At 44.2% G+C, this 144,179-nt stretch overlaps 1 protein-coding gene and 1 long non-coding RNA gene across 5 annotated transcripts in view; one reads left to right on the top strand and one right to left on the bottom strand.

The window, feature by feature from the left end:
• Window positions 1–23,443, bottom strand: part of LOC144785135 (uncharacterized) — a 24,720-nt gene extending 1,277 nt beyond the window's left edge. The window contains exons 1-2 of the long non-coding RNA XR_013601775.1: window positions 23,317–23,443; window positions 16,670–16,911 (exon numbers count right to left, since the gene is read on the bottom strand). This is a non-coding gene — a long non-coding RNA (uncharacterized LOC144785135). The remainder of the gene's footprint in view (window positions 1–16,669; window positions 16,912–23,316) is intronic.
• Window positions 23,444–33,549: 10,106 nt separating this feature from the next.
• On the top strand, window positions 33,550–113,112 carry LOC144785133 (vomeronasal type-2 receptor 26-like). Of its 4 annotated transcripts, XM_078664216.1 has the most exons (5): window positions 33,550–33,732; window positions 40,413–40,504; window positions 63,313–63,537; window positions 97,374–97,497; window positions 112,079–113,112. In XM_078664216.1, the coding sequence occupies exons 3-5, from the start codon at window positions 63,325–63,327 to the stop codon at window positions 112,972–112,974; spliced, it is 1,233 nt and encodes a 410-aa protein (XP_078520342.1). In that variant the 5' UTR covers window positions 33,550–33,732; window positions 40,413–40,504; window positions 63,313–63,324; the 3' UTR covers window positions 112,975–113,112. The 4 variants fall into 4 exon arrangements, with proteins under 4 accessions (XP_078520342.1, XP_078520341.1, XP_078520340.1 ...); XM_078664215.1 differs by lacking the exon at window positions 40,413–40,504 and having other exon boundaries at window positions 33,550–33,728; XM_078664214.1 differs by lacking the exon at window positions 40,413–40,504.
• Window positions 113,113–144,179: the final 31,067 nt, after the last annotated feature.

Raw genomic sequence — 144,179 nt, 5'->3', positions numbered from 1 at the left:
AGTCCTGCACACATGCTCTCTTCAAAACATACAAGCAGTGGGTCACTCATTCATGCATCTATGCGCTAAGTAACACCCCCACCCAACCATACAGACACTCAGACACTCATACTGATACTCAAAAAAACAACTAATAACCCATATAGACACTCATGTATTTACTCACCAACCCATGCAGCCTCTTATACACAAAGTGAGAGACTGATACAAATATGTACATATTTGAACATTACTTACTAACCCATGTATTCACTAAGATACACTTAATAAGTCAGTTATACAATAAATTTTACAAAAGAAAATCATCCATTTAGACACTTATATACCCATTTATTTTTCCATCGACCTTGAGATATACGTATATAAAACATATTTAATTTTCAGAAAAACCCACATTCACTGGATGATGTCATCAGTAATGTCATGAGTGATGTCATTTGAGATGTCATCAGTGATGTCATGAGTGATGTCACTGACAATGTCATAAGTGATGCAATATGTGATGTCATCAGCACTGCATTGCGGGCGCGCGAGTTATAGTTAGCTGAACTAACTATAATGGGGGAATTTCTATGGTTTTGTACGAGTGAAATGTCTAACTAACTATAACGCCCCTGAAACCTATGGTTTTTTCAGTGAATATATATATAAATAAATCGCCACACGAAGGTAAGTTCAAGCTCATCTTTATTGGCCGACAGCCTGCCAGCAGGAACCAAGCGAGGAGCAGCCAAGTTCAATCTATAACATGCCAGACGCGTTTCAGGTGTTAATCTTTCTTCAGTGGCATTCCAGTAAAAAACAGCTGCATGCGCTGCTAGGAGTACACAAAATAGTTCCAACACCTGCACAGGTGGGCGGGGCCATCCGCATGGCATTGTAGGTGATGTAGCGTACTACTAATGAATTCAAGTGGATGCATCGCCGTAGTCTTATTAATGTCCATGAATAAAATAATGCAGTCTCCAAGGCGGGACCTGCCATGCTTCATGACTGCAATTCGGAGCTTTTTAAACTGGTTCCCCCCTGTGTAGAGGCGCCAGTTCAACTTCGTTCAAACGCTGCAGCACCCTCGTGGTGCCGTCTCTTACCCGCTTCAGAGGTGGGCATTTCTTCGTGACCAAGTCAGGGCCGCTTTTCAATCCAAACAAACAGGAAACCCCATTGAAGAAATCGCTACACGAAGGTAAGTTCAAGCTCAGCTTTATTGGCCGACAGCCTGCCAGCAGGAACCATCGAGGAGCCGCCAAGTTCAATCTATAACATGCCAGACGCGTTTCAGGTGTTAACCTTTCTTCAGTGGCATTTCGGTAAAAAACGGCTGCATGCGCTGCTGGGAGTACAGAAAATAGTTCCAAAACCTGCCCAGGTGGGCGGGGCCATCTGCATGGCATTGTAAGTGATGTAGTGTACTACTAATAAATCCAAGTGGATGCACCGCCGCAGTCTTATTAATGTCCATGAATAAATGATGCAGTATCCAAGGCGGGACCTGCCCTGCTTCATGACTGCGATCCGGAGCTTTTCAAACTGGTTCTCCCCTGTGTAGAGGCGCCAGTTCAACTTCATTCAAACGCTGCAGCACCCTCGCTTTACTACTTGCCTGGAGGCTCTTCCTGAAGGGTGTCCTTGTTTTGATATTGTTTAAGCGGCTGACCCAGTCGCGGAAGAAGCCCCTCTGTTGGAGCGGACCCGCGGTGACTTCGGGTGAGAAGTCATCAGTTAATCGGGAGCCATGAGCCTATGGGAAACATTGAGGAAACAGCGCTTTAGCAAGACTTTTGCTTTCACCCACTTGGATTTTAATATTTGCTTAAATACGAACTTTGGGCAACATTTCACTTGAATAACATTAACAGTGCAAGTAGCAGCACATGTTGCCTGGAGCATCGAGCACCATCAGCCACTGACGAAGGGGAGACCTGAAACGCGTTTGGCAGAGGTTGCTATTTGATTTATTCAAAGCAAGGTTTTCGTTCCTGTGCTGCTATTTTTCCATTAAAGAAAAGCGCTTTACTACTTGCCTAGAGGCTCTTCCTTAAGGGTATCCTCCTTATTTTGACATAATATATATATAAGAAGCAGAGCGGCATCTGTCCTGTGTTGGAGGGGATACGGAAGCTGAGCCTGCCGTGCCACCAATCAGGGTACCAGTACTCTCCCTGACTAAAGAAAAGTGCCAGCACTGAGGGCTAGAAAATTTGCCAGTGCTGGTACACAGTACCGGTCCATTTAAAGCACTGCTCTAAGTAAATCTGGGTTTGCATCAAAATCCATGTGTGAATGCTCGGGAATGCTCTCTGTTTAACCCATTGACCCCCTCGTTGATGCGAAGTAGCGCAAGGCAGCGCTACACGCTGCGCTGTTTTAATTTTTTTTCTACAAAGCGATGTAAATAGAGCTTTGCATGGCTGAGTAAATCCTGATTTATATTTTGCATTGGGGCTGTGTCAAAAAGGTGACACAACGCAGATTTAAAAGTAAATCTTGGCCAGGATGTCTTCCATGCCGTAGGCTACACTTTAGACAAATGTATGGAGTTGTGATCACAGAGAAAAAAAACTCCTCCTGTAAATCTTCCAATATTTACCTACGGGCCCTACAGACTTTTTCAGCTCCCTTTTCTTCTCACTATGTAAATGACAATGTGGGCAGGGTGAGGGGAGGAGTTCCTCTCTCTCTCTCTCACAAGAAATCTTGTAGAGAGCAAGGCAAAGATGATCCACATTACAAAGTAGATGTCACTGTCACACTGGGCACCGCAATTTGCTCTCAGTCTTGTGGAGGACACTCTCTCTAGTCAGAAGTACTTAACAACAACTCAGTCAAGCAGTTCTTTGAAGGAGTGCAGGTAGGTTTTGAGCTCCACAGCCTGTGTACCTTCCTTCCCTCAGATTTAAACAACAGGACACTTTCCTACCTCATGTCTATTGGGGTTACTGTACGCCTTCATGCCCCTAGTCTTATTCTTACCCCTTTAGGGGTGCACCAACCTCAGCCAAGTCAAAATATGAACTTTTACCTGGCTGACAAAGTCAGTAAACAATAATAACATTAATATTAATGATTTATAGAGCACATGGCTTCTCAAAGAGTGTCCGGTGCTAAGCAGACTAAATGACCCATCACAGAAAAGACCAGTCTACTGATATGCTAAGTGAAACAACTAAGTTTTCAGATTGCGTTTAAAACAGTGATCATCTTTCATAGACCATAGGTTCGAGGGAAGGGCATTGCAAGCTAATGGCAGCAAGGTAGGAGAAAGAAGTACAACCATCTTTTCCTCTTGAGTCGTGAAACCACAGGAAGTTCAGTGCCAGGCGAGCAAAGGGGTCTAGCAGGATGATACAGAGTGAGCCTTTTGATCAAAAACAAAAGGCCACTTTGATGAAAGGCTCAATGGGTCAAAATGAGGCCTTTAAACTGTATCCTCTGTTTGATCAGCAGCCAGTGAAGCTCCTTAAGGTGATAGCGAATATGTTCACCAATGAGGGCTTTCAATAAAAGCCATACAGCAGCACTGTGGCAGCTGAAGTCTCTTCAGCTGGGTATGCCTGAAGACCCCAGGAAAGAGAGTTGACATAGTCTAGCCAGGACGTGATGAGGGCATGTATTACCAACTTCTTGGTCTCAAGTGGAAGTAGATACTGGAATTTCTTTCTAGATTTTAAAAGTCCAAAGCAGGAGTCCACCACACCCGCCACCTGGAGGCCAAAGGCAGCATGATTATCAAACGTTACCCCCAAATTGTGCACTGTAGTAGCCTGGGTTAACTAGGGCGGGACATGACTGGGCCAGTATTCACCATCCCTGGGGGGAGCTAAATAAAAGGATCTCTGTTTTATTGCTATTGCACTGTAGGTTACTGAGCTGCATCTAATGAAAAACGGCAGTCAGACTGGTCTTAAAACTGCTGAAGGCATTGGGTGTGTTCCTGTCAAGAGTAAGAAGGAACAGGGTGTCACCCACATAAGATACAATCTCAACGACAAACGACTCCTCCAATGAGGCCAAGGGAGTCATATATATGTCCAACAGCATTGGACTTAGGGTAGAGCCCTGGGGGACACCAAACTTTAGTGGCTTGGGATAAGAAGCAAATTGAGCCATCCAAACCGACTGGCTTCCATCAGACAAAAAAGAACTAATCTAAGCCAGCGTGGATCCACCCACACCTATGTTTTCCAGACGGTGCAAGAGGATGGAGTGGGACACTGTATCAAAGGCTGTGGATAAATCCAGGAGTGTCAGTGCAGCTTGTTTCGCTTGGTCCACCACCAACTTGATGGTGTCAGTAACCTCCAATAAGGTGGTCTCTGTACTGAAGTACACGTTCACAAACAGAAGGAGTTGGGGTCAGACCATCCAGCCTCTTAAGAGCAGTTGCAGTCTTTGACTCTTGTGGGTTTCAATTGAGTTTAGTTCATCTTGCTTCATGTGCACTTCAGTCCCATGACCAGTAGCATCCCAGATTATTCTGTGTCTTTCATTGGAAGAGTATAGAAGGCATCTCATAATACCTTTGGGAATGTTTATATCTGTCTGAAAATTCTCCAGACAATCATAAACTTTTGTTGTCTTCTCCTCTGAAAGAGCTGACTCCAGGAGGTAGGGATGCACATTCAGCCCTTTGCTTTTGTTCAAGTGCCATTGGATGCCCAGAATGTTGTATACAGAAATATCATTTAACAAATACTGTGTCCTAATTTTAGCTTAAAAATATTGTCACACTGGGTGTAGATTTTCTATTAATTTCAAAGTAGTAATATTTCTGAAGACAATATTAAGGACTCAGTATTTATGTCAGACAATAGTCTGCCATTCTTTGAAATGGTATTGCTTCGTCAATTACACATGCTGACCAGTCCAAACTGTCTGTTCAACTGAGATAAGCACTGAGTTGTTTGGTTCAACACTGACATTCAGCAAAACTCCATTATGAGAGGGAATCCTGCTAGACTGAGGAGCTTTCGTAAACAGGACCTACTTGGAATATTCAACGGATGAGACATAATAGACATGGTGGAACTAAAACATTAACACAACTACAAGATGAATACAAACTGATGCAGTGTAAATTCTTAAATACATAAATAAAACTCTGTTGTGCCCTAATAACATGATCTGTACCATTGGAAAACAGAAGTATACAAAAAAAGTGGTGGTTGGAATCGTTGAATAAATCTCCGCCACTGGTATTTGCTTGCGCCGTATCCTAGACCATTGTTATTTTGCACAACATGCTGCGTCAGTTGGACCCAGCCATAGGCAAACCAGTCTTGACAATGCTTCAATAGGAGCAGTTCAGTACAAACTGCTATGCCAGGACCTTTCTGAAGAGAAACACAAGCAACCCAAGACCGGTTTTGCCCTTCTTAGGGCTTATCAGTCGGGTATAGATTGTTTCGGGTGGCACAGCATTTATGGGACCTGTGATCGTCCTTAAGAGAATTTAATAGAGGGGCAGTCTCATTCACATACAAAACCCTAGCAAATAATATGCTGGAATGGGTAGGTAAATTAAAATTGGCTTGGGAAAACGAACAACACCACCTAAAAGACATAGGCAACACTCTGTCAGAACTGATAAACCCAAGGAAGATAGCTATAAAAGCAAGGTTGTGCCCTGTCCAACTGAAGATATTACACAGAGATTACTTCAGTAGGAGTAGGAAACATAGAATAGGTTTGACCAAATAGTGGCATGCATATATTGTAAATCTGAATCTGATACTTTCCTGCACTTAATATGAGAATATAAAGTCATCCCAAAAAATTATGACTGCAGAACTTCTTTACGATAGTTATTGTAAGCTTGTTTGTTTATTCACAGTGGCTTATGATTGCGAAAAGTTATACTGCTAGCTAATCGGGCAATCACCCATGAAACTGGAGTTCTTGGCAAGTATTGATATGTGAATGGAGGCAGGGAAAGTTGTTGCCAAAAGTAGAGGATGTCCTAAAAAATTTGGGAAAATCTTGAGCAATTTAGAGCTCATTATGACCTAGATGTTGAAGATGCCACCAATATGGGGGCTAAAGGAAATGTTGACCCGAGGCTGTCGAACAACACAATGAACAACCATTGGAAATGCAATAGGACTCGTATTTGAGTGCATTAGAGCTATTGGCCTTGTAAATGGCAATGTCTTTTACCCATGAGTTATGGCGTGTATGTATGTGATGTGTAGTGGACTTATGTGGGTTGGATTGGAATTGCTAGTTGTGGTATTGTGTGGTGTGGAGTGGATTTGTGTAGTGGAATTATGTGGCATGGTGCACAGTTGAATTATGTGGATAATAAATATGTGGTATTGATTGTACTTCAATTATGTGGTGTTGGATGGAGTGTAATGGAGTGTAATTATGTGAAATGGTAATTTGAGGAGTGGCATGTAGTGGGTTTTAATTATGTGGTGTGCTGTTGAAGGTTGTGGCATGTTGTGCGGACAGGATGTATGTGGTGTGCTGTGTAATTGTGTTGCTGAATTATGTGGTTTGGTGTCAAATTATGTGGTGTAGCTTGGAATGTGTGAAGTTGAATTGTGTGCCGTGGAACTGTGTGGATAGATTTGCCCTTTTTGTGTCGAAAAATTGCCAATTAGGTAGGAGCTAAGCTCCAGAAGTGAGTATGTGGGTGTTAAATAAAAAAAGAAAAAAATGTTGACATTTTACCATGCATTAACCGCTTGCGTGCGGCAGGAATTCCAGCCCTGTGCTGGACATTCCAATCGCGGGCGTGGTCGTGGGAGAACCATTCGGTCATCAGCACAGCCCAACCATGACTCATGACGGAATGGTTCCGTCACAAGCACGGAAGGGGTTAAGTAATATGGCCGAAATACCCTTGTTCAAAATGACATAGCTAGTGAATTAACACGTCAGCAAAGTTTTTCCTCACCCTTTGCTGAAGTCACAATGTTAATGAGGAAACAACAGTCCATTTGTTTATAAATGAGTAGAATAATTATGCTAGATGGAAATGTTTAAAAGATACGTTTTACAATGCATTTCTACATAACATGTGCACCTAGTTTCTGCACCATAATCGGAAAAAGTTATACAACTGATTGTCAGTATGACCCTTTCATTTATATTTTTTGTTTTTTAAAGGGACAAATGTGAGACTTATTAGCCATGCATAACCACAAGCACTGAATACTGTTTTTTTAACCCATACTTATTTTTGAAATCGGGGACCGAAGAATATACCAACAATGTACAAGTGTACAAAAAACAAAAATATCCCGCACTTTATTTATGTAGATGAGGGGTTAAGGAGATAGCAACAACACACAAATGTACAGTGAAAAAAATGAGAAAACACCCTGGATAGGGAGATAACACCCAACCCATAGTTACTGTTTGTATCTCTGGGACGTGTTTAAAAAACAAACCCATAAGCACTACTTGTGTTTGGCATGGTTATAGGAATACCAGTACACATGCGCATGGTTAAGATACTACGTTAGACAAGTCACGCAATGCAGGCTCATGCATTGAGACAATAAATACATTAAATCCAAATATGCAGCATGCCCAAGCAATCTCCCTAGCATTAACCAACTTGTCCCTAGTAATCGTCCTTCACTGCAAAACAGATTCCGCGATGTAGGCTCACAGAAAGAGAATAAGAATAACATGTTCTCATTGCCCATCTATTGCCCTGTATATTACAGCAATGTCCAAAAGAAAACACATATTCACACAGCGGATCCAAACATGCACATTTCTATGGTGTAGCAAATTATTACATTGCTAAGTGGAAAACGACTTGGACATGATATGGATATGGCAGAGGGAGAACAAACGTAAAAAAAGAGTTCCTCCAAACAATAGATAAACACTGCAAGGGTAAGACAACTGTGCTTGACTGGTGCTCCTCAGCCTTGAACGGAAATTTTATTTCGGCTGCAAAAACCAGTAGGAGGCAGGAAAGAAGAGCGACAGTGGAGTAAACCTATGGTAAGAAGCAGGCGGGAGAAAAATCATGTTATTGAAAACAGAAGGTCTTGCAGACAGCGCATGCGTGCTGCCTAGGCTCAACCTAAAAAGGAGCAAATGGTGTTGATGAATGCTCTCCAGGGTCTCTCACACAGCCCATGTGGTTTGTTTTATGTGCACCTTAGCTTGCAGTGCTGTATTCGTTCAAAATTTAACTCGGAATCATTGTTTGGTTGTTTTGTTCCATTGATTTAAACAATGTTAAAAATATATTCCAAAAACAACCTTGACACTCAACAACTTGACTATAAGGGCCTAAGCAATGATGGGTGAAAGGAATGAGATGCTTTGGGAAATTCATGATGAACAGAGTAGACAGTTGTCTCCATGTCTGTGTTGTCTAATATGGCAACGCAGCTTTGAGGGCCTACATGTACACATGGAGATCTTTATGTTCTCCACAACCTCCTACACAAACAAGCACATGCACCTCACACTCTTGGAGCCAGGGTCTCAGTCATGTCAGACTACACATGTTTGCCAGTGGGAGCCAGTAGGTAGCATCGCCAACCTGGGGTGCAGGTAAGAAAGCTTGTAACTATAAATAATCTGCATTAAGCTGTTAATCATGTCATGATTTCGACGGCTATCATTACTCTTGAAATGAAGTTCACTTTGGCTGAACTTTTTCTCCAGCACTAGTGAGTACTCTCCTGGGGTACTATGTGGTTGAAATACATGTAGAGCAGCTATTAGTGGACTTTGGATATCAGTTTAACGTGCAGGAAAAAAATTGAGCTAAGCAGAAATTTTGAAATGAGGAGGCAGGTTGCATATGCTTACTTCACAGCAGAGGTTTTACTCTCCATAAGCCCTGGGGCGAGCCCCCCAGGGCTTATGTAGAGGAAAACCTCCATAATGGCAGAGGAGCCCTGCCCCAATGCCCATAGCCAGAAGATGATACATAAAATGATAGAAGCACAATGTTATTATCATTTTATTTATTGCTGTCTGAGCCGTGCAGTAGGTATGGAGCGGGGTGGTCCGGGCATGGCAGGGAGGCAGAATAGTGTACACTTATAAGTAGGCTTGTCTGTTTGGCCGGCCGTCTTGGGCCTGTCAAACAGACATGGACACATGTTTCTCCAACACAGTTCTGTTGCACCACTGGGTTGGAGAAAAGCCACAGGCTCCACGGCACTGTCTGAGTGGCAAATGAGGCTGCTCAGACCAATCCTGGTGCTGCTCTCATTCTATGACAGCAGCATTTGGATTGGGAGGGGAGCCTGTGCCCTGGGGTCCATCCACATCCGGGACGGATGAGAGGAGCAAGGAGGCGGCTGGAAGCATCAGCAGGAGCGGAGCGGCAAATAATTCTTCTTTTAATTTTATATTATTACCCAACCCCAAGCCTCCTCCCCCATCCCCCAGTCCGCCTTTCCACCCAAGATAGGTGGCGGCCACCACTGCATAAGCCATCAATTAATGAGAAGAACCTACATTTTGTTCTGAGACATTTGGACTGTGTCAAGATTTTGTGGTAGTTGGGCATCAAGCACTTGGTCCAGGCCTTCTTCCAGCACCTCTAGGCCAATCATTCCTCACTTACTACTGTGATGCAGCCCTAAAGCTCACTAGAGATACAGGTCCAGTGAAGTGTAAAAGAGCCCACATCTCACTCAGTTCTGACTTTACTTTAGCTGTCCAGTAAGGCCAGCTGGCCTTCACTGAGGTGGAAAACACATTGAGATCTTCATTGTCAGGTACTCCATGCTTTACCTGACTGAACCTAGGCTGTAGTACAATAGATGCACAGTGTTTTAATCTGCCCCAAGGAGACCAAACTAGAAAAGACAGAATAACAATCCTCAAAATGCCCTCTGCTCTTTGGGTGATATAGAGACAGAAGCCACTGGACAGCTGAGTGACAATGATTAGCAACAATATTCCTTAGACTTTGGATAAATGTGGCTCAGCAATTAGCCCTAATGTCATTGACCCTACTTGGTAACGTTTTGTTGCCTCTTCTTCTCAACATTTGCCTCTTATCCATATGCCAATATATGCTCATAGCTTTTCTCCTATAGTTATTAAACTCCGTAATCTCACTCGAGCCCTAAAGGGTTGTAAATCCCCTGATGTAATCATTTTACTCATAATAAGATAAATAAGTAATTTAAGTTTCAATATCAGAGGTTGATGGTGGGTAGTACTGGAACCCATCATAGTGTAAAAAGTTTTGAATTCTACTGTTATTGCTGAACTCTAGGATGTATGTGAGATCTATTCACTAAATGTTAGGGATTTCAGAGTGGGTCAGGGTTTTCAAGTGGGTTTCCGTCAGCCCTAGATAATTAGCAATACCTGTCAACTGAATAATACTAACTCAATCCTGAAGGCTTACACATCTTGGTTCACAGCAATGCCTTCTCAATTAATTACTTTGTCGCTCTAAAATAGGTATATCAAAAATGATTACCTAGTATTTTAGTCTTTTATATTGTCTAAACAGCCCTAACCTGAAGGGTTTGGTCACAGCTTGCCTTAGAAGATTTTGGATAAGAGTTGCCTTCATTAAGGAAACACACGTAGACACTAACAGGGCACACACATTTGAAGATAAGTTGGGGCAGTACAAATACTTTGGGGCTTATTTACAAGCCCATTGCGCCACCGGTGTGTCACTTTTAATATGGGAAAAGGTGATCTACCGGTGGAGCAAGGGGCTTGTAAATGAGCCCCTTTGTTTCTTAAAGCTCATTCTCTTGTGGGGTGGCTATATTAGCTCACAGCAAATACAATAAGATGATAGACAGAGTACTGAAACTTCTCAACCACTCACCCCCAGTCAAGAGATCTGGGTTTAATCCATCATTCTTTTGCTCGCTATGCCACAACAGTTTGTTCACAGCCATATCCAAATCAGTCTTGACCCTGCACCTCATGGGAACAGTCCTGTCCGAATTGCCAGGTCAAGCCCTCCCTTGACAGGTAACAAGTATCCTGGACCGGTTTCAGGGTATCACCCCTCATCAGCCAGGCTAGGTTTGATCCAGTGGCACAGCGAGCAAGGGTCCCACATCTTGGCATACCCCTGGCCACTTAGGGTGAATTTAGCAAACGAAACAAGATGGTGGGCGGAGTGCTGAAACTTTTTAACCACTCACCCCCAGTCAAGAGGTCTGAGTGTAATTCTTCATTCTTTTGCTTACTATGTCATTCCTGTTTAGACCCAGCCATATGCAAATAAGTCTTGGCCCTGCTCTTCATCAGAACAGTCCAGCCTGAATTGCCAGGCCAGGCCCTCCCTGGGACAGAAAAAAGCATTCTGAGGCCCATTTCGGGGTATCACCCCTTTATGACCAGGCCAGCTTGAATCTAGTGGCGCTGCGAGCAAGCAACCCACTTCTGGGCATACACATGGCCGCTTAGGGTGAACATAGCAAACACAAGCTGATGGACAGAGTACTGAATCTTTTCAACCACACACCCCAATCAAGAGATCTTAGCTTGATCCATTGTTCTTTTGTTAACTATGCTACCCCAGTTTGGACCCAGCCATATGCAAACCAGTCTTGCGCCTGCTCCTAATGGGGACATTCCAGTCCAAACTGATGGGCATGGTCCTCTCTGGACCAGAAACAAGCATTGCCTTCTCGCTGTATCACTGGATTCAAGCTAGCCTGGCTGATGAGGGGTGATACCCCGAAACCAGTCCCAGAATTCTTGTATCTGGTCCAGGGAGGATCCGGCTTGGCCGTTCAAGCTGGACTGTTCCTATTAGGGGCAGGGTCAAGACTCATATGCATATGGATGGGTCCAACTAGGGGGGGCGTAGTGAGCAAAAGAATGATGGATTCAACCCAGATCTATTGACTGGGGATGGATTATTTGTTGCTGCAGCATTTTTTGCCCTGAGCGGGATGGGTATGCCCAGACATGGGTCCCTTGCTCGCTATGCCACTTGATTTAGGCCAGCCTGGCTGATGAGTGGTGATACTCTGAAAAAGGTCCCAGTATGCTTGTTTCTGGTCCAGGAAGGACCCAGCTTGGCAGTTCAGGCTGGACTGTTCCCATGAGGAGCAGGGTCAAGACTGATTTACATATGGCTAGGTGCAAACTGGGGTGGCCTAGTGAGCAAAAGGAAGATGGGTTTAACCCAGATCTCTTGACTGGGAGAATTTAACTTTTTCATCAGGCCATCTATTAGGAGCTCCAATTCTAACAGGCTGTCCAAATTGTCACTTCATGTACATTTTGTGTTTCTGTTGCTTAGAAAAGCTGGTTTTGTGCCCTTTTTATAGTGGTAATTTAATTATAAAAGTATTTGGATTTTTTTACTTACATATTATTGGCTGGTTTGTGTGGTGTTAGAAGTTTTTTGTCAGCATAGTCCTTATTTGGTGGACACTAATTATAGTTTATGGTTTAATGTTATGTATATGTATAGTTATGTAGTATTGTTTTTACATTTTCATATAACTATATGTAATATTTTTTGCAAAATAGTGTATTCATTTTGTATGTGTTGTTTAATGATGGCCCATGGAAGCAAGCTAAAGTCATTCCCCTTATTAAAAAACGACTCTAAATGCCTCTAAGCTCAAAAATGTCCGGCCCAACTTCCTCCTACCCTTGCTTTGAAAAGTTAGAGTGATATGTCAATGGCATTCTAACTAGATTCCTAAAAGACAACCGCATCCTGGACATATCATGAAATTGCTTCCAGCCTACACACAACACAAAATCTGCTCTCCTTGCTGTTTCTGAACATCTTCACAGTGCCTTGGATGAAGGCAGATTCTCAGCTGTGATCTTGCTCGACTTGAGCGCAGCCTTTGACACGGTGTCACATCAAAGTCTGCTCAAGTGCTTTCAGGACATTGGCTTAGGAGGTGTCACTCTCTCCTGGCTTGCTTCCTGCCTATCGGAGTGCTATTTTCAGGTCATTTTTCCCCCTTATAGCTTTCAACCCCCCGAGTTACAGTACGGCGTCCCTCAGGGCTCGTTTTTAATCCCAACATTATTAAACATATACATCCAGCCTAGCTCAGGTTGTGAAATCCTCGGGCTTATGCTGGTGTCGTATGCAGAAGATACTCAGCTTTTACTATCACTCTCGGGCAATCCAACGCAAGACATGGGCTACTCCCAAAATGGTATGCTTGCCGTGGCAGAGTGGATGACAAACAACTGCCTATGCTTCAATGCTAACAAGACCGAGATACTCCTTCTTGGCAAACAAGCTCTTTCTTTTGATGACCACTGGTGCCTTCTTCGCTTGTGCCTCCCCCAAACCCAAGTCCTCCATCAAAAACATAGGAGTGTGGATGGATAACAAGTTGGCCTTCCTGGTCCAACCGACTTCGGTTTTTGGCACCTGTTTTGGAATCTTGAGAAGCCTTTACCCGATCCTGGGCCTCTTTGACCCTCCTAGGGCATGGGGGGGGGGAAGTAAGTCTACAGTAGATGAGTTAGATAAAGTTAAATTAAAAAAAAAACACTTACCTTGCACTAGCCGCATCGCTGACTCGACGATGCGGCGAACACAAGATAAGTGGGTTTATTCATTGTTTTCTGTAATTTTACCTATGCCATCGCCTGTCCACTTCCCCCCACCCTGCCCCGCCCCACCACTCTTACCTGTGTCAGCCGTGCCTTGACCCTCCTACTCGTCAAACCATCATTCAGGCGACCATCTTGTCACGCCTGGACCAGGGCTGGAGTGGAAACCGGCCCTGGCAAATTGCTCAGCAGGCCCCCTAGGGGGTTGTGGGTGCAGCCGAGCCAGGGCCGGTTTCGGCCGATTTTGTTACAGAGGCTGATATTGCAGCTTTGCTGCAGAAGCCGCCCTGTTAGAAAACGGCCCCCTAGGGGCCCAAAACCAGCCCCCACCCTGGCAGCCCACCGGGGAAATGTCCGGTGCCTGCTATGGCCAGTCTGGCCCGGGTCTGGGCGACTGTTACATTTTATACTTAGGAGCCAATAAATCTGTTATGAAAAGATTCCAGCTAGCCCAAAATGCAGCTACTAGGCTGCTCTTCTCCCCTCCTAAGTTCTGTCCTTCCTCTGGTCTCCTGCACAGGTTACACTAACTCCTTGTGAACAAGTGTATTCAATTTAAGACTCTGCATCGCCCATAAGATTCTTTACTCTCAGGGGGCCCCAATCATGAGCCAGCTTATTTCATTTTACCGGCCTGAACATTCTCTGCATTCCGCCAACCTCAACCTGGCCGTTGTTCCGCAAGTCAGGAGAGTCTGAGTGGAAATTGCTATTTCGTGCCCTGGCCCCTTCTCTCTGGAATGCACTTCCACTCTCCATCAGAAACACCCCAAATCATCTACTTTTCAGAGAATCTCGCAAGATATAGCTCCTTCACCCAATCCTTGGGGTGTTGGGATTTGCAGCTGTGTGTTTTATAGGCCTAGCAATGGGAATCCCCATTGTTGGGTCAGCCAGGTGCTCTATAAATCCTATAGCATAACATATAACATAACATATATTTTTTATATTAAATGTGTTTACAATGTATATTTATTTAAGTTTTATTGTGAGTAGATATTAATGATAAGATAATTGTTATTTTATTTTGAGTATATATAGTTAATAAAGTCATTTATATATTTTAAATTGTGTTTTGTTAATTTCTGGATTTTTAAAGTAGTTATTTATTGTTTTTAATTTATAATATGTTATTTTTTTTAAATGACATGATATTGTTGTGGTCAATAATATTGTTATTGATATTTTGGTTATGTTGAATACATTTAATGACATCACAACCTTTTGTGTTACTATATTTTTGTTGTCGATATTATGGTATTTTAGATATTTGGAGCAGCGATATTTTTGTAGACATTAATTGTGTTTTTCTTCTTTAAGTCTAGGCTGGCAATATTTTTTAAATCATATTTTGAACCCATATTAGTGTAGTTCAATATTGTTGCAGTTGATATTGCCATATAACTACAGACGTTGTTCTCGTCGCTATAAAGGTTGGCAACCCCTGCTCTACAACAGCTACAATCTCCTTTTCCACTGTACAAATAACACACTAAAGTGAAAACATGACCTGTTTAAGGTGCCTGAAGACCAGTTTATGGTCCCAGAAGTAGGAAATGCACATGAAGATCCCTGGGCACAGGGTGTAAAGAAGATGCACAAAGCTGCCTCACTCCTCAAGACTTCACATACCCATAGGCATAATCAAACGGCTTCCTATCACCAATAGAAGTCTTGGTGCTATAATTTTTTTTATGGTTCTTATTGACAGCATAAGAAATAAACAAAAATCCAGTTACATACATGTAATCATATTTAAAGAAAAGAGAAAGAAAAAGGTGAGAATTTTTCCATAAAGATATATAGGCAAGATTAAGAGTTTCAAGAAAGAAAAATATAAGGAAATGAAGAGTTCATATTATCGATCTCCAGATTTCCTCCAGTTTCCACATTGATCGTACCCCCCTTGTTTTAGCCAGGGCATGTTCCACATCATATGTATCCTTAACCAAACTCCACCATTCCAAGACTGTCGGTGGATTCTGCGATATCCAAACCCGGGCTATTATCAGTCTAGCACAAGCAATTAAAATTGTTATTAGATCAGTCTGCCGTATATTCCGACTAAACCCACCCACTAATACTTCTGAAACTCTAAATGTAACAGGTCGACCAATTTTCTGAGATAAAACTTTAGTAACTCCTTCCCAGAAATTTGTGAGTAGTGGACACAGGAAAAACATGTTTCAGATCTGCAGCCTTATGGTTACATTTTGGGCATTTTGTGCGATCGTTGTTATTATGATTTGACGACCATTTAGTTATTCTTTCAGGGGTATAACATGGCTGGCATTAAATCTATACTGTTGCAGCCTAAGACTAGAAGACTGCACTGACCTATTTATACTACTAAGAGCTGAAGAGATAGTATTTGCTGTAACATCAGTATCCAACTTTTTGTTCCACTTCTCTGCTAATTTCACACAGTCATAATTTTTAAGGCCATTAAGACTTTTGTATCCAACACTGATTAATGATTTATCCTTTTCAGCGTATACGCAGTTCTAGATATCAGAGTCCGCCACGACTGTAAGATTTAGCCTACGTCGGAAATAATCACGCATCTGATAATATTTGAGACGCGCACCTTCTGTAAGAGTGTAAACAGCCTTCAGTGTTTGAAATATTATAAAACCATTATGGTCGTATAGATCCACCAGAGTTTTTATACCCAGGTTATGTAGATCTTTACAGGCTTTGTCATGAAAAATTCCCGGAAGACCTGGGTTGCCCCACAGGGGCAGTCTACAGTGATACATTGATGTTTTGCAGTAATTAAGACATGCATGCCAAATATTTACTGTATAACGTGCCGTCTTGAATTTAACCCGCTTAAAGTAGTTTGGGTTGTTGAGTCGAAAGAAAAACATATTGGAATCTTTGCCCAGCATAAATGTATGAAAAAAAAGACTATTAATTGGATTTAGTAAACTACGGAAACAACTAAGAAAAGTTGACCAAAAATATAGTTTAAAATCTGGAAAATCGAGACCTCCTTGGTTAAATGGAAGTTTTAATAAGGCAATTGCTTGGCGAGCTTTTTTATACCCCCAAATAAAGCCGCTAAGAATCCCATCTAGCTGCTTAAAGTAAACGTTGTCCACCTGTAAAGGAATCAATCAATCAATCAATCATATCATTTGTAAAGCGCACTACTCACCCATGAGGGTCACAAGGCGCTGTGGTGGGGAATGCTGCTACTGCTCGAAAAGCCAGGTCTTGAGGAGTTTTCTGAAGGTCAGCAGGTCTTGGGTCTGCCGTAGGTGGATGGGGAGGGTGTTCCAGGTCTTGGCGGCGAGGTGGGAGAACGATCTGCCGCCTGAGGTCGCTCTTCGGAAGCGGGGAACTGTAGTGCGGCCAAGCTATGGGAATCAGGCCTACGCCTAAGAAACACATGTTCCTCTGCCAAAAAGAGAAAATAAGAGAAAAAAACCCTTTTTACGATTCAATTTCATAATTAGGCAAACCAGCGTCTAAACCACATCCGTTACTCTGCCTAATCGAGAAAGAAGAAAAACAAAAAAAAAAATATTATTAATACATTTTTTTTTCCTTCCCCTCTTCCCCTTTTCCCCCTCTTTTTTGTTTTCCTCCCTTCCCCCTCTCCTCCCCCCTTCCTCCTCCTCCCTTCCTCTTTACAATTCAATTTCATAATCAGTCAAACCTACGTCTAAGCTAAACAAGTTATTCTCCCTTGAGAGAAAAAAATTAAATATATATATATATATACACATTTCACTTTCGTAATTGCCACGTCTTAGATAGCGAAAGAGGGAGAAAAAAAAATAGAAAAAAGAAAAGTAGGAAAGAGGAAAAAAAGGTGTATTTTCACAAATCAATTATCAGGATCAACAAATATCTTTAACCAGTTCCAGTAGTTCACAAAGACATGATTGTCTCTTAGCTCGCATTTTTACTGACTATTTTCGATTTGCCATTTAGTTACCAATTGTTCAGCTTTTTTTTCGTCAGAAAAAAAAAATGTATGGTATTCTTGAAGACTTTTAATCGTGCAGGTTCCTGCAAAAAGACTTGCCCGCCGAGAGCTTTTATTGGATCGATGAATTGGCGCAATTTCCGGCGCCTCTCCATTGTAGCTTTGCTCAAGTCTGATCTCACAAAAAAAGTGACAGAGTCTATTGTGACTGGAGTATTAGGTCTTGCTTTTAATGAGATAGCCTGTCGCAATAGGAAATTTCCTAGAGTAATCAAAAATGGCCGAGGGTATTGCCCCCCTTGTTTCTTTGTGTCAGCGGTAATCTGTGGGCCCGTTGAATCTGTGAAACCCAGTCGGAAAGATCAGGGAATGCCTTCTGAAATAATTGTACCACATATGCCCTTGGATCGGCTCCTTCGGCCCCTTCTACAATCCCGAAGTGTCTGAGATTCTGTCGACGTTGCCAATTTTCCATGTCCTCGATTTTGGCCTGTATAGTCGCTATCTGAGCCTCGTGCCTATCCACAATAGCTTCTGTATGTATTGATTTCTCTTCGGTAGCCACTACTCTTTGCTCCAACTCTTCAACCTCACGAGATATACAGCCCAGTTTGCTTGCCATCTCCTGTATCGAAAACTGTGTTTTACTATTATCTTCTCGCATCTGTTGGTAATGTTCTTGGGCCTCTTGCCTTTGCTCATTTAGCAGTCTTAGTATCTGAGTAAATGATGATAGTAGTTCCTCTTGACTGCCCACCACCGAAGTCGTACTGGACTGTAAAGTGACTAGAGGTGGGTTAATGATTTCGGTATCAAGAGCCTTGGCAGTAAGCACCGGAGATGTACTTAGAACTTTTGTCGCTATAGATGTTGGTATTAGTATTGGAGTTGATATTGCATTTGGAGCGGGGGCTGAGGCTGAGGTAGAGGAGGACGTAGGAGCCAGTGTCACAGATTGAACCCCCTCCAGTAACCTCGAGTTGGATTTGGAAATGTTATCAGATTTATCAGATGTATCTGTCTTGTCAGGCATTAAAGTTCCTTCAGTAGGGCTATTTCCGGAAAGTCGTAAAGCCATAGACTTAACACCGCCTTTCGCCTGTACCCATCTCCGCAAGGGGTTGCCCTCTGCAATGACCTTTTCCATTGAAGCTTTTGACTTACTAATTGTTTTTTTTGCCTTGTTCTTAGATTTGCCTCTTCCTTTCTTAATGCCGACAAGTTTATCTGTACCCAGAGGTGTGCGATTCATTGAATCCACATAATCCACATAATCTTCGTCAGTATCTACCTCCTCTATTGCATCTGTCTCAGCTGTTTCCTCTGTTGTCTCATCTACCGCTAGAGGCAGCTTGACGCCCGGGTCTAACCCGTATCATGATTTGGGGCCACTGGCATAGTAGAGGCCAAGCCCTTGTTTGATATCGATGACAGGTTCTTCATTAAAAAAACATTTGGACTTCCCCCAGCCTTCTCCTCTCGTACCTTTTCCGGTATTTTCAGGGTATGTAAGGTGACTGATGCTTCAGTGGTTATCTGGATCCCAGAGTAGGGTGACCAACCGTCCGTAAATTTCACGGAGAGTCCGTAATTTTGGCCGTCTGTCCGTTGTCCGTGAAGGATTCTTTAACGGACGCCATTTGTCCGTCATTTTAGCCGGTCACCGGTCGCCCCACCCTAAAGCCAGCACAGCTTGCCCCCACCTCCCTTCTTGACTCCGATGCTGTATCAAAGCTCAGATACCCCGCAGCATTGGAAAGGCACAGCGGAATGGCACCCCTCACACTTCCAGCCCTTGATGAGCTGTTAAGAGGTGCTCGAAGGTGACTGAGAGGAGGGGCTGCAGGTTCAGGAGCGGAGCAGGGACATCCATTCAGATGCAAACAGCCCTGAATGCGTCACCTCTCTGCAATTTAGAGAGGCCCCAAACATCCTAGACTCCGCCAGATTAGAAGGAGGCAGCACGTGGTTCTCTTCACAGAGATTAATTACTGTCACTAAATTGTACATAAACCTTGGTTCTTCAAACATGCAGTCTATAATGTAATAAAATAAAGAAAAGGCACAAATCGCACCCACACTGATTAACAAAGTATGGAGGACAATCAGTTCAATCAGTTCTCTTAGAGTATCTCCTGTAAGTACTGTACCTCACAGTGGGGGATGGCATTTTGGACAGAGAGCCTGTCTTCGTTGTCTTGTGCAGGAGGGGGCGAGGAGCCCAAGATGATACTAGAATGCTGCATGCCCACCCCTGTGCCCACCCAGGTGGATCCTGTTCCCCCTCCTGTGATGGCTCCTGTCCCCCCTCCCCCCGCCTGTGATGGCTCCTGTCCCCCCCTCTGGTGGCTCCTATCCTCCTCCCCCTCGTCTGTGATGGCTCCTGCCCCCCCTGTGGTGGATCGTGTCTCTGCCCTGGGTGGCTTCTGCCTAGTCCTGGAACAGCTCCTGCAGCGAGGGTGAAGTTCCTGATGGGCCTCTTCTCAAAAGGGCTCAGCTCAAAATTAATATGGAAAGGTGGGCGAGTGAGTAAGTGAAGGGATGGGTGGATGTCTGGATGAATTAGTGAAAGGGTAAATGGATGAATGAAAGAGTGAATACATGGATAATGAGAGAGGATGGATGGATGAGGGGAAGGATGGATGGATGGAGGGGAAGGATAGATGGATGGAGGGGAAGGATGGGTGGATGGGTGGGTGAAAGGATGGATAGATGATGAGGGGAAGGATGGATGGATGATGAGGGGGAGGATGGATGGATGGAAGATGAGGGGAAGGATGGATGGATGGATGGATGGATGGAGGGGTGGGTGAAAGGATGGATGGATGATGAGGGGAAGGATGGATGGATGATGTGGGGGTGGATGGATGGATGGATGATGAGGGGAAGGATGGATGGGTGGATGTCTGGATGAATTAGTGAAAGGATAAATGGATGAATGAAAGAGTGAATACATGGATAATGAGAGAGGATGGATGGATTGATGAGTGAGGGAAAGGATGGATGAGAGAAAATGTAAATAGCTGGATGTATGGCTGGAAGGGTAGCTGGATGATGGATGAGGGGATGGATGAGGGGAAGGATGGATGGATGATGAGGGGAAGGATGGATGGATGATGAGGGGAAGGGTGGATGGGTGGATGGATGATGAGGGGGAGGATGGATGGATGGAGGGGTGGGTGAAAGGATTGATGGATGATGAGGGGAAGGATGGTTGAGAGAAAATGTAAATAGCTGGATGTATGGGTGGAAGGGTAGCTGGATGATGGATGAGGGGAAAGATGGATGAGGGGAAAGAAGGATGGATGGATGGATGGAGGGGAAGGGTGGGTGGGTGAAAGGATGGATGGATGATGAGGGGATGGATGGATGGATGAAGAGGGGGAGGATGCATGGATGGATGGAAGATGAGGGGAAGGATGATGGATGGAGGGGTGGGTGAAAGGATGGATGGATGATGAGGGGAAGGATGGATGGATGGATAGGATGGATGGGTGGATGTCTGGATGAATTAGTGAAAGGGTAAATGGATGAATGAAAGAGTGAATACATGGATAATGAGAGAGGGTGGATGGATTGATGAGTGAGGGGAAGGATGGATGAGAGAAAATGTAAATAGCTGGATGTAAGGGTGGAGCGGTAGCTGGATGATGGATGAGGGGAAAGATAGATGAGGGGAAGGATGGATGGATGAGGGAAAGGATGGATGGATGATGAGGGGAAGGATGGATGGATGATGAGGGGAAGGATGGATGGGTGGATGTCTGGATGAATTAGTGAAAGGGTAAATGGATGAATGAAAGAGTGAATACATGGATAATGAGAGAGGATGGATGGATTGATGAGTGAGGGGAAGGACGGATGAGAGAAAATGTAAATAGCTGGATGTATGGGTGGAACGGTAGCTGGATGATGGATGAGGGGAAAGATGGATGAGGGGAAGGATAGATGGATGGAGGGGAAGGATGAGTTGATGGGTGGGTGAAAGGATGGATGGATGATGAGGGGAAGGATGGATGGATGGATGGAAGATGAGGGGAAGGATGATGGATGGAGGGGTGGGTGAAAGGATGGATGGATGATGAGGGGAAGGATGGATGGATGGATGGATGGATGGGTGGGTGAAAGGATGGATGGATGATGAGGGGAAGGATGGATGGATGGATGGATGATGAGGGGGTGGATGGATGGATGGATGATGAGGGGGAGGATGGATGGATGATGAGGGGGAGGATGGATGGATGGATGATGAGGGGAAGGTTGGATGGATGGATGGAGGGGTGGGTGAAATGATGGATGGATGGTGAGGGGAAGGATGGGTAGATGGATGGATGGATGATGAGGGGGTGGATGGATGGATGGATGATGAGGGGAAGGATGGATGGATGGATGGATGATGAGGGGGTGGGTGAAAGGATGGATAACGAGGGGAAGGATGGATGGATGGATGATGAGGGGTGGGTGAAAGGATGGATGGATGATGAGGGGAAGGATGGATGGATGGTGAGGGGATGGATGGATGATGAGGGAAAGGATGGATGGATGATGAGGGGAAGGATGGATGGATGGATGATGAGTGGGTGGGTGGAAGGATGGATGGATGGATGATGAGGGGAAGGATGGATGGATGATGAGGGGAAGGATGGATGGATGAATGGATGGATGATGAGTGGGTGGGTGAATGGATGGATTGGGGGTGGGTGGGTGAAAGGATGGCTGGATGGATGAGGAGTGGGTGGGTGAAAGGATGGATTGATTGATGGGTGATGAGTGGGTGGGTGAAAGGATGGATGGATGAGTGGGTTGGTGAATGGTGGGTGGGTGAAAGGATGGATGGATGAGTGGGTGGGTGGATGGTGGGTGGGTGAAAGGATGGATGAGTGGATAGGTGGGTGGATGGTTGGGTGGATGATGGGTGGGCAGGTGGGTGGATGAGTGAAATGATGGATGGACTGATAAGTGCAACGGTGATTGAATAGACGTATGAGTGAAAGGGTGGATGTAAGGATGGATGAATGAGTGAAAGGGAGGGTAGATGGACAAAAGGATGGATAGATGTGTGAAGGAGTGAAATGATAGATGGATGAGTGATAGGGTCAATGGATCGATTCATGAGTGGATGAGTAGATGGATGGATGGGTGGGTGGATGGATGGATGGAAGGAAGGTTGGCTGAGTGAAAAGGTTGATGGAGAGAGAAAGGGAGGATGGATGGATGACTAAAAGAGTGGATGGGTGGAAGGATTAGTAAGTGAAAGGATGGCTGGATTGGTGAAACGGTAAATGGCTGGATGGATGAGTGAATGGATGAATGGGATGAAGAGTGGGTGGATAAGTGTACAGATGGATAGGGTGAAAGGGTGGATGGATGGATAATGGATGGATGAGTGAAAGGATGGATGAAGGGATGGATGAGTGAAATGATAGATGGAAGGATACATGATGGATAGGTTTGCAAATGATTGAATATGTTTGGAAATGGCTGGGCTTACTTATATACTATTGCGCGACCTCTGATGTGTCTGTAAAACTTACCTATTGTCATGAAGTTTTGTCCTGAATTTTGACCTCCTGTCCTGAATTTGTGTCCTGAATTTTGACCCTTTGTCCTGAATTTTTACACTCACCGTCCTGAATTTGCACCAATGCCAGTTGGTCACCCTATCCCAGAGTCTAAAGCTAAAACCAAGCTATCAGCTAATCCCTCTGCCTCTGTCTCTGCAGCACCCCCTTTAGAAACAGTAGCAGCCTCATTGTCATTTCCTTCGGTGATGGCTACAATGTTGCAGGATAGATCTGCTACCGGCCCTAGACTCACTTTGTCTCCACAACGTTTCCCTGTAACACACCCCACACTCCGCGTGCTATTACCAAGGGATTCTGTCACTTTGCCAAACAGTGCCAGGTGCAACAACCAGCTGCCAGTCCCGTTTTCTCTGCTGCTCTCTGAGGTTTTCTCACACGCAGGTTCAGCCAGCTCCATGCCATCGTGGATTTTACTTCAGCTGGGCCGTTTGTACCGGATGCTCGCCCTGCACGAGTGCTCCTCGGTACGGTTTTTGGCGCCATTTCCCATGTTACTGCTGCTGCAGGGACAAACCCAGAAACGACCTTCAGACTCGACCAGCCGAACGCTGACCAGCCGCTCGAGCCCAGTGTAGGCAGCCGCACAGAGTAGAGCAGCCTCCTTAGTCGGCTCCTAAACGGGCGCCACATCCGTTTTTCCAGCTCCCAGGTTATGCCTCCAAATTATGCCACGGAGAAAACCTCTCACAAGTCTCCAAGACGCTCGAAAATGATCCTGCTGAACTACGTGATCAAATAAGGCAGGTAGTTTCCATTCAAAACTCTTTGGCTTTTAGTGCGATATCTGCGCGGCCAGATCCACCATCAGCTGTGCTCCGGACTGGCGGCTTCAATCCGCCATCTTGCTCCTCCTTGGTGCTAAATATTAGTCCTTGCACATTCATTTGCACAGTTGGACCAGATGTGCTCTGAACCCCTAAATAATTCTTAGAAAATGTGAAATGTGCAGAGGCTAATTACATCAAATTCAGAAAAGCCTTAAAAACCTGGCTTTACAACATCTAAGTCAGTCATTCGATTACTCATCACTGAATCACAGCGCCGGGAAACCCTTTGTTGGGTAGCTGTTTGCGCTATACAAGATAAATAAATAAAATAAATAAATAAATGAGGGTAGGACTAGGGACTTAAAATAAGAGATGGAGGAGTGATACAGTGACTAAAGAAACCAGGCACCTTCAGCCTGGACATCCACTCCTGATAGTGTCACAAGAGAACACGCTCCTCTATGTCTGATATGCTACAAGAAGGCGGCATGTACCCCTGGTACTGGGACAAGATACTGCTCACCTATGGGCGTCCGCAGACATTTTTCCAGGGGGGGGGGCAAAATGTTAACGTCATTACCATTCTCTGACATGATGTGTGGCAGGTGGGGCACAAGAAACACAGGGGCGCAGAACTGGGATAGACTCAATTAAATGCCTGGAATCCAGGACATGTGACTGACCCTGCCACAGGCCAACAAACACCACCTGTAGGGAAAGTGTGCAGACTTCCGGGTCCTCGATCCAACACCAATCAAGGCTGTCTTCAGCAGGATTCGATTTTTATCAGAATACTTTAAAACAGCCTATGATTAAAGCACCAGATTAAGTAAACTGTACGCATAGTGTATGTTAGGGATTATTTGTAGCACACATTTACCAATATTGGCTTCTTGGTGCTAGAATTCATGATAACTTTTATCCAAAGTTAAAGCACAATGTCAAAGTTAGTAATAAATAATGCGGCAATCACACACGCTAGTGATTCGCCAATGGGTTCTCCCTTTACTAGAATTCCCCGGGCATTGCTAAATTTTACACACATTCAATTAATTTATACAAAATAAAATGTATAGGTCCAAATGTTAGCTATATTTTTTAAAAGAAACTTAGAGTCCCTCTATGTGTAGTCAATGTCAAACTAACAACATGCCCACGTTTAGGGATACAACCAACTCCCTCATGTGGAAGCCCGGCACCGTAAATGTGTGGCACATGCGGCGCCCGCAGCGGCGGCACATCACAGGTCCAGGGATGCTGAGTCTTACACAGTGGTCGAAGTGGGGGAAAAAAAGTAGGGGAACAGTGGGCGGAGAATTAAAGGGCGGGAATAACCCAAGGATTGGATCTGTGGGTGGAGCCAGAGGTGTGGCCATAATTCGCAGACATCCTAATTTTTAGTATTTGTTTGGCATTTTACTGCCCAGTTTAATCAACCAATAGATACACATGATTATTTAAGGTTATAATGAGTTATTGACATTAAAATATATTCACAAATTGGGATATGCTTCTAATCACAGAATGTACCAAATACGATAAAATGTGGAAACACAAGCCATTTGTCTCCAAGCCATGGAGTTTCTGTCATCAGCACTACTCCCTTTTTCCACAACAGCAGTTCAAACATGAATTGCAAAATATCCTAGTTTGCAAATGTTTTCTCTAAAATTATGGCTCTGCCATATTTGCCTCATAATGCAAGATCTGCTGCATGATCTGACCATTTAAACTAATAAATTGTTTGTAGCTCATACATATCAAAAGTTAATAAAAAATGTGACTTGTGTTGCTGCAGAGTGGATGACCTATTGTAAAGGTTGACTGGTCACCTTTCTCACTGCTGCATTTGTATGTTACACTGGTACTAATAAGGCAAAATCTTTCCAGAGACTGTTAGCAGGAGTACACACCTCAAAATAATAAAATATCTGAAAATATACTGCATTAGGCTGCAACCGTTTTTGATTGCATAATTTAGTCAACACTATGGCATAATGTTGTCATCCTTTGCTGCATAATTAATTCCAGTGGCCCCACAACAGGCAGCAGATGTTAAAAGTGCTTGTGAATGAAGCCGGGTGACTGTAAGTTTGCGATCTTAGTTTGGTGTGCGTGCAAATCCTGCATTGCCAATCCCTGGTGAGTTGCAGCTACTACTTCTGAAACAAGGCCAATGGAGGTACCTATGGGTGAGGCAGACTGGCCTCAAGGGCAGGGCCAGCCTTAGCACTGGTGGAGTCCTGTGCATTAATGTTTGTTAGTGCCCCCCAATGACCACCTCTGCCATGGATTCTCTCACTACCATCCTTTAACTGTGCCCCCCAAGTTTCCATAACCACCCTCTCTCAGATGCATTTAATTTGATTTACAGCACCACTCATACCATTGTAGGGTGTCAGAGCACTTTACATCACACACATTACACAGAGACAATCAATATGTGTGTAAATCACTGTATAGAAAATGTTACATAAGACTAAGGACTACAATGTGTAGGAGTCACATGACAACCATACTAGTAGCCCGTATAGTTTTATAGTGATTGGTCTGGAGAAACACAATACCCGGAATTAAAAACGTAATACCATGGTTGGGGGTTCTCCTTAATAATCAGAATTGATTTCTGTCCAAAAGAACACTTTTTGGGACATTAGGATAATCAAAGACTGGGGGGGGGCACATAACGCTCTAATTTATGCCTTGCAGTGGTATGCAGCTCTTAGATGACAGTTAATAGCTCACTGTTCTAAGTTAGGATTTTAACTTATAAACTGCAAGTAACCAAAGGATCTCTCTGACAAAAGCAGTAGCCCACTGACCTATTTACATTATGTGCACTCTGTGATCTGCATGGGGCATGTTCTTTGCAGCTGGTACATTATCCATCTGAGCTACCTTTCCATGAGTCAAAACTTCCACTAGACAAAATTCTGATCTCTCTCCAGGAAGAACATTAATCACCAGAGTCATCATGACATTTTTATTGTTGCCGAAAATTGCTGGAGGCCAGGAAGGAGGCTGCAAGCGTTTTTAAAACCATAATATACTTACATACATGATGCCTCCACCTAAAGTCAGCACCGGTGCAGTCATACTGGTTGCACTGCCCTAGATCTGGCCCTTCTCAAGGGTCCTGTGACCTCAGTGACTGTTGTTCTAGGGTGTGCTGCTTCATAGGCCTGCCCGCAAGACTGGAGGTGAACTTCAGTATGGATAGTGGTGGACAAGCCTTGAAGGTTAACCTAAACTTGTCATGCTAGGGTCCACCTACTGGTGTGAAGACACCAGGACTTCTAAGGTGTTGCGAAGCCTTCTAAGGTCCAGCATGTGATTGTGCTCTCGCAGGAGAGTGGTCTGGTGGACTGGTTATTAAGGCTGAACCTGGTTCCCAGTTCCAAATTCAGCAGCTCTGACCATAGTGCCACATCCTCTCCCCCACTGAACACCGTACTGCCCCACTGAGAAAAACTCCCACTGTCTTCAACTACAACCCAATTGTTGCCCGCTATAAACACCTGGATGCGGCTCAATTTAAATTACGCACTAGACAAGAGCAATATCCGGCCTAAAAAAAAAAATTTAACAACATCCCGGAAAAAGCAAACACTTATAGGGAATGCAAAATTTAGCAAACCATGGGAAATGTAAGCAGGAACAACATGGTTACCTTAATGCTTTTGCACTCACTATTCAGAAATCAGTGAGTGCTTTTGCCTGAAAAGTTAGGGACACGACTACAGGGCCCTGAATGGACCCATTTCAATGACCATTGCTTATATCCTTACAAAACGTAAGCAGTATGGTAAAAAGACCACATCCCTGGACACAGAGCCGCAGCACCCATTTTGTTTTCCAATCCACACATTGCAGTACCTCCAGGATTGGTGCAATAGTTCCAAGTCCAGGGAAAAGAAAGACAAGAAAACTAAAATAGTGCTTCACTGGCAAACTCTGTAAAAGTGGCACTAATGTGTTTCAGTGTGAATAAAATCAGTTTGGCCAGTTTGCTACCACTCTGTCTTACTTTATTTAGTTCTTTATCTATTTTTCATATTTTTAGCCTTTTATTCCCAATGCTGCACTTTGGAATTAAAATGCCAGAAAAATATGACATTTCCAGCAAAAGCGTCTTTCTTTTTTGGATCCATTTTACAGGGAAGCAGAAAAAAGAAAGGAGATGAAAGAGAGTGAGAACCCCATCTTGAAGTCACGATTTTCATGGGCGTCCGCAGGGGGGCAAGGAGGGTCGCTCCAGGGGGGGGCAAGCACCCCTCCTTGCCCCCCCTGCGGACGCCCATGTGCTCACCCCATGGGTGGCAGGTGGTGCACCAGGGCTGCTCAGCATGAGAACAAGAATCACTGCCAAATGCAAACCCTAGCAAAAAATCCATGCTGCTCCTGAAAACATTGCATTTCATACATTGCACTAAAGTGACTTTATAGTTTTTTTTGTTGGCTTATACAGCACAAACTTGATCTAAGGGCATTGGAGAACTTTACATGAGGACCAGTTACATTACACAAGGTAAAATTCCTTTTTTTTATTTTTTAGGAATGGGGGAGGGTATGTGATTTGCCCAGAAACAGGGAAGGTTGAGCCGATGCCTGGGCTAAAACCTGGTTCCCCTGTTCCAAAGTCGGCATCTATGGTAGTAACACCACATCCTCTCTCCTAAAGAGACAGAATAATACTCCCAATAAAACGCTGATACAACCAAGATAATGGCTGAAAGGCATAATCCAAAGCCCACTGTGTGTATTATTTGCCAGTCATCTAGTAAACAGCTAAAGAAATCAAGGCAAACCTAAAAATAGCAATATACAGACAAACAACATAACAATAACCAACTTTAGGCTGCAGTCTACCAGGCAAAAAACAACCTATTCATATATTTATTTATTTGGATCGTTTTTTCCATCACGATATGCAACCTTTTCATTATGGTCAGTGTATAACTCAGTAGTAGAGCCACTTGGCACCTGTAAACACCCAAGGTTAAAGGGTACATCTGCAAGGATGTCCATCAGAACATCATCCTGAATATTATACCTGCATCGCTCTGTGCAAAAGGTGGAGCTGTTTGCCTCTGTCAAGTGACTGTTGATATGGCCTGCTGCCAAGAGAAGGATTATTAGAACATAAATGTTGTAGGTATTTCTAGAACTGATTATTCTGTTGGGTTATCAGAGACAAGTTTGGTTTGTACCACAAGTTGTGTATACACTTGAGGTCCATCCTCTATGGAATCTAAATTATGATTGAGTTATAGGAAATGTCTCAAAGAATTTCAGAAAGTGGGAAGGAGTCAGCACAGTGAAGATTTCAGTAGACATCTTCTAAAGGGAATAAGTGTTCAGCATATAGCCACACATTTGAAAGAAGGAAAGCAGTGAAGTTTGCACCTCTCAAAATCCAAAGAGATCTGACCTAAACTCTAACAGCATGAACACCAATTAAAACAAAGTTTCAAGAACGATCAGCTCTTTCCCACATCACCAGAAACCCAATTATTCTTCCCTTCCCACTGTAGGTATCGGCAACATCGCTCAAATTTCCCATCCCTCACATGGACAGTCACTGCAAAATTGAGTGTCTAATTTTTCCTGATACGCAATGAATGTGAGGCTTCTTTTGCTCAATAAGCTCTTCATGTCCCTGCCAAGATTTTCTCTCTCAGGCCTCACTATCAATAATACAACAAAACTCCTTTCTCTAGCAATGAGATCATGAGAACACACCTTTAGAAGAAAGAACAAGCAAAGCAAGTAAAATGCATTTAGTCAAGCTAACTTTAGTCAAGCATTTCAATGTGCACTTCAAATACATGATTATAGATGCACGTATAACTTTAAAAACAAGCACCAAACGTGAATAGATGAATTCATGGTTATATATGCAATGTGCTTTCAAATAAATGAAATATAACTTAAAACATAAGCGTAAATTTAAATTGAATCTACATGTATCCATGCTTAAGATAAACATTTACATACACAAACGTATGAATATCTAGTTTTTACAGTGAATGCACTTCAGTAGTACGTTTAAATGTTTCACGTCAGTTAGGCGCAAAAAGTAATTGGTGTCAAGTGCACGTAAATATTGAGCTTATGTGATGTGTAAGGGTCGAGCCAAATTTGCACTGCTTTAAGTGCAGCAAAAACATAACAACTTAAATTTGCTGGCAATGAATGATCAGTAGCACCCCACCCATTGGTAAAGGTAAGGAATTTGAGTATTTTGTTTGAAAAAAATCCTTACTTCACACCTCAGGTAAAGTCAATCATCAGAAGTGTAAACTATAAACTAAGCTTGCCAGGATTTGTACCCCAGTCAGTGAACTTCAGTCTCTTCAATGAGTACATTCAGGTCAGATTTGGTCACCCATTGTCACCACGGGCCGTTTTAAGTTCATCGCAGTCACCTTTAACATCTTAGTACGTACATTACTGCTGTGGATTGAGACTGGCACTTCCAGGTGATCACCACGGCGGAAAACAGAAACACAAGGGTCTTCCCACCGGCTGGTGTTGAAGACTAATTACAAATTAAAGCAGGTGTGCATAGCCCTTACCACATTACCCATACGATATGATTTACAACTGCGGGGAAAAGCCCTAATAGTTTCCCATGCTTAATTATTTTCATAGGAATTTGTACCCTAAATGAGCTGGAGTTTGTCGGCCGACATCCTCTGCCCTGCAGTTGAAGCTTTTCTGTTGATACAACCTCCTTTCATAAGGTAAGCCGATTCCGGCATTCCAACTGAACGTATTTTAAACCCTGACACACATTAGGCCCTGACCTTGTATAATTTACATTCATAGGCTGTCCAACCTTTTGCAGTCCTGAGGAAGACCCGCCTTTAGATGCAGACAACTCAGCGCATCCTTTCTAGGGTCGAAAAGTCGATGTTCTGTCTATGTATAGGTCCACACAAACTTTGAACGAACCAAAGAAATAATGTATCTGTTTTGAAACAAGTCTAACTAATAGTGGACACACGTGATTTAAATGTTATATATATATGTATGTTTATGATTATGTTTACTGTCTATTTTTCCGTTAAGCATCCAGTCACCAGTCACGACTCACTTTCCAAGTGTACATTTTGTTGATTTATTGTTTGTTCTGGACAGCTTCTAAAGATTCAAACCGTGAAGAAGGCTAAAATGCAAAATTTGCCTTTATCTTCTTTTGTAGTCAGGTGTCTATTTTCACTATTTTTCCTTAGAATTAGTTTTTTCTTAGAATTCGTTTTTCTACAAGTTTATATATACATTATATCTTCAATGTAAATGTGTTTTCCGACAGAACCATTGTTCTTCTTTAGTTAAATTAACAAGGTTCTGAGGGTTACTGGGTTACCCCATTACGTTTAATGACGCAATGAATGTGAGGCTTCTTTTGCTCACTAGCTCTTCATGTCCCTGCCAAGATTTTCTCTCTCAGGCCTCAATATCAATAATACAACAAAATTCCTTTCTCTAGCAATGAGATCATGAGGACACACCTTCAGAAGAAAGAACAAGCAAAGCAAGTAAAATGCATTTCAAGATTAAGGCCTTTAGTCAAGCTAACTTTAGTCAAGCATTTCAATGTGCACTTCAAATACATGATTATAGATACACGTATAACTTTAAAAACAAGCACCAAACGTGAATAGATGAATTCATGGTTATATATAAGCAAGGGCGGATTTTGCGAATTGGCAATCCGTGAAATTGCGTATATACGGATTCGCAATCCGCAAAATCCGCGAACTCTCGCGAATCTTGCGGATTCCTTTTTTTTTTGTGTTCGCAAGTGTTTCTGCCATTTCGGTTTTTTACCAGTTCGCAAACGCGAACTTACTTGTCGGGTAGCAACGGTCGCGACCATGTTGTTTCTACGTCTGGTTCATCAAGGCACCCTCTGTTTCACCACTGCCACCCTCTGTTTCACCACTGCCACCCTCTAGCTCACACATGCCACCCTCTGGCTCACCCATGCCACCCTCTAGTTCATCACTGTAGATTATGGGGGGAAAAGCATGGATGGATGGATGATGAGGGGTGGGTGAAAGGATGGATGGATGATGAGGGGAAGGATGGATGGATGGTGAGGGGATGGATGGATGATGAGGGAAAGGATGGATGGATGATGAGGGGAAGGATGGATGGATGGATGATGAGTGGGTGGGTGGAAGGATGGATGGATGGATGATGAGGGGAAGGATGGATGGATGATGAGGGGAAGGATGGATGGATGGATGAATGGATGGATGATGAGTGGGTGGGTGAATGGATGGATTGGGGGTGGGTGGGTGAAAGGATGGCTGGATGGATGAGGAGTGGGTGGGTGAAAGGATGGATTGATTGATGGGTGATGAGTGGGTGGGTGAAAGGATGGATGGATGAGTGGGTTGGTGAATGGTGGGTGGGTGAAAGGATGGATGGATGAGTGGGTGGGTGGATGGTGGGTGGGTGAAAGGATGGATGAGTGGATAGGTGGGTGGATGGTTGGGTGGATGATGGGTGGGCAGGTGGGTGGATGAGTGAAATGATGGATGGACTGATAAGTGCAACGGTGATTGAATAGACGTATGAGTGAAAGGGTGGATGTAAGGATGGATGAATGAGTGAAAGGGAGGGTAGATGGACAAAAGGATGGATAGATGTGTGAAGGAGTGAAATGATAGATGGATGAGTGATAGGGTCAATGGATCGATTCATGAGTGGATGAGTAGATGGATGGATGGGTGGGTGGATGGATGGATGGAAGGAAGGTTGGCTGAGTGAAAAGGTTGATGGAGAGAGAAAGGGAGGATGGATGGATGACTAAAAGAGTGGATGGGTGGAAGGATTAGTAAGTGAAAGGATGGCTGGATTGGTGAAACGGTAAATGGCTGGATGGATGAGTGAATGGATGAATGGGATGAAGAGTGGGTGGATAAGTGTACAGATGGATAGGGTGAAAGGGTGGATGGATGGATAATGGATGGATGAGTGAAAGGATGGATGAAGGGATGGATGAGTGAAATGATAGATGGAAGGATACATGATGGATAGGTTTGCAAATGATTGAATATGTTTGGAAATGGCTGGGCTTACTTATATACTATTGCGCGACCTCTGATGTGTCTGTAGAACTTACCTATTGTCATGAAGTTTTGTCCTGAATTTTGACCTCCTGTCCTGAATTTGTGTCCTGAATTTTGACCCTTTGTCCTGAATTTTTACACTCACCGTCCTGAATTTGCACCAATGCCAGTTGGTCACCCTATCCCAGAGTCTAAAGCTAAAACCAAGCTATCAGCTAATCCCTCTGCCTCTGTCTCTGCAGCACCCCCTTTAGAAACAGTAGCAGCCTCATTGTCATTTCCTTCGGTGATGGCTACAATGTTGCAGGATAGATCTGCTACCGGCCCTAGACTCACTTTGTCTCCACAACGTTTCCCTGTAACACACCCCACACTCCGCGTGCTATTACCAAGGGATTCTGTCACTTTGCCAAACAGTGCCAGGTGCAACAACCAGCTGCCAGTCCCGTTTTCTCTGCTGCTCTCTGAGGTTTTCTCACACGCAGGTTCAGCCAGCTCCATGCCATCGTGGATTTTACTTCAGCTGTGCCGTTTGTACCGGATGCTCGCCCTGCACGAGTGCTCCTCGGTACGGTTTTTGGCGCCATTTCCCATGTTACTGCTGCTGCAGGGACAAACCCAGAAACGACCTTCAGACTCGACCAGCCGAACGCTGACCAGCCGCTCGAGCCCAGTGTAGGCAGCCGCACAGAGTAGAGCAGCCTCCTTAGTCGGCTCCTAAACGGGCGCCACATCCGTTTTTCCAGCTCCCAGGTTATGCCTCCAAATTATGCCACGGAGAAAACCTCTCACAAGTCTCCAAGACGCTCGAAAATGATCCTGCTGAACTACGTGATCAAATAAGGCAGGTAGTTTCCATTCAAAACTCTTTGGCTTTTAGTGCGATATCTGCGCGGCCAGATCCACCATCAGCTGTGCTCCGGACTGGCGGCTTCAATCCGCCATCTTGCTCCTCCTTGGTGCTAAATATTAGTCCTTGCACATTCATTTGCACAGTTGGACCAGATGTGCTCTGAACCCCTAAATAATTCTTAGAAAATGTGAAATGTGCAGAGGCTAATTACATCAAATTCAGAAAAGCCTTAAAAACCTGGCTTTACAACATCTAAGTCAGTCATTCGATTACTCATCACTGAATCACAGCGCCGGGAAACCCTTTGTTGGGTAGCTGTTTGCGCTATACAAGATAAATAAATAAAATAAATAAATAAATGAGGGTAGGACTAGGGACTTAAAATAAGAGATGGAGGAGTGATACAGTGACTAAAGAAACCAGGCACCTTCAGCCTGGACATCCACTCCTGATAGTGTCACAAGAGAACACGCTCCTCTATGTCTGATATGCTACAAGAAGGCGGCATGTACCCCTGGTACTGGGACAAGATACTGCTCACCTATGGGCGTCCGCAGACATTTTTCCAGGGGGGGGGGGGCAAAATGTTAACGTCATTACCATTCTCTGACATGATGTGTGGCAGGTGGGGCACAAGAAACACAGGGGCGCAGAACTGGGATAGACTCAATTAAATGCCTGGAATCCAGGACATGTGACTGACCCTGCCACAGGCCAACAAACACCACCTGTAGGGAAAGTGTGCAGACTTCCGGGTCCTCGATCCAACACCAATCAAGGCTGTCTTCAGCAGGATTCGATTTTTATCAGAATACTTTAAAACAGCCTATGATTAAAGCACCAGATTAAGTAAACTGTACGCATAGTGTATGTTAGGGATTATTTGTAGCACACATTTACCAATATTGGCTTCTTGGTGCTAGAATTCATGATAACTTTTATCCAAAGTTAAAGCACAATGTCAAAGTTAGTAATAAATAATGCGGCAATCACACACGCTAGTGATTCGCCAATGGGTTCTCCCTTTACTAGAATTCCCCGGGCATTGCTAAATTTTACACACATTCAATTAATTTATACAAAATAAAATGTATAGGTCCAAATGTTAGCTATATTTTTTAAAAGAAACTTAGAGTCCCTCTATGTGTAGTCAATGTCAAACTGACAACATGCCCACGTTTAGGGATACAACCAACTCCCTCATGTGGAAGCCCGGCACCGTAAATGTGTGGCACATGCGGCGCCCGCAGCGGCGGCACATCACAGGTCCAGGGATGCTGAGTCTTACACAGTGGTCGAAGTGGGGGAAAAAAAGTAGGGGAACAGTGGGCGGAGAATTAAAGGGCGGGAATAACCCAAGGATTGGATCTGTGGGTGGAGCCAGAGGTGTGGCCATAATTCGCAGACATCCTAATTTTTAGTATTTGTTTGGCATTTTACTGCCCAGTTTAATCAACCAATAGATACACATGATTATTTAAGGTTATAATGAGTTATTGACATTAAAATATATTCACAAATTGGGATATGCTTCTAATCACAGAATGTACCAAATACGATAAAATGTGGAAACACAAGCCATTTGTCTCCAAGCCATGGAGTTTCTGTCATCAGCACTACTCCCTTTTTCCACAACAGCAGTTCAAACATGAATTGCAAAATATCATAGTTTGCAAATGTTTTCTCTAAAATTATGGCTCTGCCATATTTGCCTCATAATGCAAGATCTGCTGCATGATCTGACCATTTAAACTAATAAATTGTTTGTAGCTCATACATATCAAAAGTTAATAAAAAATGTGACTTGTGTTGCTGCAGAGTGGATGACCTATTGTAAAGGTTGACTGGTCACCTTTCTCACTGCTGCATTTGTATGTTACACTGGTACTAATAAGGCAAAATCTTTCCAGAGACTGTTAGCAGGAGTACACACCTCAAAATAATAAAATATCTGAAAATATACTGCATTAGGCTGCAACCGTTTTTGATTGCATAATTTAGTCAACACTATGGCATAATGTTGTCATCCTTTGCTGCATAATTAATTCCAGTGGCCCCACAACAGGCAGCAGATGTTAAAAGTGCTTGTGAATGAAGCCGGGTGACTGTAAGTTTGCGATCTTAGTTTGGTGTGCGTGCAAATCCTGCATTGCCAATCCCTGGTGAGTTGCAGCTACTACTTCTGAAACAAGGCCAATGGAGGTACCTATGGGTGAGGCAGACTGGCCTCAAGGGCAGGGCCAGCCTTAGCACTGGTGGAGTCCTGTGCATTAATGTTTGTTAGTGCCCCCCAATGACCACCTCTGCCATGGATTCTCTCACTACCATCCTTTAACTGTGCCCCCCAAGTTTCCATAACCACCCTCTCTCAGATGCATTTAATTTGATTTACAGCGCCACTCATACCATTGTAGGGTGTCAGAGCACTTTACATCACACACATTACACAGAGACAATCAATATGTGTGTAAATCACTGTATAGAAAATGTTACATAAGACTAAGGACTACAATGTGTAGGAGTCACATGACAACCATACTAGTAGCCCGTATAGTTTTATAGTGATTGGTCTGGAGAAACACAATACCCGGAATTAAAAACGTAATACCATGGTTGGGGGTTCTCCTTAATAATCAGAATTGATTTCTGTCCAAAAGAACACTTTTTGGGACATTAGGATAATCAAAGACTGGGGGGGGGGGCACATAACGCTCTAATTTATGCCTTGCAGTGGTATGCAGCTCTTAGATGACAGTTAATAGCTCACTGTTCTAAGTTAGGATTTTAACTTATAAACTGCAAGTAACCAAAGGATCTCTCTGACAAAAGCAGTAGCCCACTGACCTATTTACATTATGTGCACTCTGTGATCTGCATGGGGCATGTTCTTTGCAGCTGGTACATTATCCATCTGAGCTACCTTTCCATGAGTCAAAACTTCCACTAGACAAAATTCTGATCTCTCTCCAGGAAGAACATTAATCACCAGAGTCATCATGACATTTTTATTGTTGCCGAAAATTGCTGGAGGCCAGGAAGGAGGCTGCAAGCGTTTTTAAAACCATAATATACTTACAAACATGATGCCTCCACCTAAAGTCAGCACCGGTGCAGTCATACTGGTTGCACTGCCCTAGATCTGGCCCTTCTCAAGGGTCCTGTGACCTCAGTGACTGTTGTTCTAGGGTGTGCTGCTTCATAGGCCTGCCCGCAAGACTGGAGGTGAACTTCAGTATGGATAGTGGTGGACAAGCCTTGAAGGTTAACCTAAACTTGTCATGCTAGGGTCCACCTACTGGTGTGAAGACACCAGGACTTCTAAGGTGTTGCGAAGCCTTCTAAGGTCCAGCATGTGATTGTGCTCTCGCAGGAGAGTGGTCTGGTGGACTGGTTATTAAGGCTGAACCTGGTTCCCAGTTCCAAATTCAGCAGCTCTGACCATAGTGCCACATCCTCTCCCCCACTGAACACCGTACTGCCCCACTGAGAAAAACTCCCACTGTCTTCAACTACAACCCAATTGTTGCCCGCTATAAACACCTGGATGCGGCTCAATTTAAATTACGCACTAGACAAGAGCAATATCCGGCCTAAAAAAAAAAATTTAACAACATCCCGGAAAAAGCAAACACTTATAGGGAATGCAAAATTTAGCAAACCATGGGAAATGTAAGCAGGAACAACATGGTTACCTTAATGCTTTTGCACTCACTATTCAGAAATCAGTGAGTGCTTTTGCCTGAAAAGTTAGGGACACGACTACAGGGCCCTGAATGGACCCATTTCAATGACCATTGCTTATATCCTTACAAAACGTAAGCAGTATGGTAAAAAGACCACATCCCTGGACACAGAGCCGCAGCACCCATTTTGTTTTCCAATCCACACATTGCAGTACCTCCAGGATTGGTGCAATAGTTCCAAGTCCAGGGAAAAGAAAGACAAGAAAACTAAAATAGTGCTTCACTGGCAAACTCTGTAAAAGTGGCACTAATGTGTTTCAGTGTGAATAAAATCAGTTTGGCCAGTTTGCTACCACTCTGTCTTACTTTATTTAGTTCTTTATCTATTTTTCATATTTTTAGCCTTTTATTCCCAATGCTGCACTTTGGAATTAAAATGCCAGAAAAATATGACATTTCCAGCAAAAGTGTCTTTCTTTTTTGGATCCATTTTACAGGGAAGCAGAAAAAAGAAAGGAGATGAAAGAGAGTGAGAACCCCATCTTGAAGTTACGATTTTCATGGGCGTCCGCAGGGGGGCAAGGAGGGTCGCTCCAGGGGGGGGCAAGCACCCCTCCTTGCCCCCCCTGCGGACGCCCATGTGCTCACCCCATGGGTGGCAGGTGGTGCACCAGGGCTGCTCAGCATGAGAACAAGAATCACTGCCAAATGCAAACCCTAGCAAAAAATCCATGCTGCTCCTGAAAACATTGCATTTCATACATTGCACTAAAGTGACTTTATAGTTTTTTTTGTTGGCTTATACAGCACAAACTTGATCTAAGGGCATTGGAGAACTTTACATGAGGACCAGTTACATTACACAAGGTAAAATTCCTTTTTTTTATTTTTTAGGAATGGGGGAGGGTATGTGATTTGCCCAGAAACAGGGAAGGTTGAGCCGATGCCTGGGCTAAAACCTGGTTCCCCTGTTCCAAAGTCGGCATCTATGGTAGTAACACCACATCCTCTCTCCTAAAGAGACAGAATAATACTCCCAATAAAACGCTGATCCAACCAAGATAATGGCTGAAAGGCATAATCCAAAGCCCACTGTGTGTATTATTTGCCAGTCATCTAGTAAACAGCTAAAGAAATCAAGGCAAACCTAAAAATAGCAATATACAGACAAACAACATAACAATAACCAACTTTAGGCTGCAGTCTACCAGGCAAAAAACAACCTATTCATATATTTATTTATTTGGATCGTTTTTCCATCACGATATGCAACCTTTTCATTATGGTCAGTGTATAACTCAGTAGTAGAGCCACTTGGCACCTGTAAACACCCAAGGTTAAAGGGTACATCTGCAAGGATGTCCATCAGAACATCATCCTGAATATTATACCTGCATCGCTCTGTGCAAAAGGTGGAGCTGTTTGCCTCTGTCAAGTGACTGTTGATATGGCCTGCTGCCAAGAGAAGGATTATTAGAACATAAATGTTGTAGGTATTTCTAGAACTGATTATTCTGTTGGGTTATCAGAGACAAGTTTGGTTTGTACCACAAGTTGTGTATACACTTGAGGTCCATCCTCTATGGAATCTAAATTATGATTGAGTTATAGGAAATGTCTCAAAGAATTTCAGAAAGTGGGAAGGAGTCAGCACAGTGAAGATTTCAGTAGACATCTTCTAAAGGGAATAAGTGTTCAGCATATAGCCACACATTTGAAAGAAGGAAAGCAGTGAAGTTTGCACCTCTCAAAATCCAAAGAGATCTGACCTAAACTCTAACAGCATGAACACCAATTAAAACAAAGTTTCAAGAACGATCAGCTCTTTCCCACATCACCAGAAACCCAATTATTCTTCCCTTCCCACTGTAGGTATCGGCAACATCGCTCAAATTTCCCATCCCTCACATGGACAGTCACTGCAAAATTGAGTGTCTAATTTTTCCTGATACGCAATGAATGTGAGGCTTCTTTTGCTCAATAAGCTCTTCATGTCCCTGCCAAGATTTTCTCTCTCAGGCCTCACTATCAATAATACAACAAAACTCCTTTCTCTAGCAATGAGATCATGAGAACACACCTTTAGAAGAAAGAACAAGCAAAGCAAGTAAAATGCATTTAGTCAAGCTAACTTTAGTCAAGCATTTCAATGTGCACTTCAAATACATGATTATAGATGCACGTATAACTTTAAAAACAAGCACCAAACGTGAATAGATGAATTCATGGTTATATATGCAATGTGCTTTCAAATAAATGAAATATAACTTAAAACATAAGCGTAAATTTAAATTGAATCTACATGTATCCATGCTTAAGATAAACATTTACATACACAAACGTATGAATATCTAGTTTTTACAGTGAATGCACTTCAGTAGTACGTTTAAATGTTTCACGTCAGTTAGGCGCAAAAAGTAATTGGTGTCAAGTGCACGTAAATATTGAGCTTATGTGATGTGTAAGGGTCTAGCCAAATTTGCACTGCTTTAAGTGCAGCAAAAACATAACAACTTAAATTTGCTGGCAATGAATGATCAGTAGCACCCCACCCATTGGTAAAGGTAAGGAATTTGAGTATTTTGTTTGAAAAAAATCCTTACTTCACACCTCAGGTAAAGTCAATCATCAGAAGTGTAAACTATAAACTAAGCTTGCCAGGATTTGTACCCCAGTCAGTGAACTTCAGTCTCTTCAATGAGTACATTCAGGTCAGATTTGGTCACCCATAGTCACCACGGGCCGTTTTAAGTTCATCGCAGTCACCTTTAACATCTTAGTACGTACATTACTGCTGTGGATTGAGACTGGCACTTCCAGGTGATCACCACGGCGGAAAACAGAAACACAAGGGTCTTCCCACCAGCTGGTGTTGAAGACTAATTACAAATTAAAGCAGGTGTGCATAGCCCTTACCACATTACCCATACGATATGATTTACAACTGCGGGGAAAAGCCCTAATAGTTTCCCATGCTTAATTATTTTCATAGGAATTTGTACCCTAAATGAGCTGGAGTTTGTCGGCCGACATCCTCTGCCCTGCAGTTGAAGCTTTTCTGTTGATACAACCTCCTTTCATAAGGTAAGCCGATTCCGGCATTCCAACTGAACGTATTTTAAACCCTGACACACATTAGGCCCTGACCTTGTATAATTTACATTCATAGGCTGTCCAACCTTTTGCAGTCCTGAGGAAGACCCGCCTTTAGATGCAGACAACTCAGCGCATCCTTTCTAGGGTCGAAAAGTCGATGTTCTGTCTATGTATAGGTCCACACAAACTTTGAACGAACCAAAGAAATAATGTATCTGTTTTGAAACAAGTCTAACTAATAGTGGACACACGTGATTTAAATGTTATATATATATATGTATGTTTATGATTATGTTTACTGTCTATTTTTCCGTTAAGCATCCAGTCACCAGTCACGACTCACTTTCCAAGTGTACATTTTGTTGATTTATTGTTTGTTCTGGACAGCTTCTAAAGATTCAAACCGTGAAGAAGGCTAAAATGCAAAATTTGCCTTTATCTTCTTTTGTAGTCAGGTGTCTATTTTCACTATTTTTCCTTAGAATTAGTTTTTTCTTAGAATTCGTTTTTCTACAAGTTTATATATACATTATATCTTCAATGTAAATGTGTTTTCCGACAGAACCATTGTTCTTCTTTAGTTAAATTAACAAGGTTCTGAGGGTTACTGGGTTACCCCATTACGTTTAATGACGCAATGAATGTGAGGCTTCTTTTGCTCACTAGCTCTTCATGTCCCTGCCAAGATTTTCTCTCTCAGGCCTCAATATCAATAATACAACAAAATTCCTTTCTCTAGCAATGAGATCATGAGGACACACCTTCAGAAGAAAGAACAAGCAAAGCAAGTAAAATGCATTTCAAGATTAAGGCCTTTAGTCAAGCTAACTTTAGTCAAGCATTTCAATGTGCACTTCAAATACATGATTATAGATACACGTATAACTTTAAAAACAAGCACCAAACGTGAATAGATGAATTCATGGTTATATATAAGCAAGGGCGGATTTTGCGAATTGGCAATCCGTGAAATTGCGTATTTACGGATTCGCAATCCGCAAAATCCGCGAACTCTCGCGAATCTTGCGGATTCCTTTTTTTTTTGTGTTCGCAAGTGTTTCTGCCATTTCGGTTTTTTACCAGTTCGCAAACGCGAACTTACTTGTCGGGTAGCAACGGTCGCGACCATGTTGTTTCTACGTCTGGTTCATCAAGGCACCCTCTGTTTCACCACTGCCACCCTCTGTTTCACCACTGCCACCCTCTAGCTCACACATGCCACCCTCTGGCTCACCCATGCCACCCTCTAGTTCATCACTGTAGATTATGGGGGGAAAAGCACACCTGCCCTGCCTCAACTGACATGAATGAATTAGGGGCTGATTAATGTGTCACTGAATTTGAACTTCCAGGCTGGCAGGTGCTTCCTTGTCTGTAATTGCTTTCTGTTGCAGTGTACTTTTTTTAACAGGATCTTTGTTGTATACTTGTAGCTATTCTCTGAGCCTGCTGTGAGGGTCAGAGCAGGGTCATAGAATAGTTGCAAGTAGGCAACTGAACACTGAAGGGGCCTCTCAGGAAGCACTACAGGGAATGGTTACTAATGATAAGATTGAACTTTTGCACCTGCTGAGTGCTTTCAGTTTTGCAAAAATCCAAATATCCAGCAGCATCCACAAAAAGTAATTCTTCCAGGCACTACAGGGAATGGTTACTAATGATAAGATTGAACTTTTGCACCTGCTGAGTGCTTTCAGTTTTGCAAAAATCTAAATATCCAGCAGCATCCACAAAAAGTAATCCTTCCAGGTCAAGATCCAAATCAAAGTGACCAGCAAAGAAAGCACTGGGAGGAGCCTGCTGGACAGGAACAGGAAGTTGGAGACTGTGGGGCACTTCCTTTCTCCCACCCCCCCACCCCCAAAATGGACTCCTTGCAAAAAAAAAGTGCAGGCAAATGTCAACCTGAGGAGTTATTCTGATAAAAATCATAATTTTCAAGGTTTATGCTGCCTGCTGGTGGATTTCTTGTGCGAAATTGCAAATTTTGCAATCTCGCAATTGCGAGATTGTCCCTGCCCGCCGCATCTACGTGTTCGCAAGTGTTTACTCCCGCGAAATTGTATAGTATTCTAGTTGGCAAGTGCGACCAAGCAAAAAATCCACTTCGCACGGATTTACGAATTTTCGGCAAGTTCGCGAGAGTTCGCGGATTGCGAATTTGCCGAAAATCCGCAAAATCCGCGAGCGGAACAGATTTTACGGCCATGCTTAGTTATATATGCAACATGCTTATAAACATTTACATACACAAACATATGAATATCTAGTTTCTACAGTGAATGCACTTCAGTAGTACGTTTAAATGTTTCACGTTAGTTAGGCGCAAAAAGTAATTATTGTCAAGTGCACGTAAATATTGAGCTTATGTGATGTGTAAGGGTCGAGACAAAATTGCACTGCTTTAAGTTCAGCAAAAACAAAAAAAACTAACATTTGCTGGCAATGAATGCTCAGTAGCACCTCACCCATTGGTAAAGGTAAGGAATTTGAGTATTTTGTTTGAAAACAATCCTTACTTCACACCTCAGGTAAAGTCAATCATCAGAAGTGTAAACTATAAACTAAGCTTGCCAGGATTGGTACCCCAGTCAGTGAACTTCAGTCACTGAGCAAAACAGGGAAGACCACTGATTATCTTGAAATCAGAACATTGCAAATTTGTGTACAAGGGCCTTTCCGAAATCAAAATTGAAAAATTGCAGGTTATGCACAACAAGGTTGCAATGGTGTGCTTACATCTGAAAGAACACAAGAATATTATCGCCGGTTTAAAAACATTCCATGGATTTTGGGTGAACAAAGACTATTGATGTGTTGTTTAGATGGACATAAAGGACCAGCATAAGCCTGCACATCAGTACATTGACAGCTTATTTTTGTGCATGTCATCCCTTTGTGATTTTTCTGTTTAAGTTCAAAATCAAGCAACAGAAAGAGGAGCAGAGTTACTCAAAGAAACACCAATTCCTGCTTTTTTAGTATCTGTATTGTTCTGACTGCATTTATTATATGCATTATGTTATTGTGTCAGAATCTGCTTTGACGCCTTAATTTGCTTGTTATAGTTCTTTACTTTCATAGTATGTTCTTGATTTACGTACTTACAGGAATGATTATTAACTTTTAATAAACCCACTTAACTTTAGTTACCGATTCCTGGTCCTTCTTGTGTGACCAAATGGGCTGCATACATTTTAAATTGTTTTATTAAATGTCGACTCACTTTTGCCTCTCAGTCAACCAAAAGGATTAGTCAGATGAAAAATGGTAGCTGCTTTCCTGCGCGCTCTCAGCTGGTAGCATGTCGGATGAATGGTTACTGAAGCAAAGGGAGTTAGTGCATCATATTCTAGACCTGTCCAAACCCAGCCAGAGACCCTAAAGCCTAGTTCTTGCATCAGAGAAGGAGAGGAGTGAGTATAAATAGGGTCACCCGATACAGTTGCTTATGTTTAGCTTGTGGTGTTTTGCGGAGATTGCATGGTGTGATGCAGTAATGTTTTAAGTTGTTGTGTGAGTATGGTGTAGCCTAAGATCTCAGGATAGTAATGAACTCATGGTGTAGAAAACACTGGTTTATAATTGTCTGTTTTGTTTTGTGCTGCTAGTTGTGAGATGTTGTCGACTGCACAATTGAGATAAGGACATATACTTTGTGTGAGAGTAAGGTGTGGTAAGTGTTGTGGATCCTTTTACACTAGGGAGATGCTGCACTGATCTGGGTGATTCCCACTGGTCGAGGTTCACTTGAGTGTGTGTCTGAGTAGGTCGGAAAGCCTAACTCCGAACCATTTCTTGTGTGATTGAATACTTTGATTTCTTTAGTGGAGCAGACAAGAGTGCCCTTGTTTTACATGCTTAATGTTGAGCAGTCGTGGCCGGCATGACTCGCGGGTGTGGGGGGGGGGGGAGGGTTGCGCAGGGAGGGGTTGGCATGGGTGGGCTCATTTTAATTAAAAAATATACGTATAACTTACCTTAGCCGGTCCGATCTGGTCCTGTGTCGTCTCTGCTTCTCTGCTCCTCGCAGGAAGCAGGCAGCCTCCCTCCCCTCCCCTAAGCCAATCACAACGCTGCAATGGCTGCATTGTGATTGGTGGGAAAAGCGCCCAGCCAAGCACCTATGGGGAGGCCATTTTCTCCATGTAGGCTGCATGCAGCCTACATGGAGAAAATGGCAGAGTACGCATGACTGGCTTGGTTGGCACCAGAGGGCGGACCAAACAGTCAGGGCCTGCAGCATTGGGCTAGCCACTCCTCCCCTGCCTGTTGCAGGACCGCCCACCCACTCACCCTAACCAAACCCCTCTGCTTTCTCGCAGTGCGAGAAGCAGTAACATAAAATGGTATTTATGCTATTTTATGTTACTGCTTCTCGCAGTGCAAGAAAGCAGTGGGTCGACACCCCTCTGCCCACATGGAGGAGCCGCCCCTGGTGGTGAGAGAAGGGCGTGTTTGTGAAAATTGCAAAGGAAGGTGAATTGCTGCGAGGAGTGAGAACTACGTCAGTGTGTCACACTGATATTGGTCGGTTAGGGTTGAACTTCACTAATATTGGTTGACTACTTCATAGAATGCCATGCTGTTATTGACGAGGAACCACAATTGAAGGTAGAAAATTATTTCCCAATTTAAAAAAAAAGTCTGTTTATGATTGTCAAAATTATTTTTATTGAAAAATGAAAGTCTTTATGGCTACACAAGATTTGATATGGGGACATGTCAAAATTCCTTTTGAGAGTGAGAAGAGGCACCACCTGAAGATGTGCCAGTTCATTTTCTAACCATAAACATGGGCCTTCATACATGTATTTGGCTGAATCAATGGCATATGATCACAGAGAAAGAAGGTGCATTGATGTTTCCACACTATGGCATATTTAATTTGACAATAATTGAGAATGTGAGAAGAGTACGGTACGAAATGAAACCACCTCCTACACCAGCAAAGTACAAAGCTCTTTATGCTTGGGAGTGCATAGCTCATGTTAAGCAAAAAGGAAAGGTATCAGAGAAGAGCCCGAAAGGCAGTGCATACTTATGCTGATGCTAGGTGGAATGCATAACAAAAGAAGCGGAGAACTGACATGATAGAGGGAGCTAGACTGCTCCCTGCTTTGACAGGTGGAGAAACAGAGAAAGGTAAGGAAGAGAAGAAGAAGAAGAAGGGGGAAAAGAAAGAAAACTTAGAGAGTGATGGTGAAGCCAGTAATAGTAATTCTAGTGATGGTATTTTGGATGAATGGTACAAAAGCCAGAGTACACTCTGGAGTAGCTACTGCACTAGTGAATGCAAATTCTAAACTGTTGCGAGAGAGTAGGATTAATACCCTTATTAATACTACTGTTTTTAATGCTCCAGATCCACTCAGTGTCCCGGTCATTATTGGCCAGTGGTTCCTTTGTATAGACCTGAATTGACAGAAAACCCAAAACATACTTTGGCAGTCCCTACTGGATTAGGTATGACAGCTAGCGTACCTATGGGTCCAGGAATAGGAGGAGTTTCTCTGGTCCCGCCTCAAGTGAATGCCCCCTGTGCTGCAAGTGCTAAACCAATAATTAATTGGATGGCATTTACCCCCACAAGAGGGTTTGCCCAAAGTTCGCCCAAATTTGAGTTGTCTATTTGAAACACACATCAAGTGTTAATCACAGAACTTCCCGGGAAGATATAGTGTCTAATACCCCTACAGTACAGAATGGCCTTAGTGCCAAGGACCTAGATAATTGGCTTATGTTTATAAACGGGACCCCAAAAGAAGATGTAAGTTCATGATAGGGTTAAAAAACAATTCAGTCTCCAGTGAGAGACAATGCAGTGGATGTGATTAAATTAAAGTTAGACCTGGATGAGATGATACAAGGAAACCTTGATATTTCCCAATTAGATGGCTACCAAGAGAGTGAACTTGTCATGTCTAAAGATGTTACCAAATGGGCAGGACAAGTCATGAAAAACTGTCTGAATCAGCTCAGAAGTATGCGATAGATCTGTATAGGACCAAGTCTTTGCAGAAAGGCTACCATGTATGCTTTAATGAAAATGACATAAACAGCATGAGTACATTAGGGATGAAATGCAGAATAAGGAATTAATTAGTAACATATGGAAATTAAGTGAGCTAGATAAAAGGGAATGTAGATTGGTGAACAAAAAAGTACAAAAGAAACACAGGGGAGAACTGCCTCCGTCCATTGTGAAGGGAGCGGGTGCTTCAACTTTTCCATTAAAGGAAGTGCCCTGTGGAGGTTATGTCCATGTGCCTTGAAGTAGAAGTGATCTTGCGTCATTCACAAATAAGTTCCCCCAAATTGAGAGAAAAACCAGTGGAATGGTATACACAGGTTGGTCGATTTGTAGAGATTGCACAGATTTTGTTGGTGGATTTGAATACATTGTTCCATATTGTGGGCAGAATGCAAGGTGGCTATAGAATGGCAATAAAAAGAGTCTCAAACAAGTCCAGTATCAAATGTTCCGTCAACATTGGTAATGAAAAAGTATCAACCGGTGTTTACCGTTCTGAAATTGAGGATTCCAGCTAAAGATATTGATTGGGTCAAGCTTGACAGGAAGACCCAAGAGCACAAAGAGTCATTTCAAACCTATTACGAGAGGTTCTGGCAGGTGTTTAAACAGCAAGTGGAATGGAGACTCTTGAATCTAAAGACAATGGGAATTTTGTGTCCTTTTTTGTGATGCGATTGAGACCTGAGATAAGTTGTATTATTCAACAGCATTTGTTTTGTTGGCAGAATGACTCGGTTGATGACATTTTGAGATATGCAAAATATTGTAGTGATTAGTTGGAGATGAAGAGATTTAAGGAGAAATTGATGATGGCAAAGATGAGAGTCGGGCAGAGGGGAAATCAGAGTCAACCTTTTTTAGGGAATGTTGGGACTACACAAGGAGCGTATCAGTAGGGAACTCCTGTGATGGCGGGTGGGAATGGGTTCCCACAAGAAGGTAGAGATTATGGTGTTTCAATTGACCCAAGTAATGGGATTGATGTGGCAACATCGAAGAGAATGAATCCTTATCATTATTGCAATAAGGTAGAGCATTGTAAGCGGGAATGTCGTTGTAATGCCAGTTGAATTATAAATGAGAATCAGGTTCAGAATTCAGGGTTTACACAGCCCCAAGTTAATACTCTGTACAGTCACACAATGTACAGCATTCAATAACGTATAATTTTAATGTGCCCCAAGCTCCAGTGGTGCAGGTTCCACAAGCACTGATGCCGAAGCAAAATGCAAATGGTCCCTGATTTAATTTAAATCAAGTCCCGATTTTGAATCAGAATGCTTTCCAAAATCAGCTTGCGTTTTGACAATTTCCTATGTTTCAAGCATTTGAGGATTATGGGTGTGATCAGTCATTATGACAGTGCCTGTGGAGGAAGGACGATTGCGTACTTGGTGCAGTCCTAGAGAGAGAAAAGAGTTGTCCATTAGTAAAAGGTGAGGTGAATGGCAACCCCATATTATTCCTGATTGATACTGGTGCTACCCACTCTACTGTTAGAACAGTGGAAGTTCCAAACCTACCCCTCACTGGAAAAATAATCCAAGTTCTAGGAGTCACAAATTAGCAAATGACAAGCCCAGTGATAGAAGAAGTAGCTTTTAAAATAGAGTCCTTGGACGAGAATCACCGGTTTGTGATGTGATTTGAACCCTGTAAATGTAGTAGGGCGTGACCTGTTGTGCAAATTGAACTGCACCATTTACTGTGCCCCAAAGGGCATAGAGTTCCAGACTCATGGCTAAGATGTTGCCTTCAAAGTAGCAGGACATGGTCTAAATATTGGATTGCACTCCTTGATGACAAATGATGATTTACCACCTGATCTTAAAGATATCGTGAAGCCATAAGTCTGGGAGTTTTCAGGAAAGGACATACTCTTAATCAAAGGAGTTGAGTCTGCCCTCATTAATGTAAAACCCAAGAACCCCAAAATATAATTTGACTCCTGAAACACCTATTGGAATCACTCCAGTGATTGACTCAATGAGGCATTTTGAAGGAGATAATGGATAGTCGATGTAATTCACCCATTATGCGCTTAGAGAAGCCTAGCGGTAAGTACAGCATAATCCAAGATTTGAGAAAGATAAATATAATAGTTGTTCCTTGTTGTCCCATGGTGCAAAATTCAGCCATGATTTCATTCCAAATTCCATGAGAAGCTGTACTCTGGGGCACCCTCAGACCCCTGCCCACCCCACACCTTTCACAAGGATGCCTCAGTCATCGCGCATAACCTATGCTGGACGATCAACTGCTCCCTCAAGACTGCCATCTTCCCTGATTACTGGAAACATGCAGAGGTCAACCCCCTCCTGAAGAAACCCTCTGCTGACCCTACAGATCTCAAAAACCTCAGACCCATCTCCCTGCTTCCCTTCACAGCCAAAGCCATCGAAAAGGCCGTCAACACCCAGCTTGCAAATTTCATCGAAATGAACAATGTTGTGGACATCTCCCAATCAGGATTCCGCAGCATTCACAGTACCGAGACCGTCCTACTAGCTGCCACCGATGACATCTTCTCCCTCCTCAACCGGGTCGCAATGGCAGTCCTCATCCTCCTGGACCTCTTGGCAGCTTTCAATACCGTCTCATACCGCACACTAGCCACCAGACTCCAAGATGCCGGCATCCGCAACAATGCCCTCAACTGGATATGCTCATTCCTCACAGGCAGAACCCAGCGAGTCAGACTCCCACTTACCTCTCGGAAACCGACAGACACCAACTGTGGAGTATCCCAGGGCTCCTCCCTCAGCCCCACTCTCTTCAACATCTACATGGCACCCCTTGCAACCATCGTTAGAAAACATGGGTTCACCATCCTCACCTATGCCGATGACACCCAGCTCATCCATTCCCTCACCAACGAACTCAACATCACCAAACACAACTTCCAAGAAGGGATGAAAGCCATCACTACCTGGAGGAAGAACAGCTGCCTGAAACTCAACTATGAGAAAACAGAGGTACTCATCCTGGGCTCCACCACCTCTGCATGGGAGGACTCCTAGTGGTCCCCCACTGTAGGAAATCCCTCCATCTCGACGGGCCACGCACAAAACTTCAGCATAAAACTGGACTCATCGCTCACAATAAGCTTCAACACTCTCTGCATGCTTCGAAAGACTTTCAGATGGATCCCTTCTGAATCTAGAAAAACATCACACACGCACTCATCAGTAGCAGACTAGACTACGGCCACAAGCTCTATGCCAATATCAATAATAATAAACCTTCCGACTGTCCAGAATGCCGTAGCCAGACTGATCCTCAACATCCCTCACCACAGTCACAACAACCAACACCTCCACAATCTCCACTGGCTCCCAGTCGAAAGAAGAATACCCTTCAAACTCCTCACACATGCATACAAGGCCCTGCACATCACCAGACCATCATTCCTGAATAGCCACCTCTCCTTCCACGCACCGAGAAGAAAACTCCGATCAGCCAACCTCTCTCTGGCCGCCATCCCTCGCAACCACAGGACCAGAACAGGAAGAAAGTCCTTCTCCTACCTCGTTGCCAAGGCCTGGAACGACCTTCCCTTCCACCTCCGACAAGCACCCACACTGTCCCAGTACAGGAAGGACCTCAAGACCTGGCTCTTCGGCTGACCCCCAGTCCACCTAGGACCTCATGACCTGGCTCTTCGGACAACCCCTACACTCATCGGAGCCACCCCCCACCAGTGCCTTAAGACCCTCACAGTTGAGTAGTTATGCTTCAACAACCCTGAATGATTGATTGATTGATTGATTAATTGGTCCACTGTCATCAATTTGTGTCAGACCTTTTTCGCCAGTTCCTCTTCAGCTCTCAGTTCCAGAACTATATTTTGGCATTATGCCAAGTCCCTCAATGATATACAGCGATCTAAAATCAGATTCTTGATAAGAATCTTGAGTCCTTGATTATGCCCTGTAACACAGTTTTAGTGCAGTACATAGACAACCTACTGGTTGTGTCGGGTACACAGGAAGCTTGCATGCAAGACACTATTGCCCTGTTGTACCACTTGCCTGAGAATGGACATAAAGTGTCCCCATGTAAGTTACAATATTGATAAAAAGAAGTCATATATCTCAGACATCACATTGAGAAGGGAACGAGGAAGGTGTCACAAGAAATAATCTAGGCAATTCTGTAAATGAATCCGCCAACCACTCAGAGAGAAGTCAGGATGTTTTGGGGAATGGTGGGCTATTGTCGCCAGTGGATAACCAACTTTTCACTAGTGGCCACGTCTTTACAGAGGCTGATACACAAGGATGGGTTTAATCTGGTACCCGGGGATAATGATTGCTTGATTGCCTTCCTATGGGCTGAGAGAAAGTCCCTGTTGCGCCCCGGCACTAGGAATACCTGACTAAAACAAAGATGTAGCTATTTTCTGCAGTTTTGTCAGTGCTTATACAATTGCATGGAAATACCCAAAGGCCAGTGGCCTATTTTTCTGCTACCCTTGATCCCGTAGCTGCAGTGCTGCCTGGAGGCCTTAAAGCTGTGGCAGCCATAGGTGTCAGCATAGATCAGTGTGAAAGAACTGTGATGGCTCATCACCTTACTGCATTTGTGCCCATTCAGTTGAAATATTGTTGACCCGCACCCAGCACCTGAGCAATAGCCACCTGAACAGATATGAGCAAATCATACTGACCACAGAGAATGTGAATGTGCAGAGTGTGCTAACTTGAACCCTGCTACGCTTTTGCCCCTACCTGAAGTCGTGAGTGAGGAAAGGGAGGTGGAGTATGACTGCCTTAATGTCACTGAACTGTGCACCAAGCCAAGACCAGATATTCAAGATGAGCCACTGCCTGAGTCCATTTTTTATTGTTTGTCAGTGGGTGCCATCTATGAGACAATGAAAGAAATCTGAGAGCTGCATATGCAGTTTGCATAGTCTCCGGTGTAGTTGACGTTTCCTGGTATCAAGGAGTACCACCAGCTCAAGTGCCTGAATTGATCACTCTTACTAGGTCGTGCTGTGTTTCCTGACAGCTGAAAATGACGATTTTCACTGATAGTCAGTATGGCTTTGGGTTTGGTCATGATTCTGGACAGTTATGGTCACAAAGAGGATTTATGATTTCTTCAGGTTCACCCATCCACAATGGTGAGAATGTGATGAGACTGCTTGAAGCATTACAGGCGCCTAGCCAGATTGCAGTTGTGAAATGTTTTGCACACCGCAGTGGAAAAGATTATGTGACAGTTGGTGATGAAGTCACACAATCTTGTGCGCATGGGACTTGCACATTTAATGGTGAATCATCTAATGAAACTGAAGATGAGACCAATAACAACCTTTTGTTGACAACAGCTGACTTGTGGAAGGAAGTTAAGTTGTTAAAGGAAGAGGTGTCAGAGACAGAACAGTTGGGTCAGAGCAGGCTGTGTCAATAGAGATGAGAATTGGGTTTCAGGAGAGGGAAGACCTGAGATGCCAGATAGTCTGTTGCCCCCAATGGCTAGACATTATCATGGCCCAGCTAATGTAGGGAGGGATGCCATGGTCAGACTGTTTCGACAAACATGGTTTAATCCCAGTTCAGGTAGATGGCTGAAGGATTGTGTCACAGATGTGTTGTGTGTCAACAAATGAACGCAAGATAATGAACTGTAATGACGTTGAGTAATGTAGAGAGATCAGGGGGTCCATTCAACAGGATGTAGTTGGACTTTATTGAGATAACTGTGTGCAATGGGTTGAGATATGTCCTGGTGGCTGTGTGCATCTTCTCATGTTTGATCAACGCCTACTGGACAAGAAGGAATGACAGTCTCACAGTAGCTAAGTTGCTGTTGAGGAAACGGATCCCTAGGGTTGGTTTTTCCACTTAGCAAGAATCAGACCAATGGAATCATTTCAATAATGAGATCCTGAAATTTTTTTGTACAGCATTACAAGTGGAGCAAAGACTACATTGCAGTTACCGACCTGAGGCTTCAGAAATAGTGGAATAGGTGATGGCACGCTGAAATCTAGGCTAACTAAAGTGTGTGCTTCAACGTTCTTGAAGTGGCCCGATGCTTTGCCTCTTGTGTAGATGAATCTTCACAGTGTTCCCAATCGGAGGACTGGGCCCCCACGAAATAATAATGGACAGAGCGATGAGACTGCCAACTGTACCTGTAAAAGCGCATGTGAACCTTACGAATGACATGATTCTTGACTACTGCAGAGGACTGCCTGATGTGGTGCATTCTGTGTCTCAGCAGGTTGGAGCCACCTCTGCCCCACCACACCAGGAGCAGGGCCTTGACCACAGTCTCAGCGACTGGGTTCTGGTGAAGAAACATGCCCGGAAGAAAGACGTGCTTGGAACCTCGACGTCGTGACCCTTACCAGGTGATTCTAGTGAAGACCACTGCTGTCAAATATGGAGGTCTCCCCAACTGGATCCACGCTGTACACACTTGCATAGTTGAGTGTCCCCTTTATGATGTGACAGCACCTCTCCCAGAAGTGCCAACTGTAATCGATAGACAACAGGAGCAGGTTAGACAAGCTGTAAGGGACCAGCGAGAGTTTGAGACAGCACATATTTGGCCTGAGGGGGGTCCTGATGAGTCAACAGTTGAAGCTGAGGCAGAAGAGTCTCATCCTGTGGTGTTGACTGAGCCATAATCAGACCCTGACAAGGGGCCTAGTGCTGTGGTAATGCAAGTGGGAGCTGGAGAACGTTGGCCAAGAAGGCAAGAGAAAGAGAGACCAAGTCTGCCGGGATGACGTGTGCCCCACTCCATTTCGAGAATACTGAGGATTGTGGTCCGAATGACAGGAAAGGGCTTGCACTCAAGAGAACAAAAGGAGCTAGAGTACCTTGTCGAAGGTACTCATCCCCTGATTGGACATACCTTGCTACTGATGACAGAGAGAGAGAGAGCTTTGGGATTTTGAGGATAACAGGGCCGACTGTGCATCATTGTACTAAATACTGTGGTTGGGCCATGTTTTGAACTTACTTTGTCACTGAGTAGACCGGCTCGCAGTATAATTGACCTGATTTCACTAAACTGCGAACTGTACCTTTACTAAAGACATTTAAATAGACTTTGTTGATAGTATCAAGAAGAGTAAGTAGGCCTGAGGCTGCTGAAGGAGTGGAAGGGTGTTCATTAGAAGAGCACCGAGTAGGATTAAGGAAGACTCACGAAGACCTCGTAAATAGTTTCATTGCAGATTATTGAACTTTGTTTTGCTATTTGCATAGGTGGAAACCAACAGAGAAGACTCTACTGTGGCTACCTTCCACACAACGGTCTGAGTTTAGAGAAGGATACCTTAAATTGCTTGTTATAATTATTTACTTTCATAACATATTCTTGATTTGTGTACTTACTGGAATGATTATTAACTTGTAATAAACCCACTTAACTTTTGTTACTGATTCCTGGTAGTTATTGTGTGGCCAAATCGGCTGCATGAACTTTACATTGTTTTATTAAATATGGACTCCCTTGAGCCTCTTAGTCAGCCAAAAGGATGAGGTGGACGAAAAATGGTAACTGCAGAGCTTAATTTGTGCGGGTGCTTTCCGGTGCTAAGCACCGGCACTTAATTTTTGGGGCCAGGTCTACACGATATTGGCTGTTCACTAAGTTCACATAGATCTCCCCAGTGAACGGCCGATATCCAGGGCTTAATTTGTGCCGGTGCTTTCCTGTTCTAAGCACCAGCACTTAATTTGCGGTGCCGAGTCTACACAATATTGGCTGTTCACTAAGTTCACACAGGTCTCCCCAGTGAACGGCCGATATCACAGATGATTGAGTGGGTAAAACTTTTCAAATTGGATGCTGCACCTGCCTTATAATTCACACACGCAGTGTCAGAAACTAATTGCATCCCTGCCTCATCCTAAGTTACAGGTCACTCGCTCGAATCAATCAAGTGCAGCGCTGCCAATGATGAGCGCTTACAAAATATATCATATACCCGCTCCATCCCTACTTGGGAATCGTCACTTGTGTATCCTGAGATGAACGACCAATGGGATCAGTGCTTTCAATTCGGCCCGCGGCCCGCCCAAACATACTGCGCAGCTGCAAGGCTTTTCAGCCCACGACACAAGAAGCAAGCAGCGTGGTGCACAGCAGGCCTTAGACTAAATAAAACCGAAAGGAAGCTGTGGTGACCTGACAAGTAGGGACCGAGGAGAGGACACTAGGACCCTGTGGGTCATGAGGGAGGTGACCAGGTCACCAGACACCACATCCGGTCAGGGGACAGGAAGAAGGCAGATCGGACTAGGGCGACCACTGGGACGGACGTGTGTACAACCAGCTGCATCTACAAAGCTAATAAAGATATGTGATTGCACCAACCTGTGTCCTGTGGGTCATTGTCCTGTGTGGTGCCCACGGCGAGGACACGACAACTGGCGACGAAGGCGAACTCGACGTGTGCCCATTCGCGATTACAACTCAGGAGCCCACCCTGGATCGCGTCGTGAGGAAAGAAGAGGGAAGTGCCTTGAAGAATTACATCAACGCGGGAGCCCACCCCGACTGATGCGGAGAAGAAGACTGCTGACTCCGGTAAGCGCTGTGTAGAAAGCGCGAAGTGAAAGGGAATTGGCGCGAGCTCTCGCGAGAGTCTCGCCGGCCATCTTCAAGTCAGGCGCGAGAACCAATCACCGCGAAGAAAAAGACGGCGGCCATTTTGGAGTCAGGCATCGCGTTGATTGGACGCGAAGCCTCGCGAGAACACCGGCGGCCATCTTAAGAGCAGGCGCAGGAGCCAATCAAATCAAAGGAAACGGCGGCGGCCATTTTAAAGAGTCAGGCACAGCGCAAACAACGGAGAAATAAAGGAAATAAAGGTGGAAAGTAGACAAAAGAAAGTACACACAAGAATAAAGGGCACCGGAAGTGAAAATAAAGGCAAGAATACAAAGAAAGTAAAAAGAAGGCAGAAATAAGTGCCACAATGCCATATATATATATATATATATATATATATATATATATATATATATATATATATATATATATAAATAAAAAAAAAGGAAAAAGAAACTAAGAAAAGGAGAAGACAAAGAAATAAAACAAAGAGACAGAGAAATAACACAAGGAAAAAGGACCAAGAAAGCCCAGAAGAGGCCAAATAAAGCAAAGCAAAAAAAAAAACAAAAAACAAAAGAGATCACAGAGAGAAAAGGCAGAAAAGACAAGGAAACCAAGAAAAGACTGAAATAAAATAAAGAACAGAAGAAGAAGAAGAAAAAGGAAATAAAAGAAAGAGTACAGATAAAAGGAAGAAGGAAAGAAGGGCAGATCCAAAGCCCAGCGCGCAATACTGGACACCACTACCTTTCAACTTGTCGGAGCCACAAACAGGAATAAGGTGGGAGAAATGGATCAGACGGTTTGAAAGATATGTAGATGATACAGATGTAGCAGATGGAAAGAAACGAGGATTACTGTTGAACCTAGCAGGGGATGACGTTGAAGAACTCCTGGTGACACTGCCTACCGAGGAAACAAAAACATATGACCAACTAAAGAAATGTCTAACAGCCAAATTCGACCCACAGCGCAACATTGATTTAGAACGATATACTTTTACCATTGCATGTCAACAAGTCGGCGAAACACTAGACGACTTCGCAACAAGGCTGAGAAAGTTGGTAACACATTGTGAGTTTGACAAATTTGATAACGAGCAAGCAATCAGACTACGGATCATAGAAGGCTGTCGCGACACCGGATTCAGAGCAAGAATACTAAAGGAACCGACCTCATTGGAGAACATCCTGCCCCTAGCAAGAGCAGAGGCGAGAGCAACGGAACATGCCAAAGAAATGGAAAGAGGGAAAAGCGTTGAAATCGAAAACGCACACTTTATGACAAACAGATATCGCACAGACCGATGGAAGAATAACCGGAGGGAACAAAAAGAGAGGAGACGACCTGAAGGAACATGCTACAAGTGTGGAATGGAATTTCCACACAGAGGTCCATGCCCAGCATTTGGTCAGACATGCAGAAGATGTGGTGGAAGAAATCACTACGCCAGTATGTGCCAAGGCGCACAATTCAGAGGAGACGACAAGGGGAGAACAGGAAGACAACAGGAATCGACAACAAGACATGTCAGGTATATCGACAATGAAAGGAGAAGTTCATCACGAGGGTCAGGCGAAGAAGAGGAAGAAGTGAAAGTGGAAAGATTATACCACATGTCGGAGGTGCACATCGAGGGGAGCGAGGAAGAAGAAGCAGGAGAGACAACACAGCCAGCAGACAGAAGCAACAGAGGAAAAATGGACCAGGCAAAGATAAGAGTAGGAGCGCATGAAACAGACTTTATACTGGACAGTGGTGCAACATGCAATGTCATGTGTATATCGGAATACGAGAGAATGGAAGTAAAGCCGGCCCTGAGAGTGTCCCAGGCAAAGGTTTCTACCTGGGGGGCAAGGAAACAAATAACCAACTTGGGAAAATTCACAGAGGAACTGAGATACAAGGACACAATAAAAAGAGAGGACATTCATGTTCTACAAGGCGATGTCCCAGGGCCATGCCTGATGAGCAACAGCACAGCGAAAACGATGGGCCTTATAACGATGACATATAACAAAAACAATAGACCTGCTGAGAGCAAGCAAAGAGAAGACTCCGGGAACAAAGAAAGAGGAAGAGAACAAAAAAGAGTGATTGAAGGAACCAATACAACAAAGGGCGGCGGTAGAAAGAAAGGAACGCGAAGCAAAACAGAGGGCCGAGAGCAACGATCAAGACGACGAGAGACTGACAAAAAGGGAGCAGAAGGAGGACCACGGAAGAACAGAAACAAGGCAAAAAGGGGAGAGCAACGACGAAGAGAAAGAGCGGTTGGCACACTGAGAGCAGACGGAGGACAACAGAAAAGCAGAAACAAAGATGATGGCAGAAAAGGACAATCAAAGAAGGAGAGCAAGGGGACAAAGAAACTACGTAGAAAAAAGTAGGAAGCAGAGACTGGGGAGAAGGGTCGACGAGACGGACAAAACATCTCTCTCTCTCTCTCTCTCTCTCTCTCTCTCTCTCTCTCTCTCTCTCTCTCCCTTTTTCTCTTTTGTCACCACAACAACAAGCAAATGCAGTCAAGGGCTGAAGGGGCGGAAATGGTCAGGAAAGCAGCATCATGAATATTTTGTTTACAACAAAGGGGGAGATGTGGCGACCTGACAAGTAGGGACCGAGGACAGGACACTAGGACCCTGTGGGTCATGAGGGAGGTGACCAGGTCACCAGACACCACATCCGGTCAGGGGACAGGAAGAGGGCAGATCGGACTAGGGCGACCAGGGGGACGGACGTGTGTACAACCAGCTGCATCTACAAAGCCAATAAAGATATGTGATTGCACCAACCTGTGTCCTGTGGGTCATTGTCCTGTGTGGTGCCCACGGCGAGGACACGACAGAAGCAGTCCCAGTAAGTAGTGATTTTGAAGCATGATGCTAGCAGGACCTGAACTGTGAGGCACTATGGAATGAATGTCAAATGTTCGCTAAGTTGCTGGTTTCATCATTGTGGAGCAGGTGAGAACTCACAATATATTCACTTTGGAATTTCACAGGCGATAGACCCCAAGTTCTTTTGCACAGTATGTGTTTTATTTATTTGGCCCACCCTCGCACATCACCTCTGCCCTGGAACAATGGCATGTCATGTTTCTCTGACGGCGGTCGGGCACAAGCTGCTCGCCCCCTCTCTTGAGGTTGAATTTAAGAGCTGTGCGCTCATTTTGTTGTTAATTTGCTCAGCACTCCCTTCTCTCCCTCTGCACTTACATGGTAAAAGCACTGCCCCTACTCACGGCATGAAAACACCCGGATCCTGAATGCTAGACTGTAGACATTACACACTTTACCAGGCATCTATCTACACGTGTGCAGATGTAGAGAGTGCACCATCAGCCACAGATTAATGGTGAACTCTTAGTAATGAACACGTGTTACCATTTACACGTCTGCAGGCATAGAAGGTTCACCAGCAGCCACGGAGTAATGGTAAACTCCTTATTATGTGATTGAAAGGTCGGTTTACACCTAAAAACCAGGTCCCCGACACCTCAGCTGACCTTGGGCACACAGATATCTTAAGTCATTGAGGCCTCAAGAGTGTTGGCTGCCCAGGGAACAGTTAATCTGCATAAAGCAAACTATCACAATTTTCCTTTTTTCATTTCATAGTGCACTTCAAATTGTATTGTCTTGAATATGTGATCCACCTGAGGTGGACTGGTCTTCATGGAAATCGAAAGATTTAGTGATAGATCAAAACCGAATAAGACAGAAAAACTGTGACAAAGGAAAAAAGCAGGGCTGAGAAGGAACCTGCAAGAGTGATATAAAGTGTAAAAGAAGCAAGGACCCCCTGAGATAGTGGATACTACAAGTCCTAGGTCAGGGAAAAACAGCGTGCAAAATAACAACCATGGCACTTGAAATACGGATTCTATCCGATCAAATCAATAAATGTAAAGAGGAAGTAGGAGGTCTGTACTCAAATTTTATTATTGACCTTATCTAAAAATAAAACTCATAAAACATACATAATAACTATCAGTTTAGACAGTATCAAATTATTCATAAAATACACAAAACATCCTAAAATGCACAAAACATCATCAATATACAATAAAAGTAATAACAAATCACAAGTATTTTTAAAAAATATAATGACGCAACAAATGATTGAAAATCACAATATTAAAAAGGTGGCATAACAAATGGTTCTCTACGCGCGTTTCGGCGACCAGCGCCTTCTTCTGGAGTAGCCACGTATCACACGTTCTTGCTCAAATTCCGTTATAGCAGCCAATCACACGAATAGATTCTAATTTGATAATGTGTGAAGGGATAAAACACGATAAGCTGAATTGATCTTGCTAGGCTGCTTCCTTTATCTGTGTTGTAAAAAGTGTCTATTCTTGGCACTCACACAAATTCTGTCTGAACTTGTGAGAAAATCTGGCCTCGCTTCCCAGTGTGTGCAATTGATTGCATGTAAAATACTTAAAATAATAAAATGTTGCATGAAATGTGGCGGGGAAGTCTTCCTGATGTGGAGAAACTTCTTTCATTCCATCTAAGGGAACGTTTCTGAAGTTGATAAAGCTGGGAGCGAAGCACGAAAATCCTGGGCTGCTGAAAACACGAGCCTCGTGCAATCAATTGCACACACTGGGAAGCGAGGCCAGATTTTCTCACAAGTTCAGACAGAATTCGTGTTTTATCCCTTCACACATTATCAAATTAGAATCTATTCGTGTGATTGGCTGCTATAACGGAATTTGTTATTACTTTTATTGTATATTGATGATGTTTTGTGCATTTTAGGATGTTTTGTGTATTTTATGAATAATTTGATACTGTCTAAACTGATAGTTATTATGTATGTTTTATGAGTTTTATTTTTAGATAAGGTCAATAATAAAATTTGAGTACAGACCTCCTACTTCCTCTTTACATTTATTGATTTGATCGGATAGAATCCGTATTTCAAGTGCCATGGTTGTTATTTTGCACGCAGAGTGATATAAAGTGGCAGTGAGAGTTTTGGGAGTGGATTAAAAAGGCATGAGGTGGATTTAAGAGCATGCAGCCTTCAACTTCAGTCTTTGAGCTTGTAAAACACAAGTCATTTACAAGGTATTTAAGTTGGCATGGATTTGAGCTTGCTGCAGATAATGTTTGTTTGAATACCAAGGAATTCAATAGGAAAAACCCACCCAGTAGAGCACAAAACACTCCCAGAAACAGCCAAAAAAGGCCCACGCACTTTACCTGTCAGACCAACCCACTGGTCACTACCAAATTGCCCTGTAGGCCAGTCCAACCCTTTTAGCTTTGGCATTCTGCACGTCGACATTCAGTAGCACTGGCCATGCTATTCTGAGTAAAACTTTGAGACTTGGCACTAACTGTTTAAAAAATTGAAAGTAAACAGTATCCGAATAACAGGGTCTCTGGGGCTGCATTGTCAGAGAGTGGGGGTGTAGGTTATTAGGGCTGAAAAACGTGGGGAGTCTGGGTCTGTGGATAAGTGAGGGTTCTGAGGACCTTGTGGTTACAAAGGACGATGGCGTTGGGGGCACCTTTGGACAGTTAGTGTTATCAGAGGAGGCCTAGGAAAAAGGCATGTGCCACCTGCCCTTAACACAGAGGCCACCCACCTTCCTGAAATGCAGAGACGATGTCAGCTGTCCTTACTGCACCCAGAAAAGCGCTTCAACGCCCATCAGGGGTAACAAGTGCTATATGAAAGCAAATCTTTCTGTCCCCTTTTATCCATCCGCTATCCTTGTCACTCCAAGTAACAGACTAATATCCACCACTGAAATTACCTCATATTTCACCATATTAATTCACCACTAATCCTCTATAGGCTCCCTGAATAGCATGTGTCAACAAGCGAGCGATAAATAAATATAAACCTTTGTCCTACTCTATCCTTCTGCTATCATTCCAAATCCAAATAACTGATTAACCTATCCACCACTTAAAATGTACTTGCATGGTTCACTATACTAATTCAACACTAATCCTCTGTGGGTCCCAGAGTAGCGTGCTACCTGCCGAAAAAGCGCTTCGACGCCTCGTCAGGGGTAGTAAGCGCTATATAAATGCAATTACAATACAATACATTATGCTTCTTTTCCATAACACCAAATGGTGGCAGACTACATAGTGAACTACTTGTCCTTAATGTAAAGACTGTGCCACCTCCCTGTAGCACAGACTTGCAACTGTCCTTCATACATGATCTACATCAAGGAGAGTGAAACAGTACCGGGAGGCTGGTAGGGTGGTGGGGGACTTTTGTAGCAGTGCATCCGTTTTAAAAGCACTGCAGAGTTCTTTGTATATCCAACAGTTTTCAGACAACAATAAATGTGACAAGATAACTCTGGTAATTAATGTACCTGGCAGTGCCGGAGAGAGATCGGAGTTTTGTCTAGTGACAGTTTTGATTAATCTAAGGTAGCGCAGAGGGTTAAAATGCTTGCTGCAAAGTACGTGTACCATGCAAATTCCAGAACAGTATTTCATGTGCATTGCTCAGTGGGATGCTGTTTTTGCCACAGAGATCCTTTTGTTACTGTGCAATTCATACATTACATTCATGATCTAGTACAGTGAGCTATAAACTACTACCATCAAAGCGCTAGATGCAAACAGCATGGTAAAGGTGAGAGTTATGTTTTTTTCCCAGTCTTTGACTATCCTAATTTTACTAAAAAAGGTTTGTTTCGGTAGAAATATATTGGTATTAGTTAAATCAACCCTAGCCACTGTGTTATGTTGCAGAAGTTGCATTAGTTATGTTAGCTAATTTATTCCAAAATTGTGCTTCGAATGCCATTTTGCATTCCTATTTTTCAACATTTTCTTGGGTGGCGGGAACCGCCTATCAGAAACCTTCTTGAGGAAGTGTCCCTTGGTGGAATTCATATTGGGTATTACACCGGACGTTCAGCAGTGCCAGTTGAGGGTGTGGGTGGAGCCAATAGAGTAAGTGGGTGGAGCCTATACAGGAAGTGGGTGGAGCTGGGGGGAAATGGGTATGGCCTCCTGAAAAAAATTGAGCACCTGGACTTAATATTTTACAAATTAAGCACTGGGTAACTGCTTTCCTGCTCACTCCGAAACTTATCTAGCATCTCTAATTTTACACCAACAAGGCATGGGAAAATCTCCCTTATCAAGTGTATCAAACTTTGAAGAGCCCTTAGGACTTACAACCCCATCACGCCTTTCTGAAATGGGTTTGAGAGTCACGATTTTTAATTTCAAACTGTAATTGGTGTGATTTTATGAGATGGGCCACCCAAAAGTACAACAGGAGAGGTGACAGTACAGAAACATGTTTATCCCCACATCTGAGCCCAGCAGTGCCTCAGAGGAAAGAGAGAGACCATTTTGTCTGGTGGACTTTCACTGGACAAGGAAAAAGACTTCCTAACCCAAATGTTACATATTACACCACTTTAAGACGAATCTTTGATTGGATCAAAGGTGCCCAATGTACTGTCTGAGAGTCTTTCCACTATTTCATTTGTTGTTGTTTTACATTCCCATATTTTTTGTGTTCATAGCTTTATTTGCGTTTTTAAAAACAAGAGAATCCATGAATAACGTATTGTAATTATGTTCAATTTCCATGACATGCAATAATCGATAAAGACAAGAGAATGGTAGCACAAGCATGTACCAATTCATATGGGCCGTGTTTTTTTTTAATACATCGAGATTCATGCAAACGAAAGTTTTTCACCAGATGACATTTTTTTGGTTCACAAGCAAATTTACTAGTACAAATTAACCTCAATTTTTTCATTGCCACTTCCACTAACTGGCAACTGACTTTCTCAGATGTGTATTTTACATTGTTAAGCAATTGTATTTTTATTTGTTACTTTTTGCCTGTAAAGTGTTTACACTGATCCATTTGTAAAGCACTAGATAATCTATGATGGGTCTGGTTCTCAATAGGCATAATGGTTTTCACCAATGCCATAGCACTGAAGTAAAATGTGATAGTGTTCGATGTATTGGTAAGAGCTCGTGAAGACAATTTCAATGTGCAATGAGTTAACTAATTCTCGTTCTCATTTGATTTATTTTGTGACTTTACTGAAACAAATAAAGTGATAATTTTCATAGGTAAATGTACTATTTTGTTGGCTAAAATAATCCACATTAAAAATACCACTTTCTTGTTGAATATGTGCATTTTTCTTTAGCTGAACAAATATATGCAAACCGTTCGCTTCAACTCTACTGGCGGAGATGACATTTACTTTGATGAAACCGGTTGCCTTCCAAGCCAGTTTGATATTTTGAACTTTGTTGGAACACAACATGAAACATTCAGTTATAATAAAGTTGGATATTCTTTCTCGGCCAATGGGTTTCAAGATATCTTCCTGAACGAAAGCGAAATCTCCTGGAGCCCTCACTTCACGCAGGTACCTTTAGAGACTTCAAGAATATGATTGCAAAGTGATTTTATTTGTCCAGTGTAACTGTCAAACAAAAATTCTTCGCTCAAATTATATTTTTTACATTTCTAAAATTTCTGAATTATTTTGGCACATTTCTGCCTACTGACCGCATCAGAAGCATATGTTAACAAGCATTGGCGTAGCCAATAGGTCTCGCTTTTGGGACCTTATAAGTATTTAGTTATGCAGCACAATATCCTTGTTGCAATAACAGTAACTGTTGCTTGGCTAAAAACGTATAAGGTTCCAAAGGGGAGACCTATTGGCTAGGCCAGTGCTTTTTTTAGAGGCTTGGCATTCAGTTTTAAATGTAGGCTTGTAAGAAAGTTGCCAACCCAAGGGGCAAGATAGATCTTTTTGTTTTATACATTTCTGCCTATTGACCGCATCCAAAGCATATGTTAAAACAAGGACTGGAAAAGCTAGGAGTTCTTGGTTTACTGTGAAAAACATGCATGCAGAAATTATTAATCCATGCAATACATTGGTTTTGGTCGTGATTGCTAGTGGTACTGATGGTGTGGTATTGGTGGCCCTGAGTTTGATGCATGTATTGCATTAGTGGTTGTGCTGATGGTAGAAGCAGAACTAGTGGTGGTATTATTGGTGGTCCTGGCGTGGCGTGGCAAGCTTCACGCCAATATGGCCGCATACTAGAACCACTCCCAGCTCGACCTCTAACATATGCGCAGTGGCAAAGCCTGGAGGCTCCTGAGTCGGTGGCAGCGGGTGGGGCCTTGGTGCTGCAGCGGAGTACGGACACCTGTGGGGCCGGATGCAGACCGTATCCTGGAAATGCAGTGACACAGGGGCCTGTGAGCACTGGCGGAAATATCGGCGCCACTCACCCCGATGAAGTAGCAACAACAAGCAGCCTCCAGCCCCTATGCATCCAGGAAGCCAGGCGAAGCGGCAACCTCTGTGGGGACTAACAAGCCTAGAGTAGGGGTCTGCTGTGCACGACTGGTTCCGGTGCACATTGAAGGAGCAGCTTGGACACTGTTGAGACCCTGTCAGTGGTGCAGGTATTGTGCTGCCGCCTGAATACTTTCCCTGAGTAGGTGCTGGCAGTTGGAATGCTCTGTGGAGGGAGTGGGGACTCCTGGAGACAAGCTTGAGGGCGGTGGGGGGGGGGGGGGGGGGTGGTAAGGATGCTGGACTCCTCCAGACACCTACATGGCGTGGATAGCGTGGGACGTGAGAGGGCAGGATTTGGTGGGGAGAAATGGGGAACGCATTGCACTGCCCGGCGAGCATTGGAGTTTGGGGTCTCTCAGGATCCTGCCCACAGATGCGCTGCTCAAAGCCCCAAACCTCCTCAGATGAGTTAGACTTGATTCTTGCCACGATCAACTCCTCCAGGCAGGTGTTGGAGGGTAAAATAGACCTGGTCTCAATGGACCTGGGACTACTCCATGATGATCACCGCAAGTTAGCAGATGTGGTGAAGAACAATGAGACGTCATTGGAGGATCTACTTCCCAATCTGCAGGAGCTGCAAGCCAGAATTTCCGATCTGACACAGACATTGGGGTCCTTAGAACTATGGGCAAAGAATGAAGAAGCGCACAGGTATTGTAACAACATCAGGATTGTTGGATTCCCCGAAAATATGGAGGGTGCAGACGCGGTCATTTTCTTGGAGGACTGCTTGACCAGGGAGGTGGCCCTGCGGAGCTCTCGCTCTTCTTTGTCCTGGAATACGTGCATAGAGTAGCTAAAAGGCCTCAGCCCCGGTATGCCTCCCCGCCCTGTGGTGGCATGTCTTCTCCATTATATAGACAGAGATTGTATCCTGCGGCGAGCACGAAATGTCGGACGCTCCAGCCTGGATGATACCTCTATCATAATCTTCCCGGACTACACCATGGCAGCCCGTAGTCAAAGAGTTTATTTCACAGCAGTGAAGAGGGAACTACAAGGTGTTGGTGTCCGTTATATATTGCTCTTGCCTGCGTGGCTCAAGGTCCAGGTGGGTGACCAAGCCCTGTTTCTCAGCAATCCTTCTGATACCTGGGACGGGCTTGAGAAATACAAGGCCGAAACGGATAGCAGGATAGCAGAAGGAGACATGGCCCCCCTGGCCAAAACAAAGCCAGAAACGGTGGAAAGTGGATACCAAGTACAAACGCATGACCAGAGACCAATCTGAACATGAACAACCTGTCACGATTGATGGATGGCCTCACTGCAAACCTTGCGTTGACTAACAAGTGCATCTTTGGAGAGCATTGACTCGATGAAACCCCAGAGGGTCTCCTGTGCGGACCCAATGTCACAGGCTAGCAGATGACCTCTGATGGCCTTGCAGCCTCTGTGAGGGACTCCACTGGACCATGCATGTCAATGGGGGCATGCCTTCCATGCCTCTTGCTGGAATTGGGCACCTGGTCTGCTTATTTGGGAGCCAGCTGCCACTGTCGGAATCCTATGTTGATATGATCGGACACAGTCGGATGTGGGATGGGCGTCTTGAACATATACAGAAACAATGGGGAGAGCAAGGATAATGTTCACCAGAGTGAACAGGGAGTACTCCTGTACCCCTGAATACTAATATAGAAAAACAAATGAAGGAGTACCACCAGTGAGAATTCACCAGTTGCTGTAGGGGTGCACGGTTTCTTTCAAAAAAAGGGGAAAAATCTCCTTTTATTAGAAACCCCTCACTCATCACCTAGTGATGACATGCTTCATCATCGGGGTCCACCCTAATGACCTAGCGTCATCAGGGTGTGCTTCAACACCTGATTGCAGTGGAGCAGGTTGTGAGTGATGGTGCGTGAACAAAAGGGTAAGTGTGTTAAAAATTGTCCTGGTTTTAACTTAGAAAAATAAAGACTTTTTATTGGTAAGTAACTGGACAATGTTAAAATCGTGGCGAGATAAAGTGAGGGCAGTGATGAGCCCGTGTATCTCTTTTATGTGTTGGGTCTTCATGTTTCAACCCTGGTGGTTGTATTGAACCAGGTTTTCATCAGGACCTAAAACCAAAATGGTGGATGGTCTGCGTCCCCTAAAAGACGCACCCGATCCTACCATATGGAACCACTGGATGGCAAAAAATGTGCCCGTGGTATATGCTCGCTCCACAGTGGGTGAGCTGTAAAAATCAAAACACTCTCAGTGGAGTGTTCGTGGACTTCATGGGGCAGGGGAGGTTACCCTCGTGATAAAACGTATTAGTTTTCGCCGAGGATTGTTACTTGCAACCTACTGCCTGCACCGCCCCGTTGAACATATGTCACAATTGGACAATCCACACAGAACCCCTGTCCCGCCACGATGATATCAGGGGTTTGGTATAGGCAATTCTTGTTTGTTTTTTGTTTTTGGCTGAGATGTTGTATCTCTAACCAGGAGAGAGGGAGTTGTGGAATTTTGCTGTGTTCATACCCAGGCTCGGTTCAGACACATCATATCAGCACCCTCCGAGCCTGGACCCCGCTCAGCACCGAAGACACCTTCGACACGATGAACACCATCCACGCCGGATCACCAAGCGACCCATGCCCCCACCACGTCTTCAACAAGGCCGCATCCGTCATCGCTCCCTAACTCCGAGACGTCATCAACTGCTCCTTCAACACCACCACCTTCCCGGAGAGCTGGAAGCATGCCGAACTCAGCGCCCTCCTGAAGAAACCGTCAGCAGACCCCACCGACCTCAAGAACTACTGCCCCATCTCGCTCCTCCCGTTTCCTGCCAAAGTCATTGAGAAGACCGTCAACCGACAGCTTGCCGCTTTCCTCGAGACGAACGGATCCCTCGACCCCTCGCAGTCCGGCTTCCGAGCCAACCACAGTACCGAGACCGCCCTCATCGCAGCCACTGACGACATCCGAGCCCTGCTCGACAACGGGGAAACAGCTGCCCTCACCCTCCTGGACCTCTCCGCAGCGTTCGACACTGTCTGCCACCGCACCCTAGTACAATGCCTCAGCAACATCGGAATCCAAGAGAGGGCTCTGGAGTGGATCATCTCGTTCCTCGCCGGAAGAACCCAGAGAGTTTGCCTCCCCCCGTTCAGATCCGAGGCCACCGAAGTCATCTGTGGCGTACCACAAGGATCATCACTCAGCCCCACCCTCTTCAACATCTACATGAGCCCCCTCGCGGCCATCGCACGCCAACACAACCTCAACATCATCTCCTACGCCGACGACACTCAGCTGATCCTCTCCCTCACCAACGACCCAGCCACCGCCAGAACCGACCTACACGAAGGGATGAAAGAAGTAGCCGAGTGGATGAAGAACAGCTGCTTGAGACTCAACTCAGACAAGACGGAAGTCCTCATCCTGGGAACATCTTCCTCCGCCTGGGACGACTCCTGGTGGCCCCCTGCCCTGGGCAGCGCACCCAAACCAACGGACCACGCACGCAACCTGGGCTTCATCCTGGACTCCTCCCTCTCGATGACCAGACAAGTCAACGCCGTCTCGTCCTCATGCTTCAACATCCTTCGCATGCTCCGGAAGAACTTCCGATGGATCCCCACCGAAACTAGGAAGACGGTCACCCAGGCACTCGTCACCAGCCGACTGGACTACGGAAACACCCTCGACACCGGAACCACAGCCAAACTACAAAAGAGACTCCAACGCATCCAGAACGCCTCCGCCCGACTCCTCCTGGACATCCCCCGGCACAGCCACATCTCCGGACACCTGAGAGACCTGCACTGGCTCCCCGTCAACAAGAGAATCACGTTCCAACTCCTCACCCACGCACACAAGGCCCTCCACGGCCTGGGCCCTAAGTACCTCAACAACCGCCTGACCTTCTACACTCCCACCTTCCAGCTTCGTTCGACCAGCCACGCCGTCGCAGCCGTTCCACGCATCCGAAGGACGACCATGGGAGGAAGATCCTTCTCATACCTGGCAGCCAAGACGTGGAACTCTCTCCCCATCCACATCCGTCAGACGTAAGACCACCTCTCCTTCAGGAAGCAACTCAAGACCTGGCTGTTCGAGCAGTAGCAGACCCCCCTCCCCTATGCGCGTTGAGACCCTCCGGGTGAGTAGCGCGCTATATAAATTTCATGATTGATTGATTGATTGATTGATTGATAAAGAATCAAACGTTTGGATGCTTGTTGGGTGGGCGGGATGAGGGATCAGTGGCTGTCGGGCCGGAGGGGTGGTAAAGTTGGAAGAAAGTGTTACCTGTGTGGAATGCTGGGACTAGCGACACCATGCACATTTACTTCCTGGAATGTCAGAAGGATGGGATCCATTGCTAAAAGATGAAGAGTGCTGTCCTTCTTAAAAATGCAGAGGGGTGGATGTGGTGCTCTTCGAGGAGACACACTGAACTGGAGCTAAGATACCTAAACTGCAAAAGCGATGGAGATGGGGTAGCTATGGCATCGGATATTCTGCATTTTTCTAGGGGGTGCTACTCCGGGTGTGAGCTGGGGTCTCCCTTGAGGTCAAGAGGACACACAGCGACCAGGAAGGCCATTACGCCCTCCTGCTTGGAAGACTCATTGTTACTGTATTGTGCTATGTAATGTGTTCGCCCTGAGTGTGGACAGGCCCTATACTTTGCTGCTCTCATCCATGACCTTTCTTATGACCGGTGGTGTGCCACTGCCACTGAGAGGTGACTACAATTGTGTAGTGGACATCAACATATACAGATCCTTCCACTGCTTCAAGAGTGGCCGACGAAGTGGGCTGCACAGAATGTTAGGGATTGGATAGAACGCTGACACTTACTCAACTTGTGAAGGTCCCAGAATGAGGGACATTAGAGTATTCCTTTTAAACTCCAGGGCATGACTTGTATGTGCGTTTGGAGAAAATATTGTGCTCCTAGGATCTTCACAAGCCGCACAATATCAGATTTTAACCCCCTACTGGCCATGCTGTAATAGAGGCGGTACGCAACTCTATCACACCTGGCACCTCTACCTTGGTTACCTACATGAGCCCACTTTCTCCGACTGTTTGGGGGAGCAAATCTCAGATTACTTTAGAATGAAAACACACATTGACTCCCATGCTAATGTTGAGTGGGATGCTTTCAAAGCAGCTGTCCACGGCTACTGTCTTAGTCAATCGGTGGTGGTGGAACGTGCGCTTCGGAATGAGCTGACTACTCTACAGGGTGACATACACAGGCTTGAGAAAATGCCCCTAGACTACCCTGCTGTTAATTTGGCACTGCGGGAAGAAATATCAAGGCACCCGGCACTGATGGAGAAACTGGGGGCCCTGAAGTGGCGCAAATACTGGACCACAGTGCATTCAGAGGGTAGGCAGGTGGGTAGAGTGCTGGAGTAGCTGGTCTGTCCCGAGGATAAAGGACGCCACATTACTCAGAATATGGGCCTGGAGGAAACGCAGTGTACATGGAGGAAGAGATCCACACAGTGTTCACCGACCACTACATTCGCTCAACGAGATGTCTGAGCAGGTCCAGGAAACTGCAGTTGATGCATTCCGAGCCGTGGCACAACTACCTCAACTGTCTGCGGAAAACGGTAAGATATTGGGGGACCCCAATCACGAACTCCAGATTAAGCTGCCATTAAGGCCCTAGCCCGAGGAAAGACCCTCGTGACTGACGACTTACTGGCCAAGTTTTATCAGACCTATGCAGTGCAATTGCTCCTGTGGCAGGCAGAGATGTATGCACGGGCATTGGAACGCTACCTGAGATCACTAAGGAAGCCCTAGTGTATCCATGTCCAAGATGTCGGGAGAACCCACTGATGTGTCTGCTTACTGCCCCCTCTCAATACTCAGTCTTGACTACCATATTCTAAGTAAAGTGCTGTCCAACCACCTCCTGCCTCATCTTTCTGCCCTAGAACATGAGGACCAAAAGGGCTTCATCCATAAATGATCATCTCACATAATCTCTGCCACCTGTACTGCATACTGGCCGAGACTCCCACAGCCTTTTGGGTCGAGGCAATGGTTCTCTCCTTATGCATCCAAAAGGCCTTCGGCACACTATGCTGGTAGTACATGCACGTTGTCATGGTCATACTGTCCCTGGGAGAGCACTGGGGGAAATGGGTTATAGTGTTATATGAGGATGCACGGGGCCATATCGGGCACTGCATCTTGGACCCTTTTGTGGTGTTCTGGGACACTAGGCAGGGCTTCCCGCTCTCACCCCTGTCATTTGCTTTGCCTATTGAACCTTTTATGAGCATACTGCGCATCGAGGGGCGCAATAGAGGAGTGGCATGTCTGACAGAGAGACTGTGATTTTGCTGTACCCAGACATGCTCCTCTACTATCTGCGAGACATTCAGACCGGTGTACCGTGGTGCATGGATCAGTTAGAGGTTTTTGGGAGGGTCTCAGGGATTTACACTAACTGGTTGAAGACCTTCACTTTTCCGGAATTCCCTGACTACGGTGATCACCTGTTCCCAATATGTTTGCTGGGGATCCAATGGGCGCCCAGGGTCTTTAAATACCTTGCCATTAAAATAATCCATGTGGACTGGGACATCATTCAGGGCAACCAAGGTGTGGATTGAGAGGCAGCGAGGCATTTTGGGGCATGCTCTGGTTCTCTATTATGGTCAGGATAGCTATGACCAAAATGGTCATGCTGCCTAGAGTACTGTACTATTTTACAAACATACCAACCTAGCTCCCGAAGTGATGGTTTCGGATGTTGAATGCACTGCTGAGAGACCTAATCTGGGATGTCCAGTGCTGTCGGGTGTTGCTTTGCACACTTCAGAAAGCAACTGATATACTGGGCTAGGTGTTCTCAGCTTCGAAATACACTACTATGCAGCACAGCTACAGTGGCTGACCCTGTGGCTAGCCGGAATAGGCCTGGCAGAGGTGGGTGAGTTTGGTGGAGTGAGTAGGGAGGGCACACTGATAGCACTGTTTTTCTGGGAGTGAAACTGGCACCGGCCCGAGGGCCAGACTTCTTCGCCTGTTACTCCGCTGCTGGAGAGGAGCACTTGACAGCATAGGTCCGTCGCCCGTATACCCCAGCACTGCCGCTTGTTGGACTCCCGATGACAAGAGATGGCTGCACAACAGCACGACTAATGGAAACCTGGACGAAAGCTAACTTGCTTAAATTGGGCGACTGCTATCAGTCAATCAATCAATCAAAGCATTTGTAGAGCGCACTACTTACCCGTGAGGGTCTCAAGGTGCTCAAGGAGGGAACCCTGTGTACACTGGAGAAACTGATAGCGGGAGACAGCTTTGGAGATGGCTGGTCTTGGTGTATGGGGCGGTGGTGCAGGCACTGTGGGGCTGTACGGGACCCCAGACTCAAAGCCACCCATGCATGACCTCCTGTAGATGCTGGTAAAGTTTGGGCAGGGTAGCCATTTGATCTGGTGGCTCTACAGAATGACGTGGCAAATGCAGGCTTTACTGACCCTTCGTGGTTGATGGGAGACTTATATTGGAAGGACATTCATGGGGATAGACTGGGCTAAAGCTCTAGCATGTGCATACACATCAGCCCACAATAAAAGTTTGAAATACACACAGTTCAACTACTTGCACTGCACCTATCTTATACCCCACAAGACGAACATGATGCTACACAGTATGAATGCCTGTTGCCCCCGTTGCTTTCTAGTTGATGCTGACTTCATCCACATGGTGTGGGAGTGACCAGCAATCATGCACTTCTGGACCCAGATGATGAATGACATAGAGCACACCTTAGGTAGACAGCTAGGGTGACCAACCGTCTGTAAATTTCACGGACTGTCGGTTATTTGGGCCTCTTGTCCGTAAGAAGTTCTTTCACAGGCGCCTTTTGTTCGTAATTTTGGGGATGGCAGCAAGCTGTGCTGTTCACCTGCCATAACCACAGGCAGCTCACACTTCTCTTTGAACTTTAGAGACTGCAGCAGCCCCTCCCTGACCTCACTCAGTCTGTGGACAGGCCCATTGTCATTCTGAGTATGGATGATTATCCCATAAAGAATGACAATGGGCCAAAGGGGTAGTGAAGCACCCGCTAAATCTGCTTAAGTGGGGCTGTCATGGGGTCAGACAAAAGTGTGCCTTGACCCTTCCTGACTTTGATCTGTGGCTCTCAGCTCAGCATAAGATAGAATAACAAATAAACACAGCAGAATAATCACTGTGATGCAGCTGTAGGGAGGGGGCTAAAGGGTGCAAAAGTAGCCAAAAGCAGTGACAGGAATTGAAGTGCACGATTGTCTCAACCTAATATAAACCTATTTTGACGTCTACTTATTTTGGTTGTCTATTTACTTACTTATGTACTATTGCACGGCCTCCTCAGATGTGTCCGTAAAATGTACCTTTTGTCCCGAACATTTGTCCTGAATTTTGACCTTCTGTCCTGAGTTTTTGTCCTGAATTTGTATACTCATGTCCTGAATTTGCACCTATACTAGTTGGTCACCCTATAGAAAACAAGCACCTATGGCAGAGACATGCCTCCTGGGCCTGTACGAAAGACATTCGGAGAAGAAGGCGGGCAATAGGTTCATGGACCTCGCCCAAGGCGTTGCCCACAGAGACATTGCATGCCACTGAAGTCCCCGACTGGCCCGCCCCATGGTAGGTGGAGGACTGTGATTGAGACCTGGGCGAGAGTAGAAGGGGTGGCCCTTTGGGATGAGGAGCGGAGGAGGGTTCTTAAGCCTTCACTAGCAGAACAATGGGCGGAAGTGCTGTCCAGTTTTGTAGACTTAGTGGACAAGTAAGCAGATGCCAACCTGACATTCACACAGACTCTGACAAGTAACACCAAGACACTTTTTTTTAAAATTATTATTTTATTTTAGAGTTTTAAGAACAAGTTACAGCAAGTTCAAACAAGGCATCAATCATCACCCACCCACTTCCCACCATAGGATTAGCAAGTCAGTATAACTTCAAGCACACACCGACGTTCCTTCCAAGGAGTTACACAGCCAGTTAGCCAACAACCCTGTATATGGGGCAGGCGGCGTTGTGAGAACACAGAAACATTGACACATTAGGAATCAAAGCAACATTTTCAATACCTGCTACCCTAGTGGAAGCACCTGTGAGAAGCCCCAGTATCTGGGTCGCAGCGTGTGTTACGCATTCTCTCCCTGGGACCCCCGTAATTCCACACATTGTTCCCTGTCCGCTCTAGCAGTTAAGTAGGTTTGGTACAGCCCCCAAAAATTCTTCGGTCTGCTAGTGGGGGGCAACAGCTCACTGTAAATCTCAGATTGTGTGCAGCATAACAACAAATCACTCGCCCATCTCTTAAGAGTCGGTGTCGGTCCCCTCATCCAGCAGCAAGCCACTACTTTACGCGCAATTTGGAGCCCCATATCAGCCAGTCTTCGGATTGCTTTCGGTAATGGCTTGGTGTAACCTATTAGTGCCATCGCAGGGTCAGGGGAATTAACAGTCTCGGTGATAGTGCTAAGTTCTGCAAATATTTTAACCCAAAAGTCAGCAATACCTGGGCAAGTCCATGCTAGATGGAGAAAATCAGCATCAGGGGAATGACACCTCTCACACTCCGCAGTGGGTCGAAGACCATATCTAAAGAGTCTGGCTGGCGTGTAGTATATACGATTAAGAAATTTAAAGTGAACCAGCCTGTGCCGTCCATTCAAGGAGAGTCTCCTAGTGTTGATGCAACAGTATGACCAAGTGTCGTCATCCAACGTCCTCTGTAAATCTACTTGCCAGGCTAGTCTTGCTTTAGTGTACACATGCTCCCTGTGGGATTGTGACAGGACGTAAAGATGCGTGAGCAGTCTCCGTGGGGTTGTGGCCTTAATGACATGCGTGAGTTCCTTCACTTCCGGCGGCTCCGCCATGTCACTCCCCAGTAGGTCCAGACAAGCATGACGTACTCTGAAGAAGTGGAACCTCGTCAGCAACGACGGGTCCTCTAAATCAGCCTGTGCCTGCTCCCAAGTTTTGACCATCCCGCCAGCAAACAAGTCTCCTGCCGTTTCAATCCCAAGTGTCCGCATAGCTTCCAATACCCCCTTCTCGTGCAGAGGGGGCAGCCACCGTGTCCAATCAATGGGCATGCTAGGGGAATACAGCAGCGCACCATTCTGTCGCTGCAGGAGATTATGCCATGCATGTGTCGTAGCTGCAAGCGAATCTAGGATTCCCGTGCGGCGACCAACAGGCTCAAATATCGTGTGCGGGAGGGAGAGTGGTTGGGCAAACAGAGTCTCCATTTTCACGTGTGGCATATCTTTGTGTCCGTGTACCCATGTGTGGAGATGTGCCGCCTGCGCTACCCTATAGTATAATTCGAGGTCCGGAGCCCCCAGTCCCCCCATGCTGTATGGCAGTGTGAGGAGTGACCACTTTGCCCTCGGCTGTCCGCCCGCCCATGCAAGCCTAGTCAGTTCCTGTTGTAGTCTTCTAAAGAAAATTTTGGGAAGCACCATCGGAATGGACGTGAACAGGAAGAGGAATCTGGGGAGCACCACTATTTTCATGATGGCAATCCGCCCGATTAGGGAGAGAGGAAGTTTACACCATGCAGTCACATCGTCCTCCAGCCTACTGAACGCAGTACCGTAGTTGGCTCTGAAAAGGATCTCCAGGTCTGTGTGTAATTGGACCCCAAGGTACCTAACTGTGTCCGTAGTCCAAGTAAGTGGGTATTCCATGGTCGTGGGACGAGTAACAGGAGTCAGGGGGAATGCCAGCGATTTAGACCAATTAACTCGGAGTCCTGACAATGCCCCAAAACGGACTACCTCCCTCAGCACTGATGTCAAATTGTTATCTGGGTCCCTGACGTATAGTAAAGTGTCATCCGCATACATCGAGACTACTATCTTGTAGTTCGGGAAGCAAATGCCCTCATTACAATGGTATTCTCGGAGGGCACAGGCCAATGGCTCGGCTACCAAAGCGTACAGCAGGGGAGATAGAGGACAACCCTGCCGCGTGCCTCTGGTGATCGGGAGGGGGTCTGTCACCAGGTCATTAATGCGAATCCTGGCGCACGGCCTATGGTAGAGTGCTCCTATCATCTGTAAAAAAGGGGTGCCCAGTCCCATGTGTTGCAGCAGTCTCCTCATGAAAGGCCACTCCACAGAGTCAAATGCTTTCTCCATGTCAAGAAATACTGCCAGAGCAGCCCTATCCGGTCGTGTGTGTTGCATTGTGCCTAATACTGTGCGTATATTGTACGTCAAATTCCTGCTCGGGATGAAGCCAGCCTGTTCCGGGGCCACTAGCTGGGGAGCCAGCAGTGCCAGTCTAGTAGCGAGGACCTTAGCAAACAGCTTTGCGTCTACGTTGAGCAGGGATAAGGGTCTGTATGAGCTACACTTCTCCCTGGGCTTCCCAGGTTTCGGGATAGATACTAAGAGCGCCTCTCTCATTGATTCCGGCGTTGTGCCCTCCGCGCATATGTTATCGAAGAGGGCCGATAAGTGCGGAAGCAGCTGATCTTTGAAGGCTTTATAGAACCCCGCCGTAAGGCCATCTGTTCTATGGGCGCTGCCTGACTTCATGCTCATTAAGGCATCAGAAATTTCGTCTCTTTCTATCGGGTGCATGAGAAATTCCCTATCCGAGTTCGGCAGGAGAGGGAGTTCTATATGTTCCAGATACTCCTCAATGTCCTCGTCCAATCCCCCCCCTGCGCTGTGTAGAGAGTCGCATAGTAAGATTTAAATTCCTGGGCTATGTCTGCTGGTTCAGTGAGGGTGTCGCCCGTGTTTGAGTGTATTTCTGTTATCATCTGACTCTTCCTCCCGCCTCCGACTATCCTGGCCAACAGCGCACCTGGTCTATCCCGTTCGCCATACACCCTAGCTGTTGCGTATTTTCCCATATGTTTAACTTCCCTATCTGCTTCATCGTGGTATTCCTCGAGTAAGGTCTTAATCTCGCTGCTCACTTCACCGTCAGCCCTGTCTCTCTGCCTTTTCTCCAGCACGTCTAGTTGCTTCCCAATCTCACCTAGTCGTGTACGAATGGATTTCAGTACGCCCGAGTGTTTAGATATCGCCACCCCACGGATATATACTTTGAATGTCTCCCAAACTGTCTGGAAGCTGTCCACTGAGCCTATGTTGGTTTCGAAGAAGAGATCAATGGCGGCTGCTAGCTCTCCCCTGAACACTGGGTCTAATAGTGAATAGGGCGGGAATCGCCAGGTGAATGGGGGGATAGGAGGGCTGTGGGTTAGTATCTCGAGGAGTACAGCAGAGTGATCTGACAGAGTCCTTGGGAGGACTTTGCAGTTGGTAATCAAATCCAATCTGGAAGCTGAGACTAGCCAATAGTCAATTCTTGTGTGTATGTTGTGAAATGCAGAATAGTGGGTATAGCCTCCCTGTGTCGTATTGCGCGTCCGCCAGGCATCTGCCAAGCCCATCCGAGTCATGATCCCACGAAGTTCCACCACCGCCGCAGCTGGTTTACGGTGCGGGCCAGCAGACCTATCTAGTGTTGGATCTAAGGTGAGGTTCATATCCCCCCCCACCAACGGTCATTAGGGTTGTAGGCGCGGAGTTTACGCGCCAGTGCCTTGTAAAAATCTGGGGAGTCAAAGTTGGGACCATATGTATTTACAACCACTAAAGACATACCCCGCCCCGTGCATCTAGAGATAACATATCGACCCTCAGAGTCCATCTCGAGTATTTGCTGTGTGAGTTTAGATCTGGGGTTAACCCAAGTCAATACGCCTCTTGAATGTGAGGTGAACCCTGCGGCTGCCACATTGCCCTCCAGCCCCCTGCTGCGCAATATCCCACTGTCCATAGTAAGGTGTGTCTCTTGTAGCAAGGCTAAGTCTATATTGTGTCTCTGTAGATAGCTTACAACTTTGCGCACTTTCCTGTGGTCATTTAGGCCGCGCACATTCCATGTGAGGGCCGTGATCTTATCAGCACGTTCCGCACCTATGTCAGTCGCCATTGCGCTGTATTTGACAGGTATGCTCTCTCAAGGTGCAGGTCGCTCTCGCAATACCTCTGAGCCTCGCTTGTGTAGCTATTACTCGTTACTCCAAGTTTCGTGCCGTGTGTGCTTGATAGCGCTTGGGGAAGTAGGTGAACAGCGTGGTAGTGCAATCTCTTTCCAACTCCCCCTCAATCAAAAACTGCTCCCCCCCCCACAGTAGACCATCCCCAACTCGGCTTAGTATGAAATTACCCCCCCCAAATTACCCATACCAGTCCCCGAAGAAACTCGCAGTGCTAATAGCGCCAGGGCAGAGGTTGCCAGCCGTGGATCAAGAAACGGTTACAATTAAACAGTTTTCACAGCCCCGCTCCTGGCCCCATCGCCCGTTATGTGTCTTTTAACGGCAGCCCACCGCCGCACAACAGTAAATGCCAGCTAGTGGTCGTTCCCAGGAACGTCCCCTCCATGTACTTCTGACTGGCAGTTTTCCGGCCCGCCAGCTCAGGCCTGGAGCGTATGTCAGAATGTCAGAAGCCAGCCAAAGCTAGTATAAGTAATAAACAGTGCAAGAACACCATGGAATTGTCTCACCACAGTCCGGAGTCGTAGAGCACTCTTAATCACCCCCCGAAGTCTTCGGTCTCCACTGCGAGTAGGAACAAGAGGCCAGCAGTACATCCAGCTCCTGTAGTGTCTCCCAGTCAATCCTCAGGTCACCAATACTCCGGGCAATTCAATGGAGCTGCTCTGTCATTCTTGCTCGTCCAAGTGGCTTGAAGAGTCCCGGCTTTCCAGCTGACCCCTAGGGCTGGTCCGTTGCTCCTTTGTCCAAGTCTTGAGTGCTTTTTGGAGGGCCTTCGGGTCGGTGAAGAAATGGGAATGTCCTTGCCGGTTTATCCTGAGCTTCGCTGGATACAGAATGGCGTAGTCCAAGCCAAGATCTCGGAGTTGTTTTTTGTAAGGGGCAAAACGCCGCCGCTCTTCCTGTACTCTAGCAGTGAAGTCTGGGTAGTTGGAGATATTTGACCCTTCGTACTGCAGCTGCCCCTTCTCCCTAGCAACTCGGAGCGCAGTGTCTCTGTCTCTATAGTTTAGCAGTTTTGCAATTATAGGCCTCGGAGGGGCCCCCGGACGTGGCTGTGGACCCAATGTGCGATGCGCCCTCTCAACAATGAACACAGGCAAGAAGATGTCGTCGCCAAGCAAGGTGGTCAGAAGCGTCTCCACGAACAGCTCCATTTTGCCTGTCTGAGTAGACTCCGGGACACCCGTGATTCGTATGTTGGATCGTCTGGAGCGGGCTTCCAAATCCTCCGATTTGTTCTGTATCACCTGTAGGATCTTGCTCATTTGTTTGCGGTCTTTATCCAGTTCCATTTGCCCCTCCTCGACCTCAGTTAGGCGTCTTTCCGACATGTCAGGGCGTTCTGCATGCTTGTCCACTCTTTCGGATATCCTGTCCATTCGGTAGGAGAGAGCATCAATCTTCGTCCCTATCTGCGCCATACTGTCTTGTAATCCCTTTTCCATGGTGAGGAGTAGCTCCTTAATGTCTGTATAGATCGATTGGTCCGGAGCCCCAGACTGCCTCCCAGTGTCCGGTTCCTGTGAGTCTAGCGCTTTCGCACGACGCTGTTCAAAAGGGAGTTTCGTTTGTGTTTTATCACCTTTCCCCATCTTGCCGGATAAGCTCTCTACGGTGGTACTCAACGCAATCCGACTCAGGGAGGGGGAGGGAGGGGAAGCCAAAATGGCCGCCTAGTCCAGCCGCTAGCTATGCTCCCAGCCCCCACAGGGCGAAGACCAGGACGAGGCAGGCCCACCTCATATCGCAGACGGGTCCGCTCTAGTCTGACCAAGGCGTGGGAGTCCACGAGGGCGGCCCGGGCAGGGCGTGTCGCGAGCACCGCAGGAGGTCGCATTGGGTGCAGGATGGCTCAGCCGGTGTGTGCTGTCTCCCACTTTAGGCACGAGCTCCATCTCACGACGCCGCTGGTTTCTTAAAATGATGTCCTGGGGCACCAGTGCTTGCGCCGTTTGAATGTGCGTCTCATGCAATGTCCACGTGGGAGCCCCGGGGGCAAATGGCGGCCCGGTCCTCCGATGGCGTCAGGGTCCCGGCGCGGAAGATCCGGAGGCCCCGGGCTGAGTCAGAACACTGCCGAGTCCTCCACGCGCACAAAGCTAGTGCCACTAGTGCTCTGTTGTCCTCCAGGCTAGTGCACCCGTCCCCGGGTCCTCCCGGTCGGCAGCCACCGGATCCCCACCGTCCCCGGAAGCGTGTTCCAAGCCGTGCCCGGCCGGCGTGTCGTCTGCAATTCTCCCCTTATCTGAACCTCAGGATCGAAGTAAGGCGCTGTCCTATGTGCCGGCTGCACACAAGAGTCCGCTCACCTCCGCTGCCTCGGACCGCTCTCAAATCCGCAGGCAGCCTCCCGGTCCCACGTCTGACCCGCAGCAGCTCCCGGTCACCAGGTCAGTGCCACGCCGCACGTCGAGCGACGCAGGCCGGGTGCGGCACCACTCTAGTCCGAGGCTCTGCGGCCTCCACCGTCAAAGTTTCGAAAGGCCGCCACTTGTGCTCTGGATGCCCAAATTTCACTGCTCCAAGCACCGACTGCCCCAGGGGTGCTTTGGGGTGACGTGCTGCCTGCGGCGGTCAGCTAGAGCCGTTGTAGCAGGATAAATGTCCGATAATGCCAGGCGATGAAGCGGAGCTCAGCGCTCAGGCGTCCACCATCGTCGCCCGCAAGCTCCGCCCCCCCAACACCAAGACACTTCCTGAGACCTCCCATAGCTCCCCGTGGCATTAGCAAGGCATCGTCTTGCCCTTCAACCAGAACAGAGCTTAATTTGAGCAGGTCGTTACCAGTGCCCGGCATCTGCACTTAATTGTCAGCACTGGTTCTTATGACAGTCTGCCACATGGTGGCACTGTCTTTCTAATTTAGGTATGAGCACAACAACAGCTGTTTATTAATTCAATATACATTAACAATGACTGCCACCTGTCACCCAAGCCATTGTTATAGCTTTGGAGGCCTGTAATGTTATGAATTGTCACACTTGTAAGAATGTGACGGTTAGTAGTTGTGTTGGTACTGCCACTGGCAGAGCTGGCAGGAGCAATGGATGGTGCAAGCTGCAGTGTCCTCCTGACTATGGCCCTGGCACTTATTTTTTTACAAAGTAATCACTGAACCAGACAGTGAAGCCAACTGAGTATACCTCACAGTAAGTAAGTGCCTGACTTAGACTGGAAAGTTGCACCCAGTGTATTGTGTGCACCTTCTATATCACATGCAATAAACCATGCTCTAAGGAGCGGATCTAAATGGGAGGTGATTGGCCCCTCGGAGACACTGAGATGAGATGCACCCCTATTGGGGTGGGGAGCCCGAACATCATGAGTAAAAGGGGGTTGGGGCGGAGGCACAATACATCTACAGAGTGATGCTTAAAACATGGCACTCTGTAGGTGGATGCCTAGATTGCACAAGACTAAGGGGTGCAACTGAACTACGGCACCTTCGCTCAAGCACAATCCATTTTATGTAGCAGGCATACTGCACATTCTTCAGGCAGCACAGCATACCAATGAGTGTGAATGTGTGTAATAGTGGTTGTGAGTGAAAATGAAAATCAGTGAGTGTAAGTTTGTTTATGTGTATGTGGTAGTGAGTATGAGTCAGAGTGAGTATGTGTGAGTGAGGGAGAGTGAGTTACAGTGAGGGGAGAGACAGTGATTGAGAGGAGAGAGGGAAGGAGATAAGTGAGAGAGTAAGAGTATGTTTGTTAGCATATTTTGTGCTTGAGAGTCTGCTGCTGACCTTGGCATACTCAAGATAATTGTTGCCTTATGGGGACACCCAAGGTAGCATGCTGTTGCTGGCATATAGCAGGTAATTCTTGGCAACTATTGCATTTTGGGATGGGGTAGGTTTGTGGGAAGCAAACCATGGGAAAATGATGGCTCTAAAATAGTCTAAGTAATTTCTTACATGCGGGGTTATCAATGGTGTAAGGTCAGTATCAATGGCAAAATTATGGTACTGGAATATTGTATTTAACTCCTCGACCAGTAGGTAACCGTGGGGTTTTGCTGTACCGTCGTTAAAGGCTTCCATGAAGAAGTGGGTGTTTTCGGGGTACATTTGTTTAACTATGACGGCTATTTGTTGTTTGTCACGGGGGGGTTTAAATAAAACAAGATACGAAGCGTTGAGAGCTATAGATCTGCTGTTCTTACCCTTGTAAAACAAGTTCTGTACAATATAACAGATACTTAGATTGCGATGATGTGAATATTGAGTAAAAGCTCTCTCTAACTCCGGATGATCGCCCCCTTCACGCATAAGGTCATCGACAATTATCATGTTAACCCTGGTCGGTGGCAGTAACTCATCATCGTTGAGATTATCCGGTATACCTTCTATAAATCTGATATGAGAGAAACTGCGGGCCAGGGCTGTATAAAGCGGCTGCCAGCATGAATAAAGCCATACAATGTTATTAGGGGTCTGGGATAGAACAGATACATCGTTTTCTAAGAGCTTTTTTATAAAGTAGCTCTTACCGCAGTTTGAGGGCCCTGCTAACACGCAGGAGAATGGATGTTGTAATCTGGTGTCCATGTTGGGGGGTTTGTCTCTCTAATGGGTCTAATAGCCGTACGATAGCGTTTTATAGCCGGTGGTCAGGACCCTTTTATCAAAAACAACGCGTAAGGTATTATGTAAGGGTTGTGTTGTAATTTCCCACTTCTTTTTGGATCTGACTATGCACGGCTGGTTCACAACTATGGTTTTCGCATTTTCACAATCGGCTGATGCCGCAGATTCTTTAGATTGTCAAAATTGATTTTTAGGGTGTTCTTGACGTTTAGGGTTATGCCTTTGACCTTCATACACACCTTGTTCTTGTTTGTGCGGTAGGAGTATGTGTTAGGCCCGGATTAAGTATATTCTATTATATGCTCATCCTTATCGAGCTCGCTGGTCAAATTACCAAGATAATCTCCATGGGGAGGGTCTTCATCCCCCGGCTTACTCACAAAAATCACAGAGTCGGTATCGTGATACAAACAGCGGTCCTGGAGTTTATCCATAACCCTGTAAAGCTCTAGACGAGCGTGGGCTGTCGTGAAGCTTGCTATGAAGATGTTTACGTTGTTACACGTTGTGGGGTATGCTTTGGTGTATTTCCAGCATAGTGCCGCGGTATCGTCATCGATAAACTCGCAGCTGGACACCTCGTAACAAGGGGCAAAGAGGTACTTAAACAGTTTGTCAGGATCTGTTATTAAGGTCGTATTTGACAGATTTGTACGCTGAGCGAATTTTCCCCATAAGGAGTTGAGACAGAGTTTGGCTATCTGTCGACGGGCGGGGTTGACCTCTATCAATTGGGGTTGTAAATGGATACCCTCGTGAAGGTAGTAGTCATCGATGTACTTCTGCTTTGCATCCTGACTAGTACACCATTCGGGATACCCCGAGGCTTTCTGCTTGTCTCTGAGAAACAGATTAATGTACGGGGCAAAGAGTTGTGTAGAGGTCCTCTTAAAATGCCACACCTCGTGGATCCTTCCGAGCCTGTAACCTTTCTCTAAGGCAGCTTCTACCTCGATGCTGCACCAGGTCCCTGTGAGCATCCTTTGTTCTTCGGTGTGCCCACAATAACCAGCCTCTTTAAACACAGCACATGTTCGACAGAGGGGGAACATCAGTTTACCATCGACTCTGTATGGTAACACAGGAAAGTAAAGCTGTCTTGGAGGATAGATTTCACATTTGACTAGCCCAAAGTATTCGGATATGGGCTTAAAATCTCTATAGATGATGGTTGGGTGTCCTAATGGGTATACCTTCATTTTGTTCACAAACGGGTACAGACTGGTGAAATCATAGTAGTGTATTTTCTCACCATCACCTGCTGCCCTGTACAATTGTTTGGCATTTGTACGACCGCCGAATAAGGCGTCGCGAGGTTCCAGGGGTTCGGGTAAAGCACGATTCTGTAGGAAAGAACAGAGCTCGGTGTCGGTTGCTAGCATCTCTAACCATTTGTGCTCCCAAATAACCTGCATAGCATAGCCAAATTTTTCAACATACTGAGCCTTCAACAGAGTACGTCTGTGTAAGTGTTCAAATTTGGCACCCAGCAATCTGTTAAACTCGTGAGGCTTGTAACATTGAGGGCAACCGTGGTAAAAACAGACGTTGTATTCGAAGGCCGTCTGCACGCCCTTAATTTCAGCGTACCCATCCAGGTAAAAGGGATCCACACGGTGTTCACCGCCCTGTAAGGCGTGGTGAATCTGTATGTCTTCCTTCTCAGAGATGTACATGAGCCATCTGATAGATGGGGTTTAATAACGTTTCTGTTTGCCGTTATAGAGATCTGGAGGGACTAGAGCGATACTTTCTGGTTTTAAAAACATGTGTTTGTAGATGGCCATACACCTGGAGGCCAGTGTGATGCTTTGAAAAGGGTCGATGTATTCGATCTCCTTTGGCGACTGATCCTTTTCGGGTTTCAAGGCCTTGCTTTTCTTTACCGTTTTAGGCTTCTTGGGTTTCATAGCTCTGACCGTCGTTGGCCTTTGAGGCTTCTGGGGTTTTAACAGCTTGACTTTCTTAGTCATCCCCACAACAGCATCTCTGAAGAGGTTGCACCCTTGTTGTAGGATCATCACATCAGCCTGACAATAAGCTTTCAACTCTGTTTGAAAATAAAACTCCTTATCCCTGTTTTCAGAGTACCATTGTAGAAAGTTCTCTTTCTCGGCTGGCATCATGTATTCAACCCCGTAACTGTCAGGAGGGGGCATGGGACCCACATAATTCTGGTTAGCCCATGTATTAAAAAAGTGTGGAAAATAACCTTTACACCCGGAGAATCCAAAGGCTTTTGGAAGCTTGCTCAGTTTCATGGGTAAAAAATTCAAGGTGCCTATAAACCTTATTTGTAACTGGCCGGCTGTTAACAGCATCAGCTTGGAACCCTGAGTGATGAGGTCTACTTGTACTTTTTCACGAATCATATTTTGCAAAATAAAGAATGAGTCGTAGGCTTTTGAATTGTGGGCCAACATGGTGTACCCTTTGAATTCTGTTTGAATGAAGGTGTTAAGGAAATCACCAACGCACGTTCTACCTTCAAACTCCCAGCTGGCGTTGGAAGTTAGATGGTGTGCGTAAATATAGTTAGGCTGGTGTACTCCCGTCTCCTGTGTGCACTCTATATCAAACACGATGTATGCTTCGGTTTTGGTCTGGGGCCTGCCTTTAACCATGTAGCACTGATGGTTGGTACCAGCATCAAAAGACATCTGACACGGTGGCATTTCATACCCCTGCATTTGTGATCATCAGCCACATACCGACCACACTCAAAACAATCCATTTTAGGGCTGCATCTAGCAGCTTTCCTATGAATGTTCAAACAGTCTTGAGAGCGACAAAACATCTTACAAGTGCGACACCTCATCTTCACGGTTGCGTCTATGACACACCCATCCCTCTGGCACATCTTACAATGCATTTCACACTGATGACGTTCCATATTGCTGTATATGTGTACACACGTATCGGACTCCCAGAAAACCTTTACGGTTCAAGATGCCGTAAAAGTGCTTATCATGGTAAAGGACATATACAGTCTTGTGCCCCATACGGGCCCCTGTTGTAAAGTACTTCCAAGAGCCATTGTGATAAAGAACTTTCACAGTCACCGAGAAATAGTTCTCAAAAAGACCGATGTCACCAAAACCGACCAGACGGTCTGGAGGTATTTCAAGAACCTTATGGGCTACAGACGCTCTAGCCAGGATGACCGCGTCGGTGGTGTCGCGCCCCATCAACAACCCCGTGATGCTGGCCGCAAGACAGGTGTTGGTTGTGTCATTGTTAAAGTCGAGCAGCCAACGCTGTTTCTTACCTATTATCTGGCTGTATAGCACGCTCTTTAAAGGGCAGGAAACACCCCCCTCACGGCCCCGTACAATGAGGGCTATGACTCGGAAAGTGCCATAGGCGAGTAGTTCAGCCTTGCTCTGTAAAAGCCGCGAAAGGTTTTCTAAAAAGTCTACGGCGTCAAACACATCTCGCGATGCCCTTCGGGTGAACAACGGACTATCAAAACCCTGCCCCTGGAAACGTAGCTGGAGAAAATCATTGGGCCCCACATCGCGTAACAACCTTTCTATGAGTGATTGTACCACCTGATGTATAGCAAAAACACCGTGATCGGTGGACGTTATTTGGTGTAGGTTAGCAAACCTAAACTCCTCATAGTGCTCGGTGGCCCTAAATCTCTCCACATTACGCCTGTAGCTTCTAACGCTCTCTAAAAAGACGACCTCTGAATCCTCATCCTGAGGGGTTTGACTTTCTGGGGAGCTTGTTGCGGTATCATTTTGGGCGTTCTGGTTTAGAAGGGGATCTGGGTGTCTTTTAAACCGCCTTGTAGCGCGAATTCTGGCTTTCTTTAGCTTCCTGATTAAAAGCCGGCGTTGTTTAGCGCTATTGACCCACTTTTGTTTTTTATGGGACCATGCTTTTCTGGGGGCCATACCCCAGCCTATCTGAGCAGTATGTACTGTACCTATGTGTGGAGTGTTCCTTGAGGCCTCTGCTATAGAACCACGCAACGACTCCTCTAAGTGTTCCGGTTCGGGTTGTGTTGGGGGCTCTAACACCAAAACCCTTTAACTGGTCGCCCCTAGGGCTGTCCTCTCCCGAGCCTGTGTTCTGGATTGTGGCTGGTATCGCTGTATATGATTCGGACTTGGCTTTTGAAACGGCATGCCGTTATTTGCGGTGCTCTATGCACTTTTTATGACAGTGTAAGCATAAGAAACGCAGGGATTTTGTTAGAACTGTTTGGACCTTAAGGGTATATTTTGAGGTGCACATTTTACTAACACCGTGGGGCTGTCGTTTCTTCAGGAGTTGGCGGTGTCCTAGTCACGGCTGTATAGTCCCTATGTCTGATCCTGCTTCCTGACAAGTTTGGAGGATCACTCTTTTACAGAGGTCAACCCTCTGCAATATCTTCTGCTGTGCTGCCGCCATGGATCTGTCACAGCTACCCCCCAACCCCCATTTTAAGGATGCTGTGACCGCTTGGCGCTTTAGTTTTCTGACCGCCAATTGTATATCCTTTACATGCGCTTCTAGTACCAGTTTTGGATTTATAGAGTCATATTGTGGAGGGTTGGGGATGAATACAGGGCTGGGTTGTATAACAGCCTCCCGCAGTCCTTCAAAACTCCCACCATTCTGTAACTGCGGGCCTGGGGGGATCATGGAAACAGTATCCCAGTGCGAACACACCAGGCATTTGGGACGGGATCTTACTACAGGCCCCCTCCATACTATGATTTGACCAATCGCCCGACCTGTTACTATCATTAGTGTATATTGCTGGGGGTGATACGGGGTTTACACTGATCACTGGGGAGGTGGGGTCGTACACTCTCTGAGGGGGTATAGGGGACATATGAAGGGGTGAGTGTAATTGACTGTCGCAATAATCAAGGGTGCTACAGGCTAAGGCCCTATCTTGGTGTTGGGGAGGCGTAGGTGTAATACACGTCTGTAAAACCACATTGAGGGTGTTAGAAGGGCCCTCGTACGCTGCCTCTGAGGTTCCCTCAAGGCTGTCTACTGTTCCTCCTAATGGGCCCCCCTTTTCAGACACTTTGGCCCTAAATACGGAAGGAGCGACTATCAACGTTTTTAGGGGTTGGTCTATGGGGCACTCCTCTGCATGATTCATTAGTTTGTTTTGAACTCCCGAAGGTTTCAGAGGATGAGAAGCGGCCTGTGGTGTACCAGTTTTGATTAAGGACCCTTCCGATGTTTCTACTTCTAGCGTTTCTAACCTATGCTTATTCTTAAGATATTTTCTTGAAAGCCTGCTGACTTTAGAGGTTTGGGGTTGTAACAGAGTTTCCGCAACAGGCGTCGCTGTCGCCGGGTCCTTAGAGAACCCTGGGGTGGGGAGATCATTCCCTTGCTTAGCAACACTTTTTAACGAAAGATCTAAAGGAGTCGTCAGGGGTTCAGGACCCAGAGGTTTCTTGCTGAGGTCTAAGGGACCTGGTTGGGACACATGACCACCCTTCTTCTTGAGGTTTAAGGGACCTGTATGGGGTACGGGATTCAGCTGTTTTTTGTTAAGGATGGGCTTGGTTGTAATGAGCTTCCCTTTTGAGGCCTTGAGAGGTTTCAGATCCGCTGAGGGTTTTTTACACACAACAGGCTTTACAACGGTTGGGGTTGTGAGCACTACTCCACGGTTGACCCCCACCCCTGGCAAAATAGACTGTCCTGTAAAAGGGGTCAACAGTTTGGTTGAGGGCTTGATTTGACATTTCTGAGATGTCCCTGTTCGCTGGTGTATATGGTTGTAATAAGAACAGAGTTTATCCTGGCGAGCACGCCTACTCACACCTTTTGCTGCAGACCCCGTGTTCAGAACGATCTTTGTGATATCCACCAATTGATTCGTAGCTCTCTTAGCCTTATGAGCATCAGTGCCGATGTTCTTTTGAGCAGCTCCTAGAAAATGTAAAATAAAAAAATATATATTAGAACCACGCAGGAATCTTGTATAAGATGCTTACACTACCCTCCGCAGGACCCTGGTACTCTAAGTCTGAGGGCCCCTTTGTTTTGAGAGAATAAAACCCACAGAGTTCTTTTTTTGTTTCACACCCTTTTTGTAAAAGCACACCTTTTACATGACTTTTCCCAGATCCTTTCTTTGTCTCCGTTCCGTCTTTAGATGTTGTAGCTTTCCTTTTCAGGGGTCTTTCTTTCGGGCTTTGGGGCGTCTCTTGCACAATCACGGTGTCCTGGCGTGACTCCTGGGGTCCTGTAAAAGAAAAAATAATCACCTTTGTAGTATAAGCCAGCCCCTCGCAGAAGCCTGTGAGGACCGTTCCTATAGTTCACAGATGTGTTTTTTAGGGGGTACTAGACCCGCCTCCCAGGTCTTAAACCTCTTAAAACCACAGCCCCTTTATTTACCTGTAGGAAGGGGATTAGCCTGTGCACTCAGCGACGCGTCTTGAGCCCCTGGGAGGCGCTGTAGATCGTCAAGAATCCTCTGTAGTTCGGGATTCATACCTATAAAATCATACATATATGAGAACCCATTAGAATAGCATAGCTTCTAAGATACACTTGCACAAAACTACTCAGAACTACATGCCTCTAAATGCATATACCTGTCTGTAGCTGGCGCATTTCTTCATCTGTTAGGATTAATTCAGGGAGGACCTGCGCCTGTGTTAAATATATAAAATAAAAAAGCGGATGCTTTAAAACACACCTCATAAACACGATGTTACAGTTACATACATCATAGAAAAACACCTATCACACCTTGAAATAAAAAAAGTGAAAATCAGCACATGCGTATTAGCGTTTACTTATGGTTAGCTGCATAAATAAACAGGTAGCGACTTAGGCGTGTATATAATATTGAAAAAACAGCCATTTAAAACCCTTGACCAGGCCTTCAAAACGGGCCTCAAACCACTCCTCCTTCTAGTACACTTCCTAATTTAATTCACGACCTATCTATTATCTGAAGGAAGTCCTTCCATTATTGGAAATTCTGTTCTACGTGCCTGTAGAAGTGCCATACTAAGGGTTCTGCCTATTTATGGCATTATTATCCTTCTACATGTGCTCGGGACTCTGTTGTAACATGCACACGTTACTTTTCACATGTAACATTCTGTTTGCTACCTCTTACATTCTGTTGGCTATAGATAGTTGCACAAATGCCACCAGTGCCTACGTAATGTTTGTTCTTGTGTTTAACTGGCTGTCATATAATGACTTCTGCAGCCTGTAACTTAACGATCGCTTTTGGAACCTGCACACGTGTAATGTTCTCCTCGTGTATCACAGCTGTCCTGCTGTGAAGCTTTCTGATATCGTTGGGTCAAGGATATGCTATATAAAAAATGCCTTAAATAACATTGAGGAATCCCCACACACCATGCAGCCGCCATCGGGACCCTCGTGGGAGCCTCGAAACCGCCGCTATCCGCCCCAGAGCAGCACCTTCCACACGCGTGCTCTGTGGGGGCTTCATTTTCTTTTTTTTTTTAAATGGGCACCTTGCGCCTGAGGCCGCAGTCACTACCCCACACCGGCCTCACATCCCCGGAGCTCCGCATGGAGCACCGCGGGCTCCGGGGGCTTGAATTTGTTTTAAAAAACGAGGGCCTTGAGCCCCAGCAACCCCCACAGCCGTCACACATGCCCCGGAGCCCGCATGGAGACATAGCGGGGCTCCGGGGTTTATTTATTTAATTATTTTTAAATGCCGCCACAGTGGGGCACAGGAGCCCCCAGAACCTCGCCACATGCCCCGGAGCCCGCATTGAGCACAACGGGACTCCGGGCCTTCAGCTTTAAAAACGCGGGCCTAGAGCCCCACCACTGCCGCAATGGGGACACAGGAACCACCAACACCGTCTCAAAAGCCCCAGAGCTCCGCCTTGAACACCTTGGGCTCCGGGGTTTAATTTTTAAAAAACGGTGCCACAATGGGGCACAGGAGCCCACCAACCAGCCTCACCACCCCGGAGCCCCCCGGCATGGAGCACCATGGGGCTCCGAGGGTTTCATTTTATATCTTTTTTTTTATTTAAACCAGGCTCCCGCACCGATATGGAACCCAAGGGTCCCGGACCCACAACAACCGTCGCACAGACCCCTGAGGCCGTCATGGAGCAGCTCGGGCTCTGGTGTTTCATGTATTGAAAACTAGGCCTCGACCACACCACCGCCTCAGCAGGGCCCGGATGCCCTCCCACCCAGCCACAACTACTCGGAGCCCTGGCCTGGAGCACCTCGGGGCTCCGGAGGTTTCATTTTTAAAAACGGGGGCCTAGAGCCCACACGCACCACCGGGGGGGGAACAACCAGCAAAAACCCTTGCAGACCCACCAGAGCTCCGCATGGAGCACAGGGGCTCCGGTGGGGATTAAATTTTTAAGAACAGGGTGCGCCAAACCCCCCCCCCCTCCCCCCCGCACCTCCAGGGACACAGGTACCACCACCTCAAGCCGTAGAAGACACCCGGAGCCCCAGCCTGGAACGCCGAGGGCCATCACAGGGCACCGGAGCCCCACACCAGTGCCAAGTCCCTTGGTCAGTACTTAAACTGTTTTTTTATTATTGCTAAATTGTTTGGGGTTTATTTTGCAACCTCTGGGGACTCTAAAGCACTAGGCAAACTTTTAAAAACTGTTGCTAGACACTGTCAGGCCTTAAAATTACAACCACATTTTACAGACCCCCTCTCTTGACACTAAACAGTCTACCCACACTCACATTAAACATTAATTAAAACAACGTAAACTTCCTCACACCTTGCTTTAAACAGCCTTTAAAAATACACCCGTGTTTATATTAAATACAAGCCCTGGGCGATTTGCGCCGATTAAAAAAACTCATAATTATAAATGTGTTTCACATTACCCATTATTCACATTTAAATAGCATAACACATAGCCTTAAACAGGATTTGTAACTGGGAGCACCATCCTATGCAGTTCTAAATCCCTTTAAAAATACAACGTTGGGCCCTTAACCCTTAAGCAAACATCACCGATCCAACACCGTGTTTACCTACCTCATCCAAGTTGGCGCATGCAGCGTCGGTCTGTGACAAGTTGCTCTGATCCATTGGATCCTTTAATCTTCAGGGGCTGATGGGACTGTACCACTGCAAATCACCAATACGACCTTCCAGAAGTGTGACCTCTGTATGTGCTTTGTGGTTGAGGCCTGTATTTGTGGTGGTTTTATACCTTTGAACGGTCTGTTAATTATACATGTAGCCTTTGTGGAGATGGGCTCCTAATGGGTGATAGTCCATTGATTTTGTGGCTTCATTTCCTGCCCCCTGCCCTGAGGACATACCTTTGGGGCCCTCTTACGGTCGTTTCCCTGGACCTAAGGGGCATCCTTTTGCGTTCATCGTATCATGGTATCTGTGGCTAATTACATTTTAGGACTTTAAGTTGTTGGCCTGTGTGCTCATCTTGTCCTCGTCCGTAATTATCTTTCACATGCTCTAGGGCGTCTCCTGCGACAGTGTAACTTATTCCCGGGACATCTGCTAATCCATCCCGTCACCTCTTTTTGTGGGGATCCTGTGCCCTTGCATCTGTGCTAAATTACATTTCAGGACTTTAAGATGCTCCCCTTTGTGATCACCTCCACTTTACCCAGTCTTCTGATAAGCAATATTGACAACCCATTTGCTGAAGTTTGCCGCAGCTGCCGCTGTGCTTAAGTTCGGTTTGCAGGTCCTTGGGGTCAGCCTTTTGCATTCATCTTATACCTATACATCTGCTAATCAGGACTCCACTTTTAAAAAAAAAAATTTTTTAGTTCCGCATGACTCGGCCTCTGTGACTATCACATTTCATGACTTTAGGAGATTCCTTGTCTGTCCCTTTTGCACCTTTTGCAGTTCCATCTGTGCTTAATTACTCTTCACAAGCTCTTTTCTTTTTAAGCGCCACATTTAACCACCCCCCTCTGCCATCTCCCTCTGAGCTGTGTCAACAAACGGCTTTGGGGCTGCCTGCCTGCGCTTTTTCACGAAGACCCATGCAGTAACATCTGCTGCACCCTTGCATTTTCCATGGACTTGAGGCCTGTCACTTTTCCGGACACGCAGATGGCATCTTTTTTTCCTGCCACACATGTCACTTTTCCTGCCATACAACTCGCTTTTCCTGCCACACTGAGGGGGGCGGGAGGTCTCTGGGGAGGACCTGTCACTTTTCCGGGCATGAATGGGGATTAAGGGTATCAGCTTTTACTACTGACAAGGTATTGACCAAATACCCCTGGTGACAAGCCACCAATGATAAGTGCCCTTTTACAGCAAATGGCTTTTTATCAAATCTATGTTAAAATTTTGGTTTAAAATGCACTATTTGTCCCGCTTTTTTTTAAACAAAATATTATTTAGGAAGAGCCCGCTGTAATCCTCGTGGATAAAGCCAGGCTGGCTTTGTTTGCTCGCATACTAGAATTACTGGTAAGTATAACGCTTCACCACATTCAGAGATCACACTTGCCACCACTGTTGCTCAGTGCCTGATCAGATGTATTGACCCATATCTGCATCCCACATTGCTCTCAAGGAATTGTTGTCAGCATGCTGCCTTTTCCATCTTAGCAATACTCATTCTTCTCGGAGTCTTCGGCTCTGAGCCGATAACCTGGTAGGACAGGAGCTAGTCCTAGCACTTTCCAACCAGGTAAGATGTAAGCTTATGGTTACTGTTTCTTGTTATGCATGTTAATACTTGTTTGTGCACAAGATTCTAATAATTATTTTTTGTTTCTGTGTTCTATCAAGGTTACCGAGTAGTGGTTCTGAGACGACCACTACCTGTTGTTGGCATTATTCAGAACCACTGTCTTGTCCTCTTCCTTATTTTTCCTCAAGTTCCTAACAAAGTTATTATTTTCCTGCACTTTTGATGGAATAGGCGGTGAATTTGGAAAGTCGGCCATATCATTTGGAGCTCTCATCCGAGCCCGAATTATGAAAAATTTCTTACTTTTCAGATTCAGAGACTAAGCTGTGGTTAACATTTGAATGCACACTTACAGAAGTGTTAAATCTGGTCCTTTTATAGGAAAATGAGCTTGCCTTTTTGTTTATCTAGTAGTTCTACCTTGGCTGCCCATGGCCGTTTGTATGGCCATGATGTAGTTCTGTTTCAAGTGTAAGTTAAGGAAACGTTTCCTGCAGTCTTTGTTGCTAAATGTGACTTTTGTGTTGTGCACAATTTACGATTTACTAACTGAAGGGTCAAATATGGCAAGTTTGTATTTTTTGTAGAGGTGCTCATGCAGTCGTAAGTTGCTTATTGTATTGTACAGCAATTGCATTTATATAGCGCTTACTACCCTTGACAAGGCGTCGAAGCGCTTCTTCGGCATGTAGCACGCTACTCCGGAACCCATAAAGGATTAGTGGTGAATTAGCATAGTGAAATATGAAAGTGATTTGAGTGGGGTAATATTAGTCTGTTATTTGGAATGAGAAGGATAGTGGAGGTCTTGAAGAGGGAGAAGGTTTGCAATTATATAGCGCTTGCTACCACTGATGAGATGTTGAAGTGCTTTTGTGGCGAGTACCACTCTACTCTGGAACCCATAAAGGATTAGTGCTGAATTAGTGTAGTGAAATATGAAAGTCATTTGAGCGGTGGATATGTTAGTCTGCTATTTGGATTGAGAAGGATAGTGGAGGGATAGAAGAGAGAAAAAGCTTGTATATAGCGCTTGCTACCCCTGATGAGGTGTTGAAGTGCTTTCTGTTGAGTAGCACCCTACTCTGGAACCCAAACAGGATTAGTGGGGAATTAGTATATAGAAATATGAAATTAATGTGAGTGATGGACATGTTAGTCTGTTATTTGGATTAAAAAGGAAGAGTGGAGGGTTAGAAGAATGAAGGGTATTGATTTTTTTTTAAATTGGGAGTTCATAGCAGTAGTAGGGGGTGTGGGATGAATAAAGGTTAGGTGGAGGGGGAGGAGTCAGAAGGAAGGGTTTAGAAAGGCTTGTTTGGGAGAAATGATTAGTAAAAGAGGTATGAGATGATGCAAGAAGGGGTAGAGGAGGAAAGAGTCTAGAAAGGGTTATTTTGGGGATCATAGTAGTGGTATGGGGTTTGGGATGAATGAGGTAGTGGAAGTAGATAATCTATTGATAGCTGCATAGCTTGAGAAATAGGTCAGTGTATTAGAAAGAGTACTAGAATGAAGTTTGACTTGAGTCAGAGAGTTGAGGTGGAGGATATATTGAGAGCGATATATGGTGAGAAATAGGGTAGTGCATTAGTTATGCTAAATTAGAAGCAAAGTAATAAATACATAGATACATGGAAGGAATATATATTATTATTATCTATATACAGATATATATATATATATATATATATGTATATAGATATATGTCTTGAGGAGTTTTAAAAGCGCGCTGAAATTGCACTTTGTAACTGATTCACTCCCCCTGTGACCAAGGCTGACGCCGAAACGCATAAGGGACAAGGAGAAATATCGCGCTGCTGAGCCTGTCATTAAATGCCTCTTACCCGGTATTGGGCCTCTTGTGGTGTTTTCTTTGATGGAATTTGACCGGGCTGCTCCGTGCCCGGTGTTCAGAGGCCGCCCTGTAGGGCATGATGTTCCTTTGCTCGGAGGCTTGTTTGAAAAAAAAATATATATATATATATATGCATAAGGAAGGTAATATATGTAGAATAAAGTTATATTTATTAAACTCCGGCTTTCAAGTGTTATTTGACTTTAAATTAATTTATTTGTTTTTATGCTTTATAATTCAATAGTGAAGCAATTGTAGATAAATAGTAATGATAAAAGATTTACTTATTTATGTAGTCACTTATATTTATTTTAAAGCATAGAATAATGTAACTATAAGAAATATGTAAATTTATTTAGGCATTACTAATGAATATCTATATTTTTTAAAACATAACTATTATTCACATTTATACAAAGCAATATACATATGTCGGTACATATCTATAGTTCAAAGAAATGCTTATATATAGATGGATGTGCTGTATATTTGTTTGCTTATGGTGGTTATGCAGGGAAGAGCCAATTCCTGAGCAGTCTTCTGAAGATAAGATGGTTATGTGTGGATGTTATGTTTGGGGGTAAAGAGTTCTATAGTTTGCCTGTGTCAACAGAGAAGGATGTGCCACCCATGTTTTTTGTCTTGTACGGTGGGATTTTGAGGCAAGGTGCCACTCTAGAGTGTCGTTTTCTTAGTTAAATGTATTTGGTGATTTTATTCCTGATGACGAGCGGTCCTGTTCCATGTATCGCTTTGTGTGTGATACAAAGCAGCTTGAGTGTGGATCTTCTGGCAAATGGGAACCAATGTTTTTTGTCTTATACGGTGGGATTTTGAGGCAAGGTGCCACTCTAGAGCGGAGTTTTCTTAGTTGAATGTATTTCTTGATTGTATTCCTGATGAAAAGGGGTCCTGTTCCATATATCGGTCTGTGTGTGATACAAAGCAGCTTGATTGTGGATCTTCTGGTAACCAATGCAAGTCTTTCAAGGCATGGGAGATGTGGGCTTGTGGCTTTATATGTTAGAGTAGTCTGGCAGCAGAGTTCTGAATCTGTTGTATATTTTTCATAGTTGTTAAAGGTGATCAGTGGTAAAGGCTATTGGCGGAATCCAGTTTGGACAGAACAAGAGAGAGATGGTGGTAGCCTGCAACTTGTGTGGAAATCCCAGATGGAGGAAGTTGTGTTGCAGAGTTTTTATAGTAACAAAGCTTGATCTTGATAGTTTGTCCACTTGAGCAGTCATTGATAGCTTGAAGTCCAAGGTAATTCAGATGTTTCTTACTTCCTTTAATACTTTATACGTTCCCAGATCATTAGTCGGTGAGTGGGACATAATTTTTCCAATAGCCACACATGAGTATTTCTGTTTTGGAAGCATTCAATTTGAGATGGCTCTATGTCATCCATTGATCCACGGCTCTGAGACAACTGAAAATTGGTGAGTTTCCAATGTCTTTGGGGTATTCCAGTTGAAGGAGTATAAGCGCGTCATATGCATAGTTTATAGCATGTGAGGTGAAATTGATTGATCAGTGCCTGTAATAACTTCATGTAGATTTAAAAAAGCATGGGTGAGATGATAGAACCTTGAGGGACCCCTAGTTTTGTGAAGTTCTGTTTGGAAGAGAAAGGGGGGTATGGATGACATTAGTTCTGTTGTGAAAGTAGGATGTGATCTAGTCTAGAACAGGCCCCAACTTACCAGAGATTGAAATACTACTTACTCACAGTCCACAAAACAGAAAATATGAAGAACTTGGCTAAAAATTGATTTCCTTCTTAGGGATTCATAGGTGTGAGGAAGACCAGAGAGCCCCTCTTTGTTTGTTAGCATCTTTTGGAGTTCTGAAACTGTTCACAGAGGATGTTTTTGTCAGTATTATGCTTGTTTCTTGTAGGCATCATTAACTCTTTAACAAAGCAATTGTTTTTAATGATATCACTCATGATAAGGAACTACTGCTAGATTAGAAGCTTTGAGTTGTGCAAGCTTTCACAGTTTGGGAGAGCATTAGTGTAGTGAAGTTGGGAAAGAAAAACTAAATTGAATATCCTATGTTCAACCCAGCAGATTGACATCTTATGTCTTTGGAGGAATCTTTTTTACACCAGTCCAAAGATAGTGTGACAATATTTGGGAGGACTTTTCAGAACTATGGGCCATATTATCAAGTAATGGCGATACATTATCGCCGCTTTTATCGGCAGGAAACTGATGCTAAAGCAGCGATAATGGGCTTGATAATATGCCCTTGTGAATTCCCATAGCAGCCCAGGTTCTGATGTTAACCTTGGCTGCTATGGGAATTCACAAGGGCATATTATCAAGCCCATTATCGCCGCTTTAGCGGCAGTTTCCTGCCGATAAAAGCGGCGATAATGTATCGCCCTTGCTTGATAATATGGCCCCATGTTCTCCAAACAAACCGTCATTTTAAGTACAATATGCTTTTTGGCTCGTTTATTTAATCTCATTCTTTCTTGTTTTTCTATTTCATTTCATTGGCTGTCACAGACCAATGAGCTTGGTTATTCCTTTGCTTGACATTGATATCGTTTTAGTTTTTGCATGATGAGTGTATTTTACCTGACTTGGTGTGTACCTCTTTTATTTGTGTTTGTTTGCAATTTGACAATAAAGGAAATAAATAAAGAAATCAGAATGTTTTTTACTCTGTGAAAATATGAGACACTAGGACGTGTCATGAAACCACCTTAATTTTGACTTATCTTTAAATGTTTCACACTTTACTCTACAGACTCCTATCTCAGTTTGCAATCCAAGCTGCTTGCCCGGATACAGAAAAGTCCCTGAAAGAGAGAAACAAGTATGCTGTTACTCATGCATCCAATGTCCAGATGGGGAAATTTCAAACCAATCAGGTATGCAAATAGTCACACAAACAGAGGGGCATATTTACTAATCTTTCACACAACCCAGGTCAGCAAGCAAAGTTGCCACACTGCGTTGGATGAAAGGGTGAGAGCAGAAATGCACCAAATTTACAAAGATAGGAAGCATTTCCGCTTTTCTGCGCATTTTCAGATTTTACCAGCTTTAGTAAATCTGAGACTGTGCAATAAATAATCAATGTATAGATGCATGGGAACGCCCTCGATCCACCCATGGTACGCCTACAAAGTGAAAATGTAACATAACTCAGCGCAAACCATAGCTTTCTGCCATGTATGTATAAAACTGAAAAATATAGATTTAAAAAATAAAAAAACAGCTCAAACGGCTGCAATGTGTTACATTCCCTTACAAAGCCACATAAGGCTACATAAATCAGGCCTTGCATGGCTTTGTAAATTCCAAACAAGCCTTTGTGTTGCACTGCATAGTTCAAGCGAGGCAAAGCCTTAGTAAATCTAGGCCTAAGAAAGCAATCTATATACTTAGAAAATGACTTAGCAGTAATAACACTCACTGCACCTGATCTACAGGAGTGTTAATTGGTGTGTTACTGAGTTCTGAGTTTCCAACCTACATCATCTCCCTGGAGGAGCCTTGGACTGCCGTGCCCTCACTACCTTGAGAGTCAAGGGGCAGATTTACAAGCCCCATGCGCAGCCGGTGCATCACGTTGCGTGACGCACCGGTGGTGCAGCCTGCTAAGGGATATTTACAAGCACAGGTAAAGTCACCCTTCGTGACTTAACCTGTGCATGTATATATCGTCCCTGTTCACGCAACACTTTGCGTGTTAGGGGCGGGACATGGGTGTTGCTGTGGGTGTTCCCACGCAACACCCATGTCCACTGAGGCATTTCCAGATTTACAAGAAATCGTAAACCTTGAAATGTGTCAGTTTGCTGCGCCACCATAGGTGTTGCGTAGCCAAGCGAAATGAGGAGAAATGTTTTCATTTCTCCTCGTTATTTCCTCTTTCAATGCGTACTGCATTCTACAGCACACATTGAAAGAGGAAAATGCCTGCAGTGATTGCTTTTGTGCAGGAAGGGGCCCCTTTCTTCCCAAAAGCAATCTCCCCATGGCACAGGCATCCTTGCACCATGTTGCAAGGGTGCCTGCGCCAGCGCATGGCAGCTGTTTCTGCGCCAGCGCAGGGTAGAGCACAGGAATGCGACATATCATTGTAGACATGTCGCATTCCTGTGCTCTGAAAGTGCTGCAGCGTGGCGCAGCCAAAGGGCTTGCGGTGCTGCGCTGCGGCACTTTCTTGAAGATCTGCCCCCAAGTGCTATATAGAAAATATGTCATAGCAGCACCACCCTACTCTATAATACTCACCATTAATCATAAATCACTCAGAAGGCCCATAAATCAATAATGACATATTTTGAGCAACTGAATCATGTGGCCTAATTAATAAAACCTTATCTACAAACTATATATACATTTATTTACAACTGCGGAATATTGACTTTACCATAGACTTCTAATTCTTAATTTAATTAAGCCACACAGGCAATAAGATCAGCTGATGGTAAGTAAGTTCTCTAAATACCAAGGCCAGCTTGTGTTTCCAAAAAACTTATTTATTAACTATTTATTCAAAAGAAGTGCATTTTATTAGAATCTTTTTATTTAAGCAGCATTGGTTTGAGGAATTGCAAATTAGACAAGCAGTTTCCAAGCAGAATCAAATTGCATTTTTAAAGAAGAATAAACAGTTTTCCCATCACCTAAATCCTATTTCCCTGTCTAAAACTGACTTCACCTAAAATCCTTCTGCCGGTCTCATTAGTTTGTCTGCAATTCTCATACTGAGTTCTACGAAACTCTTCCAGTTCTATCTCTTTCTCTTGTTCCTTTCTAATCTTGTAAAATCTCCTCTTTTCCCTCAGGTATTTCTTTCTCCTGTGTAACATGCAACTGATCTTCAACAACAGTATCACAAAAACTATAACTAATAAAGGTGTCAGTATTTTGCCAAGAATTGACCCACCAATCTCTTGAAACCAGGCTTTAATTGCTTGAAATCTTTTGGACAGACGTTCTGAAAAATCATCCTCTTCTAAAGGAACAATATCTGAATGCATCTCAGTGATATTTTTAATATACATGTCAATACCCTTACTCTCATTTGGGATATAAGTACAGCAGTGTTGGACATGTAAAATGCCACAAACTCCACCCTCTTTTGCTAGCAAAATAGCTAATGCAAGACGATTCTGCATTACCATAGTCCGAATTGCAATAAGCTCTGTATCTACTAATTGGAAACCTCCAGCTGTGTCAGTTGACAATCTGTCAACAATTGTGGACAATTTTCTGATTCTTCCAGCATTCAGGGTTATACCCACTAAAGGTATCACTGCTTCAAAAATGTCTCCCAAAATTTCTGAGAAACTTTCTCTTTTGTATCTGTTCAAATGTCTGCTGATTTCAAATGAACCTTCTGCATTTCTGTCAACATGGAATATTTTAGGAAAAATCAATCCTATAGAACATGTCCCATACCAGTGGTCAGGAAGGTTGTAGTAAGCTTTATCTCCACAAACAAAATAAATCCCAGGAAAAATTGGGTCTTTGCCACCTTTGAATCCCCAACCCCCCATGATTTGATACGTGTCCTCACAATGACTCGCACCCACAAAATAGTTGTCAAACAAAGTATTATCTCTCCTAATGCAAAATTTACCACGAATTGGTTTATCTATGTGAATATCAGCATTTTCAAAAGATTTGCCATTTAATTTTTCATCTTCTTTCTGCCAGAACTTGGATTTGGTCTGTTTAAGCATTTCATTTCTTTTATAAATCGCTCTTCTCTCCTCAACTGAATTCAGGAAAGACTTTTCCTAATTTCTCAATTTACATGTCAAATTATTTCTGAAAGCATACTCATAGGTAAATTCATTTGTCACAATAAAGAATTCCCTCATCTGTTTGGCTTGCTTGTGTTTATTCAAGCTTTTCTCAATTTTCAGGTTTGCAAAAATTTCATCATAATTAGAATAGTAATATTCTAAACGACCAGTTTGATAAAACAGACAAGATATCACACTGCAGGTTATGCCATAAGTAAGAGGAAGCATATTATAGGTAACTCCCTCTGAAACAGAAGCAGGCAATTTCACACAAATGTAACAGTCTTTCACCTCCATGACCTTTACATATTCAGCCAGGAGTCTTGAAAAAGTATTGCTAGAAAAATCACCAACAGATCTATCCCGATGAATCTCAGGATTATGATCAATAACTCTGTTAGTTGTGCCTGTTGCACTATGTTTGTCTTGTATAACAGAAGCTTTGCTTGTCATATTGATTTTGTACATCTCCTTGTCAATTCGAAAAGGGAAAATGACAGCTAAAACTAACCAAAGCAGAATTAATAGAACCACACAAATCAAAGAAATCTTACAGCATCTCTTGAAGATGGAACATCTTGAACTATTATTTACAAAAACGTAAGGCATTTTCACTAAGTTTGCAAAGAAAACAAAAATGAAATTTAAAAATGTCTAATTTTTCTAAAATTCTAACACCCCCCTTTTTAAATTTTTTTTTTTTTTTCAAACCCTCAACTTTCTAACAGCTTTTCTTCGACCTTGCGTCACAATTGTTTCCCAGCTAACACAATTTCTTCGACCTTGTGTCACCTAACACAATTTCTTCAGCCTTATGCCATAAAACATAAACCCTAAATTTAAACAGAAAATACTTCAATCGTTGTCACTATTGTCATCTATTTCTTCCTGACTGCTACTGTTTATTTCCACTACAGGTGGAATGATAATATAAGTCCATTCAGGTGACTTATATTTCTGGTTTGGTTTTAAATTTATTTTTGTTCTTCTATTAATGACCTCTATTTTCTTTCCTTGTTCAATTTTCTTTTCAGGATCTTTTTGACTTGATATCTCGTTGATCTGTTCCTTTGATCTGTGTACCAATTTGAATTTCAGGCCTTCATTTTCTTCTGGCCAATTATCACCTTTTCTTGGTAATTTCTTCCTTGGCTCAGTCACATTACACTCTGTTCTCCAAGCTCTTTTTCTGAATTTTCTTATTTGAGAATCTTCATCACTCTCATCAGTTTCACTGTCAGAAATTTGAATTCTAGATTCAGGTACTTCTTTACTCGGCAACTTCACTCCATTAGGAACATCATCCTTATAACTGGTACTTGGTAATTCGTCTTCTTCTTCTTCAATTACCTTCAACTTCCCAGATTCAGAATTCCAGTTCCTGCTTTCAGAGCTTCTTTTCTGCTTTTCAATACTCTCCTGATCTTGATTCACTTTTCGGTTAGACTCTTCTTCTGCCTCTTTTTCTAGCAGGTCTTCATCATTTTCTGAATCTAATGGCACAACTTCCAAGTCTTTTTCATTCAAGGCTTGTTTTCCATTCAAACTCTCCAGATGTCGACCTTCCTGTCGATATTCATGATCTGGATTTCTTTCAGGTTCTTCTTCAGAATCTGAATCAGCAGTAGTGTCACTCTCTTCATCAGAATTTTCAGGTGTAGGTACACGAATGGTGTGACTTGCCTGTATCCACCGCTTTAGACCTTTGCACTTCACTGCATTTGTTGTAACAAGAATAACCTGTCTTGCTTTCTGCCACCTGGGTACTAGACAGTTTCTTCTTCGATGAACTTTTGTCCTGACCCAGTCACCTGGCAACAGATCATGTGCTTGCTCTTTTTCTCTTGTTTGCACTTCAGTTCCCACCTGATTAGACACAGAAGTCACGACATCAGACAATTTCCTGCAATACTCCAAAATAACGCTATCATTAATAGTCATCAATTTTCCTACAGGAATAAAAGCCTGTCTCATGACTCTGCCCATGACAATGTCATGAGGACTTAAACCTGTCTTTTTATCAGGTGTACTTCTCAGAGTCATCAAAACAAGTGGAAGAGCAACTGTCCACTTCATACCTGTAGCTAGGCACATCTTTCCAATTCTGTTTTTTATAGTACCGTTCACTTGCTCCACAACACCTGAAGCTTCTGGTCTATATGCACAATGGAGCTTTTGTTCAATGTTCAAAGCTTCACAAATCAGTTCTAACAATCTGTTTTCAAAATGCCTTCCGCAATCACTTTCCACAGTCACCGGGAAACCGTACCTTGGTATAATCTCCCTTAAAAGTAATTTTGCAACAGTGATCGAATCATTGTGACGTGTGGGAAATGCTTCAACCCATCTTGAAAACAGACAGATTATTACAAGAACATATCGCAGTTTATTATGAGGTGGCATTTCAATGAAATCCATTCGTAGCCTGGTAAAAGGACCACCCTCCCGTCCTATGGTTCCCATGCTCACAACTGTTTTTCTGTTGGGGTTCATTTGTTGGCAAACCAAACACCGTTGACAGAGAGACTCTGCAATAATTCTGAACTTTGGATTGAACCAAGTCTCTCTGAAAAGTCTGATCATAGAATCTCTTCCAATATGTGCCTGGCCATGATACATCCTAGCCATGTCAGCAATCATGCTATTTGGTAAAACTGTTCTGCCATCTTTGTAAGTCCAAACTCCATCTTCATCTCGCTGCCTACATTCTGCTTTCAACCATGTGTTTTTCTCCTCATCACTTGCCTCATCCTGTAAATCTTTAACTCCCTGCCATGTTTCAACTACTGATGTTAGCATAAGTGAATTTAAAATATGTTCATCATTCTTCTCCCGATTAATTGCAAAATTGTTTCTCGCACAATACTTCGCCATTTCGTCTGCGTAGGCATTTCCTTTTGTAATGAAATCCTCACTTTTCTTGTGTGCTGAACATTTTACGACAGCAATCTTTTCTGGTAATTGAATGCCATCAATTAATCTTTTAATCAAATTTGCATTTCTGATACGAGTACCTGCAGAAGGTTAAATAACCTCTTTGTGACCAAAGCTGTCCATAATCATGCACAACTCCGTATCCATACTGGCTGTCAGTTATTATGGTGATTTTCAAATTTATTGCATTTTCACGAGCACGAATCAAAGCAATCAATTCAGCTACTTGAGCTGAACAAACTCCTTCGAGACATGATGCTTCAATCACCGTAGCAACTGTACAGATAGAATATGCTGCTCTCAAGAAACCCTCTTCTGTTCTTAGACAAGAGCCATCAACAAAGTAGACAAAGTCAGATATAGGCAAAGGAACATCTTTAATGTCCTGCCTAGGCTTCGTGCAGTATTCCAAGACATCTAAACACTGGTCGATGTCATATTCATTTCTGATTTCAGTCTCGACACCATCAGGCAATAGTGTAGAAGGGTTCAAATTAACACACCTTGCTATTGAAACATTATCTGATCCCAGAATAATCTTTTCATATTTGGTAAGCCTATTACTTGTTAGGTGCTGTGTTTTACTTCTGGTAAGCAGAATTTCAACTCAATGAGGTACATAAACTTTTACAGGAAATCCCTTAATGATTCCTTCACTTTGCTCAAGACTCACACTAGTTGCTGCTACTGCTTTTAAGCAGCCTGGTAATGCTTTTGCAACAGGATCAAGTACTGCTGAGAAGTTAGTAATTCGCTTTCTCAGTTTTCCATGTCTCTGAATCAACACGGACAATGCACATCCTTCTCTTTAACTGCAATACAACTCAAAATTCTTTTCATAATCTGGCATGCCTAAAGCAGGTGCTTCACACAAGCTTCTTTTTAGCTTCTCAAAAGCTTCCATTTCAATTTCTGTGAGAACAATTGGATCTTTTATATCTGATTTTGTCAGTCTCTGCAGTGGTTTCGCAATTACCGAAAATCAACTAATCCATTGGCGACAATAGCCAACCATCCCTAGAAACATTCTGACCTGTCTCTGTGTTTTTGGAGGTTGCATTCCCTGAATCATTTTAATTCTTTCAATTGTCACTTGTCTGATTCCTTTTGCAATTCTGTGACCAAGGTATTTTACCTCTTGTTTACAAAACTGTAATTTTGCAGGTGACACTTTATGTCCCTCATCTGCCAAATGATTCAAGAGTGTAATCGTATCTGTGACGCAATTATCTCGTGTTTTTGCTGCAACTAGTAAATCGTCAATATACTGGACCAATGTCAATTTTCCTGGCAAATTTAAATTCTCCAAAGATTTCTTTAACAACTGATTAAAGATAGAAGGACTCTCTGTATACCCTTGAGGAATACAACACCATGCTAATGTGCGACCTTGGAATCTGAACGCAAAGATTTGCTGGCTGTCTGGATGCAATGGAACAGTAAAGAACGCATTGCAGAGGTCAATGACAGTATACCATTCTGCATCATGCGGAATTTGGTAAAGAATCACTGCTGGGTTTGGAACAACTGGACAACATGGAACAACTATCTGGTTAACCCTTCTCAGATCTTGAACTATTCTGTACGTTCCGTTTGGCTTTTTGATCCCCATGATCGGTGAATTACAAGGACTGCTTTCAATTTCTTTTAAAACACCTTGCTTTATGAATTTTTCAATTACAGGAATGACACCTTCAATTGTTTCAGTTTTCATTTTGTACTGAGGAATGTTTGGATATTTAATTCCTTGTTTCACTGTGATTTTTATAGGATCAACATGTCTCATCAAGCCCATTTCACTTCCAGTCAAATTCCAAATTTCAGTTTTGACTGTCTTTTTCAATTCTTCTGGAAGATTATCCTTTTAAAAAACAGGGAACAATTTACTTTCCTCTGCTTCGACCATCAACATTGTTAATTTTTAAAGCCCATCTTCCTCAAAAGTCTGTAGCTCAATACCCTCCGGTGAGCAATATATTTTACAGTTCATCTTACAGAGGATGTCTCTTCCTAGCAAGTTTACAGAACTGCTGTTACAAACTACAAATCTGTGTTTGTCTTTGAATTTGCCAATTTCTACCTTCACAGGCTCTGTCAAATCTGTTTTACTTTGCTGATTAGCTACGCCAACTACTTGGATGGTGTCACCAGAGAGAGGCAGGTTTTCAATTTCCACTGATCTAACAGTAGAACGGGTAGCACCAGTGTCCACAAGAAAAGTGATTTCTACATCATTCACTTTACCATTTACATATGGACCAGACTGGTCAACCTCAAGAGTGGCTCCAAGTACACACTCTTCCTCCTCTCTCAGGCACCGTCATAAGTAATCATCCGAATCACTTCCTCCATTCTCTGTCATCAAAAACTGTCCAGAAACATTTGGCACATTCACTCTTTTTGGTCTGATTACCTGATCACCTCCGCTGAATCCTGTATCCGAATTAAACCTTTGACCACTTCCGCAGTTAGGGAGAGGAGGCTGTGGAATTTGACTCTGCTGATTTGCTAACTGTCCCTGTAGCTGTTGCTGCAGATTCAACTCATTTAGTTGTCGCTGTAGCTGTTGCTGCAGATTCAACTCATTCTGCATTTGTGGATTTGATGATGCATTTTTAAAATTTCTGGGCGGATTTTTACACTCGCGCTTCCAGTGTCCAATTTCGCCACAATTAAAACAAGGCAATTTTTGTTTCAGCTCCACAACATTAACATTAAATTTAGGTTTGTTATAATTCCCTTTAAATTTTCCTTGACCCTGATTCTGATTAAAATTTACATTTTTATTCTCTAGGTTTGCAATCTGCTGTTCAGCTACCTTCACCTGTGCCCACATTGCCTTTTCCTTTAATTTCTTTTGTCTGGATTCAGTTTCATCACTGCAATATTTTGCTTTTCTCAATATGTCATCAACCGAGTTAGATTGCCAACCAACAATATTATTTCTGATCATCTCACCAATATCAGGTCTAAGACCATAAACAAATCTGTAAATAAAGTGGCTCATATCTTTTTCATTTAATTTTTCATAGCCACTGTACTGTTTGAAAACCAACAATAATCTTTCATAAAATGAATGAACAGATTCCTTTGGCTCCTGATTTGTTCTGTCAATTTTAACCCAATCAACTTCTTTTGGAGGAATCTTTTCTTTCAACCAGTAAATTACTTTGTCATACAATCCCATGACTTCTGATGATGGAGCACCTGTCACTTTATCTCGGGCTGGTTCAACCTTTGGCTAACTTACAGCAATTTTACATTCTGTCCAAAGATCTGATGGGACAACAATGTCAAAGAATCCATCAAGTTCAATCCACAGAACATTTGACACTTTAATGAACCTTTCCACCTGTCGATACCATTCCACAGGCTTTTCTCTCAGCCGAGGAAAATCATTTGTGAACAACAAAATGTCTTGTCTTGACCAGGGAACATGAACATAACCACCACCCGCTATTTCTCTCATTGGGTACTGATTAGCCATCCTTTCTCTTTTTTCTTCTTCCTTTCTCTTTGTCCACTTCACTCTCCATTTGCTTAAGTCACCCAATTTTTTAATGTACACAATCAAATCTTTTATATGCATAATTCTTCCCATTGCATTGAAATTATTAATGTCATTTTCAGTGAAATCCAATCTGTAATGTTTTCCCAAATTCTCTTGCCTGCTCAAATCAATTTTTCTGCAGCCAATTCTTCTAATTGATCATATTTGTTTTTCATTTTCCACTGTACACTCTTACAAATGAACAACAATTCATCATCTTGATAATGCTTCAAACTGTCAGGACCAATTGTGCCAATAATTAATTCCTCTAAATCAGATTTTAGTCTCGCAACATCAAGTTTTGAGGATGAATCTGATTTTTCAACACTCTTTCCTGGAGAATCAACATCTGACTCTGCACCCATTGGTGTTCTGCATGATGATCCTGGATTAAAACTTAAATCAGGCATCATTGTTTTTTCTCGATGAATCTCAGTTAATTCTGAATAAAAATTTTCAGCCACTTTCTGAATTTCTGCATTTAATGGAATTGTTAAACCTGGCTGTTTAATTTCTCCTTGATCAAAAACAGGCTGAACAGGACCAATAGTTACTGGAACTGTTACTGCTTCCAGGCCTTTAGTCAGTTGTCGAATTAATTCTTCTTTTGATCATAAATGTTCTGCAGTATTTGGAACTTTCTCCTCTCTGCCAGTACCCATTAAACTTCTGGAGGGAGTCTCATTTTTAGAAAAAGGAGTTTCAGATAAAATTCAACTTTCACCAAATACACCAGAATTATTTCTCGTTTCTAACTTTTCTGGAGTTTTAAAAGATTCAGAATTATTTGGATATAACCTGGGTGATTCTTCGTTTAATGGAGGTGCACTTGGTGTGGTTCCTGTAGAAACCATCGGAGTAGACCATGAACAAGCTGGTTTTAAGGGAGTCTGTTTTTTATTTGTCATATAAATTTCTTCTAAAACTGAATCTTCTAAATCTTTTTCTTCAATATTATTTTTCTTTTTAGTATTCTTTTGACCTGGCATTTCAGTAATCATTTCTCTCACTGTGTAAAGACTATCACACATGTCTGCCTGTCTCCATCGACGCATTCTATCCTCATGAGTTTCTCTTTTAAAATTTGATGATTTTTGAGGTCTCTTTATACCACAACTTTCTCGTTGTAATTCAAACATCTCATCTTCCCATTCAACTAAAGCTTCAAATTGACTAGGTCTGGGTCTTGGCACAAGAGCCATCATTTTTTCCCTCAAGTTTTTCAAAATTCTCATATTAAATGAGCCATCTTCCGGCCAAGCTAAAACACCGTCATTTTTGGTATAATCCATCCATATATCAAACCAAAGGCAAGTATGATAACCATATTCACCTTCCATATAGGCTGCATGTGTTTTATATTTATGAAGTAACTTTCCACCTCGAGTCATAATTTTCTTGTCAGGTGAAAGTACATTTTTCAATTTCTGAAGCAATGTAAGCCTATTTTCCTCTTTTTTGTAATAATAACTCATGTTTTAATCAAATTCGTTTAATTTGAAACAATCGAAAATGTTTCCTGGTTGTTTCGCTAACTAACCAATCCGTGCGCGAAACACACCAACAAGACAATCAGGTTGAGCTACGTCACCACCTTGCTCAACCAATAGAATTGTTTGCCTTTCAGAAGAACCAATCAGCTAACAGCTCGTCAAAATCACGTGAGCCAATCAGTGCGCTAGCTGTGACGTATGTTAGCCAATCACAGCACGGACCTGTGACGTACACAGCCGCTGCAGCTTCTCGTGTCTCACTCTTAGTGCTCACCCCTCCTTCACAAAAACTTTTCACAGCGCCATTTTAAGAACACTTTTTCAATGAATTTTATTAATGACAACAGAAAAACAAACCATTTGTCTGTTTCGCTAAAATAAAGTGACAGTTTTTACAAACATACAAGTATTCTTTTGCGTGGAATAGACGACGCTATTCTCACAGAATATACATTCGCTGATAAAGTAAGACTACTCTACCCTTCAATCAGGTAATCATGTACTCGTTTCCCTCTGAATGCACATAAAGTAGCAATTCAAAGTTTGACTCAAACAGAATTACAAAATCATTCACGCACTTTCAAATGGAAAGTTTCCCTAATCACACATACATGAAATCTTTGGTAAGACTTTAACCAGCCATAGAAATCCACATTTGCCAGTAAGAATAGACGACGCTAGCTTACCCTTCACTCAAGTTTAGATACATTCTACTACTCTTTTCACAGTGAGTTATAAAGCAGGCTCTTAGTCCCTATACTCAAAAGCTACAATTTCATAGACAACCTTCACTATACATTCTACCATATACACCTAGAATCCCTAAACTTGTGTTGTACGCCCACAACACTAGTGATAACAATATCACTATTTTGAAACAGAACAAATGCACTGTGTAACTTCACTTCTTGTTACACCACTCAAATGCCGCGGCAAGCTAGGAATTTTCACACTGCTGGAAAAAACCTTTTGACTACATGTAACATGTGAACAAACTCAACATATGTTAAACATCGATCCTATGTAATTACCGCGTAGCATGACAGTTACCATAGCAACCGTTCCTTCTGCTACCAGGGAAATTGATCCAGCGCCCATATAGAAAATATGTCATAGCAGCACCACCCTACTCTATAATACTCACCATTAATCATAAATCACTCACAAGGCCCATAAATCAATAATGACATATTTTGAGCAACTGAATCATGTGGCCTAATTAATAAAACCTTATCTACAAACTATATATACATTTATTTACAACTGCGGAATATTGACTTTACCATAGACTTATAATTCTTCATTTAATTAAGCCACACAGGCGATAAGATCAGCTGATGGTAACTAAGTTCTTTAAATAACAAGGCCAGAATGTGTTTCCAAAAAACTTATTTATTAACTATTTATTCAAAAGAAGTGCATTTTATTAGAATCTTTTTATTTAAGCAGCATTGGTTTGAGGAATTGCAAATTAGACAAGCAGTTTCCAAGCAGAATCAAATTGCATTTTTAAAGAAGAATAAACAGTTTTTCCATCACCTAAACCCTATTTCCCTGTCTAAAACTCACTTCACCTAAAATAAAATTTGTAAAGTCTTTTAGCACTGTTAAATCTTACGTGCTCCAAAGAAGTCCGTCAGCACGACACGCCCATCTGGATTTGGAAAGCGAGAAGCGCCCTCCTTTCAAAGGGGTCAGTTTGTATACCTTTCCTAACTAACTAATCTAAGTAAAAGTATACTTTTCACAATTGAGCAAAACGCTGATTGGCTGTCGAGTGACAGACCACAGCATGTCATCACATATTTTTTTTGAAGCCCAGTTCCGACTCTTTCTTAGAGTCTATTGTCCCTTATTTTCGAGTCACGTAGCTTCCTCCAGCTTGCAACATTTTAAAACTAATGTGCGTGACTTCCTTAGCTTGACAATCCTTCTGCCGGTTCCTGACCTTGGTCAAGCCAACCAAGGCACGAAAAGTTCACTTATTTAATCATGTTTGTATTTTTTTCTTTTTAAACAACACAGCAGAAATTTTCCACACTGGGCTCTTGCTTTCACTGAGCAGGATTTTGCCAGCTGCATAATAAGACGTACTAGGCCTCAAGCCTCTTTCTTTGCAACTAGTATATAAACAAACACAAAAGAATAATTAATGCAAGAATTAGAAGTCATTCTGTTACCCACCCACCTTTGCTAATTAATTAACCCATTAATCTATGTTACCTAGCAGAAGCAAACAAAGCAACAAAACAGACTTGTGCAACATTTAAAACGAAAGACAAAACATGAGCACACAGAAATAAGCACATGCCATTATTTAAACAGCCGCATTTAATTCTGACATCACGATAGACAAAGTTCATTTTATTATTTCTCACATGCAAGCACTTTGCACATAATGCACAGGTATGAGCACACATATTAGTTTCCCGCGTGTATTGGTCTTCAAGTTACTACATTCCATTTTGCAATTCTCAAATAGCGATTCCTTAAAAATCGCTATTTGAGAATCGCAAAATGGAAATTACCTACATATGCCCCTCAGTCTTTAAATCTTTCCTAAATTGGAGCTCCATTCGCCAATCCTGATGGATATGAGGATGCTCTTTCAGATCCTGGGAGCATATATGGAAAAAATACGCTTCACTGTGCTGATTTTCTTTTTTACACTTTTTACTCTGCAGTCTGAAGGAGTCCTGGCTGCGGCTCCAAAGATGGTGAGCAAGATAAGATGGTGTGGGGGTTTGTAAATGATCCCCTATTTAAAAAAGCTAGTTAAAAAAAGAATCAAGAGTAATTGGTAAATATGTCAGAACAGGGAGGGAAATTAGAGCAGGGCGGACGGAGGAATCAAGTTAAGGTCACAATAACGGTCAGGTAATCGAGCTTCTAATTAAAAGAGAAATGTTCTTATATTTTTTCTGAAGGGCCCAACTCTTTTCCACATCCTTAATCACCCGGTAAAGAGTTCCACAGTGTGTGATCCAGACCTGTGAATGAATTGTGTAACGCATGGTGCATTTAGATATACAAAATGGCGACGACGCGCCCCTGCAGCTTGCCTGAGGTCTGAGGGGACAAAGAGGCTAGAAACCCTGGGGTGCAGCCTTAAATGTCCGGCCAGGTTCCTACTCCGCACCCCGATGACGTCACCTGACCCCTCAGTTCCACCCCCTTCTTGGCCCAGGAGGAGGCTCAGGCCTGTGGCGCTACTAAGGGTGCACCTCCCCTAGGCGCAGGGTGGGGGCGCCTGTTCAGGCTTATCTCTGGAATCTCTTGAGCACTGCCAAATTACATATAACTTTCTGAATTTATTTTTGGACTGAAATGTGGGTATGTGGTGCAGCAGGAGTGAAAGAGCAAATGGAAAAAGTGGGAGTCAAAGGCTGACTGAAGAGTGCCGTTAAAGGAGCCATGTGTGGTGGTAAAGGGGGGTACAGCCAAGTCATGGTGGATCTGATCCAGGGTGGACATGTGAGTTAGAGCTTGACCAGCGGCAGAAAGTGGGAAAGGAGCTAACAAATACTGCAGACCTAACAGGATTCTTTTTTCAATACTTTTTTGTTTCAGCATAAAACTTTTGGTTTTGGAAAATATGGTTTGAAGAGAGCCATATCAATATTAAGCCCCCAGGTGTTTTTCAGCTTTCTCTGTTTTTTGTGGACTGTGCATAACATTCTCTCTTTCATTCTTTTTCTATTCCTCCTAGACATGGAAAACTGCATAAGGTGCCCCAAAGAACAGTGGCCCAATGAGATGAAGGACACCTGTATTCCAAGGACCCTGGAGATTTTATCCTATGAGGATCCACTGGGCGTCGCATTAGCCTGTTCCTCGGTCCTGCTTTCAGTAGTAGGAGCTGGTGTTCTATGGATCTTTATAAAAAACCATCACACAGCTCTTGTAAGAGCCAACAACCGAGACCTGAGCTACATCCTCCTTATTTCTCTAATACTTTCTTTCCTCTGTTGTTTAATATTCATTGGCCGACCGGTGAAAGTAACATGCCTACTGCGACAAACAAGCTTTTCCATTGTTTTTACCATCGCTGTTTCTTCGGTTCTAGCAAAAACCATCACAGTGGTGATGGCCTTTAATGCCACAAAGCCTGGCAGCCAGCTTAGGAAGTGGGTTGGACCAAGACTTGGAAGCTCTTTAGTCATCGTCTTATCTCTGGGAGAAGTTATCATATGTATCGCGTGGATCATCCTCGCCCCACCTTTCCCAGATGTGGACACCTCTCAAATGGGGAAGATGATCCTGCAATGCAACGATGGCTCTGCTATTGCACTATACCTTGTTATTGGCTACATTGGATTTTTGGCTCTCTTAAGTTTTCTATTGGCGTTCTTTGCCAGGAGGTTGCCGGACTCCTTTAACGAGGCTCAGCTCATTACCTTCAGTATGATGGTCTTCTGCAGTGTGTGGGTGGCCTTCATCCCAGCCTACCTGAGCACCAAGGGCAAATACATGGTGGCCGTGGAGGTCTTTGCCATACTGGCCTCCACTGCAGGACTGTTGGGGTGTATATTTATTCCCAAGTGCTACATTATTTTACTAAGATCGGATCTCAACAAGAAAGAGTTTCTTGTTGGTAAAAAGTGAATAGTTTTTCATAAACTAAAATATAAAATAAAATCTAGCTAAAATATTGGTTCTTACATATAAGGCAATAAGCATTCGCTTCCATAGTATATAATTGTGAACAGTCTGATAAATAAACTTAACTCTGACAAATGAAAACTGTATCTATTAATTGACCTAAACTCCTAACGGTCCATTAAAGATGGCTTCATTGTACATGTGCCCAAATGACCTTGCCATCTCTTCTTATCACTGAAACTCCAATGAAACCCAAAAATATACACACACTGAGATCCTCATCTTCCTCTTCCTAACTGACCTTTCCTGATCTGAGACGAATCACTTTGCTTCAGGAAGGTGCAGTGCTTACATGAAGTTAATAATAAATACGCTTGCATTGGAATGATTTAGAAGATCTGATGGTAGTGTGTGTTAGCCTGAACAGAGCTCAAAGTGATGCTTGTCTGTTTTTTTTTCTGAGTGTGAGCACATTTCACCAGTTTCTGTGCTTGTTTTATCTGCATGATGTGTAGGTGAGTTTTCTGTTCTGCTCCACCGCCAGCAGAGCTGAAGCCTCCTGCCCTGTGGAGTGTGGAGCTGTGCAGAACTAAGGGAGAAAGCTTTGTCAGTCTGGAGTTAGGAGTTGGAGAGAGAAGGAGTGAAAAGCAGGAGCTGAGTTTGTTTAGATGGTGACCTTGAGCACGCCCCGTAGAGGCCGAGCAGGCCAGCTCTTAGGTAGAGCACTACCAGGGACCTGTCCCGGGATTACCCTTAGAATCGCACCTGAGACAAGACCATTAACAGTGTTTCAGTGGCCGCCCTCTCTTCCACAGTTTCGGTGCTGCTGTTTGAGGAGTGGACTTACTCAGGGTCCATTTAATGGCAGAACAAAGGCAAATGAGTTTCCCGTTATGTTTGCTTGATGTGGCCGATGGGACGACAGAGAAAGAGAGGAGCATCTAAACGAGTGGGAGGGTGGTGGAACAGACAGAAGTGTATTTCCTTTCACAGAGAGCAGTAAAAGTGCACAGTATCCACAGAAAATGTACTGCCATGTAGGAGGTCCAGTCCAAGGACAGTATTCACTGCACCTCAGAATGAATTTGACCAAATGAAATATTGGAATGAGAGAATGTCACCATGATTTATGAAATAAAATACTGTACGTGACAATATGATTTTTACACTGCACTACAAGGGAATTGCATTCCAAGATGGTGTCCTTTTTTAAACATACTCAATCTTTGTTTTTACCTGGAGCTGAATAACTTTCAATGATTCATAAACCCCCAATAGTACTAAACATGAATCCATTACACTTATGGGAAGATAAAAAGCATGAGGTTAGGCAGTATCTCTCTTTCTAAATTATGCAGTCACGTGTTTATAAGTTAAATAAAAAATAATGCTTTACACCCACTCCAGGGGTGGGCAGTGTTTTATTAAAGTGCAGAATAATGCTCAGAATGTATGTGCAATTTGCAGTTTTTATAGAATAAAAGGCTTTCAGGTATAGTCAAGGTGAAATAACCATTATATAAAACATAAGTTCACAATTGAAATGTATATTCCCTGCTTTCCTCTATTGGTTAACATATGGGTTCCATTAGTTTAGGTCAACTTGACCCGAGGTAACAGATAAAGAGACCCCCCTTCTCCTGTTTCATGTCATTAGGTAAAAATAGGATTCTATTTAAGTCATTTGCTGACTGTAGACCATAAGGGGTTCCATACTTACGAGTACATAGTGACAATTAGTAAAAGTGAAGGCGGGGGTGCTGGGATATATCTCTTAGCGAAGTCTTCAATCACTGTTGTACTGATATATATCACAAGAGGCAGCAGCAGGCATAGGTGCGAGGGAGGGCGACCGGCTTAAAAGTGGGCCCCATAGTTACTGATGACTATTGAGCATTCAATGTGGTGGGACATAAGTGGCTGTCGATGAAACTGGAAAGGTGTTTGGTGTAAATAGTGCCCTGAATTACATTAAGCAAGACAACAAACTAGAGTTCCTGTAAGGCGGTTTGTGGCCGCTCTTCTTTAAGAAAACTTAATAAAAATGAAGCAAATTAGTGTATTTACAAGCCTTCTTTTGAATTAAAATGGCTCCAATGCCATAGGTTTTGATGTGGCACTCTTGAAATACTGCAACCCTTTCATGGTGTGGCGAAGAAGCCTCCCTCTCCCAGGGATGTTTTAGGTCTTCCTTCTCCAACACGACTTCGAAAAACATTCATCGCAAAAAGTGAAGAATTGTTCAAGGCTTTTTCCCTATATGTGCTAAAAAGCTATTTGATGTAGTTAAAAAATCTGTGTGTGCAATTTCACATGGCGTAATATTTAAAAAATGCATGTAGCTTTTTTCTTTACTTCCACAAATCATTTTGCTTTCATCTATACCGCTTACCTCTGCCAATAGTAGAATTTAAGTCTGGAGTTTTTACAACAGACTCTACTTGGAAAAGCCATGGTGGAAAAATAAACTATTACACAGAATTCACAATCGGAGGCCATAGACAGCAAAGTAAGGCAGAATTTAAATGTTCATTCTACAGAGGTACCCAGTGGCGGCTCCTTTGCTAAGGTGGAGGAGCGCCGCCCCACTGCTCTCGGTGCAGTTTAAAAAGGAAAAATAAAATGATAATAACGCACAGTTAATGCAGTGACTCAGTTGGTTTGTTAAATTCGGGGCGGGCTGTGCTGCCATAGCAGGGGGGATGAGTGGTGGGTACTCTCTAAGTGCGCCTGACAGTTTGGCCAGCCATCTTGAGCCAACCTAACAGTCATGCACAGTTAGCATGTTCTCCACCCAGGCTGTATATAGCCTGGGTGGAGAACATGCTCAGGCTCCCAGTCCCTGTCTGAGCGCCAAGCTAGGGTGCTCAGACCAATCAGTACACTTCTGTCATGCTGGTGACAGCAGCGTCGTGATTGGCTAGAGGAGTCTGGGATCCCAGGTTCTTCCTGCTGCCGGGAGCCAGCAGAGAAGAAGACGGTGGAGAAGCAGTGACCGGCCGTACCCAAGTAAGTGCTTTTTTTTCTTTTTCATTCCTCCCCTCGCCCCCACCCACCACTCCTGTTTAGTAGCAGCCGCCACTGGAGATACCACATAGTTTACAGTAACCTCACAGTTTAGATGAAAGATTATACTAATATTACATGCTCATTCCTCAGACAGCAGTACTCCTAATGTCATAACATTTTATGAATATAGTTGTTGACGAAATGCCCATACACGAGTTACGAAATTAGAAGATAGAGCAGGAAGTGGCCTCTAGCACCAATGAGACTTTAGTAATGAGCATTCCAAACTCACTGCCAGTTTTATCAAAGTTTTTGGTCACCCTTGAGCCACGTAAGGTAACGCAAGGGCAATGCAAAACCTAGATGACATTTACCAAGCCATACAAAGTCACCTTGCCTGGCCCTGCCTGGTTGGTTAATCTGGAATAATGCAAGGCAACACAAATTGCTGCCTTGCGTTACACTAAGTGGTGGGGGTGTTACATGTGTGAAGCTTGGGTGGAGTGTGGGCATTCCCATGCATCCACCCATGTATTCTGACTCATTCGCGGATTTACCGACACTAGTAGAACTGGGATTGCATTAGAATTATACACTTTCACACCAGAGGCACAACAAGGTGAAATATCTCTTATTTCTCCTTGTTGCTTCCTCTTTTTAAGTGTGCTGCATTCTGGAGTCTGATAGGTTGTACCACGTTGGCAACATTTGGAACAAATTTGAAGTAATACTCCGCCAGACCCAAGAATTACCTATCCTGCTCTTTGTCAGTTGGGGAAGGTGCTTCACTGATGGAGACCTCCAAATCGACCTTGGGACTTATTCCATCACCTGATTTTGTATCCTTCTAATATGAAACTAGCCCACCCCCAAGCTTACATTTTTCCTTTTTGAGCGAAAGACCTAACTAACTCTGTTAAAAAATTGCCTCAGTGGAGCATTATGACTCTGCCTGTCCTTCCCATACACTAATGTGCCATCCTGAAAAAACATCAATCAATCGATCTCCTTCAACACATCCTTCATGAGTCTCTGGAAACAAGCAATTGCGAAAAGCCAAGCTAAATAGCAGCCTCATAAATCTGATTGCACCCAGGGGAGTGGCAATCGATCTGACAGAACTTGACTATTCATGCGACCGAACTTGTTTGGAAGCAGCTGAAAGATCCTTCACACTGAAAACATAAGTATCCTTAAGCATATCCAAAGCCTCCATCATATTGAGTAAAGGCTGACGATCAACCCAAATGCACTGGTTTAGGTGCCTGAGACTGACACATATTCTCAGCTTTTGTACCATTCTCCTTAGAAGCCAAAACTAAAGGAGCCAACTGTTCTGAGTATTCAATCCCCTCAATAACTCCTATTTGTAGCAAATTATCTAGTTCTGCCTAAGATTGAGTACCCTCCTCACCATATGAACTATAAGCTTCAGGGTATTCTGTATAATAATTCTGTGTCTGAAGTCCTTCAGAAGGACAAGTCAACCTCTAAATACATCATGAAATTCTTTGACTATGTCAACATCTTCTCCAATATTTGCAGACAAAAGGACTTGGTAGGTGGAATTGGGATTGAGGGTATTCCCTAATTCTCTCCAGTGACTCCACTCCAGAAGATTATCACCACGTTTGGCAACGTAAATCTTTTTCACAATCTCTTTCCCCCTGAAATTAATGTTCATTACTCTAGATTTATGTCCGGTGGTAACAATGTAATATTCACACACCCATACGTCGTTCCCAATTCTTATTCCCACTAGAGTAAAAGGGAAACCTGAATTAGACAAAACCATGATATTTTTCCCACCAATCTCAATTTTACATTCAGGCATATTGATATGTCTCTTATCAGTTACTCCATCCATCTGTTTGACACTCACAGATGAGGTTACAACCTGTAAAATGGCTTTTTGACTTAATTGTGGCATTTCAGTCACACCATGTATCTTGATATTCTTACACATGCCAGACAAACGCCCTTTTTTTGCCAGAATAAAAAAAAAATGTTAATTAGTTTTTGCTTAGAACAAACATGAGACCAATTCTTTTGGTATTGCAATTACAGTGATGCATATGAATCAAATAGCATACAGTACTATTCCAAACATTACAGTCAGGTCATATCTGGAATCATTCTGTTATCGGATCGCACCCCCCAACACCACATTTCAAACCTCCCGGCTCTGCACTCCCTTGGAAGTACTTCCTAGAGACGCCAAACAACCAGACACCGCATTGCCTCAGCATGGATCACTCCTGACAGTTTGTGAGAACCACATGAACCCTGCGCCGCTATTCTACATGAGTGTTCACATTCAACTCCTGGTTTTCAGCATCTGTAGTTGTAGTATTCCTGTCCTTGGTGGCTATATATATGTTTTGTACATCGCCCATAAATTCTTTGGCATACTACGTGGTGGGAGGAGGTCACTGAAATTCTCTGTTTGCGTGCTACAATACAACATGTCAATCGACCATTGTGCTATCGTAGGGGTCGGGTCTCGCAACCAACACATCGCTACCCTACGCTTAGCTAGCAGCATCCCCACATCAACCAGCCTACGGGCTCCTTTTGGTATCATTTTGGAGTAAGCACACACAACAAGGAGCAATAGAGGGAAGAGAACCAACCAGGTCGCCCTCCACTCAAAAGTCAATCACAATACATAAAGACCTGGTCTGTAAGACGCCTCTTTTAAGACCAAACAATATAAAGCAGAGGTCGGGATTCATAAAATGTAATTCCCCTATACGCCTCTCTTTTACATAAAGAGGTAGTAACCAACCGCTTTTTTGCCTTCAATTTAAAGTAAAAACCGTTTTGACAAATGGCAGTCACCACATTTTGTTACCCCTGACCAACGTACAGGAGGGTTAGTGTGAAAGGTGCATAAAGTTCTGAACATCACAATCAAAACAAAACCAAAAAAAAATTTTGAAAAGCATGATGACCCCTCACGTGCGCACCACCAATCGAGCTCGCTGGTTGGTACTCACCAGCTGTGCCCACTTTTATCATCATTGGTAGTCATCTTGTCTTGAAAAATAATAAATATAGTGTCCAAATCAAAAACAATAGGTGCTGTGAAGTGAAAAAATCACATCCCACGATGCGACCATGTGAAGCTAAAATTGAAATAAGTTGCACTTTACTCGATGCCAACTTTATTGTTCACTTGTGCACTTATTCAAATTAAAATCGGTTGCCTATCATGCATACTGCTTTATACTGCGTCGACAAGTTTCATTGCCACAATAATTTTAGGGCTATTTTTTCAGGGCAAACAAAGTCGCCTGGCACCAGTACTGGACACTTAAATAACTTTTTCCGGGGACCTAAGTGAGCCACCGTTCTGTGTACCAGCTCTATCCTTTTAGGTCACCCAAGAGGCTCCGTCTGTGAGTCCTCTCGGTGGATTAACATTCAGCTGTAATATCAATCGCCTGGGGCCTCACGGAACACTTCCTCTCATCCCACATTTTTTTCAGATTTTTGATTTTATTGTGATGTTTATAACTTTATGCACCTTTAACACTAACCCTCCTGTACGTCGGTCAGGGGTAACAAAATGTGGTGACTGCCATTTGTCAAAACGGTTTTTACTTTAAATTGAAGGCAAAAAAGCGGTTGGTTACTACCTCTTTATGGAAAAGAGGCGTATATGGGAATTAAATTTTATGAATCCCGACCTCAGCTTTATATTGTTTGGACTTAAAAGAGGCACCTTCCAGACCAGGTCTTTATGTATTGTGATTGATCATTTTAGAGTAACCCAGCAGTGCCAGTGCTGACTCCGGAGAGAAGGCCAGCTCCAACACCTGTCCCAGTTCCTTAAAAACGAAGTAAATAATTAGCAGAAAATCGACCAACATTTCATTGCAGCGTTCACAATCCGCCCCATCCCTTAAGCCGTATCTACGTAATCTTTCCGGGGTGTAGTATACCCTATTTAAATATTTAAAGTGAATCAGTCTGTGTCTGCCATTCAAAGAGATTCACATTGTGCTGTCACAGCAGTATGCCCACATTGCTCCGTCTATATCCCTGCCCAGATCTCTCTGCCATGCCAGGCGAGCTTTAGTGTAGTGGTTTTCCCTGTAGGCCATGGACAGCCTGTATATCTTAGACACTATCCGGGCCGGCGTTTCTGTTTTGATAACATAGGATAAGGAGGACAGCTCCGGCGGCTCCGCCAAATCACCACCCAGTATATGCAAAAATGCTTGCCGTGTTCTATGGAACTGAAATGTAGTAAGGGGGGTTGCTACTGTATCATCGATCTCCAGCTCCTCCCAACTGTTTGCAGTGTCACCCTCGAGCAAGTTCCCGATTGTCCGCACCCCTATTGAATTAAGCGCTCGCGTAACCCCCCCTTTCCCTGCAAAGGGGCAGCCAGTGACACCAATTAAGTGATGTGAGCGGGGAGTACAGTATGGCACCCGCCTGCAGCTTCAGGAGGGGGTGCCAAGCATGTGTCGTAGCATTCACGGAATCTAATATCCCGGTCATGCGATCCCCAGGCATAAACATCAGAACTGGCATTAGGCAGGGGAGGCCACAACTTTCATCTTTTGCCACAATTACGACAGATAGAATTACAAGCATTACTACTTGAGTTGTTCATCAAATGAGTAGGACTGCCACATTTAACACATTTGAACTTAGAATTTGGATTTACTTTAGCCACCCCATCACACATCATTTTTGGACTAATCTCTTGTTGTCATCACTTATGTCCTTTTCCATACTCTTTCTACAGAGTATGTCACATTGACAAGCATTTCTCTGACCCACCCCGTGCTCCATACGTTCTACTATACCCACTGCTTTCTTCAGATTGGAATTTTAAGCTAATAGCTTTTCTTGCACTTTGGTATTATTAATGCAGCACTCCAACTGGTCTGGATGAGAGAATCGGTTAAATCCCCAAATTCACAAGTTCAGGCCAAGCTTTTTAGAGAGGCTACATAGTTTCCTACTTTTTCCACCTTGTTTTGGGTTCTAGGGAAAAATATTTCCATAACACCATTTATGTATGGACCAAAATATTTGTCTAACATTAAAACTGCCATCCCATATAAACATGTAGGCTCACCATCACTGCTGCCAATAGAAATTCTGTCCAAACTTTCATAAATATTGCTCCCCTCTATGCCTAAATTGTGGATGGACACTCCTTGCCAAATAAAGTTTCTTAACACCAATTGCAAAATAGTACAAATCAAAGAGGCGTTTTCACTTTTTCTAGGACTATAAGTGTTCAACTGATTCAAACAAAAACTGTGGGGTTTCAACATACTGGCAGCAGCCATTCTTCTGTGTACTTGTAATAATAGATCTAAAACAACAAACTAAAGAAATTGACTCATAAAATGAGCTAAAGTAAGAAACAAAATGAATAAAAACCAGTAAAACAACAGATCTGAAATACTGGTTTAAAATGTTGGTTGTCCTTGAATAATATCAAACTACCTGAAAGTTAGTGCTCAAATGCAAATCAGCTGTGCTTAAGGATACTAAAAGCAGCTGAAATCAATGAAGCTATCCTCTACCAGAGAAATTCTTAACAATGGTATCAAAATCATAAGCAGAAACCTTGAAACAGGGCGAATCTAGGCGATCCTTATAATGCACACAGACACCGTTTCAAGTGGCTTCTTATTTATGGGAGACTACAAAGCGTCACGTGGCAACTCCACGACCAACGTGGCCATGTAGGGCTAGAGGCAAAGGTGATCACAACGCGCAGTTGTGGTCTATTTGCTGAGGAAAAAGGTGGATCACATGACCTTGAGACGTAGAGCGTGACCTCACAGACCGCTGCTACAACATCCGTGCTGCCAGTATGCAATAGTCAAGTGGTTTAATCCTGCACACTTGACACCTTGGAGATCCTCCAGGACTCTGCAGTCGTGAGGCAGAATCCTTCACATTCGGATGATGCTGTGAATGTTGACTATAAACTGACAGCAGATGCATTAAAGTTTTTTCAAAAAGGTCTGTCGAGTCATTGCAGATAGGCTGGGTTCTTGAGGGATATTGGTGGATGACCTGCCCCTCGACAGGTAGCTCGTCACCAATGTGGACTCCAGTCAAGTCAAGACAGATGTGATTTTCAAGCATATGTATTCCACCAAAGGATTAAACACAGCCTTTCTCAGCCAGTCATCGCAGCAACCTCCTCAGCGGTGAGCAATGTCCTTTCCATTCCATGGTCACAATGCTACCCATACAGAGATGGGTCATGTATGGGTCATGATTAAGATGGAACACAGATCAGAGCCAATCAGATGCAGATTACAACAGATTCCTGGTTTTTTTTGTATATTTTTTTTTAGAGAAGTACATGTCTCTATATAAACAATACATCAAAAAAGAGAATTAAACAATACATCAAATTATGGCCACACAATAAATTATTATGAAATGTTAACTTCTCAGATTTCAAAACACATAAAACTTAATACAGAAACCACTAGATACAATATCTGAGATACTGATAAAACCTAGAAAGGAAGAAATATGAAAGGTGGATATGGGAGGAGATGATTTACAACAATAGCTTCATTTTGTTCAGCAAATTATGTACTTATTTGCCGCAGCACAAAAAAACAACTCGCGCACTCACAAAAATACTTGCTTCATTAATATTTATGAGGCATGGATCCTTTAGGGCTTTCTGCCACTGGCTACGAATTCATGGATCGAATCCTCAGAGGCACAGTTGACCTCCATCACTGCATTCGCTGAATGCATTTTTTTTTTAACATCCACTAAATAGATTATCTCTGTCCACTTCAGGGAGATCCTCAGGAGATAATATTACTTAATTTGATGCCAGTAAATTTCATGATTTCTGAAGGATGACTGAGTATGTTGACAGTGCTAGGATTTGAAATGTTCACCTATAGAGTTCAACAGCTGTCAGTAGTAATGCTTGATTGCCTTAACCTTTCTGACTCGCAGGATTAGGAAAGGGCTCAGGACCAAGAAGGAGTTTTGCAGATTGATATCTTGCCTTGTTCTGGCATCATTTACAGAAGCAGGCAGAATATACCTGGCTCTCCCCTGAAGGAAGTGTGGAGCTGAAACTTGGGCTGCATAAAGGGACTAGAGAATCATTAGATTCAGAGTCAATGCCAGCCATGCTTGAGGGGAGGAGACTTGTCCAACCCAAGGACCCACTTCCTGGGCTGTAGATTTAAGGTTCCTTTTTTATTTTTTTCAAGTTTTTTTATAGTGCGAACATGACCCTTACGGGTATCAGAGCGCTTTACAGAGTTTCAGCATGAGGATCAGTAGGAAAATAGTAGTAATACATTCAATGTAAATTCACTCAAAATTAAAAAACTAAAAAAGAAAATAGAGTCTTTGTTAGGCACAACATTTTGTCATACATCAACGTTCCAGGCAGGGATGAACAGCCCGGTGGTGAAGTGGGTATTGCGCGGAGGAGAGCATTAGGTAACTAGAATAGTTGATTGTGTGGGGTGACTGGGGAGATAGGAGACGTGATCTAGGGATATAGAGAATGAGGAGCGAGTTGTCTGAATGCAGGGTGCGTTCCTTGTTAACTTTTGGTTTGTGCTACTTCATGAGAGATGGGACTAGTTTCTAAAATCCCACATGATCTCTTCAAACCATTTGAAAGCTTGGTTAACATTCTTTTTTTTAACATCTTTTTATTAACTGTTTGCTCAATTGACCATAAATGATAGTAGTTACAGTAATTCGTACCAAGTTGACCATTCAGTCTTACCACCATATGCTTCCGGGTGGACATTAAAACATCGATAGTATACATTTCAAGAGGTACAACTCCTACTAGTATATACATACAATTGGCAAGGTCACCCATTCGACAAAAACAGAGCTGCACTTCCATGTCTTTATGGGTGATGGTCCTCATCTCCCAAGCCCAGTCTATACTGTCGCTATAATGACCATATTCCCTCCAACTTTTTAGCGCATCCTCATCCTTTATTGACTGTCTCTTCTGCCCTTTGGCACCAATCCAGATCTCGTTCCCACTCTCCCAGTGTTGGAGAAAAGGGCGACCCCCACCTCCTTGCAATGTTCCTTTTGGCTATTCCAGCCGCTAAGGCCAGCCAAATTCCTGTGTACCGGGGCCAATCGAAGTCACATTTAATCATCAGGAGGAGCAATTTTGCATCCATAGGGACCAGCACACCTGAGACGTTGGACAGGACCTCTGTAATCTCCCGCCAGTAACTAGCTATCCTCGGGCATTCCCACAAGATATGGAAAAAGGTGCCTTCTTGCTGATACCCTCTTTGGTTAACATTCTTAAACTAAAAAATAAAGAGAGCCCACAAGCTTTCAAGGCCCAATAGCTATTCCGGTCCAATATATACTTTGCATTCTTGTAGTAGAAGTCCTAAATGCATAATGGAATAAATGAGACTTAAAGCACCAAAATGCAAAGATAAATCCTGGGTTAGATGGCTTGTTAATGCCGCGACCCAATATAATTTAAAGTACTGAAGTAATTTTTTGTTTTCTAAATACGGAGTTCAACTTATTGTACCATTCATCTGGATCTGTGGCTTTTGGGCTCCTTCCAGTTGAGGTCACGGTTACAGCTTCAAATAAAAGCACCGTACTCCTGGATTCTACTTTACTAACCACAAAGATTGCCGGTGTGCTATCTGGAGCAACAGCATGTGCATCTCAGAATTCGTGGTTGGTTCAGACTGGTTTACAAGTTTTCATTTTAAATATCTAGCTAGGGTTGTAGCTTTCACTCAGCTTGTGGCTTGCGTCACTTATACCATCAAACGTGCTGAAAACAACTACAACAGAATTATTTCTAGATAAAGCTCTTTGGAGTCTTGTGTAGTCATATTCAATACCAAAAAAACAGTACTGGTTTACCCTATAGCTTATGTGTGTATGGTGTGTTTGTGGTATTCAGGGCCGGACTGGCCATATCGGGCACCAGACATTTCCCCTGTGGGCCGCCAGAGTGGGGGCTGGTTTTGGACCCCTGTGGGCCGTTTTTGTTACCGGGGGACGCGCCATGGGACTTTAATCCCACAATCTCTGTTGCTGGTACTGCTCACCTTTGCTGCTGGGCTCCGGGCTGCTGCTTACGCCCTTGCGGTCATCGAGGCCACGGACACCATAACCTGGTGGGACTCGCTGTCCTAGGAAACACCATACCACAACGCCCGTATTGGTTGCAGCTTGCGCTGGGAGAGGCGTGGTGATTACGCTATAAAGCGCTGCCTTGACCCCCGCGGCACGGGTCACGCCAGGGCCAAGCCCGGGGCAAAGGCGGGCCCGTCTGTGCCCATCAAGGGCCGGAAGAGACTGGGCTGGGCCCCCTCTCTGACCAACGGGATCAGACCTTCTAAAAACCTGGTAACCAGCTTTCAGTTGTGATTATTTGAACATGGTTGTGGCTGATCTCCAAGACTAAGTCTAAGACACCCTAGTGCCGTCTGGGGTCGTCACCAACGAGTGCCTTATATGTGTTTTTTATGCCTGTTTAGACCGCCCTTCTTTTGTCTTACACACGACTGACTTGATCTGGTTTTGTCTCTTTTTTAACTGAGATTTTGTTTTTTAATTCCCATTCCAAAACAGTTTTATAACTCACTTTTTATAATCATGGGCAGGTGTAAGGTTGTGTCCGTTCTCGCTAACACGGCAAAGAGGAAGCCGGGCGTCTCCGCAACGGTCTCCACCATGGACTCTTTTTTGCAAAGGGCCGCTTCTGTGTTGGACAAGGAGATTGAGCTGGTAAATAGATGCCTCTCGAGGTCTCCGAATAATATTCAGCGCCTTTGTGTACCAGAGACTGAAGTGAACAATGGTCCTGCTACCCGGGGTCACTGCCCTGTGTCTACTGTGAGCTTGTGCGAAGATATAAGCGTGGATTCTGAGAATGATGCTGGGACTCTTAATTTGTCACCTACTTATGCTGATGAGCCCCCTTTGGTGGCTCCTTTATCACCTGTTATCATAATAAGTAACAAAGGAGGTGGGGGTAGGGACCCTCTGATGTCAGCTCACCTAGCAACTTAGAAATTCTACTCCCTGCCTTATCGAAAGAAAAGGTAGCCCAGACAATGAAAGGGTCTCTGCTGTTGGGGGGGGGCACCATAAGAAAAACTCAATCTATAGGGGGACAACCTAAAAAAATTAAATCCACCCTGGGTGTTAAACCTTCCGTACCTAATGCCGTTTTCCCTAACAGTCCCCCAACCATGGATTTCTCCGGGGCGTTCGCAACATTGCAGGCTTCTCTGTCTAACTTACTGGATGCAAAACTAGGCCCTATTCTTGAGAGGCTGACCTGGGTTGAGGATTCCATAGCTTTGTATGCTAGCAAGGCCATACCATCCCTTTTAGGAGAACCAAGTGCTGACCACAGCCAAAATAATGCAAGGGCACTTGGGTCCCGGACCACTCAATCGATAATTCGGCCGACCTCAGTGGCTTCCTCCTCAATTCATCCGTCAAAGCAAGTTGAAGCTTCTGCAGGGGTTGATTGTAGAATCACCCCTGTTGGTTTTATTAGGGACACTCCCGTCTGCGGAAGCGGTAGCGGCCCCAGTAGTGACCATGGCATCCGCCATCAACCCAGGGACGGAAACACGAGAACAGTGAAGCACAGTTACAGAGTCTACCAGCAACAGATCTTCCCCCTGAATCTACCCCCTACGTGGTGGTTTTGGGGAATGTTCCATCTCTCCCCGGAGAAGGGGGGGGTAGGGAGGACAATGGACCGCTCAAAAATAAAATAATTCACTGGCTCTCAAATAATACCCTCCTGGGGGCTAGAGTGGCCAAAAATATTATCATGGTCCGAAGGGTCAGTTGGATCGGGATCCTTAGCAAAACAGGCATGGGCGATTGCGTTATTATTAACTTTGACAATCCTCACACCACGGGTAGGATATTGTTTGGGGACGTACACCAGGTCTCTAGTAACCCAGGATCAGCAATCAGGGCATTCCTGTTAGGCTACTTTTATAAACCCGACCAACCTAGAGAAAGACCTCACAAGGTTAAAATGTCAGCTTTCCAAGGTGGGTGGTCACAAGGATTGATTCCTGTGCGAATGCAACAGTTACCACCCGCGGCCCATACCCAGCTCTATTTAATGGACAGCATGGTGCAAGTTCCATGATAAACCTACATAATAGATTTTCATCACTAACAGGGATGGAGGGCTGTGATTGACTAAGACATGACATGAGAAATAACGTGAGAGAGGGCCCCGTCTTTGATCCTAATCTCCAGCAACTACAAGAGTTAGTGAATGAGAACCCAGGCGCACCTGTAGAAAAAATAAAATGTATCCTGGAATATTGCAGGGTTAGCAAGCAAATTCCAGGATCCTCTCTGGGTAAAATTCATGAGGCAATTCATTGTGATTAATCTCCAAGAAACCTGGTCGGTGGAATGTGATTTATTCTTGGAGGGTTATAGGGCGTTTTACGTGCCTGCCATACCCTCAGCTGGTGGTAGACCAAGGTGTGGACTATTAACTTATATTTGTCTGGCAGTTGACTGCCAGATTCACGTCATCCTATCCCCTAGCTCAGGTATATTGCCATTGATTTTAAATGGGGGAGACAAAAGTTGGGGATTTATTAATTTTTATAACTCTGCGACTTGCCCATCTGGTGTGAGTAACATTGCTACCTTGGGCACTCCTATCAATCAATCTTATGGTTCCATTATACACAATTTAACGGTTGCTGGGGATTTCAACATTCATCCTTGCGGAAACCCTATGCTCACCGAAGTTTCAGATTTACGTTGCCTGCGCCTAAAGGGGTTCCATTTTGAACATTCCACACATGGGGAGGTATTAAACAACCTGATGAGTGATTTGGACATTATGTGTACCATGACCATTTCTGACCCACATTGCACTTTCCCTGTACCCACCTTCAATGGGAGAGGTAGGGGGACATTATTCGATTACATTTTAATCTCCTCCTCTTTACACACATTATTTAGCGGTTTAAATTTTGAGGATATTGTACACAGTGATCACAACCCTCTATATGTGTTTTTGCAGGGACCATTGTCAGCTCAGATTAGTGGAGTTGCATCAACAGGAACTCCTAAATGCTTATGCCGTCTTAAATGGTCCCGGATCACTCCAGATAATTTTTACCGGAAGGTAAGAGAATCGTGCGCTAACGAGGTAAGGTTGCGCACTGTGAAGGCTCTTCCCCAGGTGAGGTTATTAATGCATATGAATCCATTGTAAAAAAAGTTGGAAAGATTTTAAGCGTCCCGGGTGGCAGAACTGTGCACCCTGGATCGAGATGGTTTGATTCCACCTGCTCCAAGGCTGCAATAAAAATAAGGGAATCCTTGTCAGCCATCCCAAGAAATTTTGCACAGGTGCGAGTTTGCTGGAAGGAATACAAGGATTGCTTGGCAAAAAGGAAAGGAGACATGAAGGATGAGGTCTGGAGGGAGCTGATAAACTCTAGTACCCTACGGAGTAGTTCCAGGTTTTAGAGCATCGTAAATGGGCCCCTTTTTGATCAGGATAGCGTGAGGGCCCTTGACTGCCATATTACTGAGGAGGAATGGGTACTCCATTCTAAATCAATGTTTTAGAGCCCAACGGAGCTCCTCCCACAGGTTGGCCGTGATATTAATGCCCCCATAGTGAACTTTAAATTGGGTGAGGTTGCGGAAGGTATTTTAGGTTTAACAAGCAATAATGCCCCTGGCCCGGATGGTATCCCCCGGACCTATTTAAGTCTAACCCTTTATTCTGGGCGCCAATAATTGTGGCAGTGTTTAACGCAGCCACAATAAATGGGTTCCCTGAGTCCTGAGTGACTTCTACCATCGTCCCTGTTTTCACAAAGGGGGATAGGAATAGAACCCTTTGCTATAGGCCAATCTCCCTTCTTGATTCAGTGGTCAAGGTTGTGGGCTGTGTACTTCTGGATAGATTGTCTGGTTGGGCAGAGGAGCAAAACATTTTATCAGATGTTCAGTTTGGATTTCGCCTCGGGTGTTCCATTGTTGCTCAATGCCTTAATCTCTCCATGATATTGAGTAAATATACAGTTGCGTGACCAGGTACTGTATACCTTGCCCTCATCCACTAGGGTTACCAGGGACCTGGATATAAAAAGGGGAGTATGACAGGGGTGTATAATGGCTCCATTTTTATTTAATTTTTATATAATTGATCTTGAACAAAGTATTAAGAAATATGGAGATAGATTTCCCATATGTAGGGCGGCGTGGACTTCCTGTCTTACTTTACGCGGATGACGCAGTCATCTTAGTGAGGACAAAATTAGGCCTTCAATCCCTACTTGAGCCATTTTCTAACTTTATGTCTGATCGGGATTTGGCTATAAACATTACGAAATCCTGCGTTATGCAAGTGGGACCGTAACCAAAAAAAAGTTTCAATTTAGGGTTGGCTCTTCTATTATCCCCCACACAAATGTTTTTCATATCTAGGGGTTCTCCTGGATGATCAGTTACAATGGGGTCCCCCCAAATTACTAAGAATAGGGGGGCTTTGGACAGGGCATATGCAGCACTTTTTAATTTTGCCACGAGAATAGGGAGGAAACCAACTGGTGCTATGTTAAAGGTGTATCAGGCTAAAAGCCTGGCTATAGCCAGCTACGAGAGTGAAATTTGGAGTCATACTAAAGTGAATCCTTTACAGGTGGCAGAGAATAAATTCCTGAAGCACCTGTTGTGTGCCTCTCAGAGCCTTTCTAACTCAGTGGCCCATGAAGAATTGGGGGTCCCATATCTGAGTGATACCCTGGCTTTGCGCCCTGTTGTATTCTGGTTAAAATGCTGGCTGAACCAGGAGTTAAACCTTACCCACATGATAGTGAGAGAGTGCTCGACACTTGATAGAGTTCTCCAAATCCCTTGGCTTAATTATATTAAAAGAAGCATGAAAGGGGTAGGTCGTATAGAGTTATTTTATAAGCCTGAAATTATTACCAAGAAGGATGTGGAACTAGTTAGGGTAGCCTTCCTATCATTAAAGGAACTGGAAAGGGACGAGCAGGAACTCAAGAAAGCAAGTGTTCATAGGTTTTTATTGGTGAAATTACACCACTTACGGAACCCTATCTCCTGGGGTCCCTATCCACAAGTGAGAAGTTTCTGCTAACTAGGTTCTGGATTAACCTTTTTCATTTCTTGTTGGTTAGACCCAAGGAATGCCACAGAGGACAAGTGTTAGCATCCTGTGGCTGCGATGGTCAGTCTCCACAGGACTTGCCACACTTGATGTTCTTCTGCAAATTCTACTTAGTTCCACTGAAACATTTCCTGGTCCATATTTTAAAGAAGCTGAAGTTTAGACAAGTTCACCCAGCCCTCTTGTATCTCCAATTACTGAATGTGAATTGCATATTCTTTATTGTGAGTTATTTAAAATCTATAATGAAATCAAGGGCCTGTATGGATGTATAATGTGGGGGTTGTTGTTTCACTGGGTAGGTAACAGTATGTTGGCCTAGTTTTTCAAAGACTGCAAGATGAAAGCAGGCCTATTTAATCATGACGTTTTATGGGACGATTGTTTTCATAAGAATTAGTAGCTATGCATATCTTGATCTTTTTTGGCCTCTTTCGTTTAATGCTGAGAATTGCTTTGGAGTGGGCTTGTCTTTTATGGTCTTTTTGAATTTGTCTGGTTTTATGTATATGTAGTTTTGTAAATTTTATGGTTGACCTTGTGTAACATGGACTGGTCTGGGAGGGTTCAGATTAAGCTGCATTGTGCACACCCAAACTTTTGGATTCTGAATAGTACCTAGGCATGGCCAGACAGGGAACCCAAAGTAGCCCTGGCAAATTTTATCAGACCAGCCATCCTACGGTGCAGAGCGAGTGCAGCAAGCGAGCCTGACGAATACAAAAGGGTGGGTTCTCCCCACAAGAAGATCTGGGGGGAAATGGTGCATTGTACAACACGTTTGTCATTATATATTAAATTGTATTCGCTTTTAAAGCATAGTACATGATGATCTTACTGCGCAGCAGGATACACAATCTTTGTAGGGCTCTTCAATGATTCCCTCATTATCACCCGCCAATAGTGCCTCTCATCTCTCCATAGCCCCTCTCGCACATGTATTTTATTTGTTTTATAGTACCATACCAGTGTGGGTATTGGAGCACTTTACATGACACACACATACAGGACCAATGAATCATACATGTGTAAATCAGTGTATAGAAAATGTAACATAAGACAAAGGGGACTAAAAGGTGTAGGATTCACATGCCATCCACACTGATAGGTGCTTTTTAAAGGTGCTAGGTCTGGAAAAGCACAAACTCAGGATTCGGAACATAACACAGTGGTTAGGGTTGACTTTAATATTAAGAATTTATTTCTACCCAAACAAACCTTTTTTCAGCAACGTCAGGATAATGAAAGACTGGGAAAACACATACCTTTCTAACCTGCTTGCATGCAGCGCTTTGATGACAGTTCATAGCTCACTGAGCTAGATTACGATTGTAACTTATGATCTGCACAGTAACAAAAGAATCTCTGTGACAAAAGCAGTAACCCACTGAGCTACGAACATAAAATATTGTTCTTTTATTACACGTTCTTTGCCGTAGGCATATTAACCCTGCACTACCTTAGATCAGTCAAAACTGCCAGACAAAACTCCCATATCTCTCTCCAGCAAGTACATTAATCACCAGAGTTAACACATTTTTATTGTTGCCAGAAAACTGCTGAATATACAAGGAACTTTGCGGTGCTTTTGAAACTGCTGCACTGCTACAAAACCGGCCCCCACGAACAAAACCAGCCCCCCACCCTTGCAGTCTCCCGGGGAAACCCCTGATGCCCGGTACAGCCAATCTATCCTTGCACCTAAGCTACTTGCACACAACACATCTTGCTGTGCATGCCCGTTTTGTCATGCACAGACTAAATGGCTTTGCAAGTTACAAGTTCTATGCTGATACTAGTGGAACATGCAGGTCATCTATGGCCTTTGAGACTTTTCACGACTGATGCATAATGTAGCATATTGATGTTACGCGCACTAGGACCCTCGAGGTTCTGGGCAGACTGAAGAGGAAATTTGTAGAATGCGGGTAGGAGTTAGGGTGTGGTTAATTGAGAAGTATGATGTAATGCCCAGTGCGTGAGGGTATGCTGAAGAATAAAGTAATACTTAACTACAGCTCCTGTGTGGCGTGATTCATCTGCATGCTCCTGGGCTGGGGAAGGGGAAGACAATACACATAAGAGTTTAGCTTTTGAAAAACAGACGTATCTTGACATTATGCAAAGGTTTTTTGCAAAATCTGTAATAAGCCTGTTATTTAATGTTCATAGTTAAAGAGAGGGAAGTCTTGGGTACAGTTCTAATGTTAGCTAATGTAACTGTCAATGTTATAGAGATCAATGTGTAGTCTGCAGGTTAAAGACTGAAACTTCATAGCGTAAGGAGCAAGTCAGACTTTCATCATTTCAATGTGGATGAAATGAGATTGATTAAATTGATAAGACTACTTCAGGATGTAATTTGATAGTGACCAGCAGATATAATGCTCAAATACCTGCAGGGCTAGTTTAGCCTTAGATAATTAGCTGCACCAAATAGTCAAAGCCCAAAGAAACAACAAAAAACTTATATTATGCCCTCTATTAAAAAAAATATTAACATGTGGCAATACCACCTATTAATGTATTATGATGAGGCAATTAACTTTTGTTGCCTGAGCTGTCCAATTAGTCATTTTGTAATAACTACATGGGCTTTGACTTAGTTTACCTCTTATTGTGTTTACGTTCACCCCCAATTTTTACTCTGGACTCTAAAAACGTTACATACTTTTCGTAATGGTGTTTTTGTTGGATACTCCTAACCACCGATTCAACACCTTAGAATATCTCCCAGAGGCCAGACTGGATCTGTAGATTTTTGATACCAGTGATCCCGTGCAGTGCATAAAAGAGCCAACCCTGTGCTATGACATCCATTAATTATCTCTCACCTTTCCACTCCATCAGACACAGAGTGTGAACAATTGTTGCTTAGTACTAACTTGGGAACTTCTTAGATATTACAAAGAGGACACTCCACAGAACAGGAACATGGGAGGACAGTGAGAATCGGCAGTTAGACAGAGTATCCATCAGAAAAAGCATAACCAAAGATAAATAACTTGTTCTTCTAATGAATACTTCTAACTGGTGATTCATCTCCAAAGTTTAAATTTCAAAGCGGTAGCTCCCCAAGGGGGAAGGTCTGTAGAGTGGACTTAGACCAAAATGTCTTGCAGATCCAAGGAGGCAAAGTGTCCTTCTCACCAGACCTGACTGTCAAGGCAGTAGAGCGTTGTGAATGTATGTGTGCAGACACTCATGTTGCACCCTAGCAGATATCAAGGACTGGTACTGCTCACACAATGCTGTGGTAACAGCCCTGACCCTTGTGGGATGGGTTCTCAGATCTTCTGGGGCTGCTTCTTGGCCAGTGCGTAGCCGTTCTTAATGCAGAGTACTTCCCACCTCCACAGGATCTTCTCCACAGCCTTCCCATTCTTTACTCTGGAGAATATCACAAACAGCTTATCGTCCACTCGATGACCCTCAGTATGACCTATGTAAAGCCTGAGAGCCTGTTTGAAGTCCAACCAATGGAGCTTCTCCTGCTCTTTCGAGGGGTGAGGGGAAGCAATGACTGCAGGTAGAGTGATAGTTGCCCAACATGAAAGGGAGTCACAACGTTAAGTAAGAAGGCTTTTGGAGTTCTCATCACCACTGCGGGTCCCTACCAAACTCTGCTTATTGCAGTATCATTTGGCTGTATTGTTATCCGTGAGAACCTACACCAGCCTTCTCTTGATGGATGACAGGAAGATCTTCAGAGCTAGACATATAGCCCCCAACTCCATAAGACTGATGTGGAGTCGGCCCTCCACTGCAGATCAGAGTGCTCTGATCCCCAACTCCCCCAAGTGCCCACCCCAACCAGTAATGCGCCCATCACCACCAGATCTCAGCAAAGTCTGCAACTTCTTCTTGTGCAAGGTGATGTACAGCTCCATCTCCTGGTCTTGAATCATCTTTGGATACACAATGCTACACGTCCTGTTGACTCACCCTATCGATGATGACTTGAAAGTTCTACTACTAGAACTTATTCAATTCACACTCTACCACAGCTACTTTTCCTGGAACAACGACTATTACCTACAAATGGTTGGTACCTCAATGGGTAATTGCGCAGCCCCCAGCTACGCAAACCTCTTTATGCACCACATGGAACTGAACCATATTCTGAACAACAACAAATGGAAGCACAACATCCACACAATGTGGCGATACATCGCTGACATTTTTTTAATCTGGATTGGTCAGCCTGAGGAGATTGAAGAGTTTCTTAGTTACTTGAACAACCTTGATGACCACATAAAATTCACCCACACTGTGAGTCCTACAAGCCTGCCTTTCTTGGATGTTCAAGTTACCTTACAGGATCATTCACTCGTGACAGATTTGTTCGTAAAAGCAACAGACAGAAACAATGCTTTATTTTTCACCAGCTGCCATCCTATATCTCTGAAGAGACACTTACCCTATTCTCGGTTACTAAGAGCCAAAAGAATTTGTTCGAACCCTGAATCTTATGAAACCTCTGAACAAAAGATTCTTCAGACATACAGAGATTGGAAATATCCCGAATCCACGTTACAGACAGCTAAAACTCGCATCTTGTCCAAGAATCGTAATGACCTTTTGACCCCACACACTGTATACACCAGCAACTAGAGATCGGTTTTTGTGTCAAAGTATTCCACCAGAAGCACAACCATTAAAAACATCATCTTGAAAAATTGGGACATGATCCAATATGAACCTGATTTTCAGGGCATCTTCAACCACAGACCACTCTTTGCATATCAAAGGGCCAAAAACATTAAAATCTTGTTGGAGTCTCGACCGACCGACATATCCACTTGTTTCACGGGCACTAGACCCTGTCAAAACTGCAGTCACTGTCACAACATCATAAAAGGAAACACCGTGTGTCACCCATCATCTGGCAAAACCATCAAGCTCATGACCAATGCCACATGTGACTCCAAAAATGTTGTTTATCTACTTAAATGCCCGTGCGGACTCCCTTATGTAGGGAAAACTGAAAGGAAAATAAAAGTCCGTTTGACTGAACATAAGAGCACTATACGGAATAAGACTGTAAAAGCACCCCTTGCGGCACACTTCACCGCACATCATCACAATGTTAGCCAACTGCGATTCCTTGTCTTGGAGATTGTACCGTTGAGTTTAGGCATTGATAACAGAAAAAGACTCTTACAAAGAGAAACTGTCTGGATGAAAAGACTTGATACCTGCCAGCCGAAAGGCTTGAATGATCGAATTGAATACAGCTGTTTTCTTTGATACTCACACTCTCACCTGTATACCATTCCGCTTTTTCAGTTTTCTCTACTGTCTCTACCTTCCATAGATTCTATTTAACTTCACTGTTCAGACTCATATGTTTTATTTTGTTTTCTTCAACCTTTGCTTTCCACTCTTGTAATTTCTCCTTGATATTATTGTTATTCATCTTTATTCTATTCTAGTTTCTTTCAACCCATTTGATCGACCTGCCTTTCCCCACCCAACATGGCTACCTCACGTGTCCGTCTACTATGTTTATCATTTTCCTCATCCTTAATGGCCACCTCATGTGTCTGTCTACTATGTTTATCTACTGCCTTTCGCATTCTTTTACTGAATTCACTTTAAATATCGCCGTGTAACACTCCCACGTTTAAATCATTTGTATTATTCTTTGCTTCCTGCATCTCTTCCCGCTGTTCTTTTCTTTAATGTGAGTCCCTTGTCTGTTTCCTACTGATACGTCACTCCGTCCACTCTACCTATTTACATCCGCGTCCTTCACCCGGAACGTCTACACTCTCGACTGCACGAGACACACCTTTCTTCGAGCACGCCGGTAAGATCACCTTGCGCATTATCTTTTCTCTGTCACGTAAAGAAGGTTTGTTTACCCTTTTGCTGTTTGCACGTTTTATCGTAGAGGTCTTCAGTAACCCACTTCATCCTGTTACCCTGATAACTCTAACTCACCCATATTTACGTTTTTTTAGCACGTTTTTCTTCCTGGGACCCGTGTATGTTTTTTTTCAACACTTTCACGCTTTAATTTTGTTCTCGAAGTTCACTCGGATCTTTCGTTATTGTATCTCCGCACTTTATTCGTCCCTTGCATGTGCCCTCGGTCTTACACCGCTATTTTCACCCCGTACTCATAGTCACAATCGTGCACCTCAGTGGATTCACAGCTCGACATCGTGGTTTTAACCTATCCTTTTGGTCACAGTTCGACACGCCGTAGATCCTAGCTGTTTCTCACTTCATTTGTGTTCTTGTACGTTCCTCGCGGAGGTTCCTCCACTTCTGATTCGTTATTTTTTTCACTTCCAAATTGCCAATTGTCCCCTGATGAAGGGACTTCGTCCCAAAATGCATAGGGATATTGCCACATTGGGATAATGTTACGTTGTTGAAAACTTATGAGACTACATGCTATTCCGAATGAAGTCGCTATGATCATAATATGTCACTCTTCAGCACAAATAAAGCTCTATGGATAATCTATGAATTGTGATTGGTTCATACACTACGTTGGCTCCAATCCTTAAATTGTTTCAGGAGAGAAAACATTTTCTCCAGCTGGAGTGCCATAGGAAGTAGTGTAGGAGATTCCTACATTCCCCCCATTTTTCTGTTCAAATTTGGAGTCCTGATAGGCCAGGACGGACTCCTTCCTTGGCACCCGAAGATTCTCACTATTTTCAGATCTTGCGAATTTTTGTGGAACTTATTCAAAGGGCGTGCCGCACTCCTACCCAATCGCTTATTTACACCTAGAGTTGTGTCATGAGCCCAAGCACCAAAAACACACTCCGTGAGGATCCATGACAGACATCTGCTTCCTGAACTCACGGCTAATCGTGAATCCTCAAATTTTCGGTGGTGACATGATTCCCTAGTGCACTGTATGAAATGTGGAAGCTGTTCAAAAATGCACAATTTTGGAGGTGGGTGTCAAGGCTCCAGATGCTTTGCAGAGACAGAACAGACGCTAGTCCCAATCGCCCGCTAATTGGTGTCACAGCTATAAAAGCTACTGAACCAACCAGGGGGAAAAGGGGAAGTGTGGCGCTATTTCATGTAGCGTGTGTGTGGTGGCAGCTCCTCTGCTTTTAACCTCCCGTTTTTGGTATTTTATTTTAATTTTGTTTTGGGCACTTTCCCTCGTTTTTAACAGCCTGGCCACATACTCTCACCTCTGCCATCTCTACTTGCACCCTAATTGTGGTTACTCACCGCGCTTTGCGGGTCCTTCGCCCTGTCTCGAGGCGGCCATCTTTGGTGAGTGGGATCAGCGTGCAGGTAGTCCTTTCTTTACCTTGCTCGCTGAGTACTTAGGTAGGCAAACTTGGCAGCGCGTTCTTTCCAGCGTGTGGCGCTATTTCATGTAGCGTGTGTGTGGTGGCAGCTCCTCTGCTTTTAACCTCCCGTTTTTGGTATTTTATTTTAATTTTGTTTTGGGCACTTTCCCTCGTTTTTAACAGCCTGGCCCACATACTCTCACCTCTGCCATCTCTACTTGCACCCTAATTGTGGTTACTCACCGCGCTTTGCGGGTCCTTCGCCTTGTCTCGAGGCGGCCATCTTTGGTGAGTGGGATCAGCGTGCAGGTAGTCCTTTCTTTACCTTGCTCGCTGAACACTTAGGTAGCCATGCTGACGCGCAGCGGTCACGCGCAGCGGGGACGCCGAAATGACGCCGGAGTTACGCCAGAGTTCAGCCCGTCTGTGCCCGTCCGGGCCCTGACGGGCCTAGGGCCGGCTATTATGCCCGTTTTTTCGGCGCCACCTACTAATAGGCTCCGATACGGAAGGGAGGCCCTCATTTCTTGTCGCCCGTCCCACCCTACCATCTGTTGTTTTGCACAGGAGGGAACAATTCCATTTCTACCGTGCAGAGCCTGTACTACCGGTCTTAAGTCTCTTGTCGTGAAGTCCGCTCTTTCCATGGCGCTCCTGAATTGCAGGTCGCTGCCGAGTCACGCTATTGAGATCAACTCGCTCATTCTGGACCACGAGCTTGATGTGTTGTTTCTCACTGAGACCTGGCTCTCCCCCAGCTCGGGCCCTGATATGGTCAGAGCACTCCCTCCAGGTTATCTCATATCTCACCTTGACAGACCTGTGGGGAGGGGAGGAAGAATTGCTATCCTTTTTAGAGACACGCTTGCTTGCAAGGTTCAGAATGGAGGTGTGACCGATTGTGAGAGCTGTCAGTTCTCCCTCCGTTTGTCATCTACGGTGTCTTTGGCGGGCCTGCTGATTTATCGACCCCCTGGATCCCTGGGAAATTTCCCTAACTCTTTCCTTGAAACAACTACACTTCTTGCTTCCTCGACTACCAACTTCGTTGCTCTTGGGGATTTTAATATCCATCTTGATGACCCCTCTAACGCCCCGGGAGTAGATCTGCTGGATGATCTCAAAGCTTTTGGGATCTATCTGGCCAACCCATGAGAAGGGACACCTGCTGGACCCCATATTCTCAAACCTGGACCACCTTAATTCATCTCCTGCGCTGGCCCTGCCTTGAACAGACCATTTTTTGGTATCCGCAGTGTGGCAATTTGATAGCCTAGCTGCAATGGTCCCAAGGGTTTACACCTTGGAAAGAGCTTGGTCGAGGCTCCCGGTCGATACCTGGGCGGTACACCTGGAGGCAACGCGGCCACCTCCTGGATCTAACCTGTTAGTCGCGGAAGCGAATTTACACATCTGGCTTACGGATTCGTTAGATATCCTCCTACCCAAAAAGAAACAACTTATGAAGGGGAAGAGAGTGGGTTCAGCGCCCTGGTATACGTCTGAATTGAGAACAATGAGGAAGGGTTGCAAGAGGTTAGAGCGGTCCTGGAGGAAAGACTGGAATGAAACGAGTCGGAAAGAATATCGGGTGGCTCTGAGTAGATATAAATCTGCCATTCGGGAGGCAAAATCTGGATTCTTCGAGGAGAGAATTGGCTCTGCGGCCAACTCTTCTAAAGAGTCATTCAGGGTTATTAAGGAACTACTGAATACCCCCGAACCTCAGATCATCCACGAGGACCCACGCAAAAAATGCACAGAATTGGCTTCCTTTTTTAAAACAAAAATCGACAATATATTGGCTTCCCTTCCCCGGCAAGCTGAGGCTTCTTCCCTGGGTGACAATTCCAGCTCTCAGTTTAGGATGCGATCAGTAGAGCTGGCCTCTTTTGGCCCCGTCACTATGGAGGAAGTTCTTTCGGTTTTGAGAACCATGAAGAGTGGCTCCCCGAAAGACCCGGCACCTATTAAATACCTAAAACAGGTGGCCTCTACTATCGGCGGCCCAGTGACGGACCTTATAAACTTGTCCCTCACCAAGGGGTAGTACCCCCTAGTTGGAAAGGGGCGGTGGTTAAGGCTCTTTTAAAGAAGCCTAATTTGGACCCCGCCGACCTCGCCAACTTTAGGCCTATCTCCCTGCTGCCGGGCCTTAGTAAGGTGGCGGAGAAGGTGGTGAATTGCCGCTTGTCGGACTTCTTGGAGGCCAACTCCCTCTTAGGCGACTCCCAAACGGGTTTTCGCCCTGGTCAGGGGACCGACACCGCCCTGCTGGCGGTCGTGGAGAATGCTAGGAGCATTTTGGATTCGGGGGATCAGTGGCAGTGATCCTCCTGGACCTCAGTGCTGCTTTCGACACCGTGGACCATCAGGTGCTTCTCCAACGGCTGGCGGGGGTGGGGGTCACTGGTCTGGCCCTCGAGTGGTTTGCTTCCTTCTTGGAAGGACGTACATTCGAGGTGTGGGAAGGCCATGAAAAATCATCTTCAATCCCTCTCCAGTGTGGTGTGCCACAGGGCTCTTCATTGAGCCCTACTTTATTCAACGTCTACATGGCCCCCCTGGAGAGTGTGGTACTGCCGCTGGGTATTAAAATCATCAGTTATGCTGATGATACTCAGCTGGTGGTAGGCCTTTCCCAGTCGGCTCACCATCCTGACCGGCTGCACTCGTGTTTGGAGAAGATCTATACATGGATGTGCAGCTCAGCACTAAAGCTCAACGGCTCCAAGACTGAGCTGATGCTGCTGGGGAACTCTTTTCCATCTCTGTCCCCCAGCAGCTGGCCCGATTGCCTTGGACCAGCACCCACTCCCAAGCAGGAGATTAAGAGCCTGGGGGTGTGGCTTGAGCAGGACCTTTCGTTTAAAACCCATGCTAAAAAGACTGCTGGCGTGTGTTTTGGCCTGCTCCGCTCAGCTCGGAAGATTCTACCTCTGCTTCCAGCGGCCACTAGGAGACTTCTCATCCAGGGGCTTATCATCTCGCGGCTGGATTTCAGCAACGCGCTGTTCCTGGGTGCCCCAGAAGCCACCCTGAACAAACTACAGCAAGTGCAGAATGCGGCCGCCAGGCTCTTGACAGGTCTCCCCAGGCATCAGTCTGCTCGCCCCGCGCTGAAGGCGCTGCATTGGCTCCCTGTGAGGGACAGGGTGAAGTTTAAGTCACTCTGTATCGCTCATAAAGTCCTGCAGGGGGTAGGTCCACCTATTCTGGGGGAGATGGTTCAGCCTTATAAGGCCCCTCGCTCTCTCCGATCCGACCATCAACATCTTCTGCAGGTAGGGAGGGTGAAGAAGGCAAGAACTGGTGGCAGAAGGTTTTCTATAAACGTGGCCACCCTGTGGAACTCTCTTCCCCTACATCTACGTTCGGAAGCTAGCCTTCTTCGGTTCCGCAAACTTTTAAAAACTTTTTTGTTCTCTGCTTAACTTCCGCACTATTCTGGTAGTTTCATTCTCTGGTGAGCGCTGGGATGCCTAATGGTAACCAGGCGCTATACAAAACTCAGAATAATAATAATAATAATAGAGAAGAGACACTCCGTCCGCTGGGTACCCCGGTCAGAATGTGGAATCTTCTATGCTGTTCATCTGACTGTTTAACGTGGGTGTCTAATGCACAAAAGAGGGGTAGGGGATTAAGAACAATACCTATTTTAGCCGGTAACTTCAATCTTACAGTGACTGGGCCTAAAATCTTGTCAATAGAATAAGGTCCTACAAACCTAGGTTGAAACTTCCTGTTCCCTTTCAAATGAACATTTTTGGAAGATAACCAAACCTGATCTCCTACCCGATACTGTGGAGCTGGTTTCCTATGCCTATCCGCAAATCTTTTGTAGGACTGCTTAGCTTGAATTAAATTGGTCTCTGCGGACTTATGGAGTAAAGCCATATCTTTCATTAAAGCTCCCACTGCTGGAACTTCAAGATCTTCATTAAACAGGAAAGGATGAGGATGACAACCAAAATTCAAATAGAACGGAGAGTAACCAGTGGAAGCACTCTTTGCATTATTACATGCAAATTCTGCCATCCATAGCATGTCTGACCAATCTCCTCCTCGATCAACAAGGAACAAGCGCAGATACTGTTCCAGTTCCTGATTAATGCGATCAGTCTGACCATCCTCTTCAGGATGATAGCTGGTAGTCAATCTACTCTCCACTCCCAACCCTTTCAAAAATGTCTTCCAGAAATGCGAAACAAATTGTGAACCCCTGTCCGATACCACCACCTTTGGGATTCCATGAATTTTAACTATGTGTTCACCAAAGACCCTTGCTAATTCTGGGGCTGAAGGAGAACCCTTTAAAGGAATGAAATGACTCATTTTAGTGAAGGTATCTACAATGATCAGGATAGTGTCATAACCTTTGCTCACAGAGAGTTCAACTATCAAATCCATGGAAATGGTATGCCATGGATGAGTTGGGGTAGGAAGTGGCTGCAACAACCCTTGTGGAGCCTGTCTACTAGGTTTACTCCGAGCACATAACTCACAGGATTGAACATATTTTTTGACATGAGAAGATAAGCCAGGCCACCAGAAATAATGCTGCACCAAATCCATAGTCTTTGTGATCCCCTCCCAAATAGGACAAAACAAAAGCTACCTTTGACTGAGCATCTGGAAAAAGAGTAGGGCGACACATAAAATGTAAAGAACATTGGGTCAAAAATAACTGGGCCTTTTGTGGGTCTCCCTGAAACCTTTCTGGGGCTGCTAAAGGAATAAGTGGAGAAATGGAATGAATCACCTGCGCCACTGTCTTGGGATCTGTACTGGGAGCGGAAGCATTCGCAGTTGAAGCACCTGCTACTGGATTCTCCATAGCTAACCCATCTACCTTTTGGGCTAAAACTCGGGCCTCCTGTCGTGACGCCACTAATTCTTGTTTCAACATCTTGTTTTCCTCTCGTACTGCACCTATTTCTCGTTGGATTCCTACCAGCATTTCCCCTAAAGCTTTTAGATTAAATCCCTCTGCCATTCTGCCCGGGCAAAGCAAATACTTGGGCACTTCAATCTGTCAAGGCTCCAGATGCTTTGCAGAGACAGAACAGACGCTAGTCCCAATCGCCCGCTAATTGGTGTCACAGCTATAAAAGCTACTGAACCAACCAGGTGGAAAAGGGGAAGTGGATTGAGAGAAGAGACACTCCATCCGCTGGGCACCCCGGTCAGAATCTGGAATCTTCTATGCTGTGCTTCTGACTGTTTAACGTGGGTGTCTAATGCACAAAAGAGGGGTAGGAGATTGAGAACAATAACATACCAATAAACCTCTAAATGTGATACTCTAATTGGTGCTTATCTTACCAGCTATCTTCGGAGCCTTCGCCTCTCTTCTATATTTGATTTTAGTGACTGGGAAGTTCTTTCTAGAAGAGAAATACTACGTTATTGAAACTATCTAATTAACAGTTAATTCCTTATGAGACAAGATAATCTTCTTTGTACCTTTTAGACTTCCAAGTGCTGCCTTTAATTGTTTCCGCAATCTCCTGGTACAACAACTCTCATGAACTATTTACAGATATTGTCTTGGCACCAAGGAATCCTTCAGTAGCGCGCAAAAAGGAAGGAGGAAGGAACAGAAGGGGAGGGAAGAGCAAGGTAAAGCGAAATGAAGGGAGGAAATCGCCTCAGGCCAAATAGTTTACACTCTAATACTGCGGCTGGAGTCTTACTGTACTCAATGTGGCTGAAGAGTGTCACTGCGTCACTCCGCAGTACTGTACTGTTCACAATGCTGGGCTCTGTCTCCAATGTCACCTGCACTGTTCCAAGAAGACGCTGAAGCCTGAACTCTGAATTCACTGGACACTCGCACTGCTAAACACTGAAGGAATTAGTCGAAGAAAGATGACGAACTCCTGTTCTCCGCTCACCCAGTGCTGAGAAGGTTCACGCTGACTAACGGAGCCTTTTATTCTTATGGGCAAGTCGCGGAAGCAATAATTCATTGTTAGAAAGTACTCGGAGGTTTATTTTAGAAGCCCGCTTCCTCCCGCTATGGAAATAAGCGCGGAGGAACGAACTCTGGCTGCTTTCACTCAAAAACGTTTGTTGAAGTGCACAGCTTGAAGAGCTCGCGCTTCCTACGAACACTGAACCGCATAGTAGTGCAACCTCCTCAGTACACCGTCCATAATGGCAGCCATCTTGGGGAGGTCGCATTACTGATTGCAGTAATGCCAAATATTGACAGTCTTTGGTTTCACAATGACTTGTGCACGCTTGCGTCCTACAGAGCTGCAAGTCAGAGCTACGATATGTCTCCTGACAGCGGGGCTCCGGATCAAAAAGGGCACAGGGAGAAAGGAATAGTTGTCGTCACACAGGTGTGCCACTCTATTCATCTCGCCTCCATCACTTTCCGGGCAGTATGGAGAAACGCAGAGCCACACAGCACCATGCTCAGTGCACACTGGAGCACTGCCTTGGAAAAAAAAACAGATCCAGTCTGACACCTGAGGATATTTCTAAAATGAAGAATCAGTAGTTAGATGTATCCACCAGAAGGAGCTTACATGTGCATTCTGACCATTTTATAGAACATGTATGATCTGGTCACAGGTACAAACACTGAGATCCTACTCTTTCTAAATTGCAGGTAGGTTCAATTATAGGAATCAGATGAGAATAGCACAGCTGCATTGATTTTCAATGAGATCTGTAATATAAAAAGTGGATTGCAAAGAGGAGTATTTGATGTTTAAATGAGT

This window comes from Lissotriton helveticus, chromosome 10, assembly GCF_964261635.1.
Source record: "Lissotriton helveticus chromosome 10, aLisHel1.1, whole genome shotgun sequence".
In the NCBI taxonomy this organism is placed as follows: domain Eukaryota; kingdom Metazoa; phylum Chordata; class Amphibia; order Caudata; family Salamandridae; genus Lissotriton; species Lissotriton helveticus.
The sequence above is the reverse complement of the archived record's forward strand: the minus strand, read 5'-3'. Positions and strand labels throughout refer to the sequence as shown.

Coding starts and splice junctions, on each gene's coding strand:
- LOC144785133 (XM_078664215.1), top strand. CDS start 63,325: ATGCAAACCGTTCGCTTCAACTCTACTGGCGGAGATGACATTTACTTT. Junction 63,538..97,373: donor GGAGCCCTCACTTCACGCAG/GTACCTTTAGAG, acceptor TTTACTCTACAG/ACTCCTATCTCAGTTTGCAA. Junction 97,498..112,078: donor GGAAATTTCAAACCAATCAG/GTATGCAAATAG, acceptor TATTCCTCCTAG/ACATGGAAAACTGCATAAGG.